This window comes from Bos grunniens, chromosome 8 (genome assembly GCF_055505025.1).
Source record: "Bos grunniens cultivar Pamir isolate PY7600 chromosome 8, Bosgru_T2T1.0, whole genome shotgun sequence".
Taxonomy (NCBI): domain Eukaryota; kingdom Metazoa; phylum Chordata; class Mammalia; order Artiodactyla; family Bovidae; genus Bos; species Bos grunniens.
Genome location: NC_141172.1, coordinates 92,421,401 through 92,565,579, shown reverse-complemented (window position 1 = coordinate 92,565,579; position 144,179 = coordinate 92,421,401).

The following is a 144,179-nucleotide window of genomic DNA, read 5'->3' as shown; positions in this document are numbered from 1 at the left end:
TCTCCTATTAGGATTACATTTCCTTTCAGTTGATACTTCAGTATTATTCCTTTTGTCTTCTTGAAATGGCAGCTTTGCATGCAAACAGAATGAGAGGAATGTCATGAGGTGAATGATTTGGATTGAAGTAAACAGATAAGGGGGCTTCCCTGGTAAGTCAACTGGTAAAGAATCCTCCTGCAATTCAGGAGACCCCAGTATGTTTCCTGTGGTGAAAAGTTCCCCAGGAGAGAAGGGATAGGTTACCCACTCCAGTATTCTTGGGCTTCCCTAGTGCCTCAGATGGTAAAGAATCTGCCTGCAATGTGGAAGACCTAGGTTCGATCCCTGAGTTGGGAAGATACCCTGGAGGAGGGCATGGCAACCCACTCCAGTATTCTTGCCTGGAGACTCCCCATGAACAGAGGAGCTTGGCAGGCTGCAGCCCATGGGGTCACAAAGAGTCAGACACAACTGAGCAACTAAGCACAGCATGTCACAGACACATAAGGAGATAGCATATTAAAAAGCAGAGACATCACTTTGCTGGCAAAGGTCCCTATAGTCAAAGCTATAGCTTTTCCAGTAGTCATATACAGATATGACAGTTGGACCGTAAAGAAGGCTGAGCACTGAAGAACTGATGATACTGGAGCAGACTCTTAAGAGTCTCTTGGACAGTAAGAAATTCAAACTAGTCAATCCTAAAGGAAATCAACCCTGAATATTCATTGGGAGGATTGTTGCTGAAACTGAAGCTCCAATAGTTTGGCCACCTGATGTGAAGAGCCAACTCATTCGAAAAGACTCTGAAGCTGGGAAAGATTGAAGGCAAAAGTAGAAGAGGACAGCAGAAGATGAGATGGCTAGATTAAATCACTGACTCAATGAATGTGAATTTGAGCAAACTCTGGGAGATGGTGAAGGAAAGGAAAGGCCGGTGTGCTGCAGTCCATGGGGTCACGAAGACTTAATGACTGAACAACAACAAGCACATAAGGAAAGAAATCCTGCTCAAATCCATGTTTGGTAGAAACCCTAGGATACGTAAATCAGGAAAAAGGCAATGGTGAAAAGAGGCCTCTGTTTATGGTCTTTCAACTGATTTATTTTTTCTCCAGTGGTTAAATATTTGCCATTACTGTTCATCAGTGCCACAGTTGGTTCCATAATTATTTGAAGAATATCCAGAATTCAGGTAAGCAATGAGCACTAGCTTTATATTTTTTAAACTAATATTGTGATTAAAGAAAACATTTCTGTTTTATTTTACTCCCAAATAATTTAAATGAGTAATTAAGAATCAGTAAATACTTAACTAACAGTAAGATATTGTCTTGAAACTGAGTTTATTTCTACATTTTGGCTAGTAAATTCTTGGGTTCATTCATCCCATATAAATTCAATTTTATCTCCATAATTTAATAAAAGTGTAGCTTTAGGATATCTACTGCTTAGGGGAAACAATTTCATTGTTAATATTATCTTAGAATAGAAATTAATTTCTAACTATGTACTGAGAAACAATTCCTTAAAAATCCTCTGAAATAAGGTCAATATTATTTCCAAAGATGAAGCTTTAATTGCTGCTTTGTCATTTAACCTATTTTATTGGTAAGACTCACTGTATATGAGTTGAATGATTATAACATTTTATCTGTACTCTATTTCATACTCATAGGCACCCTATGTTCAAGATAGGCTAGTAATATTATTTCTACTTTTAATATGAACAAATAATATCTTAGTAGCCCACTAGCATAAATCTAAAATATTCAGTTCAGTTCAGTCGCTCAGACATGTGCAACTCTTTGTGAAACCATGAATCACAGCATGCCAGCCTCCCTGTCCATCACCAACTCCCAGAGTTCACTCAAACTCATGTCCATCAAGCTGGTGATGCCATCCAGCCATCTCATCTTCTGTCATCCCCTTCTGCTCCTGCCCCCAATCCCTCCCAGCATCAGAGTCTTTTCCAATGAGTCAACTCTTCGCATGAGGTGGCCAAAGTATTGGAGTTTCAGCTTCAGCTTGGTAGGCTATACATAAAACATAGGTCTTGTAACACCAAGTAATAAGTATGTCTTTCCTAGCAAAAAATATTTTGTCTATTAGTAGGGATTTGTTTTCATTTTAGAAGATACATTTTTCAGCACTCTGTTTAAGAAATCAGTTTATGGTTGTATTTGTACACGTTCTGCAAACCAGTTGGGAATACATCAAATGATCACTTTTATAATGTGAAATTATTTTTAAAAATGTTCACCATTTTTTATTTTGCTATTTACTAGCCATGTGACCTTAAACGTTGCTTAACAGCTCAGAGTCTGTTTTCTCCTCGCCCCAAAAATGTAAATAATAATTTTACTAACCACAGATAGTTTCTTTGTAGATTATATGAGCCAATATATTTAAAGTACTTAGCATAGGGCCTGGCACACTGTAAATGCTATATAAATGTTACTTATTAATAGCATCATCTTCATTAATCCTTTTTAAAATATGGCATCAATACTTGGATGAGGAATAAAATTTGCCAGTGTGTTTACATGATCTTTTAAGACAAAGAATAAATGTCAAAGTTATGTAAGTAGTGAACAAAATTGGTTCTAGGAAAAGAATAAGAAAAGTTATAATTAAGGAGTAAATCTAGGTCCCAACTTTCTGTCAGTAAATCAAAAGTAGGAAACATAAATTGTATGTTTATTGATAACTGAATAATAGAACAAAGTCTAGATTTAAAATATAGCTATTAAAGAATCTATGTGAGGACTATTACACAGTAATTATTGGAGATTTTCCTATGTATGTTAATATTGGTTGCCTTCAAATGTCACCTGAGATGAACAGTTATTAATCAGGATATTAATAGGAAAATGGTAATTCAGTTTGGTGCTTCAAACACTGATCCTCATTCTCATGGTGATATAGTGATGTAGCTAGAGATGCAGAAAGTGGTATTGTTGATCTTAAATCTATAAAATAATTAAAAGATTAGCACAGTTCAGTTTAGTTGCTCAGTCATGTCCAACTCTTTGCGACGCTATGGACTGTAGCACACCGGGCTTCCCTGTCCATCACCAACTCCTGGAGCTCACTCAAACGCGTGTCCATTGAGTCAGTCATGCCATCCAACCATCTCATTCTCTGTTGTCTTTGAAAATGAATAAAGAGGATTATAGACTTCAGTGTTCGGTTAGAATGTAGTCATAATCAGCTGTGGCCTCTTTTTCAGCTATAGTTACAAAGTGGCCTTGAAAGTTTATCTTCTTGGGCACATGGCAATGATAACCAAAATTTCCAGTAAGTTAAGTCCTGTGGCAATAGTTGGATTAGGAATAAACCTTTGCAACTTCAGTACTTTTGTGGAAAGGAATTCAGAGATATGGTCTGCAACTGTTCAAGAAATTCCCAGCTTAAGGAGCAGTGTAGAAGATCCTAAGTGAGTGAAAAGGTACAGTAAAGAAAATAATTACAGTGAAGTTGAGCAGAATTCAGTAGGGAATCTTAAATAATACAAAAAACAAAATGTGCATGAAGAGTTCTTAACCCTGACTTTCCAGAAAAGAAAAAAAAAAATCTTAGTTCTAGCTATGGGCTATGTTAACAGTTAATTTATTTTTCAGATTATTTTCTCTAAATATTACAGATAGATCTTTAGGGAGATAGGTACAATTGATATTCTCTGAGAGTTGCACGTGTACCTTCTCTTGAGTTCAAGAAAACATCTTGTATTCCTAGCTTTTGATCTATGATCTTCCCAATTTTGAATCCTTTTCTAGTAACCAGATCAAATATTTTAGTGATATTATTCAGAATTTTGGCAAAGTTTTAACTATGACATATAGAACTCTGTGTAATTTTTATGTTCCTCTTATGAATTAAAGTGAGACCTAAGTAAGGCAGATAACAGCATTCCAGTAATCTGTGGATAAGGATAATCAGATTGTCTAAGTTTATATCTAGTTCTTAGTATTCTTTTTCCAAAGTTTAATGCTTTTAATAAAGTGAAAACTGTCTTATTGTAGTCTAATCTCTGACATTGACATTGTAGTAAGAGGTTTGCAAATCTTTAAGAAAAATTTGGTGATACTGAGATCATAATATTACTCAGAATGAACAAAAATAAAAAGTTCTGTATTTTCCCTTTAAAAAGATTTGGGTAGTTATTTCTTTAATTCATGGCCAGGTAGAATATTCCAACTGTAATAAAGGTGGCCTGAAATATGTTTTAAAAGGAGGATATTAAGATAGTATAAGAAAGTACAATTTTTATAGTCAAGAAAATATTTTTCAATAGTTTTTTTTTTTTTTTTTTTTTGCCTTTATTACACATTATTTCCCTGGATATGTACTCATAGGTAAAAAATGTTTTGGTTCTTGTTCTCTATCTGCTCAGGGCTTTGCAAACATTTTAGTGATTTATATTTTTCTTAGACATGAGTGAGATTGAAAACTTTCCTGCAGTACTTCTACTGTTTTTAGTTCCAGTTTTCCGTATATTTCCAGTTGATCAATTTATTTAAGAAGTTTGCCACCTCTCCAAATAAATGGATTTTCAAATATATCAACAAGTATTGCATCAATTTCCCAGACAGTATCAGACAGGGAGAATACACAAAGCATGTTTTAGCAATCAATGCTCACACACACACACGATCATATATTTGTCATATATATTATGCATTTATATTTTACACATAATTCAAGAGTAAATAATGTATTATTTATTATATAGGTGTTTCGTAAATCTGACTAAACAGCAGCATTCAAAACCAGTTATAACTCTTCCTTCAAATTGGTCATTGGACATGATATTGGTCTGTGAAATAGCATATATATTTCATATATGTGGCTCATATTTCTCTCCATTAGTAGCACATACAAAGATATGAACCCAATCACATTAATAGTAAAAATTCCATTAAAATAATTCTTTATTCACTGTGTGTTGTTTATGCTCATGACCATTCATTATTGGAAAGGAAGGAATTAGCACTAGGCCTACCCAACTTAATCATTCTGATTATAGAAGTTCTGATAAGTATACCATTAGGGCTTAGTAGAAGGAATGAGCTTTTCTATGAAATGCTTTTAGCAGTATGTACCTGTCTGCATGTATCTTACCTGTCAAACTTTGAAACCCTTCTGAGTTATGAAAAGGAAGAAGTATTAGCAAGTATGCTGTTATTAGTCACCCTGTGGGTGACCCATATATCTGAGCTAGAAAAACCCTACCATGGTGGGAAGTATGTGGATCCAGAGAAGGGATAAATTATGGAAAACAAAGGATGTTCATTAGTGAATCATGAACTTAAATAAGAATACAATCAAATTATTTACATAGGAGTACCTCAGAGCAAGAGAAGATTGCTAACTATCTCTGTCCAATCTGGCATTCACTAGTGGCAGATGCTGGAAGAAACCTCTGGATCCGTTTTTCCCAGAAAAGAAGAATCCGGCTCTTGATGATTTATTGACTTTGCCCCAAAACTCCACTTAGATAATTTGGTGAAAAGAAGTGACATAGTACCCTTGATAACTCAGCTTATCACTAGCCACCTACTACCATTTGATTCATGGTTTATAGTCTATATTTGCCATTCTGGTTATTTTTCTGATTACCCGGGGAAAATACTACCAATGAATCAAAGAGGGTGGAGAATACTGAACAGCAGAGCTTCTGTCATTTTGTGGGGCTGTTAATCAAAGTGATACATTGCTGAGACAGCTGCCTGGGTGTGACAGAAAGCAGATTGCTCTGCCTTCTCAACATGTCAGAAGTTTGTTTGCTATTTTGAATATATGGAATGTCAATGTCAGTGGAATGCATTTAAAGAAGGTGTAAATGAAACCTGAAGAGCCTCAAGAGAGTTTGCATGTGCTTTGGTCTCCTAATTATACCAACAATACCCTCTGGAGTTATATAAGGGATATTTACATGATACCTTATATCACAGGAGTTGGGGATACACTAGGGGGTCAATATATCTAAGAGTTTCACAGGGCACAGTGTTTTAGGGAATGTAGTTACCAAAAACAATAAACAAAATGTAGTGAACAAAAACAATAAAATATAGATAGCAGTAATATATATTTTAGATTGATAGACCTGACCATCCAGCCTAAGATAATCTGAGAAAGATTTAAGGAGTTAATCTTGTAATACTAAGTGTGGCCAAAATGAGACTACTAAGATTTGTCATTAGGTGCCAAAGACTTGCTAAAACAAATAAGAACACTAGTGAGAACTAGAGGGATCTCTATTTCGGAGAATGACCATGACTGGAAGATTTAATAAAGATATAAGCAAATGGATAAATTGAATAATAATTCTCATGGAAAATCAATAGCAATGTTGGAAGAAATCTTGTACTTTCATATAGAAAGGACACGTGGATATTCTAATATTTATTAGAATATAGCATTTTTAAAAGTCAATGGTTGAGAGTGCTAGAGGGGAACAGGAAGTTGTATTGGTGGGATATGTTGCAAGTCTAAATTAAGGCATGTTGTCAGTGGAAATTGTGGCAAATACTATTCTCTCATGCCATTGTTCACAAAATAGCACTGAACTTTTCTTCTCTATGTAAGTTGATTGGAATTAGGTAGATCAAACAATGGCACTTTTTTCCTATTACAATATTGCATAATGGCACTTGGAAGCCAGTACTTGTAAAACCTATATGATATATTAGGAATATGGTTATGACCACCAAAAAGATGAAGTCCAGAATTTACTGAAATAGGAGTGTACCAATTAATGAGGGTTTTGATACATAAGAATCTCTGTTGCAAAGAATAATTATGCTATATATTTTTTCTTTTAATGAAACCATTGGGGAAAGGGCAGTAAGCCCCGTAAAACACAATACAAAGATGAAGACAAATTGCCCCTAGAGAGAGAATTAAAAATAACCTCTATAGTCAATAGAGAGGGGAAGGAAACCAGCTGTGTTCATATCATTAGACATCTCCTACCACTGGGGAAAGGTTAGAAACTATGAAAATCTCAACTTCTTAGACCCAGGGAGATATATAGATATAGATAGATATATGGAGAAGGAAATGGCAACCCACTCCAGTATTCATGCCTGGAAAATCCCATGGACCGAGGAGTATGGTGGGCTATACAGTCCATGGGGTCACAAAGAGTTGGACACGATTGAGTGACTTCACTTCACTTCATATATATTCGTGTATATATATATATATATATATATATATATATATATTTTTTTTTTTTTTTTTTTTTTTACCTGTTTGCTATCACCATCTTAGCAAATCTGAAGCAACTGTCAAGAACTTAGCTGAGCCTGGTAGAGCTGAGCTGCCAAGAATCAGAGTGGGCAATACAGATAACAAGCTGGAATGAAAGTAACACTGAAGCCCTTAATCTCTTACTGCAATAGTGTAGAAAGAAATTAAACTGGAGAAAGCAGTTCTCTGTTCCATGTCCTCATATGGAATGGCTCAGCTGCTGAAAGTTGAGTCAGCACAGATATTTTGGCCATCTCACTGTAGGGTAGGGACCCTGAACAAATAGTGCTTGCAATCTGATGGACCTGAATGCTAGAAGAGGGATAGAGAAAAGGGCTAGAAGTGGATAAATACTGAGTCAGAGCAGTGTCTTTAACATTTCCTTTCTTTCCCTAATAAAGAGGCCTCAAAACAGGCTTTAGGAAGGTGTTTGCCAAATGGCCCAGGTAAAGAAGCTTCTTATGAAACAAAACTAGTGGAGGTAACAAAATTCCAGCTGAGCTATTTAAAAGCCTAAAAGGTGAGGCTATTAAAATGCTGTGCTCAGTATGTCAGCAAATTTGGAAAACAGCAGTAGCCACAGGACTGGAAAAGGTCAGTTTTCATTCCAGAAGAGCAATCTCAAAGAATGTTCAAACTACCATACAATTGCACTCATTTCACATGCTAGCAAGGTTAGGCTTGAAATCCTTCAAGCTAGACTTCAACAATACATGAGCCAAGAACTTCCAAATGTACAAGCTGGGTTTAGAAAAGGCAGAGGAACCACAAATCAAATTGTCAACATTTGTTGGATCATGGAGAAAGCAAAGAAATTGACTTCATTGCTTCATTGACTATGCTAAAGCCTTTGTCTGTATGGATCACACAAATTGGAAAATTCTTCAAGAGATGGGAATACTAGGCCACCTTACTTGTTTCCTGAGAAACCTGTATCAGGTCAAGAAGCAACAGTTAGAACCAGACATGACTCAATGGACTGGATCAAAACTGGGAAAGGAGTACTTCAAGGCTGTATATTGTCACTCTGCTTATTTAACTTATATGCAGAGTACATCATGCAAAATGCCAAGCTGGATGAATTATAAGCTGGAATCATGATTGCCTGGAGAAAAAGTCATTAGAGTTATTACATACCATCTTACAGAAAAATCCAAACAAATTTTTTGGCAAACCCAATGATTAAATAGCAGAGATTTCTTTTTTTGGCTTTCTCTTGAATCTGAAGTTATCAAGATTTGCCCTCTCTAAAAATAAAAAGATTCTTGAAAAAAACTAGAAATATGATACTCTTGATAAAACAAAAGGTGAAAAATGATATTACTAATATAAATCAATAAAACTACTGAGAAAATGCATTCAAAACAAAAAATTCACTTCTATGAATTTTCCAGGTTTAAAGAGTAAACTATAGTGCTGAAAGGAATGGTGCTAAAGATCTTAAAAGTATATCAGGAATCTCAGTTTTGCTATTGTAGACATTATAACCCTCAACTTGTGAAACTTTGCCAGCAAAAATACTTAATATATTTAAAATCATAGTTACAATCAGCTTTAAGAGTATGAAACACTCCTCAAAGAACATTTCTTTTATTCATGACACTTAAAAAGCAATTTATTTTCCTGTAAAGATATGAGCAGATCACTCAAGCCTTTTATATACGCAGAGTTTCAAAGTTGGTATATACATTGTCACCCTACTAATTTTAGCATGATGGTAGTGATGATTCCCAAATGGTGCCGTGGTAAATAAAGAATACGCCAGCCAATGCAGGAAACACAAGAGACACAGGTTCAACTCATAAGTTCAGAAGATCTCCTGGAATAGGAAATGGCACCCCACTCCAGTATTCTTTCCTGGTAGCTCAGTTACTGAGTTACCAGTGATTGAGCAGGTAGCTCAGCCGCCTGCAATGCAGGAGACCCTGGTTCAATTCCTGGGTCAGGAAAATCCACTGGAGAAGGGATACACTCCCCACACCAGTATTTCTTGGGCTTCCTTGGTGGCTCAGCTGGTAAAGAATCTGCCTGCAGTGCAGGAGACCTGGGTTTGATCCCTGGATTGGGAAGGTCCCCTGGAGAAGATAATGGCTTCCCATTTCAGTTTTCTGGCCTGGAAAATTCCATGGATTGTATAGTCCCCGGGGTTGCAAAGAGTCGGACATGACTGAGCCACTTTCACTTTTTCCAGTATTCTTGCCTGGGAAATTTGATAGGCAGAGAAGCCTGGTGGGCTACAGTCCATGGGGCCACAAAGAGTCAGGCATGACTATCTGAGCACAGAGCACAGAGTTGATTTACATTGATAGTATTGACCAATTTGGTCCTGAGAATTTTCTTTAATGTTACTTCATTTAGTTTTTCTTTAACAAGGAAGAATAGGAGTTAGTCACATGCCATGTGATGTTGGAGAAGACTGGAAGTTCCCTTGGACTGCAAAGAGAGTCAATCCTAAAAGAAATCAACTCTAAATATTCATTGGAAGAATTGATGCTGAAGCGCCAATACTTTAGCCACCTGATGCAAAGAGCCAACTCATTAGAAAAAACCTTGATGCTGGGAAAGATTGAAGGCAGGAGGAGAAGGGGACAACAGAGGATGAGATGGTTGGATGGCATCACCATCCAACTGATATTAATGGATATCAGTTTGAGCAAACCCCGGGAGATGGTGAAGGACGTGGAAGCCTAGCATGCTACAGTCCGTGGGGTTGCAAAGATGGAACAACTGAACAACAACAATAATAATCCTCATAAAAGTTAACTTTCTTATCAGTGTCTTCTTCCCAGGAAACTCAACCTAAGATAATTGATATCAGAAATGGATCAAAAAAACTAGGTGATAGGGTGATGTGTTATGGCTGGATTGCTTGCTTCCAGACTGGCAATAAAGACCTTTCACTGATGATTCCTATTGGTGGACACAGATCCTGGCACAAGATAAAAAGTGCAGTTGTTAAAATTTTCATTTTTGGCAAACTGCAATGGTATTCTGCTGAGAAGAAATGTGCTAGTTGTTATGAAGTATGCAGCGTTTGAAAATATAAGAAAAATAGTAACTGTAAGGTCAGTGGTATTAGGTAGTTATTACTAAGCACTGTTAATGTTGCAAGTGATCAAATGATGAGAGAAATTTTTAGGCAAATAAAATTTACATGTAAAAGTCAGAGAGTCTCTGTAGTTTAATTTTGTATGTCCATCATCCCTTTCAAGGGAGAGCAGAGAAAACTGAAGACTTGGCTCAGGGATAAACCACTAGATTAGCTGAGCTTCCAATGAGATAGGTCTGATATGCCAAGCAAGGCCAGGGTCCTGTTTGGGGTAGAGAGGGACCTCGATCCGTGAGATTGGAAATTTGAATTGGTACCCTGAAAAGTCTGAGAAGTCCATGTTCTTCAGACTCTCTGACCTTGTATAAATGGCCCAGTGTGTGCATGCTCTCAGTAAGTTGTGTCTGAGTCTGTGACCCCGGGGACTGTGGCCTGCCAGGCTCCACTGTTCATGGGATTTCCCAGGCAAGAATACTGGAGTGGGTTGCCATTCCCTTCTTCAGGGGATCTTCTCATCCCAGGGATTGAATCCACATCTCCTGTATTGGCAGGCAGATTCTTTACCACTGAGTCACAAGGGAAGCCCCAAATGTCCCAGTATTTCCTGTTAAATTCTATCACTGCGACTTGGTTGAAGAGCTCAAAGAAACTTCTCCCTAAGAAAATATGCATCTCTCAAGATATGTACTCGGTTTCCCACCTTGACTAAATACCAATAAAAAGAGTTGAATTACAACTGGTTTATTTAAGGATAAGCAGGGTGTCATTAAAAATGAAAGGAACTATAACTTCAAAAAGTTAGATTTAGCTAGTGCATACTAGCAGAAGCTGGGAGAATGTGTAGAGGATATATTTCTGAGTGTGTTTGATCAAGGGATGTTGAAACTAAAGTTGAACTAAAGCTTATTAGCCTACGGGTATCTTCTGGAATACAAGATTTAATATACTAACAGAACCCTAGGAAATGATATAAACATGCTACTAAGGTGACTTTTAAAAGAATGAGAAAAATGGCCCTGTAACATAATTCAGTTATTAGTTTTGCCAGGTTATTTTGTAGATTAACTTGGATTTTCTATCTCCACATTTTATGTAAATAATGATAATAACTGCTATTATTGTTAATTGATATCCAAATTATATTTCATGATCCATCAAATTTATGAAGAGCTTGTCAAGACTAAATTCTCTTTACTGTCACTCTAAATTATTCATCTTCTTCATGTTGTTTGAATTGGGATTCCTAATGTCCTAATTCTTCTGTCTCATCTAACTCCTATCTTATATTTCTAACTTAACTTCTCTCTGTTTCTGGTCATGTCCGATTCTTTGTGACACTCATGATCTGTAGACCACCAGGCTCTGTCTATGGGATTTTCCAAGCAAGAATACTGGAATGAGTTGCCATTTCCTTCTGCAGGGGATCATTATCTAAGGCTAATCATATCATATTAGAAAAAGCAGAAAAACCAGAGATCAAATTGCCAACATCTGCTGGATCATCGAAAAAGCAAGAGAATTACAGACAAACATCTATTTCTGCTTTATTGATTATGTCCAAGCCTTTGACTCTGTGGATCACAATAAACTGTGGAAAATTCTGAAAGAGATGGGAATACCAGACCACCTGACCTGCCTCTTGAGAAACCTATATGCAGGTCAGGAAGCAACAGTTAGAACTGGACATGGAACAACAGACTGGTTCCAAATCAGAAAAGGAATACGTCAAGGCTGTATATTGTCACCCTGCTTATTTACCTTATATGCAGAGTATATCATGAGAAACTCTGGGCTGGAGGAAGCACAAGCTGGAATCAAGATTTCTGGGGAAAATATCAGTAACCTCAGATACAGATGACACCACCCTTATGGCAGAAAGTGAAGAAGAACTAAAGAGCCTCTTGATGAGAGTGAAAGAGGAGAGTGAAAAAGTTGGCTTAAAGTTCAATGTTCATAAAACTAAAATCACGGCATCTGGTCTCATCACTTCATGGCAGATAGATGAGAAAACAGTGGAAACAGTGGCTGACTTTATTTTTTCTGGGATCCAAAATCACTGCAGGTGGTGATTGCAGCCAAGAAACTAAAAGATACTCCTTGGAATGAAAGTTATAACCAACCTAGATAGCATATTAAAAAGCAGAGACATTACTTTGTCAACAAAGGTCTGTCTATTCAAGGCTATAGTATTTCCAGTGGTCATGTATGGATGTGAGAGTTGGACTATAAAGAAAGCTGAGCACTAAAGAACTGATGCTTTTGAACTGTGGTGTTGGAGAAGACTCTGGAGAGTCCCTTGCACTGCAAGGAGATCCAACCAGTCCATCCCAAAGGAGATCAGCCCTGGGTGTTCATTGGAAGGACTGATGCTGAAGCTGAAACTCCAATATTTTGGCCACCTGATGCAAAGAGCTGACTCATTGGAAAAGACCCTGATGCTGGGAAAGATTGAAGGCCGGAGGAGAAGGGGACTACAGAGGATGAGATGGTTGATGGCATCACTGACTCAATGGACATGAGTTTGGGTAAACTCTGGCAGTTGGTGATGGACAGGGAGGCCTGGCATGCTGCAGTTCATGGGGGTGACAAAGAGTCAGCCACAACCGAGTGACTGAACTGAACTGAATCATATCATATGCTTGGAACATATTGCTTCTTGCATAGAGATTACCTCCTCAGTCTTCTGAATATTCAACTATTGTTTCTGAAATGAATATTTCCCTTTGGGTTTTCAGTACCCTTAGCACTCTGCCCTTTGAAAAGAAAATTTTACAATAATAAAATTTTATTTATTCTATTGTACTACCATCTCAAGATGATATCCTGTTTTTTTTATATCTTTTCCATTCTAGCAAAACTTAAAAAAAGTATTTGAAATATTATTTCCACTTTTTTGTTATTTAGTCAGTCTTAAAACTCCTATAATTCTAATTCAAAAAAGTATCATCTACACAAATTGTTCATCTCAAGTCAGCAATAAGCTCTTATGTAACTAAGTACAGTAGACATGCTTTATTATTTATCCTTATACAGCCTTGATACTTGAAACTTTTTCTTCCATGACTTAAATAAAAAACCAATCTGCTACTTTTCCTCTTGTCTTTCTAGAAGTGTGTAATTCTTTATTCAGATGTGAAATACTTGAGTTCCTCAATACTAGTCTTCTGTTCTATCCCTCTTTCCTTACTTGATATCCCTGGGAAACCTTATTCATATCCAAGATGAAATTGCCACTTATAAAAAGAAGCCATCATAACTTCCATGCCTGCGATCTATCACTTCTCTGATTGAGTCTTATATTTAATTGTTTACTTGAATTCTCCTTTTGGATCCTTAAAAAGTAGGTAAAATTCAACATGTCTAAAATTGAATTCTTGAGTTTTCCATCCGATTAATAGGGTTATTTGTATTGTTCTTAAAGTTCACTAATGGCACTGTCATCCAACTATAATGTATATAAGTTGTGCAAATATAGGCATTATTCTATCCACCTACCTACCTCTCCCATAACCAGTGTATTATATATAAAAGTTTGGTAGATTGGATTATAGTTCCAATTCTTCAGTCCCCTAGAATAGGGTAATTTATTCATGCTCTTTATCATTTTATTTATAACATTTGCCTCATACTTCCCCACTCTAGGGATGTGATTAATTTTTCCCTCTTGTACTTTTGTGAACACAATTAAAATAGCATGTTCCAGGTAGCTGTACGTCTTCACCCCTAGCCTCGGAGGAAAGGCACATAGAACAGACATGAACCCAGCCAGTAGACCTGCAGTCCCTTGTCTCAGACAAGTCCAGTTGAGATAAAATAAATGTTGGTTAATTTGCATGCCTGCAAATCTATAATCTATGAGCATGAAAATGTTTGTTGTAAGCCAGAAAGATTGTCAAGCTTTTTTTTAAAATAATATTCCATAGAACCTGATGATTATCAGTCTTAATTGTACCTCTTCAATATCTCTTGAACTGATTTAATTTCTGCATTTCTTTCCTCTAATCAATTACTATTATCTCTTAAATACTAAAATGATTTCCTAATGACTCTACCTGTGTTAACTGTCTCATCAAGTATTTTCATAACATTGTTCCCAGTGCTATCCTTTGGAGATATGAATTTGATCAAAATACCTTCATTTTCTTCCAACACTCCTTTATACTTACACACTTCAAATGGTGTTTTTCTTCCTTTTAATAAAAGAGACAACATTTTTGAAAGCCTTTTATAATCGGGCTTGTTGCTTACATTTTCTCCCAGGATGCCCCACCCCTTTACTTCAAACTGACTTTGTTTTGTTCCTTTATACTTGCATTTTACGGGCATTGGAATTGTACCATGTTATTTCTTCTGACTGGCATATTTATCCAGCTACTATTTTTCTAGTTAACTCTTTGCTTCTGTTCAGATTTCAAGTAAATTATCCTTTTTTCAAAAAATAATCCACGTATTTCCTGACCAGATCAAACTATATCATACCCTCTCATTACATTTTATAGTGCCTTTAACACTTGAAATGGAGAAGGCAATGGCACCCCACTCCAGTACTCTTGCCTGGAAAATCCCATGGATGGAGGAGCCTGGAAGGCTGCAGTCCATGAGGTCGCTAACACGACTGAGCGACTTCACTTTGACTTTTCACTTTCATGCATTGGAGAAGGAAATGGCAACCCACTCCAGTATTCTTGCCTGGAGTATCCCAGGGACGAGGGAGCCTGGTGGGCTGCCGTCTGTGGGGTCGCACAGAGTCGGGCACGACTGAAGCGACTTAGCAGCAGCAACACTTGAAAATGTATATTTATGTATCTTATTTTTATTTCTATTTTATCTGAAAATGTAAATTATTGAGAGCATGATTTATGGACAATGCCTGGCCAATAGGACAGTGCCTGGTGTATAAATTTCCTCATTGAATACGAATAAGATTTTGTTTCAAACATTGCCTCCAGAAGCAGTCACACCAAAACTTACTGTTAACAGCTTTTTCACTGATGTCTCACTTAGCCACATCTCACTTATTTTGAACTGAGACATCTTTGTTGAAATTGTTGCTTGGTTTGTAGGCATATATAGTTGCTACATCTGATCTTGCATATATGCAATCAAAGTTTTTTCACTTTGCAAATCAATTATATTTTATTGTTGCCATTGATTGCGTTAGATTACAGTTACTCATTTTTAAAAGAATTTTTTTTTTTTTGATCTCTTAAAATATGGCTCAGAGTGAATGCTAAAATGAAGTTAAAGCCTGGTTTATTCTATTTTATTTCTGTACTTGTCTCTAAATAAGCTTTAACTTCTAAAATGAGGACTTTTTAACTTTATTATTTCTGACATTTTTGAGCCTTATATAATTTCATTCATAAGAGAAAACAAATTAAAAGGAAATTAAGAAAATTTGTGAAGAACATGCTATTAAATGTGAATATTCACTAAGGATATATATATATATATATATATATGTATTATGAAATCTATTCAAATTTTTAAGTAGATGCCCTGTAATTTTTTTTTTTGTCTTTTCACTTGTTCAAACAATAGTTAAACCTTCTGGAGAAGGGTTACTGTAAGCCATTTAGCTTTGACTGTCATTTAAAATTATTTTTTAGTTCCCAGCAAAAATTAATGTCCATTTTTTTCAGATAAGAGGTTCAAAATTACTTTAGCTCACTTGAGCCTAACAGTCCATCTCCTCATTCTTACAAACTTGAAAAATCACTGTTGTTATAAACTATAGGATAGGGAAAATCATACATGACGTAAAATGTCCCATTAAAACCAGAAGAGGAAGGAGAAATTCCATTTTTTTCTGATCCTAAAAGAATGGGCCAGAATGAAAGGAAATAGAACAGGGGCAAAGAAATAGAGCATGGATATACCCACCTCTTTAAGCCAAAGTCCAACATGGGAAATATATTAGAAACATGAGGAGAAAACTGAAAGTAGAACAGATTTTCACCTGTTCCTGTTTGGAACCCTAAGAAGAAAATCACTGCACAAGGAAGTCTCTTGTCTACATAATACTGATGAAGAGTCATAAAAGAGCAACAGCAGAGGAGGAAAGCTGGATTATCAGTGTTGCTTTTTGGTGTTTAGGGGATCAAAACACCTCTTTGCACTCCAGTGAGAGGAAAGAGAGGTGCAAAGAAGGCTATTAGACAGTCAAAGGTGTAGTGTACATCCCAGGTTTTAGTCTTAAAATTTTTAGTCTTAAAGTCATGTTTATAATCTGAGAACACTTATTATTAGCAATAGACTGGATAAATAATTTGAGTAGTTTGCATTTAAAATGTAGCAAGACTTCCAGTTTCAGCCTGACACATAAATAACATAGACTTCATTACTCCCTTCCTCACAAGAAAAACCTGAACAAACTGAAAATCAAAAACTCTTTTTTGATCCATCACATAATTAAAGTCACAAAGAAAATCACTATCCCCTAAACTAAAAAGATAGATGAATACAGAGAATCATGTCTTAAGTTGAGCAGCTGCTGGAGCCAAAAACTTATAGGAGAACTTAAAGATAATTTCTAATTTACGGAAAGTGAGGCCTGTCAAGTTTGAGAGAGGAAACACCTGAAAGCCCAACTTTAGGAGGAATTCAATACTATTCATGACTTTTAACTCTGGAAGCCCCACCATGTTCTCAGAGTGAAGGTTGGAGAAAAACCCTCTCTACCCTCCAAGAAAAGCAGGAGAAAAGTAACTTTTTTTTAAATTAAATTTATTTATTGTAATTAGAGGCTAATTTACAATATTGTATTGGTTTTATCATACATCAACATGAATCCACCATGGGTGTACACCTGAATCCCCCTCCCACCTCCCTCCCCAGCAGGATACAGGAAGCTTGGGGCTGGTGCACTGGGAAAAGTAACTTTTTGAAATATGCTCAGATACTTCTGTCTCCTAAACACCCAAAGTCTGCCATTAGAAGAAACTGTGTTACCAGGGCCCAGCTATCTTGGGGGAAAGGAAATATCTGGCTACAGACTCCTCTCACTTTAAATATAGAGAAGGAGAAAACCCAGCTCTAATTTTACCAAGCTTTCCTATTTCAACTAAAGGGAGGGAAAAAACAAAACAAAACTGAAAAGCATTTGTGAAGGTCCATAGCCTGGTGGCACAGACTTACTAGAGATTAAGATTTAATTATAGAATTTTAGAATGCTTCACCTGTTCCATTCCATACCATCACATTAATACTGTTTCTTTATAATGGCATGGGTTAGAAAGGAAATAACTGCAAAGCTCAGACCTTATTTAACAAAGAGTCTCTTGAGAAACCAAGGACCATAGGGAAGACAAAAACTAGAGAAATTTTAGAATTTGATACTATATCTAAAACAAACACAAGCCACAGTCTAACTTCTAGGCAAACAAGCATAAAATATCACACTGAAGACTTGTTTATATGCATTGCGTCCATGCTCAGTTGTGTCTGAATTTTTATGACTCCATAAACTGTAGCCCACCAGTCTCCTCTGTTCATGGAATTTTCCAGGCAAGAATACTAGAGTGGGTTGCCATTTCCTACTCCAGGGGATCTTCCCAACCCAGGGCTCAAAGCAGCATCTCTTACTTCTCCTGCGGTGGCAGGCAGATTCCTTTCCATTGGGCCAACTGGGGAGCCCATAAAGACCTGCTTACTCCAGTTTTTTTTTTTTTTTTTTAAACCAATATATCATGTTGAACTTACAGTGGAAAATCACAAGACATAATGAAAGACAAAAACACAATCTGAAAAAACAAGATACAGCAAGATACATATAAAAACAGAGATTTTGGAATTATCACAAAAGAATTTAAAGCAACTGTGATACAGAGGATGAGGTGGTTGGATGGCATCACTGACTCAATGGACATGCTGCTGCTGCTGCTGCTGCTGCTGCTGCTAAGTCGCTTCAGTCGTGTCTAACTCTCTGCGACCCCATAGACGGCAGCCCACCAGGCTCCTCCGTCCCTGGGATTCTCCAGGCAAGAACACTGGAGTGGGTTGCCATTTTCTTCTTCAATGCATGAAAGTGAAAAGTGAAAGTGAAGTCACTCAGTCGTGTCCGAGTGTTCGAGACCCCACAGACTGCAGCCTACCAGGCTCCTCCATCTATGGGATTTGCAAGGCAAGAGTGCTGGAGTGGGTTGCCATTGCCTTCTCTGTAATGGACATGAGTTTGAGCAAACTCCAGGAGACAGTGAAGGACAGGAAAGCCTGGCATGCTGCAATCCATGGGGTCACAAAATTTGACATGACTTAGTAAGTAAGCAAATGATTAAAATGTAAAGAACTATCATGGAAAATGTAGATTTACAAGAACACATAGGCAATGTAAGCAGAGAGAAGAAAATTCTAAGGAAAGAATCAAATTATAATTCTAGAAATGAAAAAACCTGTGACATAAATGAAAAATGCCTTTGATAGTTTCATCAATAGACTGGACACAACTGAGACTCAGAGAGCTTGAAGACAGGTCAACAGAAACTTCCATACTGAAAAGAGAAGTGAAAAAGTACAAGAAAAGCAACAGAATATTCAGGAGCTGTGAGATAGTTACAAAATGTTCCATGTGCTTAGAGAAAACACAAGAAGAAAGAAACAGAAGAAATATTTGAACTTGTAATAGCTGACATAATTTTTAATTTTTTTCCAAATATATGACTGACAACAAACCCCAGATGCAAGAAGCTGACAGATCACAGACTAAGGTAAATGTAAAACAAAAACAAAAACAAAAAAAACACCTAACAGTAGGCATATCATATTCTAACTGTAGGTAATCAAAGATAGAAAAGTTGAAAAAAAAAAAAAAAAGCAGTAAAAAGAAACACCTTACCCTATAGAGAAACAGAGAAAAGAATTAGGCCAAATTTCTCATGACAAACCATACAAGCAAGAAATGAGTGGAGTGAAATAGTAAATATTGAAAGAAAAATTAACCTAGAAGTCTTGATGAAATTCTAGTTCAAAAGTAAGAAGAAATAAAGACTACATCAGAAAAATAAAAATTAAGAGAATTAGTTTTCAGTAGACTTGCCTTGCAGGAAATACTAAAAGCTTACTGAAAAAGAAAATTACATAGGTCAGAAACTCAAAGCTACATGAAGAAAAGTATTAGAAAAGGAATATATAAAGGTAAAATAAAATATTTTGTTATTCTTAATTGATATACAATTAAATTTGTTCAAGTTAATAATAGCAATGATGTATTTGGGTTTTTATAACCTATAAAAAGTGAAATGTGTGACAATACTGTTATAAAGTATTAAGAGAAACAAATAAAAACTGCTTTTCTCTAAGGTGCCTGCATTAATGTGAAGTGATATACTATTATTTGAAATAGACTCAGATTTATTTTAAGTGTATATTACAAACTCTATGGCACCACTAAGAGAAAAAGAGAAAAAATATGTGTTAACAGAGGAGAATCTGTTCATTGAAAAAGCAAGAGAGTGTCAGAAAAAACATCTACTTTTGCTTTATTGACTACACCAAAGCCTTTGACTGTGTGGATCACAACAAACTGTGCAAAATTCTTAAAGAGATGGGAATACCAGACCACCTGACTTGCCTGCTAAGAAATCTGTATGCAGGTCAAGAAGCAACAGTTAGAACTGGACATAGAACAATAGACCGGTTCCAAATCAGGAAAGGAGTCCATCAAGACTGTATATTGTCACCCTGCTTATTTAACTTATATGCAGAGTACATCATGTGAAATGCTGGGCAGAATGAAGCACAAGCTGGAATCAAGATTGCCAGGAGAAATACTAATAACTTCAGATACACAGATGACACCACCTTTATGGCAGAAAGCAAAGAATTAAAGAGCCTCTCGATGAAAGTGAAAGAAAAGAGTCAAAAAGTTGGCTTAAAACTCAACATTTAGAAAACTAAGATCATGGCATCTGGTCCCATCACTTCATGGAAAATAAATGGGGAAACAATGGAAATAATGAGAGACCTTATTTTTGGGGGCTTCAAAATCACTGTGGATGGTGACTGTAGCCATGGAAACTGCAAAGAGATCCAACCAGTCCATCCTAAAGGAAATCAGGCATGAATACTCATTGGAAGGGCTGATTCTGAAGCTGAAAGTCCATTTCTTTGTCCACCTAATACAAAGAACTGACTCCATGGAAAAGACCCTGATGCTGGAAAAGAGTGAAGGCGGGAGAAAGGGATGGCAGAGGATGAGATGGTTGGATGGCATCACTGACATGATTGACATGAGTTGGAGTAGGCTCCAGGAGTTGTTGATTGACAGGGAAGCCTGATGTGCTGCAGTCCATGGGGTCACAAAGAGTTGGACATTACTGAGTGACTGAAGTGAACTGAACAGAGGAGAAAATATGGAATTATGTAAAATGATCAGTCAAAATCAGAGAAGGCATATAAAGAGCCAAAACAAAAGGAAACAAAGAACAAGGATAGTTAATAGAAAACAGTTACAAACATAATCAGGATTAGTTCAACTAAGCACTTTAAATGTGAAAGGTCTAAATATAAAAATTTCAAGTTACTGTCTAATAGGGTGGATAAAAACAAATGCAAATATGTCTAATGAAGCTCATTTAAAATATAAAGATACAAAGGTTAACAGCAAAGGGATAGAGAAAAGGATAGAGACAGATATACCATGAAAAATAAAAGTAATTTGAACTATTAATTTCAGATAAAGCTGATTTCAGAACATGACAAATTGTCAGGGATGAAGATGGCATTAAATATTGATAAAGGATACTTTACTTGAAAACATAGCAATCCCTAATATGAATGGGTCTAACAAGGAAGTGTCAAAATACATAAGGCAAAATCTGAGAAAATAAGTAAGGAGAAACAGAAGAATTCACTATTATTGTTTGTGACTTCAACAATCAGCAATTTACAGGTCCATCAGGCAGAAATAATACAGAATATACATGAACTAAATGACACCATGAAATAATTGAATATTATTGATATCTGCAGAATATGTTATCCAAGAGAAGCAGAATACACCTTTCTTAAACTCACAGAAAAACATTTGCCAATATAAACCACAGTCTAGAACACAAAACACAAAATACCTATTTAAAGGAAAACAAAGTATTGCAAAGTACACACTCAGGCTACGGTGGGATTAAAGTAGAAATCAAGAATAGAAAGATAGAAAATATAATTTAAAAATAAGTAAAACCCTTTTAAATAATACATGGGATGAGGAAGAAGACTTAAGAGAAATTTAAACATATTTAACTAAATAAAAATGAAAAGTTAATTTATTAAGATATGTAGGAGTAAACAATCAGTGCAATAGTCAATTAATTTATTAGGAAAAAATCTAAAATAATGTGTGCTTCCACCTTATAAAAGAAGAAGAAATGGAACAAAAGTAAGCAGAAGAAAAGAAAAACCAAAAAGATGAAATCAAGAAAATTGATAACAGGAAATCACTAGAGAAAATCGATGAAACCTAACAGTGGTTCTTTGAAAAGAACAGTAAAAGTAATAAACCTCCAACAAAGCTAACCAAGGCATGGGGGGTGGGGGGCGGGGGTGGGGAGGAAAGACATAAGTTAGTAATATCAGAAATGAAAGGAGTGTCATCACTACTGATTTGATGGATATTAAAAAATAAGAAAAGAATACTATGACCGTCTCTATGCCCACAACTTGGTATCTTAGTTGAAATATACCACTTCCTTGAAAGATACAGCACTGAAACACGCACAAGCAGAAGTAAGGTACTCTCAATAGGACAGAAGGAATGAAGAGGCTGAGTCAAAGTGGAAATGACACCCAGTTGTGGATGTGTTTCGTGGTGGATGTAAAGTCCAATTCTGTAAGGAACAATATTGCATAGGAACCTGGAATGTTGGGTCCATGAATCAAGGTAAATTGGTAGTGGTCAAATAGGAGATAGCAAGAGTGAACATGGACACAACTATAATTTAGACATGAATAAAGCAATGTATATGAATTGGAAGAATAAATATTGTAAAATTAATTTTCCTCCAAGTGATGCATAATTTCATTGCAATTACATCAAACCCCAAGTAAATTCACTCTGATATTTTCTCTGGTCACTGATATATTTTGATTCATATTTTTTATCTTAATATTTTGTGCATAAGTCTGTTACAGAAATATAATTAAACCCAAAATCCTCCCAACCCATAAAGCCTCTTCAGGAAAGTAGAATACAATTTTATTGTTAAATACTGAATCAGAAAGTAGTATGCATCACAGGCAACCTACTAAAGGAGTGCAGACAGAAATGTCACCCATTTATACAGTCAAGCAGATATAACTCCTTGCACACATGTTCTCAAGATCAAGTAACTCGCTCAAGTAACTAGCTCACAAGTATGAATGGTGGTGGTGGTGAAGTCGCTAAGTTGTGTCCAACTCTTGCAACCCCATGGACTGTAGCCTTCCAGGCTCCTCTGCCTATGGGATTCTCCAGGCAAGAATACTGGAGTGGGTTGCCATTTCTTTTGAAGACTTTAATAGCACCATATGTCATATATAATTTATCCTAAATGTATTTGGTAGTTGAGGTGATCATCTGTATTAGCTAATTTTCTTTATCCAAGAAAGAAAGCTTTTCACAACTTGAACTGAGACCCACTGAAGTTAGGCTGGTACACTCCCACACAAACTGGAGATGGGACACTATCCTTGATAATTGCATTTCAACATGGTTGCTAGATGCTTAAGGAAAATAATCCTGGGTTTCATAGCTGTCAAGAGACTAATTTGGCTTCTTAAAAGATTTATAAGCTTTCAAAAATAGGAAGAATTTAACTTTTCTGAAATAAATACTCTAATACAAATGGGATAAGTAGGGATGGATAAGTAGGGATGGAGGGTGAGTCTCTTCCCTTGTTTTCAAGGGAATTGTCTTATATTTAAGTTGTATTTTCCCTTAAAATATTCTTTCTGCATTAATGTAAAATAGTAACATTACAATTTTGAAGCTACCTCCGTTGTTGTTTCTACCTTTCCCTGGGTAAATCTGAGCCATCTAAATATCCAGTAGGTCCATAGTAAAGAAAAGCAACTATCAGAATTATCAGTTCAGTTCAGTTCAGTTGCTCAGTCGTGTCCAACTCTTCATGACCCCATGGACTGCAGCAAGCCAGGCTTCCCTGTCTATCACCAACTCCCAGAGTTTACTCAAACTCATGTCCATCGAGTTGGTGATGCTATCCAACCATCTCATCCTCTGTCGTTCCCTTCTCCTCCCACCTTCAATTTTTCCCAGCATCAGGGTCTTTTCCATTGACTCAGTTCTTTGCATCAGGTGGACAAATAATTGGAGTTTCAGCTTCAGCATCAGTTGTTCCAGTGAAAATTCAGGACTGATTTCCTTTAGGATGGACTGGTTGGATCTCCTTGCTGTCCAAGGGACTCTCAGGAGTCTTGTCCAACACTGCAGTTCAAAAGCATCAGTCCTTTGGTGCTCAGCTTTCTTTATAGTCCAACACTCACATCCATACATGACTACTGGAAAAGCTATAGCTTTGACTAGACAGACCTTTGTTCGTACAATAATGTCTTTACTTTTAATATGCTGTCTAGGTTGGTCATAGCTTTTCTTTCAAGGAGCAAGCATCTTTTAACTTCATGGCTGCAGTCACCATCTGTAGTGATTTCGGAGCCCAAGAAAAGAAAGTCTGTCACTGTTTCCATTTGTTTGCCATGAAGTGATGGGACTGGTCACCCTGCTTATTTAACTTACATGCTGAGTACATCATGAGAAATTCCAGGCTGTAGGAAACACAAGCAGGAATCAACATTGCTGAGAGAAATATCAATGACCTCAGATACGCAGATGACACCACCCTTAAGGCAGAAAGTGAAGAGGAACTAAAGCGCCTCTTGATGAAAATGAAAGACTGTGAAAAAGCTGGTTTAAAACTCAACATTCAAAAAACTAAGATCATGGCATCTGGTCCCAGTCGGTCTCAGTTAGACATGACTGAGCAAATGAACTGAACTGAATGTTGGGCTTCCCTGGTGACTCAGACAGTAAAAAATCTGTCTGCAATACAGGAGATCTGGGTTCAAACCCTGGGTCAGAAAGATCCCCTGGAGAAGGGAATGGCAGTGAAATCCAGTATTCTTGCCTGGAAAAGCCCATGTCCATGAGGTCGCAAAGACTTGGACATGACTGAGCGACTCTCACTTTTTTTCTTTCACCAATATTAATTACTCTAGGAAACTTAGATTTTAAGACGTTAGTAGGAAACACAGCCCAGTTCTCCTGAGGTGCGACTTCACATGAGAAACATAAAGCCTGATGTTATTTTGTCCGCCTTTTTTTTTTTTTTTTTCCTGGTGATCGGCAGGAGTTCTCCCAGTTAGTGACAGACTTCCTTCCTGTAGAACACTTTTATATTGACGAAATATTTTAGTTAGTAGCAGTAGCAGACTTTGTTCCAGAAAGTCCTTTCAGGTTCTTACTATGTTTCATGTCTCAGAATTTCCAGGGAAGAGAGAAGCTGTTTTATGTATTGAATATAATTATGAGAAAGTGAAAGGTGAAAGTGAAAGTTGCTCAGTTGTGTCTGTCTATTTAAAACCTCATGGACTATACAGGAATTCTCCAGTATTCTGGAGTGGGTAGCCTTTCCTTTCTCCAGGGGATCTTCCCAATCCAGGGATAGAACCAGGGTCCCCACATTGCGGGTGGATGCTTTATGAGCTGAGCCACAAGGGAAGCCCATGTGAAGACTCATCATGGTCTCAGACTCAAATTCATAAGCCTGTCATGCACAAATATAAAAGGTGACATTACATGCTTGTTTCTTTAAAAAAAAATTATTGAGGTATAGTTGATGTGCAGTGTAAGTTTCAAATGAATAACATAGTGATTCAAATTTTTAGAGATTATATTGGCTATGGAGTATAATATATTTTATAACTATAAAATATTGGCAATATTCTCCTGTGTTGTATAATTTATCCTGTAGCTCATTTATTTTATGTATAGTAGCTTGTACCTTTTAACCTCCTACTCCTAACGTGCTCTTCCCTGCTTCCCTCTCCCCACTGATAGCCACTAGTTTATTTTCTTTATCTGTGAGCCTCTTTTTTCTTATATTCACTACTTTTAGTTTTTACATTCCACATGTATGCAATATCACACAGTATTTGTCCTCCTCTGTCTGAGTTGTTTCACTAAGCATAATACCCTCCAAATGCATCAGTGTTGTTGCAAATGGCAAAATTTCATTCTCTTTTTATGGCTGTGTGGCATTTCATTGAGTGTATTTATGTATCTCTTTAAGCATTCATCTCTTAATGAACACTTAGGTTGCTCCTATATATTGGCACTTGTGAATAATGCTGCTGTGAGCATCGGGGTGAATATATCTTTTCAAATTAGTGTTTTCATTTCTTCAGACATATATCCAATAGTGGAATTGCGGTTTTAATTTGCATTTCTCTGGTTATTAAAGATGTTGAGCATTTTTGTTTGTTTGTTTCACTTGCTTGTTGGCAGTCTGTATGTCCTATTTTGAAAACTGTCTGAAGGTCTTCTCATTTTTATTAGGTTGTTTGTTTTTTTGATGTTGGGTTGCATGAGATGTTTATATATGGATGTTAACACCTTATTGGTCATATCACTCCATATCATTTGCAAATATTTTCTCTTACTAAGTAGACTGTCTTTCATTTTGTTGATGATTTCCTTTACTGTGCAAAAGCTTTTAAGTTTAATTAGGACCTGTTGGTTTGTTTTTGCTTTTATTCTTTTGCTTTGGGAGACAAATCAAAGAAAATAATGCTATGGATTTTGTCAAAGAGTGTTCTGTCAGTTCTTCTAAGAGTTTTATGGTTTCCAGCCATACATTTAGGTCCTTAATCCATCTTCAGTTTATTCAGAATTGCAGAGTTGTGTTCATCTCCCTACCTTTAACATGAGGGGAGGAAGATGTATCCACCTAATGTTTTTTCTATTGCAGTGATTTTCCCATGGTTCCAGTTTTAGTTGACCTCAGAATAATTCAGTTTCCTTTGTCTGAGTCTCTTGCTTCTTCAGAAATATAAATTTAGATCCCATGACATATGAATCTCAGGTTTACATTCCACTCTGAAGACACACAGGATTTCTGAGCTATGACAGGTTTCCCAGACACTTTCTAAGCTGGTAGAGATTTTTATTTTTTGTTTATTTATTTAAAATTATTTCTTTACAAAGTCAAGTCAGCCTTTTTAAAAGGTTCCAGTTAAGGATCTTTAGTTCCATAAATATGCTTTACCTGAGTTTAATTCCATCATTTCTATGTTCTAATGGGAATTATGGTCTATCTTCTAATGTCATTGTTTGAGCTTCCTGGGACACCATAGAGTCAAATGATAAGTCAACACCGACTTTCAGCTCTCTTCACTTATGGTAACTTGAGATGTCCTTTTCTTTTTTTCTCCCCCAAATCTAATTGTGAGTTAAATGTTTTACCTTTAATTTGTGATTTAATGTGTGTGTGTGTGTTTACAGTGAGGATAGTAGGAGGAAAGGGGAAGGATGTCTATAACATCTTGATAGGTCATGGAGTTAGAAGAAACTGTAAGCCATTTTCTGTAATGTTGTTGTTATTCAGTTGCACAGTTGTGCCCCACTGTTTGTGCCATCCTGGATTGAAGCACGCCAGGCCTCCCTGTCCTTCACTATCTCCTGGAGTTTTCTCAAATTTATGTCCATTGAGTTGGTTATGCCATTCAACCATCTCATCCTCTATCACCCCCTTCTTCTCCTGCCATGAATCCTTCCCAGCTTCAGAGTCTCTTCCAATGAGTCGAATCTTCAATTCAGGTGGCAAAAGTTTTGGAGCTTCAGCTTCAGCATCAGTCCTTCCAATAAATATTCAGGGTTGACTTCCTTTAGAATTGTCTGGTTTAATCTCCTTGTTGTCCAAATGACTTTCAAGAGTCATCTCCAGCACTACAATTCCAAAGCATCGGTTCTTCAGTACTCAGCCTTTTTATGGTACAATTTTCACATCTGTACATGACTACTGGGAAAACCATAGCTTTGGTTATATGGACCTTTGTTGGCAAAGTGATATCTCTGCTTTTAATACACTGTCTAGATTTGTCAAAGCTTTTCTTTCAAAGAGTAAGCATCTTTTAACTTCATGGCTGCAATCACTGTCTGCAGTGATTTTGGAGCACAAGGAAATTAAAATCTGTAACTGTTTCTACTTTTTCACCATCTACTTGCCATGAAGTGATGGGACCAGATGTCATGATCTTAGTTTTTTGAATGTTGAATCTTAAGCCAGCTTTTTCACTCTCCTTTTTCACCTTTATCAAGAGGCTTTCTAGTTCCTCTTCAACTTCTGCCATTAGAGTGGTATCATCTGCATATCTGAGATTGTGAATATCTCTCCTTGATTCCAGCTTGTGATTCATCCAGCCCAGCATTTTTCATGATGTACTCTGCATATAAGTTAAATAAGCAGGGTGACGATATACAGATTTGATGTACTCCTTTCCCTATTTGGAACCAGTCCGTTGTTCCATGTCCAGTTCTAATTGTTGCTTCTTGACTTACATACAGGTTTCTCAGTAGGTAGATAAGGTGGTCTGTATTCCCATCTTGTGAAGTATTTTCCATAGTTTGTTGAGATTCACACAGTTAAAGGCTTTGGCATGGTCAATGAAACAGAATTAGATCGATTTCTGGAATCCCCTTGCTTTTTCTATGATCCAACAGATGTTGGCAATTTGATCTCTTATTTCTCTCCTTTTTCTAAATCCAGCTTGTGCATCTGGAAGCTCTCTGTTCATGAAGACACCTAGCTTGAAGAATTTTGATCATTACCTTTCTAGCATTTTCTGTATGACATGAGATAAAGCTTTAGAACTCCTGTGGAGGGGACTGGTTCTTGATACTTGAGGGATAAGTGAAGGTCTGTTAAGCAAATAAAACAGAAACTATTATTAAAAGGGGATGAAGGAGTATGCTTGTAAGGGTTTAAATGTTTTGTGTAATAATGAAATTGCTTGAATATGGTGTGTTGGTGTTCTTTACATATTATATACATTTCCTCAGAAGAAATACTTCTTCAATAGCATAGACTTTAGGTTGTTCTGTGCCTGTGACAATATACAGCCTTGACGTACTCCTTTTCCTATTTGGAACTAGTCTGTTGTTCCATGTCCAGTTCTAACTGTTGCTTCCTGACCTGCATACAAATTTCTCAAGAGGCAGATCAGGTGGTCTGGTATTCCCATCTCTTTCAGATCTGATCTGATGTGCCTGTGAAGTCATATTTATTTTTCTGGAGAAGTATTTGCTTTGTGTCGTTTTGTTTATGAATACTTTCAAAAGACTGCAGGATAGTGCAGCAGGTCTTATTTCTGAGAGAATCAAGTTGGAAAGATTTATTGAAGTATCTGGATGGAACTTAATAAGTTCTGTCTTGGATTTAACAGATAGTTTTCTGAATTTTATTTTACATGTGTTTTTAAAGAATGGGACATGTAACTGGGGTTTCCCAGTCAATAATTTGGAAGGAGTTTTAGATAGATACTATTATCTTGTCCTTCAAAAAAAAAAAAACCTAATTATATGTAGTTTATCTCCTTGGATCTTCTTGCTAATTTAGAAACTGGATCATTACAGAAAAAAAAATCATTCTTTCAAATACTTTTGAGATAGGATATATGATCTGGGAAGTTGGTCAGTCTTTTGAGTTGAGAAGTAAGTCTTTTCCCTTCTAATGCTTCATTCTCTGAACTGGATTCTGAGCATATTATATATGCTCAAGAGCACCTTGAGGTGAATCTGAATTTTGACACAGAAAGAGTGGCAGGAAGAGAGGAAACTTTTTGACTTGTTAGAAAGGCATCTAGGAAAGTCTTCCTGCTCAAGGCATGGTAAGGAGATCCGCAGCATCACCAGGAACATGTGGCCTACCTCAGACTGACTACACAGTCTCTATCTAGATAAGTTTCCCAGATGATTTATAATGAACATTCCAGTTTAAGAAGCCCTGTGGTTAATGAATTGAACAAGATGTGTCAGAGCTACATATTTTAATTTCTGTCATATCTGTTTGCTAATTTTAATTATTTGTATAATCTATTTAATACCATCCATTTATTATCCTCAAATCTTTAGTAAAGAGCTATTGAACTATTTCAATCTAGTCTGTTTACAGAAGCAAATTAAGTCATGCATGTGAATCTGCTTTGGGTCAGAGTGACAAAATAGAAATAAGTGCCCTGAGAGGTCACTGTGATAAGAAACATGAACTTTAACACGTTAAGTGTTAAGTACTCCAAACTGCAGAAGATACTGAGAGGCTGCACGGTTAGTAGCCTATAGATAAATTAGCTCTTGCGATTCACAGGTAGTGGCACAGACAAGATCTGATTTGACTCTACACTGTGTCAGTGGTTGGAACTGGATAAATATTTGTTGAATTAAGTTGAATATAGTGAATAAAAGCTTCTGGTCATGTGGATTATTTCATTATTTATTCATCAATGTAATTATGTTAAGCCTACCTCTCTGAATCTTCTGCAAATTAATCTTCATTCTGCCCTCTAAAACTTTATACAAGGAACTTATGTTCTTACATAAAAGCAGCCCTTCAGTATTTGAAGCTCTCTGTTATGATATTCCAAGCTCAGGTACCCAATACTTTATCTCTTCTACAGGCTAACCACACACACATTTTTCAAATATCTTCCCTTGGATTCATTTATCCAGACCCTTCATTATTGTAACCACAGTACTCTTATCAAGCATTAATGTTTTTGTGTCTCTTTTGAAAAAGAGATACAAGAATTAGATAGACAAGGGAGAGACTGTTTTCCTCTTCATATCCAAAGTATATTCTGAGGATGTCAGAGTTCTAAAGAGTTGAAAGAATTAAGCTGAAGAAAACTCATCTGAAGTGTTTGAATAGACAAAAATCAATGACTGCTGGTTAAATGAGAGGCACATAGAAAATACACTGTAAAATGAATTAAATGGTAATTGAAATACCTGCAGAAAATCTGATTAGAATCTGGGGAATCTCAAAGGTAGCTAGATAATAAGAAATGCATTTCCAAAGCCCATTTAATTCTGCCCGTGTACCTTAGTCAGTAAATTTGCAGTTAGTTTCATTAAATGAATTAATTTACATACATCAAACTTTTCATATTAAAGGTAGTGTTGCAGGAAACTTTTGCATGCACCTGGAGTTATCTCCCAAGTGGCTCTACAGGGATAGGTTGTTTTAACTAATTTTTAGAAGTTTAAAAATGTTTTATTAAACTCAGTCTTCCATACTTTGCAAAATTTATAAACTTAAAATGCCATTTATTTTACATGAATTCAAATTATAAACCTATAGATGTTTCGGGCATAGTATACTTTCTCCTATACTCTAGGAGAGTATTCCAAAATATTATCTTGAAGTTTCATGTTATTATATCATTTTCGTTTGTCAAAAGGAAGAATCAGTTTTTGTAAAATATAAATTCAAGTGTGTATATAAATCAATAGAAAGAACTTTTAAAATATTTAGGCATGAAATAAGAAAGTCAAGGATTGGAGAAGTAGCTGAGAACTTCCAATATATTGGGTTGGTCATAAAGTTCATTTGGATTTTTCTGCAGCATTTTACTTTTTGATCAATCCTGTACTTGGATATAAGCTAAAATAAACTAACCAATATATGTTAGTAAATCTATTTTTATATGCTCAGTGAGAATATTATTAGGACTCAAATGATCACAAAATAAAATAATTGTTTCCAACATAATGAAATTAAAGCTTATTTGATGTAATAATAAACCCTCAAGGACAGGGACAGAAAGAGCAGAATAAACTGAGAATCAGAGACCCAGGATAAAGAATCAAAATTACAATCTTAAGAGACAACATAAAGCAATGTAATAATAACATAGGAGGTTCAAGAAGGCAATTTTTATCAGTGGTCATTTTTAGATGGATTTGGATACCTGGAAATCTATTATTAGTAGTGAAGATTCAAAGAATGAAAAACAAAATCTTAGAGTAATATATGGATTAATATGTATAGTTGAATTGTGATCAGGTTTAGTAGCCAGCAAATCAGGGTTTACACAGCAATATATAGAGATTAACATTTAGGCTCTAAATGTGGGCACACCTGATTTAGTTGTGAGCTGTGCCTTTAGAGAATACAGGCATGTGGATTAAAGAAAATAATGATTTTGCTTAAATAGTATCACACTGTTCCTGTCCTTGTATAGAAGAGGAAGATAGGGCATACAGAACACTGAGGGTGCTACCTATGTTAAATAAATTGCTACAGATTTTAATTGTAATAAGTATAGAAAGAGACCAAGGTAAGCAATTGCTACTGGAAAAAGATAGAAGTTGACCTGGTCATTCAGGGATCTTTGAAGAATGCACTTTCAAGCTGTGTCTCTGTGTGTTTGTTCTAGATAGCGCTGGTATAAATCTTAGCTTGGCCATCTAGATACCTGTGTGGCCTAGGACATGTTACTTAATTTCTCTGTACAACTGCAGAATAAGAGTATAAGTTGTTTTGTCATTATGTTGTAGCTTTCTCATTTCTTTCACTAAAGAATTAAAATATTATATGGAAATAAACTTGAAAATGGTTTTTATTTTTTAATATGTTGATATGTTCTACTATACACCTGGTTTCAAGCCACAGTCCTTAATTAGTTCTGTAATGACATCAGAGCACTTCCTTGGTGGCTCAGTGGTAAAGAATCTGCCTGCCAACATAGGAGACACAGGTCCAGGTCCAGGGTCTGGAAGATCCCTTTGGAGAAGAAAATGACAACCCACTCCAGTATTCTTGCCTGAGAAATCCCATGGACAGAGGAGCCTGCAGGCTACAGTCTATAGGATCAGAAAAGAGTAGGACATGTCTTAGCAACTAAACAACAAATTCTATCAGAGGGGATATGATATAATGTGTACAGGGAGTTATAAAAATGAAACACTGCTGTTAATCTTCATCTTGAAACTCTCAGTCTCTTATGAATCATATTGTCATCTGTAGTGTCCTATGAAGTCAAGAACTCTATTCCACAGTAAGAGAAAATATCTTGAAGAGATTTGCTAAAGGTCACTGAAGATTAAGGCTTTTAGCATCCAAGAGGCTAGGATTAAAAAAAAAAAAAAGGATACAGAGGACTACTTTGAACTCAGATTAAGTATGGTTTATTCTTTGGGAAGAATCTTGTATAATTATGGGCCTGAGATAGAATGCAAACATACGTTTGAGCATGAAATATATTAGACTTCAGAGTAAGATGTTAGGTTACTTGGTTGAGAGAAAATGATGTGATGAATCAGGATATGGTGTGTATTTGACTGTGTGAATGAGAGTGAGGGAATAATATTTTCTATGATTGTGTCAAATTATTACATTCTATAGAAAGAATGATTCAGTGTCAACCAGAGCCAGTAAGAACAACTTAAATCCCACAAAAGTATTAGTGTAAGCAATAATTAAAGTTTTGTTTTTACTTAGGTGGGAAATTCCAAGGCTTCAAGCTTGGAAATAGCTAGCATAGAAATAATTTTTTAAAAAACGTAAAGTGTCAATAAGCCCAGGTATTATATAGTACTGGAAAGTCTAAAGGTGGCAATGTAAAGGACAGTAGCTAAAATGAGTGTGAAAACAGAAGCCAGATATGTTTAGAAGTACAAATTTGGAAAGACATATCTTCCGTGGTGGCTCAGTGGTAAAGAATTTCCTGCAATGTGGGAGACATAGGTTAGATCCTTGGGTGGGTAAGATCTCCTGGAGAAGGGAATGGCAATCCCTCCATATTCTTGCCTGGAGAATCCCATGGATAGAGGAGCCTGGTGGGATACCGTCCATAGGGTCACACAGAGCTGGATATGACTGAAGCTACCTAGCACACACACACACATGCATCACAACATAGAAATTCTTGCATGAGAAAAAGTAGATTGATGTGTCCATACTATAGTTTCCAGCATGATCGGTACTGTAGCAATCTTAGAAATAAAAATGCATTCCTGAAGTTAAAATTTTATTCCTTATATGCAACGTTCAGGGACTTACCAGGTGGCTCAGTGGTATAGAATTTGCCTGCCAACGCAGGAGAAATGGGTTCCATCCCAGGCTTGTGAAGATCCCGTGGAGAAGGAAATGGCAACCCATTCCAGTATTCTTACTGGGAAAATCCCATGGATAGAGAAGCTTGGTGGGCTACAATCCATGGGGTCACAAAAGAGTCAGGCATGATGCTGTTTAGTGACTAAACAACATGCAATCCCCAAGGGACATATATCTGATTCTTTTAACATGAAGATAGAGGCTCTTTAAGCTTGTCAATCAGCTTTTTAAAAATTCCCTCTTGATTCCTTTGAATTCATGGATTCTGCATTGACATAACTATCATTGCTTATTTTACTAAATTATATTTACATGTGGTTTTTATATTATATGTTCAAATGATGAATATTTCTAGAGTAGGAAGTGTCTTTTGGAGACAAGCCTAGCAGGGATTGTGTTTAAATTTTCTGTCATTTGTGACAAAAGTTATTCGTTAATGCTGGTCAAAATATCTGTGGTTTTTTATTGAATCGTTAGAGGTAAAACATATATAATATATGTTTCCAGCTTGTTAAGTTATAATTTTTCTTTCCACCCCTACATTTAAGGCTTTAAGTTCTGGTATTAAATTTACTTTGTTTAAGTTCCAACTCCAATACTGAGTAGTTTCATGACCTTAATTGAATTATTTCTTCTCTCTATGACTCTGTTTTCTAATCTGTAAAGTTGTGTATCTGCTTCAAATGGTTGTTATGAGGATTAAATGGAATATTACTGTAAATTGATTAGAAGAGTGCTTGGCACATAATATGCATACAACAAATGTTTGATATCATTGTCATTTTGGCAATCAAAAGGAAAAAAATACTCATGAAGTGAAACTAAATATTTTTCACAGTTATGTCAATGCCCTAAAATAAAATTTAAGTAGCCATAAAAGTGAATGCTGATTAAACTCCATGGCTTACTAAGATTTTCCTTAAATTTTATTTAAAAATTTATACCTTACAATTGCTGCTGTCATATTAATAAATATCATACAATGCTTTGAATTTTTATATCCCACCTTTACTTTTTGGGCTTCCCTGATAGTTCAGTTGGTAAAGAATCTACCTGCAACACAGGAGGCCCGGGTTTGATTCCAGGGTTGGCAAGATTTTCTGGAGAAGGGATAGGCTACCCACTCCAGTATTCTTGTGTTTCCCCTGTGGCTCAGCTGGTAAAGAATCTGCCTGAAATGTGGGAGACTCTGGTTCATTCCCTGGGTTGGGAAGATCCCCTGGGGAAGGGAAAGGTTACCCACTCCAGTATTCTGGCCTGGAGAATTCCATGGACTGTATAGTCCTTGGGATTGTAAAGAGTCAGATAGGATTGAGTGACTTTCACTTTCACTTTACCATTTATCATTTCCTGTGGAAAGCAATACAAAACAAAATTTAGATCATGTTTAATAATTTACCTTAACTAAAATCCTCTGACTATGAAGATAGAGTCTTTTAGTATTTTCAGAGCTGTAGAACTCCAGGTGGGCAATTTAAAATTAACAACACTGGCTACAGATACAGTTAAGCACAAACTATTACACTCAGTACAGTCTTGCTCTCTCTGACCATGTATATGCCAGTGCATTTGCACATGCACACATTCTCTGTATACCTTTCTCCTTTCTCACCTCTTCTAAATATTATCAAGGAAAATAAGTACTGAAATAATTAACTATTTTTTCAAGTGATTTTATAATTTACAGTTTTCTTTCCACAGCTGTAGTTCATTGGCATATATGGAACTGTTCACTAGTGAAATGTTTCCCTCAGGTTATCTTTGTATATTCAGATATAAGCAGCACTGCATATGATTTTTCTTGTTGGGTGTCAATAAATATTTTGAGAAATTTCTAGTGTGCAGTACAAAACAAAATTAATTATCATATTTAACAATATTCATTAAAGGATATATTATATTTAAACCTGGTTAAGTTCTGACATACAACAACACTAATTTACAATTGAAATTAATCTTTATGTATGTATTAAAGGAGGCATAACCAAATATATGTGGTTTTTATTGTTGTGATTCCTATTTTTAGTTTTTTTCTTAAACTAATAAACTTTATAGGACTTTTAGATTGACTGCAGAATTAAGTGAAAAGTGCAAAGAGTTGCCTTATACACTCTATGAACCGCCCTCACCCCCAACACACACACATAGGATTAGCATCCTACATAGCACTGGTACATTTGTTATAATCAATAAACCTACATTGATACATCATTATCACCCAAAGTCCATAGTGTACCTTAGGGTTCACTCTTAGTCTTGCACACCATTGTAGCATTTTAGTTTTGATGAATAAAAATAACTTTTAACATTCACACCTATATCTTTATCTATCTTCTTAAGACTTTCTATATGCCCTGAAAATTTACCCTTCTGCCACCACTTTAGCAAACAAGTATTGAAACCATATCTATAATTCTCAGGCCAAAGGAACTCCAATAGGATTACAGTTTTTATTAATTCCAGAACACAAATAAGTAAAAGTAGTAACGTCCATCTAGTCAAGGCTATGGTTTTTCCAATAGTCATGTATGGATGTGAGAGTTGGACTGTAAAGAAAGCTGAGCACCGAAGAATTGATGCTTTGAACTGTGGTGTTGGAGAAGAGTCTTGAGAGTCCCTTGGACTGCAAGGAGATCCAACCAGTCCATTCTAAGCGAGATCAGTCCTGGGTGTTCGTTGGAGGGACTGATGTTGAAGTTTAAACTCCAATATTTCGCCCACCTGATGCGAAGTGCTGACTCATTTGAAAAGACCCTGATGCTGGGAAAGATTAAGGGCAAGAGGAGAAGGGGATGACAGAGGATGGGATGGTTAGATGGCATCACGGACACAATGGATATGGGTTTGGGTAGACTCTTGGAGTTGGTGATGGGCAGGGGGTCCTGGCATGCTGCTTTTCATGGAGTTGCAAAGAGTCAGACACGACTGAGTGACTGAACTGAACTGAACTAACTGTATTCAAAGTCTTATAACTTCAGTAAAGTATATTTTAGATATTTAATGCATTACTTCACATAAAAAACTCTCAATTTTGTTATCATTCCCAAGGTGGAGCAAATATGCACATTTGGACACATCACAGAAGATGCTTTTGAAAATAAAATACTTCATGTAATATGAGATGCCATCAAAAATGGTTTAAAATATGTTACTGCTGCTGCTGTTAAGTCGCTTCAGTCGTGTCCAACTCTGTGCGACCCCACAGACGGCAGCCCACCAGGCTCCCCTGTCCCTGGGATTCTCCAGGCAAGAACACTGGAGTGGGTTGCCATTTCCTTCTCCAATGTATGAAAGTGAAAAGTGAAAGTGAAGTCGCTCAGTCATGTCCGACTCTTCGCGACCCCATGGACTACAGCCTACCAGGCTCCTCCATCCATGGGATTTTCCAGGCAAGAGTACTGGAGTGGGGTGCCATTGCCTTCTCCGAAAATATGTTACTAAGATGATCTAAAATGTTACATCTTTTTGCAAGTTACTATGTGTTCATTTTAACACTCATACACCATGCTTGATTTTGGCTTCACAGGTGACACTTTGATAAAGAACCTGCCTGCCAACGCAGGAGACACAGAAGATGTGGGTTCGATTCCTGGGTCAGAAAGATCCCCTGGAGGAGGGCATGGCAACGTACTCTAATATTCTTGCCTGGAAAATCCCATGGACAGAGGAACTTGGTAGACTGTAGTCCACGGGGTTGCAAAGAGTTAAACACAACTGAAGTGACTTAGAATATTGAACTTATTTGTTCAGTCATGTTGGACTCTTTGTGACCCCATGGACTGTAGTCTGCCAGCCTCCTTTGTCCATGGATTTCTATAGGCAAGAATACTGGAGTGGGTAGCCATTCCCTTCTCCAAGAGATCTTCCCAATGCAAGGATCGAACCCAGGTCTCGTGTACTGCAGGCAGATTCTTTACCTCTGAGCCACCAGGAAGCTCTTAACATTATATATATATATATATATATATATATATAATATTTTAAAGATTTACTTTATCTTGAATTAGTAATGAATATATTGGTAGATATGTAGATAAATAATGATATTTAAAATTTTTAACATCTTAAAGATATACAGTTATTAAGAGTGCAAGTTCTAGAGTAAGATTGTCTGGTTTGGAATCTCAGCCAAACATGTAGTATTTGTATAATTTGGGGCAAGTTGTTTTTCACCTTTAAGTTCAAATTAGTCATCTGGAAAATTAGAACAGCCATGGCAACCACAATATAGCATAATTCAAGTGGTAAATCAAAGACTTCCCTGGTGATCCAGTGGTTAAGAATTCACCTTGTGATGCAAGGGATGCTGGTTCAATCCCTGGTGGGGAACTAAGATCCCACATGCCATGGAGCAACTAAGCCAATGCACCACAACTCCTGAAGCTCATGCATTCTGGAGCCCTCACACCATAATTAGAGAGTCTGTGTGCCACAATAAAAGACGCCGTGTGCCGCAACTAAGACCCAGTGCAGCCAAATAAACAAATAAATATTTAAATAAAAGGAGTAAACCAGATAACTTCTGTCAAGATCTAATCAGAGTGACTAGAACTTAAGCTGTCAGTCATTTCTATCTGATTTTTATTGTTATATCTGCATTTATTAACTCTCAGTTTAAAGTGTGTGAATTCTGTATCTCCAAAGAGGTAAAAAGATATGTGAATCTCTAATAGTAGATGTAAAAATAACTTAAGATGTGCACATATATATATACATATATATATACTTGTATACATTTTTTCTCCCATATCATATTTGGAAAAGAGTCCAGTGATTATGTGCTAAGCTAATTATATGGATTAAGCAGTAGTACTTGACAGGCATTGAATTTTTGAATGATGACAGCATGCCTCAGGTGGCATTAAAACATACCAAGCTGAAGGCTATCAATTTTACCACCTGAGAGGTGTTCTAATTAACCAAAAATGCAGAACCTAGAGTGGCTGTTCCATTACTGTCAATAAGAGCAAACAGTTGGATCCTTAGATTTATTAGCCTGCAAATTGCTGACTGTCAGTTCCAAAATACCAACTGTGCTTTCCATTTGCAAATTTTTTTCTAGTGTTTTGCTGAAGTATACTGTTAATTGTAGAAGAACAAATATTAAGTGGTAACAGAAGGGCCTGGGAATCAGGGGCAAAGTTACCTGCTTGAAAATGTATCGTTCCCACATTTTGCTCTGTGACCTTGGAGAATTAATTAATTACAGCATATTTCCCTATATATGCATTGAAGATGGATAATTTCTTTATAAATTTTAGCAAAGTTTAGTGAAAATACACTTAATGTGTCTGCAATAGTTTTGAACTGTAATAATCACAGATGCTATTTTTTCCTACTTTTGTCTCTCATCCTTCATAATATACCCAGGAATTTAGTCAAACAAATGATTCCATTTAGACAACTGCATGTTTTAGTCTTATTTTTTTTAACTTATCAGGGGATAAAATTGCCCAGTCTGTAATAGTACAATGTTATTTATTCTGTGTAAAGCATAACTATTTCCTCAAATTCACATTTTTCCCCCTGAAAGCATTAACAGGTTAATAGCAGCAGCAGCAGCAGTGTATCTGTTCATGGCTAAGGAAATCAAAGTTTTCCAAAGAGAGAGACCATTGCTTTTATAATAAAAGTTCTAATTTACTCAGCAGACAAGAAGAATACATGTGATTTCAACCCTACTATTGCATCTAAAATGTTTACAGTGACACAGTGACATCTTTACTTCTTTGGTATTTTTAATGATCCATACTGTAGAACTGCTTTAGAGAACAGCATGGTTTAAAATGTTTCTAAATCAGTAACCAAATCCTTTCCTTTGAATGAAAAACAAAGTACATTTAATTCTATGCTGGATTATTCAGGATGATGAAGGCAGTTTTATGAAGTGTTTTAAGTTTATTTGATAATCAGGAAGCCCTTTGAAATAATAGTATAAAGTGCAATCCTCATAAAAAAGTGAGAAACAAAAATGTGAACTTATATTAGGAACATGGTTACTATAGTCTTCAGATAAAATGATCAGCAATTGATAAGGATTTTTATCAACTTTGTTGTGATGATATTGTATAGCTTTAGGTCTGCATTCATAGTTCCAGTATACAATTTTTCTCTGGCTGGAGCATGAAGTTATATGTGTGTAGCCATGTGAAAGCTACCCACTCTAACTTCTGAGGCAGAATACAGATTCTCACCATCCCCATTCTTGCCCTAGCTGAATAAGGACATTATCAAAAGGCAAAAATATAGGACACTGAAAGATGAACTCCCGAGGTCGGTAAATGCCCAATATGCTACTGGAGATCAGTGGAGAAATAACTCAAGAAAGAATGAAGAGACAGAGCCTAAGCAAAAATAACATCCAGTTGTGGATGTGACTGCTGATGGAATTAAAGTATGATGCTTTAAAGAGCAGTGTTGCATAGGAACCAATGATAGGTCCATGAATCAGGGCCAAGTTGGGAGTGGTCAAACAGGAGATGGCAAGAGTGAACATCAACATTTTAGGAATCAGCGAACTAAAATGGATTGGAATGGGTGAATTTATTTCAGATGACCACTATATCTACTCCTGTGGGCAAGAATCCCTTAGAGGAAATGAAGTAGCCATCATAGTCAACAAACGAGTCTGAAATGCAGTACTTGGTTGCAATCTCAAAACTGACAGAATGATCTCTGTTCATTTCCAGGCAAACCAATCAATATCACAGTAATCCAAGTATATGTCCCAACCAGTAATGCTGAAGAAGCTGCAGTTGAACAGTTCTATGAAGACCTACAAGACTATTGAGAACTAACACCTAAAAAAGATGTCCTTTTCATTACAGGGGACTGGAATGCAAAAATAGGAAGTCAAGAAATACCTGGAGTAACAGGCAAATTTGGCCTTGGAGTACAGAATGAAGCAGGGCAAAGGCTAATTAAGTTTTACCAAGAAAATGCACTGGTCATAGCAGTCATAGCAAAAACCCTCTTCCAACAACACAAAAAAGATTCTACACATGGACATCACCAGATGATCAATACCAAAGTGAGACTGATTATATTCTTTGCAGCCAAAAATGGGGAAGTTCTATAGAGTCAGCAAAAATAAGACCAGGAGCTGATTGTGGCACAGACCATGAACTCCTTATTGCCAAATTAGGGCTTAAATTGAAGAAAGTAGGAAAACCACTAGATCAGTTAGGTATGACCTAAATCAAATCCCTTACAATTATACAGTGGAAGTGAGAAATAGATTCAAGGGATTATATCTGATAGACAAAGGGTCTGAAGAACTATGGACAGAGGTTCCTGACATTGTACAGGAGGCAGGGATCAAGACCACCCCCAAGGAAAAGAAATGCAAAAAGGCAAAATGGTTGTCTGAGGAGGACTTACAAATAGCTCTGAATAGAAGAGAAATGAAAGGCAAGGGAAAAAGAAAAGATATACCCATTTGTACGCAGAGTTCCAAAGAATAGCAAGGAGAGATAAAAAAGCATTCCTCAGCAATCAATGAAAAGAAATAGTGGAAAACAATAGAATGGGAGAGTCTAGAGATCTCTTCAAGAAACTTGGAGCTAACAAGGGAACATTTATGGAAAGATGGGCACTATAAGGGACAGAAATGGTATGGACCTAACAGAAGCAGAAGATATTAAGAGGAAGTGGCAAGAATACACAGAAGAACTGTACAAAAAAAGATCATCACGACCCAGATAATCATGATGATGTTCACTCTAGGTGATCACTCTAGGTGATCACTCGCCTAGAGCCAGACATCCTGGAATGTGAAGTCAAGTGGGCCTTAGAAAGTATCACTACAAACAAAGCTAGTGGAGGTGATGGAATTCCAGTTGAGCTATTTCAAATCCTGAAAGATGATGCTGTGAAAGTGCTGTACTCACTATGCCAGCAAATTTGGAAAACTCAGCAGTGGCCACGGGACTGGACAAGGTCAGTTTTCATTCCAATCCCAAAGAAAGGTAGTGCCAAAGAATGTTAAAACTACTGCACAAACTGCACTCATCTCACATGCTAGTAAAGTAATGCTCAAAATTCTCCAAGCCAGGCTTCAACAGTATGTGAACTGTGAACTCCCAGATGTTCAAGCTATATTTAGAAAAGGCAGATGAACCAGAGATCAAACTGCCAACATCCTTTTGATCATTGAAAAAGCAAGAGAATTCCAGAAAAACATCTATTTCTGCTTTATTGACTATGCCAAAGCCTTTGACTGTGTGGATCACAATAAACTGTGGAAAAATCTTCAAGAGATGGGAATACCAGACCACCTGACCTCCCTCTTGAGAAAAATGTTGCAGATCAGGAAGCAACAGTTAGAACTGGACATGGAACAACAGACTGGTTCCAAATAGAGGAAGGAGTACGTTAAGGTTGCATATTGTCACTCTGCTTTTTTAACATACGCCTAGTACATCATGTGAAATGCTGGGTTGGATGAAGCACAAGCTGGGTTCAAAATTGCCAGGAGAAATATCAATAACCTCAGATATGCAGATGACACCACATTTATAGCAGAAAGTGAAGAAGAACTAAAGAGCTTCTTGAGGACAGTGAAAGAGGAGAATGAAAATGTTGACTTAAAATTCAACATTCAGAAAACTATGATCATGGCATCTGGTCCCATCACTTCATGGCAAGCAGATGGGGAAGCACTGAAGGATGGGGAAGCAGTGTCAGACTTTATATTTTGTGCTCCAAAATCACTGCAGAAGGTGAATATAGCCATGAAATTAAAAGACACTTGCTCCTTGGAAGAAAAGTTATGGCCAACCTATACAGCATATTAAAAAGCAGGGACATTACTTTGCCAACAAAAGTTCATCTAGTCAAATTATGGGTTTTCCAGAAATCATGTATGGATGTGAGAGTTGGACTATAAAGAAAGTTGAGCACCGAAGAATTGATGGTTTTGAAGTGTGGTGTTGGAGAAAACTCTTGAGAGTCACTTGAATTGCTAGGAGATCCAACCAGTCCATCCTAAAGGAAATCAGTCCTGAATATTCATTGGAAGGACTGTTGAAGCCAAAAGTTCAATATTTTGCCCACCTGATGCGAAGAACTGACTCATTGGTAAAGACCCTGATGCGGGGAAAGATTGAAGGCAGAAGGAGAAGGGGATGACAAAGAATCAGATGGTTGGATGGCATCACCGATTCAATGGATATGAATTTGAGTAAACTCCTGGAGTTGGCCTGTTGCGCTGCAGTCCATGTGGTGGCAGAGTCAGACATGACTGAGGGACTGAAGTGAACTGATCCAAATAAGGATGTATTTTTCAAAGTAGTGAAAAGTGAAAGTGTTAGTTGTTCAGTTTTGTCCAACTCTTTGTTACCCCTTGGAGTGTAGCCCCCCAGGCTTCTCTGTCCATTGAATTCTCTAGGCAAGAATATTGGATTGGGCAGCCGTTCCTTTCTCCAGGGCATCTTCCCATCCTAGGGATGTACCTTGATCTCCTGCATTGCAGGCTGATTCTTTACCATCTGAGCCACCAGAGAAGCCCAGCAGGTGAAATAAAAAGACAAATAGTTCTATGGGAAGATCAAGTGTATTTTTCCTGTATTGTTTTTGTTTTGTGTGTCTGTGTTTTCCTACATGGTATGTTTTATCAAATCTATTAAAATTCTACCCTAAAGTGGGATAGTAGCAAGGAGGGAAATTATTGCTTTATGGTAATATAAAATGCATGCTTTTTCTAAGTTTTATTGTGCTGTAGAATACACTTACCACTAGCTATATCTGACCATTGAACACTAAACATCTAGATACAAGTTGAGATGTGATATTAATTTAAAAATAGTACACTGGATTTCAAAGATCTTTATTTTTAAAAAATGGTTAAAAATAGCTCAAATGATTTTCTGTTGATTCCATAATATTTTAGTAAATAAAACATTTTATTAAAATGTTTTGCCTATTTTTATTTACTTCTTTAAGTGTGGCTTCCTGAAAAATTAAAATTATATATGTGGTACATACACATATACACATACATGTATGTATCAGATCAGATCAGTCACTCAGTTGTGTCCAACTCTTTGTGACCCCATGAATCGCAGCACGCCAGGCCTCCCTGTCCATCACAAACTTTCAGAGTTCACTGAGACTCATGTCCATCAAGTCAGTGATGCCATCCAACCATCTCATCCTCTGTCGTCCCCTTCTCCTCCTGCCCCCAATCCCTCCCAGCATCAGAGTCTTTTCCAATGAGTCAACTCTTTGCATGAGGTGGCCAAAGTACTGGAGTTTCAGCTTTAGCATCATTCCTTCCAAAGAAATCCCAGGGCTGATCTTCAGAATGGATGGGTTGGATCTCCTTGCAGTCCAAGGGACTCTCAAGAGTCTTCTCCAACACCACAGTTCAAAAGCATCAACTCTTTGGCCCTCAGCCTTCTTCACAGTCCAACTCTCACATCCATACATGACCACAGGACCCCTCGTCCAAGGTAAGGAGCAATGGCTGTGCTTTGCTGGAGCAGACGTGAAGAGATACTCCACGCCCAAGGTAAGAGAAACCTGAGTAAGACGGTAGGTGTTGCAAGAGAGCATCAGAGGGCAAACACACTGAAATATGTATGTATACATACATACATATCATTTAGGCTTCCCTGGTGTTTAAGACGATACAGAACCTGCTTTCATATAGGAGACTGAGCTCAATCCCTGGGTCAGGAAGATCCCCAGGAGAAGGAAATGGCTACTGATGCCACTGTTTTTGCCTGGAGAATTCCATGAACAGAGGAGTCTGGTGGTTCTACAGTCCATGGGGTCGCAAAAAATCGGACAAAATTGAACTACTAAGCACTATATATATATATATATATATATATACCAACTACAAAACAACTATATATTTAAAATCTGTAAGATGTATAAATAAAGTATGTTTCTAATGCATAACATTGATGCTGCAGGTCACATGCAGTTATGTGAATAGCATATTTAAATTATTATCAGAAATGGCCCACGGATGTGTTTTGTTAGCCTAAAACAACAAAACAGCCAAATATTTTTACTAGCAAAATGGATTTATTTGGGAGGATCAGAGAACTGCAGTTCATCCTCTGCTACCATTGGTGAAGCACAGCATGTCTGGTAAAGCAAAGTAGAGGAAACTCTTTCATAGAGAAGGGGAAGTTGGGAGGGACTGTTATAAACAAAATGTCCATTGGAGGAAACTGAGAATTCAAGGTATGGGGCTTTTTATTGGCTGAATTATGACAGTCTCTCATTGGCTAAGCTGTTACTAAGCAAAGAGAAAATCTATTTTTCTTCTAGATCGGCAACAATTCTAAACATATGCACAACATGAATAGCAAGCTAATTTGTTTACCTATGAAATTTTTATTTGAAGGTAAAGGAGTAAGGGTAGTCATAATATTCATAAAATTAAGTGAGATTTTTTTCCTTTAAATTGTGAAGCTTGTTATAAAGCAACAGTAAATTAAGAGAGTGTGGTATTGGGGAAAAGAGGAATTAGACTACTCAGCTGTATATTCCACATTTAGAGGGAACTTTGTAAATGGGAGAGGTGTCACTGCACAGAAGAAGGAGAAAAAGCTAATTTATGATGAAAGTGAAAGACGAGAGTGAAAAAGTTGGCTTAAAGCTCAACATTTGGAAAACTAAGATCATGGCATCTGATCCCATCACTTCATGGCAAATAGATGAGGAAACAGTGGCTGACTTTATTTTTCTGGGATCCAAAATCACTGCAGATGGTGAGTGCAGCCATGACATTAAAGGCTGTCAAGGAGTAATCCATGCTTACTCCTTGGAAGGAAAGTTATGACAAACCTAGATAGAATATTAAAAAGCAGAGATATTAATTTGCCAACAAAGGTCTGCATGGTCAAGACTATGGTTTTTCCAGTGGTCATGTATGGATGTGAGAGTCGGACTATAAAGAAAGCTGACCACCGAAGAATTGATACTTTTGAACTGTGATGTTGGAGAAGACTCTTGAGAGCCCCTTGGACTTCAAGGAGATCCAACCAGTCCATCCTAAAGGAGGTCAGTCTTGGGTGTTCATTGGAGGGACTGATGTTGAAGCTGAAACACCAATACTTTGCCCACCTGATGCGAAGAGCTGACTCATTTGAAAAGACCTTGATGCTGGGAAAGATTGAGGGCAGGAGGAGAAGGGGACAACAGAGGATGAGATGGTTGGATGGCATCACTGGCTCGATGGAAGAGGGTTTGGGTGGACTCTGGGAGTTGGTGATGGACAGGGAGGCTTGGCGTGCTACGGTTCATGGGATCACAAAGAGTTGGACACGACTGAGTGACTGAACTGAACTGAAAATGGTGTAATGGTGTAGAAAAATATTCTTTTTCCACAGGGAAAATGAAAGTCGATGTCTGTATAATAACAAGCTGGTATCAATTCCATATAAATAAGGGGCTTTAGTATAAAAGAAAAAAACTTTAAAGCAATGTTAGCTATTAGTAGTGTCTATGAAACTGAAGTAGGAAAATGTTTTCAAGCAAAGATACATATATACTTATTCCTGTAACACATATAATAGTAAACTTTAAAGTAAAATATTGATAAATTTGACTACTTTAAAATTAACTTCCATTTATTAAAAAAAGCCATAAAGTAAATTAAATGACATAAATTGAAAGTGCATATTTGCAATCCATCAAACTAACAAAAGGTTAATATAATATTGGCATGGAAATCAGCTAGAGATTGCAGGAAAGAAGAAAGAATCAACCTCAAAAGAACCAGATGGAACTTTGTATGAGGATGGAAATGTTCCATATGTTCATTTTTTGTATTGGGTATGTGAAAAATATACATTTTCTAATAGAATTGTATAAATTTAAAAAGCTGTCTATATAAATAAAACTGACATTAAAGAAAACTGAAGAGAATTCTGTGACCTTCCAGCAGTTAAGACTTAATGTTTCCACTGCAGGAAGGCACAGGTTCAATTCCTGGTCAGGGAACTAAGATTTCCCATGGGCCAGCCAAACTAAACTAAACTAACTAAATAAATTCATGTTGATAAATGGTAAAACCAATACAATATTGTAAAGTTAAAAAAAATTAAGCAATCTAAAACAAAAAAAAATAAAATGTATGAAGTAAATAAATGCATAAAACAACTAAAATACAATATTCAGGAGGTATGTGTATGTAATCAAATCATAAATACAAAAGAATTATAAGCCTATATTTATCATGATAGTAACTGATGTGAGGAATGAAAGGAAGATGGGCTCAGAGAAAATAGTGATTTTAAAGTTATGTTTGAGCTCCATTTCTTAAGGCTGTTTTTTATGAAATTGTATTATTATTACTACTACTACTACTATTAAAATATGTATGAACTACATATCACCCATAATGATATGAACTGTAATATATATATATATGCAATAATTAGGATGGAGTTAAACATAAAAATTGAGCACTTTTTAAAAACTACACAACTATTTATTTATTATCCAATTAGTGAAGAGATGAAGCAAAGTTGTTCAAAAATTTTACCTAAAATAGATATAACAGTACACATCTATGAGAATGACTTAAAGGATGAATACCAGGTATTAGCAAGGATAATAAAGGAACTCTTTTTTTTTATTCCATTATGGTATAAAACACAGAGAATGAAATCTACCCTATTCATAAATTCCAAGTGTACAGTATTGTTGCACAATGTTGTATAGCATTCTCTAGAACTTTTCCATCTTGCATGACTGAAACTCTGTGCCCATTGCAAGGCAACTCCCAGTTTCTCTTCTCCACAGGCGTTGACAACCATCATTCTACTTTCTACTTACATGAAATTTGACTACTTTTCATATCTTATATAAGTGGAATCATGTAATATTTGTACTCTGTGATCAGCTTATTTCAATTAGCATGTAGCCTCAAGATTTATGCATTTTGTTGTATGTAACAGGATCTTCCTTTTAAAGGGTGAATAATATTCTGTTGTGTGTACATGCCACATTTTCTTTATTCAGTTCAGTTGAGTCACTCAGTCATGTCTGACTCTTTGCGACCCCATGAACCGCAGCACGCCAGAACTCCTTATCCATCAGCAACTGCGGGAGTCCACCCAAACCCATGTCCATCGAGTCGGTGATGCCATCCAACCATCTCATCCTCTGTCGTCCCCTTCTCTCCTGCTCTTAACCTTTCTCAGCATCAGGGTCTTTTCAAATGAGTCAGCTCTTCGCATCAGGTGGCCAAAGTATTGGAGTTTCAGCTTCAACATCAGTCTTTCCAGTGAACACCCAGGACTGATCTCCTGTAAATGGGTGCACACAAAAGTTTTTTTCACCTCTTGGCTATTGTGAATAATGCTGAAATGAACATGGGAGTGCCAATAGCTCTGAAATTCTGTTTTCAATTCTTCTGGATAAATAGTCCAAAGTGGGATTTCTAGATCACATGGTAGTTCTATTTTTAATTTTTTTGAGTAATCCCAATACAGTTTTCCATAGCAGCTATACCATTTTACATTTCTACAAACAATACACAACAAGGGTTGTTTTCAGACACTCCTTTTAACATTATATTTTAAATAATGAACATTCTAAGAGGTATGTGATGATACATAATTTCATTTTTTTTTAAAATTGTTTTTCTTTAATGGTTAGTGATATTAAACATACTTATTGGCCATTTGTATGTCTTTTTGAATAAATGCCTATTCAGTATTTGCCCATTTAAAAAAAATTAGGTTATTTGCTTTTAAAAATTAAAAATTGAGTGGTATGAGTTCCTCGTTTATTTTGGAAAGTAATCCCTTACCAGATATATGGTTTGCAAATACCTTTTCCCATAAATAGGTTGTCTTTTTAAATGTATTTTTATTTATTTGACTGTGCTGCGTCTTCATTGTTGCACAGGCTTTTCTCTAGTGTGATGTCTTCAGCTTTGTTCTTCTCGATTATTTTGGTTATTCTGGGCCTTTGGTGGTTCCATTTGAATTTTAGGATTTTTTTTTTTTTCTATTTCTGCAAAAAAAAAAAATCCCATTGGGATTTTGATGAGGATAGCATTGAATCTATAGATGACTTTAGTAGTATGGACATTTTAACAATATTAAGTCTTCTCATCCATGAACACAAATGTCTTTCCATTTATTTTTGTCTTCTAGTTTATTTCAGCACTGTTTGGTAATTTTCATTGTATGTGTCTTGCTTTCTTGGTTAAGTTTATCCCTAAGTTTATTCCTATAAACAAGGAAGAGGGCCTTCACTAAGAAACCTACTGTGCTGGAACCCTGAATCTAGACTTTCAGTCTCCAAAACTGTAAGAAGTAAATGTTCATTTATACCACTCAGCCTGTATTTTTGTTGTTGATGTTATAGCACCTTGAACTGGCTAAACAAAGGGTACTTGTTTTATTTGTTCATGTTTTTTTTTTAAATACTATCTAAAAATATGATATAACTGAACAATTACAGAAGGTTTCACTGCTAATTTATGCAACTAAAGTAACAGGATATCAAACTGTCTAAAAATGAAAGATTGAATAAAGGAAATTAAAACAGACTATAATATCTGTAAATTCATTGTAGTCAAATTTCTTAACTTTAGAAGATCTTTTCTATTCTAATACCCCTAATTGTAATGTAACCATTTATATGAAATGGAACAAATTTCTCTATTTCAGTTAAATGTTACCTTTATCTATAAAATTAAATTATATTTAATAGCACTTCTATTCATAAAAGTCGACATGAACACTATGGCCATTATTTTTTTTTATTTTATTATTAAAAAGTCTATTTTTCTATCTGTATATGAGAATGAAGAGAATCTTAGCTTATTTATTTTTATTTACTTAACTTTTTCACATTCTTAAAAATATACATATATACACACATATGAACATACATATATATGTACATATTTATTTAAATTAGCTATGAAAATAATAATTTGTGCAAGGGCATTGGGTAGACTTATTTTAAAATAGTCTGTATCTTTAATTCTGTAGTTTTAGGTGGTTATCTGCATAACTTTGAATTGGGAGGGAAAAAAATAATTCTATAATAACATCAGATTATAAAAGAGAATACACATAATCACCAGTACTTAACACATAAATACTGTTTAGTGATGCAATATGACATTCTTTTATACAGAACATCTTTTCACCTAGGTTCTTAATACTGTTTATGAAATCAAATATATTACTTTGTAAGCTCTCACACAAGGTGTAAGAATCTTTACATATTTACTTTCTTCTTGAGTTTTCTCTATTCATTTTATTTGTGATGAATTTCAAGATTTACTTTAAGACTCTGCTCAGATAAAATCTTCTTTCAAGCTTTTCCAAACTTTGTTGTTGAATTAATCATTTCTCCTTTCTATTTCCAAAAAGCTTTATACTTAACTTCTTTGACTGTAATGAAATATGTGCGGTGTCTAGCCAATAGCAGGTCTTAATAATGACAATCATCTTTTGTGTTCTCTACTATGGTACTTTCCCAATATAAAATTGTTAGAAGATCTTCACTGCACTACTGTGACTTCTTAATGTCAGTCTTTTTATTTCCAGTGTTCAACTTAACACCTACAACATAGCTGATTATTCAATAAATGTTTGCTCAAAAAAATGTTTGCAAAAAATAATGTGTTTAGAGCGACAAAAGAAGAAATGTTCAGAAAAATGAATCATCTATGTTAAATGATTCCCCATTTGGGGAAGAAATCTGATGCAGAAAAAAATTACATTAAAGATGAGCCTTTTATAAGTATGTGAATAACAAGTATGGGGAAGAAAACTTTTACAAAAATAAAGACTATGAAATTCACAGTTTTTAACAGCATTAAGTAATATAATCTGAGTGCTGTTTTAGTCAACTCAGCTCAATTCTGTAAAACTTAATTGATCTCCATTGCTGCTGCTACTGCTAAGTCGCTTCAGTCGTGTCTGACTCTGTGCAACCCCATAGATGGCAGCCCACCAGGCTCCCGCATCCCTGGGATTCTCCAAGCAAGAACACTGGAGTGGGTTGCCATTTCCTTCTCCAATGCATGAAAGTGAAAAGTGAAAAGTGAAAGTGAAGTCGCTCAGTCGTGTCCTACTCTTAGCGACCCCATGGACTGCAGCCCACCAGGCTCCTCCTTCCATGGGATTTTTCCAGGCAAGAGTACTGGAGTGGGGTGCCATTGCCTTCTCCAATTGATCTCCATATACACACACACACACACACACACACACATCACACTGTGTTGGTGTTGTGATATTTTCAAAGTTGAACAAAATGTGTCTTAAAATTTCTACTACTACTTAGGGAAAAACGTAAATGTAGAAAACAACAAAGAAAAACAAAGTACATTATTTCTATCTGTTTTCTATTTATTGGAACACAAGTTTATCTGTGAATTCAAAGAAAATCAGGCATAGACATTTCCCTTAAGTGACATTTTGTATATCTTATGACAGTTTTTTAAGGGAAGTGGGATTAGAAAGATTACATTATTTATTCCCACTTCCCAGGTAATAAATAAATAAATAAATTGAATAGCTTCTACCTTAGATAGTTCTATCAAGAATGAGAAGGATTCTTACATGGGGATTCATCAGAATGTGCAGGCTCTACAGCCATCTGATTACAGTAGCTGAAGCAATCCCTCTAATGCTACTACTTTCAGATTCTTTTTTATGCCTAGAAGTCTGCCCAGTACATTATATGAATTAATCTGTTCAAAGGCTACTCACTTAACCCTCTCCCACTTAGATATCTTCAGTGCCTTACTATGTAGATATTTTATTTATGAACAGAAAGTAGATACATGTTTAGCTATATCTTGAATGATATATCAAAGTTATTAAAGATAAAGTAACCATATGTCTTAACTTGCCCAGAAAGATTCTGATATATGCTTGTCAAGCTGATGTAAATATTAATAGCACCACTTTTTATTTTCCAAAGTGTCTCAGTTTGAACAATAAATTATATGGTCACTATCCTTACAGACCTACTAGTATTTCAGCACTTCTGAAACACTTCTTAAGCAGTGAGAAAGGCTTCATATATCATGACTTGACTAATTCAGAGTCATTCTTTCTGGTCTAATTCCAAAGATTCCTACTCATATATTTTTGCACCTTGTTACAAAATTAGTAAATCTGAATTAAAATCTGATCATGCCACTCTTCTGCTGATAAAGTGTAAAAGACTCCACAAAATCTACAGGATGAAAGTTAAAACTCTTCTCTGCATGGAAGATATAAATAATCTGATAACATCAAAATGTTTCCTGCTCCTTTCTTAATACTTACCCGTACTTACTGAACTCTAGACCTATTAAGTTTCTTGTGATTTGTCAAGTATGCCTCTTTCTGATGCTGCTGTGATTTTGCTCTTGCTGATCCCTATATCTGAAATTGATTTCAGTTCTTACTTGTCTACATTCTTTCTCATTTTCATCTTTCTCATTCTCATCAACCTAGCTATAAGATTGTCTTTTTTGTTGAGAGTCAAGCACCCCCTCCTCCTTAGACACAGTGGCATTAGGTACATATTTCTAAGTTTAGTACTTATAATGGGCTCTTCCCTGATAGCTCAGTTGGTAAAAAATCCACCTGCAATGCAGGACACCCCGGTTTGATTCCCGAGTCAGGAAGATCTGCTGGAGAAGGGATAGGCTACCCACTCCACTATTCTTGGGCTTCCCTGTGGCTCAGCTGGTAAAGAATCTGCCTGCAATACCAGAGACCTGGGTTTGAGCCCTGGATGGGGAAGATCCGCTGGAGAAAGGAAAGCTACCCACTCCAGTATTCTGGCCTGGAGAATTCCATAAACTGTATGGTCCATGGGGTCGCAATTAGTCAGACACAAATGAGCGACTTTCACTCACTCACTCAGTACTTATAATATCCTTGAATTTAAAACTTAGCACTTCTGTTTTTCATTCACAATGGGAACATTGAAGGACTATATATTATTGTTAATGTTTTACTTTGCCAGAAATCACTGATATCTTTGACATACCAAATACTTAATAAACAGTTCCAAAGAGTGAATAATTCTCTTTTTCTATTCCACTGATGGAGTTTACCATCTGCTCTTCAGGTGGCCTGCATTTCCAAGCAGCAGGACTCCCAAGATGATGAAAGCCAGGGGTCTCTGTTGGCTTCAGACCTTCCATCAGAAGGAGTTGGGTTTCCTAGCAGCGCTAGTTCCAGGCAGTAGATGTTCCCTGTGCTATATTTCCGGACTTGCATCGCCTGGCAGGAATTTAGTTCTGACTCTTTGTTCACTCCACGTTACTGAGGGAATCATTAGTATATTTTTCCCTGCTAACTAACATGCTTAGATTCAGTGGGTTGCCTCGTCTGATTTGAGGTGGTGAGACAAATATGTCTACAATGACCAAAAGATAATTATTGAAAGTTAAGAAATAAGTGAATGATATTACACAGTTGTATTGAATTGTTTCCTTTAATATGAACTGAAATATTAATAGAAATAGTTTATATACAGAAATAACAGAAATTTTCTTGTAAAATTTCATGAAAAGATGATTTATTGATTTTGGAGTTGGAAAAACATATAAAAAAACAACTAATTGCTTAGGTTTTTGATACTTCTGGGTCTTGTTGGAGGATAAAAAAACTTTTGAAATTCTTCAGTTTTTCTCTTCTCTGTTAATGTTTCTAAGTGAACTTGCAGTACCAGCTCTAACTGTATTTTACACACTCCAATTTTAAATTAAAAAAAAATTCTTCAAAAGTCACAAAGCAGTCAGATCTCATATATTGGAAGGTATGTTTTGAGCTATGTTGGAGTATATATAGTATATATGGAATTCCTAGCTTCTTAGTCATCCAAGATAAAAACCAAAATCAAACATCCTTCTCTCTTGGTTAAAAAATATTTTTATCTGTAATAGAAAACTTACAACTAGAACGTACTTGGTAAACCTGTAAACATTCAGACAGGGAAGCTAAGTGTTATCAGAGTAAAATTGGCAGAAGGCTGCCGAGCTACGTATAGCGTTAGCGCACTGTCTCATCTCTGTAACACTGAACTACTGGCATACCCAAAGAGATAAGAAAACATTTTCACAACTGTCAGAGTCCATGGCCATATAAATAGGGAAATAATTAAAAACCACTTTGCAAACTGCCAATAAGAAGGCACTTAGGAATTTTTAGTTTCTTCCTTAATCAACCCCCTTTTCAGACAATTATTTTCTTGATGGATGTCAAAGCAAATAGTTAAGGGCTGGATAATGGTCATGTTGTAATGATTAACTTTCAGTTTATATATTTTGATACTTAAATAAACAAGTTATTAAGAAACACTAAGTATATTTAAAATTTTTGTAACCACATGATTGTAGTTTATTTCATAAGACTTATGATTTTCTTCAAGGAATTTATACCTATCCAAAAATATCATCAATCTTATTTTCTCAGTAGACAAGGAACTTGAGTAAAAATAAACCATCTGAAAAAATATGAAGTAGGGAACACAGAGGAGACAGAAAATTTATTGATATCCTCAAACTGCCTCAAGGCTGGCGTTAGCTATCACTTGTAAGTTTGAGTGCCACACTTTGCTTTTGAGAAACTAACAGCAGATTCTGAAAGTGCTAAAAATAAGAGATTACATTTAATCTACAAGAATTGGTGCTAATACTGCAGGCCCGAGTCTTCCATTGTTCTTCCAATCATAGGCTTGGTATCTACAGGAGAATCTGGGAATTATTGTTTAATTATTGATAGGGCCTACATGGGACTCATTGTTAAAATGGCTCATTATGTTAACCTCGCAAACAAAGGATAAAATTACAGTGACCCTTGAGACTTTCCAAATTGCCCAAACTTCTGTTTTCCTGCTGGTGCCTACCTTCTCAAGGCTACAAGACCAGCAGATTTCAGACCTCCTGCTACGTGACTGCAGGACTCAAGCTACAGGCTAAAAATTCACGATCCCTTCATTTAATTTTTCATTGGCAGAATATAAGAAAGACAGTCAGAAAGGGAGGTCGCCGGTCCTTTTCAAGGGCTAGTCACCCTCCCGTTTTCCCTCTAATAAATTTCCTTTTCTCACCTGACTGCCCGGCTCACTGTTTCTCCACACTTGCCTTAAAATTATATTCTCTAGCCTTGACATAACACTGACATTAGTGTAACTAACTTGTTTTTCTTCTGTTGACCAACTCCAGCAAAATGTCCTTGAGCTAATGTTAAACAGAGTGTATGATTATATGCTCACATCTATAATAATGAGTCTGGTGTTTATCAAGTTAACTTGATTTTTCTAAAACTTTATGGAAATTTCCAAACTTTCTCTTTCTTAAACTAATTAGGTAGCATGATACATTATTGCAAGTTATTATGAGTATGTGGAATTAGTATGTTCTATTCCTCTGTGATTTAAATTCCTAATATTATGGAACAGTATCTGAATTTACACTGATGTATAATAAATCCTTTGCACATGAAAATCTTTCATGTTTGACAAGTTATTCTTGTTGCCAGAATTATTATTGAAGTGGTAGGAAAAATGTGAATCAAACTTTTTGAAACCTTTTCTAGGCAGACATTTATTATATATACTTTGGAACTACATTGTATAAGTTTCATAAATGCAACTTTTATAAGTCATACAAAAGTTATAACACACTTTTTTCTATGAGAAATTTACCAGTTTCAAACAGGGATTGGATGATAAACAATTATCTTTGATTGTTGTGCATGAGTCTTCTGGACATATTTCAACTTTTAAAAGAGAAATATAGTTTTATGTATTTGCATATTGTTTCAACTTATTTTTCAAAGTAATCAGGCTATATAATATGTAAGTTAACTATAGAGAGATATGTTTGAACATCTTATTCATCTCTGGGATTGTAATATATAGCATATATTTTGCAAATGTACATGCTCAACAATAATTTTTTAAATTTGTGATGGCTTGAAGGAACATGATTTTTAATTTGTATATAGTAGAGAAGCACAACAATTAAATAGTTTGATAACATTTTTGTGAGAATTTTATAAGGGTGGAATTTTAGGGGGAAATCAGTGGGAGAAGACATCAAAGAAGCTCTTGAAATGATGTAAATGCTAGATGAAGAGAATCTAGATTAGATATGTTGTCCAGAAATATGAATATGGATATGAATTCCCAAAATATGGCAAGGGATTGTCAAGCAATTGGATAGAAAAGCCAAAAAGAAGTCTATTAAATGTAAGTTAAATATAACAAAAGATTGGCAATTAGTATTCCTTTTCTACTCTATGGTAAATCTGAAGAGTACGGAGTTTTTCTTGCCTGGAAAATTCCATGGACAGAGGAGCCTGGCTGGCTACAATCCATGGGGTTGCAAAGATTAAGACATGACTGAATGACTGAGCATGCATGAGCACATGTACAAGGAAGTTTTCTCCATCACCCAAAGCATAAACTGTTTGAGTGCAAGGACTTTGTTTTCCCATATCTATTATCATGCATGTCTTATAATAGTTTCTCACTTATTTTTCAATAAATATATGAATATATATATATAAAAAAACTATAGAATGTCTCAGGGACAAGAATAGAACTCAGAACAATTATGTTTTAATGTTTGAGAAAATCCTTGAAAAAGCAGCAAAGTACCACTTATATAGGCACAAGGCTTCTATGCCAACAGTGTTAAAAATAGCTTTGTTTATGTACTTCAAAATGTTCAGCAATCAGTATCCAGTGATGGTGGAGCCATTCTTCCTCATTCCTGCTTGGCACATGTCTTATACCTGTGGAGTTATGAAAGAAAAATCAACATTCCATTTTAATTAGCAGCTGAATGTAGTTGTTTTAAGGAAACTCAGAATGTTGCACTGTTCCTGCATTTTGAAAATTGCCCATACCTGAATGAGAACAATAAGTAGACATGAAAGGTGCTTATACAATCCTCAGCTGATTAATCGACTTAGAGTTTGAGACAGCTGTGCAGGCAAACCGTTTTGCATCTGAATATAGCATTTTATGAGACTACATATTTTTGGTAAATAAACCTGAAGAAATGATACACCTGTGCTCTGAGAATGTTGTCAAGATTCTTAGACAGCAGTTCATTTTGATTAAAATGTATCATTCCAAACTTGAGACAGATTGTTGCCTTGGCATTGTCCCACGTGTTTGGGAAGCATAAAATGCTCAAATGAAGTGTTCACCAAGTCTTGAAAATGATAATGACAGAAAAGAAGCATCACAAAATTTTGGGAGAAAGATAGGAAGATATTTTGTTGAAAAAAAAATTCAGTACACAGAGTGAAAATGCAATTTTTGTAGTATTGTGAGGTTGTTAAATTAACATTTGTTCAGTAGAGCCTCAAAGTCTCTGCAGTTCAACAAAAGACCACAAGGAATTGAAACATAAGTTTATTACAGGTTCTTGGAGGAGGTATACACAGCACAGTCTGAAGGGTCACAAGTAGAGAGAGTGCTGCAGGACCTGTGGGTTTTATTAAGGTCTGTGAGTAGAGTGCTTTGGGGTTCCTAGGCTAAGGCTGGATTGGTCAGTACAAACCAAAGAGCAGGTTTTGCTAAGCTACCAGGAGACATGCAAGAGGAAGACCCTGGGAAATGGAGGAGACTGCTTATCACAAGGACTACTGTGTGAGGCCTATTAGGGACTTACATTACTTGTGACTGTGGGCTGTTATCTGGAGAATGTGCTTGAGGTGGAGACTAGTGTCACTTCAAGGCCCCTGCAAGGCCTCTTGGCCACACTAAGTGGGTGTACTGAGGCAAGAACATTATGAAATAATTTAGGTAAACTCTCATAAGTAGGCTTAAGCAAGTAGATTGAAGGCGAGCAAAGTGATGTGGATCTAGAAAGTATGCCTGGGTTCAGGAGTTAACTAGGTTCAGACACCTCCAGTGCATTTCTTTCCCTTGTGACCTCAACCAAGTTCATTTATCTTTTCTCTAAACTTTTCCTTTTTATCACTAGTACCATAAATATACTCACTGTGAAGATTTTATATTAAATAAAACAATGTGTTAAGTCTCTGGCTTACTGTGGTCCAAGTATGTCTAACATAATCTCTTAAGCCCCTTAAAAGCATAGAGATTTTTTTAGCTAGTTATAGAACGGGAACCCAGATTCAAAATGTGAGAGGGATTTATGTGAAGGAGGCTCTCCATCGGTGGCTTTGATCAGGAGGATTCTGTAAAGTAAGGACCTAGAAGCTGAGAACAGTCCCTGATTAAGAGAAAATAGAGACTTTAATGCTAAAATACCAAATAATTGAATTCTGCCAATAATAGAAATAAGCATGGAAGTAAATTCTTGCATAGAGCATAGCCTTGTTGACACCTTGATTTCAGTTTGATAGAGGCAGAGAAACTAGTCAAGTCTGCCTGTACATCTGACCTGCCATGCTATGAGATAATAGGGCTTCCCTGGTGGCTCAGAGGTTAAAGCATCTGCCTCCAATGCGGGAGACCTGGGTTCAATCCCTGGGTCGGGAAGATCCCAGGAAGATCCCAGGAGAAGGAAATGGCAACCCACTCCAGTATTCTTGCCTGGGGAATCCCATGGATGGAGGAGCTTGGTGGGCTACATACAGTCCATGGGTCGCAAAGAGTCAGACATGACTGAGCAACTTCACTTTACTTTATGAGATAATAAATAGGTATTGTTTTAAACATCTACCTGTGGTAATTTGTCATGAATCAAGAGAAAACTAACATACCTTTTATAAGTTTCTATTACTGTTAAATTCCCATCTTGTCTGTATTTATCTTTAGATAATCATTTTCTTCTAAACTTTGAAGATGTTTCATTTTGTGTTTTGCTTTTTGGCAGAAATGGGTTTATTTGCCTTCTGTTTTAAGAGGTTGAGTTTGGAATTTTTGTGTGTGTGTGATAAGTGTATGATTTTATTGACATGATTTTTGACTGGTAGTCATATAGGCTCAAACACATCCTAGGGGCAAAAAATAAAATCTACATTTTCTTACTCTCCCCCCCAACATCTTATCATTTTGATGTCCTCTTTTACATCTTCATGTTCATCCTTTTGCTGTCCATTGTGGTTATCATCACTTACACAGAAGTTTTTTTTTTTTTTTTTTTTAATCTGTGTACAGGATTATTGAAATGATTTACTTTCCAATTGTAATTTTCTCTTTCCTGTAGATTCTTCTATTTAGAGAAGATCTTTCAATATTTCCTTTACAATAGGATAGGCTTAGTGCTGCTGCTTTGTTTTAGTTTTTGCTTGTCTGAGAAATTCTTTCCCTCTCCTTCTATTCTAAATGATAATCTTGCTGGGTAGAGTGTCCTAGGTTGCAGATATTTCAATTTTATGACTTTGAATATATCTTTATACTGCCATCTGACCTACAACATTTCTGTAAGGAAATAAGCAGATAGACTTCTGGGGATTCCTTTGTGCTTAACTCTTTGTTTTTCTTTTGCTACCTTTAGAATCTTCTGTTTGTCTTTAAGTTTGCCATTTTTATTATAACATGTCTATTTGTGTTTATCTTGTTTGGAACCCACGGTGCTTTGTTGTGAATCCATGCAGGCAATGTCCTGCCCTCTGTGAGTGTGAGCACAGGGAAAAAACGCTACAGTATGCGTCCTGTCTCTCCCCTTGTGCATCCCCATGAAAATGGCAACTAGGCTCTAAGGCTGTCCAGTCTTCCTCTGCATACATCCTCAGTTGCAGCCACACTTAAGCTTGGGAATTTCTCTGTCACAACATAATAAATAGCTGTACTGTCTCTAAATGCTGACTTTTTAAAAGAAGGGGAGTTTTCAAATTGAACTTAGTTTCATGGTCATTTCCAAGGTTTTGCTTATTGTTCATCATCCAGGCAAAATAAATGAAGGATCAGATGAGTAGCGATTGGTATGCATCTAAAAATCTATGCTATTATATTTACTTTTGGTATGTGAGGGCATCATGTGGTTTTTTGTTTTTGTTTTTTTGCATCTCTATGATAATTTTATAAAAACTATTTTCTTAAATATTGTTTCAATAATTTTTGTATTGTTTCCACATGGAGAGTTTTTTAAGATACCCAGTTTTCTGAGCAGATATATAAGTAGCAAATGTCTTGAATATGATTTAATTTGTAAGGTATGTGATGCAGGAGCAATGAAGACAGTAAACGTAATGAATAGCAATCACATTTGCATTTTTAAGTTATTCTTTCAGTAGTGTGGGGAGTAAATTGAAAGATGTAGCACACTAAGGTGAGAATGAAAGTCTCAGCTAGAAAAACAGTATTATAGACAGAAAACAAAGGAAGATACAGGAGAATCTTGAGTGCTAAACTCAACAAGAATTTGTAAATTGTTGGACTTAAAGAGAAAAGGAGGTAGTTAGATTTTAAATAATTTCTTACTTGTATTAAAAGTTTGATAGATTTTCTTCTAATCAACACAAAAAAAGATTCAGAAAGAGGTAGACTGAGGGATAGTAGTGGCACAGAAATAACCACTTTAGTAGGAATGTTTTGAGATCAGTTGCATGGAGACATAACAGTTTAACTAGACATTGGCATTGCTGATTTAAAACTCAAAAGAGATTATAGCCAGAGATATATGTATTAAAAAAAGAAAACTATTAACAAAAGAAAAACTTAGCTTTATTACTGGGTAATATTAAACAGGCAGAGTTTATAGCAAACAGAGAAGAGGAAAAGTGTGGGTCAGATCAGTTAATTGTTATATTGCAGAACAGGGATTAGACTTGGGGAAAATGACAACTTTCAATAATATGCTCATTTCATTTCTGCCTACCAGTTTCTCTTTTCTAAATGCCATTGATAATGGAGAAAAGCCAAATTCCCTACATTGTTATGTCACTTATTGTTGTTCAGTCAACTCAGTCGTGTATGACTCTTTGTGACTTAAGGGACTGCAGCATGCCAGGCTTCCCTGTTTTTCACCATCTCCCAGAGCTTGCTCAAACTCATGTTCATTGAGTCGGTGATGCCATCCAATCATCTCATCCTCTGTCATCCCCTTCTCTTCCTGCCTTCAATCTTTCCCAGGATCAGGGTCTTTTCTAATGAGTCAGCTCTTTGCATCAGGTGGCCGAAGTACTGGAGCTTCAGCTTCAGCATCAGTCCTTTCAATGAATATTCAGGGTCGATTTCCTTTAGGATTGACTGGTTGGATCTCCTTGTATTCCAAGGGACTCTCAAGAGTCTTCTCCAACACCACATATAAAAGCATCGCTTCTTAGGTGCTCAGCTTTCTTTATGATCCAAATCTCACATCCATGCATAACTACTGGAAAAAAACCATAGATTGGACTATAATGGCCTTTGTTGGCAAAGTAACATCTCTGTTTTTTAACATGCTATCTCAGTTTTTCATAGTTTTTCTTCCAAAGAGCAAGTGCATTTTAATTTCATGGTTGCAGTCACTGTCCTCAGTGATTGCAGAGCCAAGGAAAATAAAGCCTGTCACTCTTTCCATTGTTTCCTTATCTATTTGCCATGAAGTGATGGGGCTGGATGCCATGATCTGTGTTTCTGAATGTTAAGTTTTAATCCAGCTTTTTCAGTCTCCTCTTTCACCTTCATCAGAAGCTCTTTAGTTTCTCTTCCCTTTCTTCTCTAAAGCAGTGTCATCTATGTATCTGAGGTTATTGATATTTCTCCCAGAAATCTTGATTCGAACTTGTGCTTCATCCAGCCTGGCATTTTTCATGTGTACTCTGCATATAAGTTAAATAAGCAGGGTGACAATATACAGCCTTGATGTACTCCTTTCCCAGTTTAGAACCAGTCCAATGGCCCATGTCCAATATTAACTCTTCCTTCTTGACCTACACACAGGTTTCCTAGGAAGTAGGAGAGATGGTCAGATATTCCCATCTCTTTAAGAATTTTCTACAGTTTGTGGTGGTCCATACTGTCAAAGGCGTTAGCATAGTCAATGAAGCAGAAGTAGATGATTTTTCTGGAATCATCTTGCTTTTCCTATGATCCAATGGATATTGGCAATTTGATCTCTCATTCTTCTGCATTTTTTAAATCCACCTTGAACATCTGAAGTTCTTGGTTCATGTATTTTTGCAGCCTTACTTGGACAATTTTGAGCATTACTTTTCTAGCATATGAAAAGATTGCAGTTGTGTGTTAGCTTGAACATTCTTTGAAATGGCCCTTCTTTGTGATTGGAATGAAAACTGACCTTTTCCACTCCTGTGGCCACTGCTGAGTTTTCCAAATTTTCCTGTATACTGAGTGTACCACTTTAACTGTGTCATCTTTTATGATTTGAAATAGCTCAGCTGCAATTCCATCACCTCCATTAGCTTTATTTGTAGTGATGCTTCCAAAGGCCCACTTGACTTCAAACTCCAGGATGTCTGGCTCGAGGTGATGGATCACACCATTTTGGTTATCTGGGTCATTAAGATCTTTTTTTGTATAGTTCTGTGTTTTCTTGGCAGCTCATCTTAATATCTTCTGAACCTGTTAGGTCCTTACTGTTTCTGTCCTTTTTTGTACCCATCTTTCCATGAATGTTCCCTTGGTATCTCTAATTTTTTTGAAAAGATCTCTAGTCTTTCCCATTCTATTGTTTTCTTCTATTTCTTTGCATTGGTCACTTAGGAAGCCTTTCTTATCCTTCCTAGCTATTCTCTGGAACTCTTCATTCAGATAGCTATATCTCTCCTTTTCTCCTTTGCCTTTAGCTTCTCTTTTTTTCTCAGCAATTTGTAAGGCCTCCTAAGACAACCAGTTTTCCTTTTAGCATTTCTTTTTCTTGGGGTTATTCTTGATCCCTGCCTTCTGTACAAGATTCTGAACATCCATCCATAGTTGTTCAGGCACTCTGTCTATCAGATCTAATCCCTTGAATCTATTTGTCACTTCCAATATATAATCGTAAGGGGTTTGATTTAGGTTATACCAGACCACCTGACCTGCCTCTTGAGAAACCTATATGCAGGTCAGGAAGCAACAGTTAGAACTGGACGTGGAACAACAGACTGGTTCCAAATAGGAAAAGGAGTATGTCAAGGCTGTATATTGTCACCCTGCTTATTTAACTTATATGCAGAGTACATCATAAGAAATGCTGGGCTGGAGGAAGCACAAGCTGGAATCAAGATTGCCGGGAGAAATATCAATAACTTCAGATATGCAGATGACACCACGGTTAAGGCAGAAAGTGAAGAGGAACTAAAATGCCTCTTGATGAAAGTGAAAGAGGAGAGTGAAAAAGTTGGCTTAAGGCTCAACATTCAGAAAACAAAGATCATGGCATCCAGTCCCATCACTTCATGGGAAATAGATGGAGAAAAAGTGGAAACAGTAGCAGACTTTATTTTGGGGGGCTCCAAAATCACTGCAGATGGTGATTGCAGCCATGAAATTAAAAGACACTCCTTGGAAGGAAAGCTATGACCAACCTAGATGCATATTAAAAAGCAGAGACATTACTTTGCCAACAAAGGTCCGTCTAGTCAAGGCTATGATTTTTCCAGTGGTCATGTATGGATGTGAGAGTTGGACTGTGAAGAAAGCTGAGCACCAAAGAATTGATGCTTTTGAACTGTGGTGTTGGAGAAGACTCTTGAGAGTCCCTTGGACTGCAAGGAGATCCAACCAGTCCATTCTAAAGCAGATCAGTCCTGTGTGTTCTTTGGAAGGAATGATGCTAAAGCTGAAACTCCAATACTTTGGCCACCTCATGCGAAAAGTTGACTCATTGGAAAAGACTCTGATGCTGGGAGGGATTGGGGGCAGGGGGAGAAGGGGATGACAGAGGATGAGATGGCTGGATGGCATCACTGACTCTATGAACGTGAGTTTGAGTGAACTCCGGGAGTTGGTGATGGACAGGGAGGCCTGGCATGCTGCAATTCATGGGATCGCAAAGAGTTGGACATGACTGAGCAACTGAATTGAACTGAACTGATACCTGAGTGGCGTTAGTAGTTTTCCCTACTTTCTTTAAGTCTGATATTAGCAATAAGGAGTTTATGATCTGTGCCGCACTCAGCTTCCAGTCTTGTTTTTGCTGACTATATAGAGCTTCTCCATCTTTGGCTGCAAAGAATATAATCAGCTCATTTCAGTATTGACTGTCTGGTGATGTCCAAGTGTAGGGTCGTGTCTTGTATCACTCAAAGAGGGTGTTTGCTATGACCAGTGTATTCTCTTGGCAAAACTGTTAGCCTTTGCCCTTCTTCATTTTTACTCCAAGGCCAAACTTGTCTGTTTCTCCAGGTATCTCTTGACTTCCTACTTTTGCATTCCAGTCCCCTATGATGAAAAGGACATCTTTTTTTGGTGTTAGTTCTAGAAGGTCTTGTAGGTCTTTATAAAATTGTTCAACATCAGCTTCTTCAGCATTACTGTTTGGGGCATAGACTTGGATTACTGTGATGTTGAATAGTTTGCCTTCAAAATGAACAGAGATTGTTCTGTAATTTTTGAGATTGCACTCAAGTACTGTGTTTTTTTTTTTTAATTGAATAAAAACACATTCCACAATTTAATTTCAAAATATTACTGTACTTCCTGGGAAAAATATAAGGTTGTCGGTTTTAAAAGTTGCAACCTAATCCCCGTTAAGAACATTTTACACCTAAATAATCTTTGGAAATTTCTACCTGATTACTCAGATGGTCAGTTCTTTTTGTCACACTGAAATCAAATTGTACATTTCTGTGGACAGTTATATTTGATTTCAGTTATATACATGTATATATATGGGTGTGTGTGTATATATATGTGTGTGTGTGTATATATATATATATATATATATATATATATATATAAACACCAAATATAGGATGTTTTTCATAGAAACACTTTGATTCCATGCTTGTTATAAGTTCTGTGACACAGAATTGCAGGAGATTTTGCACAAGAAGCAGAATAATTCACCCAAGTGCTAAAAATACATTGAAGGCATATTCCCCATCCATAATTCATTAGAAATAGTATTCAGAAAATATTGAAGCTATGAAATGAGGTAAATATTATAACATTATGTTAAAACTGTAGGTGACCTAATTCAGATAGCAATATCAAGGATTTCTCTTATAACATATGTTTTGTTTTGTTTTATGGTACACCTTATTTGCAATATTACTTGGAGGATACTTTAGGATAAAAGTGTAAAAGCTTCCTTCTGCTGTGGTCTCCAAATCTTCTTTGTATGCACCCTTTGTGAAACCTTAACTATTCACATATTTTCACAAAATAGCTTCCTCTACTCATCATGTTCCAACTGAAGATATTTTATACTGTTGAATGAAACCTTCTTTCACGAGTAACAATGCTCAATTCACCATAAACAGTTAGGTGAAGAAATACCTGTATGTATCATTTTAAACTAAGAACAGTTAATTTACAAATGTCTTTTACAATACAAATCTTTTATCACTACATACTTTTTTGGTCTTCAATATGATTTGGTGGTATATTTGTGATTTGCTCTGAAGTTGGTTACAATTAATTTCTGTTTATTAACTACAATAAGTTTAATCAGGAAGGAGATCCTTGAAAGAAAGACGAGAGTGCAAGTTTCACATTTGATTCCAAGTACACTGTTAGAGATATGTGCAAGTAAAACAGACCAGGAAAGTAATCAATAAAGGGTGATTATCAAATCAGTTACCACTAGGGAAAAAAAACTCAATTCAGCTTTGAAATTCTGGGAAACAGCAAAGAACATGTCCTAAAGTTAGCAGAAGTAGAGAACATGTGGAGATCTGTCTATATCAGACAACTCTCCTTCTGTCATATGTTGAGACATGCTTCCAAAAGAAATTTCAAATTCCTGCACTTCCAGGTTCCCCTGCTCTGGTTTAGTGTGCTCCTTCAACACTCAGTTGGAGAGTCTCAGGTTTTCTAATAATCCCCATGATTATGTAAGGGTGAATGATGAGATGATCTGGGCAAGATACTACTCTCAGTATTTCCTGTATGTGCATGATTGCAAGTACATCTGTGCATCTTTTTTATTAAACAGTCACTCATTTTGAAATTTTATAAATCAAGAATAAAAACAATACTATCAGTAATTGCTGTAACAAGCGAAAGAATACATCAAAACTATACTTTAATAAATAGACATAAAGTTTAAGAAGAAGAGGATTACAGAGGAAAGATGGTTGGAAGACCTCATCGACTCAATGGATATGAGTTTGAACAAACTCTGGGAAATAATGAAGGACAGGGAAGCCTGGTGTGTTGCAGTCCATGGGGTTGCAAAGAGTCAGAAATAACTGAGTGACTGAACAACAATACTTCACTACTCACTACTGGAGTAGGGATAGGCTACCCACTCCAGTATTCTTGGGTTTTCCTTGTGGCTCAGCTGGCAAAGTATCTGCTTGCAATGTGGGAGACCTGGTTTCAATCCCTGGGTTGGGAAGATCCCCTGGAGAAAGGAAAGGCTACCCACTCCAGTATTCTGGCCTGGAGAATTGTATAGTCCATGGGGTCCCATAGAGTTGGACGTGACTGATTGACTTTCACTTTTTTCACATTCACCATAGCCAGTGACCAGTTTTCTTACTTCTTCCAAAGTCAGTTATTGGTCACTATATACCTAGTCAGTTCATACACAAATAGCAAATCATATAGTGATAAACCCATGTGTGATTTTTTTTTTCTTTTAATAAAAGTGGCTAGTCAAAAGAAGGATTGGCCAACAAAGATGAAAGTGCAGCAAGAAACTAAGTGTGATAAAGCTGAAATTGAAGTTGGAATTGAACATAAATGAAGTTCATCAATGAAACAGATGACCATGAGAATATTGGCCCTACCATAGTTTGAGAGGCTCTAGATACAAGGATAGAGGAACTTAGAAAAGGAAATAAATGAGAAAGTGCTTGTGTGAAAAAAGAGAAGACATCACAGAGGAAGGGATGCCAATAGAAAATTTCACAGTAAAATAATTCTTGGAGATATTTCTTGACATTTAAAGTGGAAAGAATAAAGTGTTGGAAGCTAATCAAAAGTTAGGAAGACTGTAATAATTCACTAAGACATAGAAAAGATGTTTACGTTTATCACAAGTTATACAATGAAAAGGAGGCAAGCACTCCTCAAACTATTCTTAATAAGTTTTTACAAAGAAATAGAATTTTAATTATAAATGTTTTTAATATTTGAAATTACAATGTATAAGATAAAATATTAGGGCTTTCCTGGTAAGTACTGATGCCTCAGCAGTAAAGCATCTGCCTGACAATGCCAGAGATGTGGGTTCAATCCCTGGATTGGGAGAAGGAAGTGTCAAACCACTCCAGTATTCTTGCCTGGAAAATCCCATGGACAGAGGAGCCTGGCGAGCTACAGTCCATAAGGTCATAAAATAATCAGATATGACTTAGTCACTAAACAAGATAAATAATATTTTTACTATTTTTATTTTCCTATATGTGTATAACTGACAAAATATTTTTAATGCATTGACAAACAATTTCAAAGTTCATGAAACGATTATGAAATTTTTCATTTGCTATTAAGGTTTCTTCACTTGACTTAACTTTGTACTGTTATTTTTGTGGTACTACACTCATATCCAGCAATGTGCAAGTGTCTGTGTACATGTTAAGTCACTTCAGTCATGTCTGACTCTTTGCAACCCTGTGGATTGTAGCCTACCAGGCTCTTCTGTCCATGAAATTTTCCAGGCAAGAATACTGGGGTGATTACCATTTCCTACCACAGGGGATCTTCTCGACCCAGGGATAGAAACTGTGCCTCTTAAATCTCCAGCTTGGCAGGTGGGTTCTACTACTAGTGTCACCTGGGAAGTCCTGTGCAAGTGTCTAAGTATCCATATATTGCTATGTGTTTGTGTTCTATACATATATCAATATTCATATATAAATGAATGTAAAGATAGGCCTAATTAATTTCCATCTAAATAACTTTCAAACTCAAATCTCTTTTGTGATCAGTTTTTAATGGCTTAGCATTTTGGGGGCTTCCCAAGTGGCAGTAGTAGTAAAGAACCTGCCTGCCAGTGCAGGAGACACAAGCTCAATCCATCCATTGGGAAGATCCCATGAAGGAGAGCAGAGCAGCCCACTCCAGTAGTCTTGCCTAGAGAATCCCATGGACAGAAGAGCCTAGCAGGCTATAGTCTATAGAGTTGCAAAGAGTCAGACACAACTGAAGCAACTTAGCACACATGCATACATTGTGTTGCACATATATTTTCATGTCCATATGAACATATAAGCATGTATTCAAATACATTATGGCTTATATTTTTTTACTGGTAACAATTCTACTACTCAAAATTTTTAGTAAAATCTTTGTTCTCGTTCAATTGCTAAGACATGTCAAACTTTTTGTGATCCCATGGAACTGTTGCCTGCCAGCTTCCTCTGTCCATGGGATTTTCCAGGGAAGAATATTGGAGTGAATTGCCATTTCCTTCTCCGCGGAATCTTCTCAACCCAGTGTTCAAATCCCTGTCTCAGTCATTGGCAGGCAGATTCTTTACCGCTGAGCCACCAGGGAAACCATTTTATATATAGCAGTATGTATATGTTAATTTCAAACTCCTAATTTCCACCCCTCCATTTCCCCTTTGGCAACTGTCTGTTTGTTTCTTAAGTCTATAAGCCTGTTTCTGTTTGTAAACAAGTCCATTTTTTTATCATTATTTAGATTCCACAGATAAAAGATATCATATTGTATTTGTCTTTCTCTGTCTGACTTATTTCACTTAGTATGATAATATGTAGGTCTATCAGTGTTGCTACAAATGGCACCTTTCATTATTTTTTATGGCTAAATAATATTCCATTGGATATAGGTTCCATATGTTCTTCATCCATTCCTTTGTTGATGAACATTTAGGTGGCTTCCATGTGTTGGCTATTGTATACAGTGTTACAATAAACATTGGGGTGTGTGTATCTTTTTGAATTATGACTTTCTCTGGGTATATGCTTAGGAGAGTGATTTCCATACAAATTTAAACGTTTTTTTCCTCTAGTTCTGGAAAAAAAAGCCACTGATAATTTAAGGGATTGGAGCTGTAAATTGCTTTGGGTGGTATAGTAATTTTGACAATATAGATGCTTCCAATCTAAAAATATGGTCTTTCCATCTGTTTATATCATATTCAGTTTCTTTCATCAGTGTTGTAGGGCTTTCAGAGTACAGATACATTGCCTCCTTAGATAGCTTTTATTGTTGTTGTTCAGTTCTCAGTCATGCCCGACTCTTTGTGACCTCATGGACTGCAGCACTGCAGGCTTCTTTGTCCTTCACTGTTTCTTGGAGGATGTTCAAACTTCTTTCCAGTGAGTTGGTGATGCCATCCAACTATCTCATCCTGTTGTCCCCTTCTCCTCCTGCCTTCAATCTTCCCAGCAGCAGGGTCTTTTCTAATGGGTCTGTTCTTCGCATCATTGAGTCAAAGTACTGGGGTTTCAGCTTCAGCATCAGTCCTTCCAATGAATATTCAGGAGTGATTTCCTTTAGGATTGACTGATTTGATCTCCTTGCAATCCAAGGGACTCTCAAGAGTCTTCAACACCACAGTTCAAAAGTATCAATTCTTCAGCACTTAGCCTTCTTTATAGTCCAACTCTCATATTCATATGTGACTACTGGAAAAACCATAGCTATGACTATATGGACCTTTGTTGGCAAAGTTGTGTATCTGCATTTTAATACACTGTCTAGGTTGGTCATAATTTTTCTTTCAAGGAGCAAGTGTCTTTCAATATTATGGCTGCAGTCACCATCTGCAGCGATTTTGGAGCCCCGAAAAATAAAGACTGTCACTGTTTGTATGTTTTTTTTTTCCTGTCTACTTACCATGAAGTGATACGACTGGATGCCATGATATTAGTTTTTTGAAAGTCGAGTTTTAAGCCACCTTTTCAAGGTCCTCTTTCACCTTCATCAAGAGGCTCTTTAGTTCTTCTTTGCTTTCTACCATTACAGTGGTGTTATTTGCATATCTGATATGCAGATAGGTTTATTCCTAGGAATTTTATTATTTTTTGATGAGATGATAAATGGGATGGTTTCATTAAACTCTCTTTTTGATCTTTTGTTGTATAGTGTGTAGGAATGCAAGAGGTTTTTGTTATTAATTTTGTATCCTGTGACTTTACTGAATTCATTGATGAGTTCTAATAGTTTTCTGAGAGCATCTTTAGGATTTTCTATGTATAGTATCATGTCATCTGCAAATAGTGACAGTTTTACTTTTTCTTTTTTAATTTGGCTTCCTTTTATTTCCTTTCCTTCTCTTATTGCCATGGCTAGGGATTCCCAAAATTATCTTGAATAAAAGTGGTAAAAGTGGATATGCACAGATTTTTTCTTATCTTAGAGGAAATGCTTTAAGCTTTTTACCGTTGAGTATGGCACTAGCTATGGGCTTGTCATAAATGGTCTTTATTATGTTATGTTCCCATTATTCCCAAATTCTGGAGAGTTTGTATTATAAACAGTTTGTATTTTTGTCAAAAACTTTTCTGTGTCTATCAAAATGACCATATGGTTTTTATTTTTCAATTTTTTAATGTGGTGTGTCACACTGATTGACTTATGAATATTGAAAAATCCTTGCATTACTGGGGTAAATACCACTTGTTTAGGATGTATGATCCTTTTAATGTATTGTCAGATTTGGTTTTCTTGTATTTTGTTGAAGATTCTTTGTTTATATTTATGGTGTATTTGCCTGTAATTTTCTTTTTCTGTGACACAATTGTTTTGGTATCATGGTGATGGTAGCCTCATATAATTAGTTTGGAATTGTGCCTTCCTCTGCAATTTTTTAAAACAGTTTTAGAAGGATAGGCATTACTTATTTTCTAAATGTTTAATGGAATTTTCCTGTGATGCTAACTGGTCCTGGACTTTTGGTTTATAGGAAGATTTTTACAGTTTCAATTTCAGTTTTGTGATTGGTCTGTTAATACTTTTTGTTTCTTCCTGGTTCAGTCTTGGAAGATTGTACTTATATCAATAACCTCAGATATGCAGATGACACCACCTTTATGGCAGAAAGTGAAGTGGAACTAAAAAGCCTCTTGATGAAAGTGAAAGTGGAGAGTGAAAAAGTTGGCTTAAAGCTCAACATTCAGAAAATGAAGATCACGGCATCTGGTCCCATCACTTCATGGGAAATAGATAGGGAACCGGTGGAAACAGTGTCAGACTTTATTTTTGGGGGCTCCAAAATCACTGCAGATGGTGATTGCAGCCACGAAATTAAAAGACGAAAGTTATGACCAACCTAGATAGCATATTCAAAAGCAGAGACATTACTTTGCCAACAAAGGTCCATCTAGTCAAGGCTATGGTTTTTCCAGTGGTCATGTATGGATGTGAGAGTTGGACTGTGAAGAAGGCTGAGTGCCGAAGAATTGATGCTTTTGAACTGTGGTCTTGGAGAATACTCTTGAGAGTCCCTTGGGCTGCAAGGAGATCCAACCAGTCCATTCTGAAGGAGATCAGCCCTGGGATTTCTTTGGAAGGAATGATGCTAAAGCTGAAGTACTCCAGTATTTTGGCCACCTCATGTGAAGAGTTGACTCATTGGAAAAGACTCTGATGCTGGGAGGGATTGCGGGCAGGAGAAGGGGATGACAGAGGATGAGACGGCTGGATGGCATCACTGACTTGATGGACATGAGTCTGAGTGAACTCCTGGAGTTGGTGATGGACAGGGAGGCCTGGTGTGCTGCGATTCATGGGATCGCAAAGAGTCGGACATGACTGAGCGACTGAACTGAACTGAACTGATGAATTATTCTATTTCTTCTTCTTCTGCTGCTGCTGCTAAGTTGTTTCAGTCGTGTCCGGCTCTGTGAGACCCCATAGACGGCAGCCCACCAGACTCCCCAGTCCCTGGAATTCTCTAGGCAAGAACACTGGAGTGGGTTGTCATTTCCTTCTCCAGTGCATGAAAGTGAAAAGTGAAAATGAAGTCGCTCAGTCATGTCCAACTCTTAGCAACCCCATGGACTGCAGCCTACCAGGCTTCTCTGTCCATGTGATTTTCCAGGCAAGAGTACTGTAGTGGGGTGCCATTGCCTTCTCTGCTATTTCTTCTAGATTGTCTATATCATTGGTATATAGTTGCCAGTACTAGTTTCATATGATCCTTTGTATTTCTGTGTTGTTTGTTGTAACTTCTCCATTTTCATTTTTATTTCTATTGATTTGAGCTCTCCCCTTTTCAGTCTTACCAGAGATTGTTGTATTTTATAACAATTTTCAAAGAATCACCTTTTTATCACCTTGAACTTTTTTTTTCTCTTCTATGAGTTTCTCCTCTTATGCTTTTATTTCATACTTTCTAATATATTTGACTGTTTTTATTCTTTAAAAAGTTTTTTAAAATTCCCTAAGGTGAATATGTTCGAAGTACTGCACAGTTGCACTTATTTCACACACTGGCAAAGTGATGCTCAAAATTCTTCAGGCTAGGCCTCACCAGTACATAACTTGAGAACTTGCAGGTGTTTTCAAGTAGTCATGTATGGATTTGAGAATTGAACCATGATGAGGGCTGAGCATGGAAGAATTTAAGCTTTTGTACTGTGGTGTTGAAGACTCTTGAGACTCCCTTGGAATACAAGGAGATCCAACCAGTAAATCCTAAAGGAAATCAGTCCTGAATATTCATTGGAAGAACTGAAACTAAAGCTGAAGTTCCAATTCTTTGGTTACCAGATGTGAGGAACCAATTCATTGGAAAAGACCCTGATGCTGGGAAAGATGGAAAGCAGAAGAAGGGGACGACAAAGAATGAGATGGTTGGATGGTATCACTGACCCAATGGATATAAGTTTGAGCAAGGTCTGGGAGATTGTGAAGGACAGGGAAGCCTGGTGTGCTGCAGTCCATGGGGTCACAAAGAGTCAGACATGACTGAGCAATGGCAACAGTGGTGGATACTCACCCTGAAAATTTTCAGTATTTTTTTTGTAATTTATTCATGTTAAGATATACAGTTTGCTTTCTTTAGCTGTGTTATTTTTTTTTAAACTTTACAATATTGTATTAGTTTTGCCAAATATTGAAATGAATCTGCCACAGGTATACCTGTGTTCCCCATCCTGAACCCTCCTCCCTCCTCCCTCCCCATACCCTCCCTCTGGATCATCCCAGTGCACCAGCCCCAAGCATCCAGTATCATGCATCGAACCTGGACTGGTGACTCGTTTCATACATGATATTTTACATGTTTCAATGCCATTCTCCCAAATCTCCCCTCCCTCTCCCTCTCCCACAGAGTCCATAAGACTGATCTATACATCAGTGTCTCTTTTGCTGTCTCGTACACAGGGTTATTGTTACCATCTTTCTAAATTCCATATATATGCATTAGTATACTGTATTGGTGTTTTTCTTTCTGGCTTACTTCACTCTGTATAATAGGTTCCAGTTTCATCCACCTCATTAGAACTGATTCAAATGTATTCTTTTGAATAGCTGAGTAATACTCCATTAATTTGTAATATTTTTATTTAAAATATTTTTTAAAATCCAGTGTGTTTTGTCACTCTATAGGTTACTTATGATTATAATTTTAATTTTCAAACATATCATGAACTTCTAGGTATCTTTTGGATATGATTCCCAGTATATTTGCATTGAAGATAGAATATACACCAACGTGTAAACCATTTATTTTAGCATGCTTATCTTCCCATTTGTGTGATCTCCTTTCAAGAAAGTTTCTTCACCAACACATCTGATCTTGAGCAACTAGTAACCAGTCTCTGTAGATTTGTCCTTTTCCAAAGTTTCACAAGAATGAATTACAAAATACATATGCTTTGTGTCTGACTTTTCTAGGTATTAAGTAGTTTATCTGCCACAGGTTACTTAAATTCAGAAAAAGTTGTTCTCCTTAATAATTTTGAATGTCCCCTTGATGGCTTTAAAGTTTAAATTACATACACTATAAAATTCTTTCATTTTAAGAGTACAGACTGGTGTGTATTAACAATACTAACACTTATGTAACCAATTCACAATTTAAGTAATAAAAATTTTTCATCACTTACAATGCTCCTTTAAAGTAAATCTTCCCATCCCTAGACACAAACATTGTGGGTCTGCTTTATGTCACTTTGAAGCAGTATTTATTGTTTTTAATTTCATTTACATTTCATTTCAAGTTAATTTGTGGGAATGCTTTTTTAATATTTAAAAATATTTAAATTTTATTAATACTAAATTGTATTGACTTAAAATATTATTTTATTAATATTTTTTATTAATTAAAATATTTTTAATGCTTAAAATATTTTTTTAATTCATTTGTTTAAATACCATTGTCCAGAGACTATTTGGTCTTTGTTGAAGTAACTTGATATTTTGTCAAAAATCTATTCTGAAGTAAATATTCTATTCCATGTGATCTACAAACCTATATTTACATTATATGAAACTCTTGAATGTTTCTTTCTCCCCAGTCTTGAAACAAAGACCATTTAAAAAATAATTTATTGTTTTTACAATTGTAGATATTTTGCAAATGCCTTTTACCAGGTTGAGTGAGTTTCCTTTTTTGAGGTGATGGGATGGAAAATATTTAGCATTCAATTTTCTGGATGTAGAGTGAAGGCCATGATATGTAGCATTTGCCAGTTTCCATGTTACCAATATGACATTAATTGAAATGCAGAATTGCTGAAAGTTTAAGAGTTAGCTCTTGGGCTAGCTCCTTCATAGCACTGATTCCTAGGTTACTGGAAACTTTTATTACTTACTCTCACTGAATGCATCTATATTTAAAATGGTACATCTTTTTAAAATAAGTTGACCTCTTCTTACTATGCAATATCACTCTTTATCTTTTCAGATAATCACTTGCTTTTATGAATCATTATCTCAGCCAATTTTCTACAGTTCAATTTTATTTCTACTTGGGTCTTGATTTCTTATATGCTAAACATTTGTAAAGCTTAAAGATATTGGGAGTATTTATCAGATCACCAAAAATACACAGAAGAAGAAAGGTGACCATTTATTCATTAATTTTCAGTATATGCCTTTTAATAACTAAAGTATTATGACTATACATTTTCCTCTGACTATAGCTTTTACTGTTACACATTTCTCATCATAAACCCATTAGTTTGTAAAGTTTAGTTTTTATTTCCTCTTTGGGAGAAAGTCCACATAGCAGCAAGATTAAAACCTGGGAATGTTGCCTGAATATATTTATCCTTATTAAATTTGCTTTATGTTTTCCTTATGTCTACATTGAACATTTTTCTACATTTTCTGTAGTAAAGATCATTAGTTTACTCTGTAGTACAGGAAAAAGTGAGTGGTTTATACAGAGCTAGATGTATGATTGGCTCATTGAATACATTGTTTCCTTTATCCAAACATATTTATTTACTAGATTTGATTGATTCTGATTAAGGGAAATTAACATATTTCACCCTGATTATTTTTAAATCAAGACTAATGTATATTTTTGACATATTTTGCTTAATATTTCCCTAGTATATTGTTTGATTTATTCAATTTTAAGATTTTTAGAGTGGCTTCATGTCCATCTGAATTTCAAAAGAGCCTCTTATACATTCAGCATGTATATAATTTCCAAAGAAGTATGATTTACTTTGCCTATGTTTGTCAGACTACAGCCATGTTCTAATCTTAACTACATCCTAGAGTGTCTCTTCCCTTGATAGTGTATTTTAATCCTTTGCAGGTGGTGAGGATTGCCAGCCAAGTTGTGGACTTGTCATGTAGTTGATGCTCTAAAATATAATTGTGTTAAGGAGGAAGAAAGTATGTAATACATTATTATAATCTTTTTGTAAAAATACTATCAGGCACTTCTGGATACAAAATGTGCCTAATTCACAATTTTATTTTCCTCTTCTCAATATTTCCTAATGTTTTGCTTTTCTCTAACTTTTCCTTCTTAATAATTTTGTTAATATTTTTCTTGATTTTTTATAGTTAGATCATCCTACATCAAGTTCTAGAAAATATTTTGAGTACAAGGATCTGTAAGCAAAATATTAAATTAAGGATCATTCTTTAAAGAGTAAAATTTTGTGGAAATCTCAATTTATTACTTATTACACAATGGATCTCCTTCTCAAGAACATAACTCCCCTATTTGCCAGGAATTTTAGAATAAAACAAGATTTAATTTGACTATATACACCTATCTAACATATTTTTAGATGAGAAATATTTAATGATCTTTTATTGGTAAAGTATTAATTTTCTCAGATGTCAGGATAATTTTGAATCAAAGATGGGGAGGAACTACTTGTCTTACCATACCTGATTCCCTACAGGGTCAGCAACACAACTAAAGTTGCCATTGCAGAAAATATTTTTTAAATGACCTTCTAAATTTTCTTGGTAATTGTTTGATTAAGCAAGTACAGTGATTATACTTTTCTCTGTTGATCAGGGAAAAGGCTGTTTTTGATGGGGAGAAGAGGTATAAAATATCCAATCTGCCACATTTATACTTTTATTCACTATGTTTTTTTTAAGTTTACTTTTTTACAACTTTCACTCAGAGGATTTTGCACTGTGTTTGGTATTGGCAAAAGCTTGATAATTCCCCAGCAGTTTTGGAAGTACAAAATAATGCTTCCAACCTTTAAAACCAAACACTTTGGTAAATACCGCAGATGCCAAATTACTCTAGCAGGTGCTAAATTGCTACTAGTGTATCACCTTGGGATATGATGAAGATAAATGGAGACTATGCATTTCCCCAGTATTCCACAATTACTGGAACACCTGTGCTAAATGATGTGGTGCTAATACACCATAAACATCCTCACAAGGCACAGAGGACCTTCTAGTTTCACATTTCAACTTGCTAAACAGGCCTCAACTTAATGTGGGTGTTTAAAATGTATCACCTATACTTGACATTGCAACTGTATAGTGAGTATCAGTATCATGTCACTGACAGCTGACTTGCTTCTCTCTCTCTCTTTTAATACCCTTACCTTATTAACCTTAATATCTTATTCTGTACATTCTTATCTCATTTTTGCTGTAAGAATATGTATGTTTTTCTTTGCTTCAAGTGAATCATCTTCACACCTTTGCTTAAATATCAGAGATCAATACCATTGTCAGCAATACTGGATGTCATTAGCACTAAAGTCCTAGGACCTCTGCTTTTTTAACAAATCATCTTTCACACATATAAACCCTCATATGCAATATAAAGGTTTTAAAGATGATATGCTAAATGGAGATGTCTACAAATATATAGCATCAGATATGGACCTAAGTCTATTTTTACCAAATTAAACATTAAAAATCAAACAGCTATGTGTGTATGTATCAATGAGTTTATGATAGCATCCATAGTTATTGTGACTTAAGATTCTCCTAGTCCTGAGGGCAAGAGGAGAAGGAGGCGACAAGGGATGAGATGGTTGGATGGCATCACTGACTCAATGGACATGAGTTTGAGCAAACTCCAGGAGATAGTGAAGGACAGGGAAGCCTGGTGTACTACAGTTCATGGGATTGCAAAGAGTTGGACATGACTTTGCGACTGAACAACAGTTCCTGTTATAGACTATGTTTAACAGCTTTATTGACATGCAGTTCACATAACATATAATTCAACATTTGAATGTATATTATACAGTGTTCATAATATATTTGCAGGGTTGTATGGCTATTACCACAATCTAACTTTAGAGTAGTTTTGTCCCCTGAAAATGGAAATCCTCTGCCTCCTTGCAGTTGTTTCCCATTCCCCCCACACGCTGACACCTCCTGTCTAGGCAGTCACTTATCTATTATATGTGTCTATAAATCTGCCTTTCCTTTCATTGTTTTAAAGAGTTTATCTTTTACTCTTCAGCGGTTTTAACTTTATGCGATGAAATGTGGATTTCCTTGTTTTGACACCCTTCCAAACTTGGATTCATAACATTTTATAATTTATAGCCGTATATTTTGTCATGTTACAAAAGTGAAAGTGAAAGTCGCTCAGTCCTGTCTGACTTTTTGTAACCCCTTGGACTATACACTTCATGAAATTCTCCAGGCCAGAATACTGGAGTGGGTAGCCTTTCCCTTCTCCAGGGGATCTTCCCAACCCAGGGATCAAGCCCAGATCTCCCACATTGCAGGCGGATTCTTTACCGGCTGAGCTACAAAGGAAGCCAAAGAATATTGAGGTGGGTAGCCTATCCCTTCTCATGTTACAAAAACTATCTTCAATTATTACATCTGCCCCACTTGCTCACTCTCTCTTTTAAACTACATCTGCTTTGCTACTATGTGTGTATACCTTCATAGAGCTCATTAAAAAAAAAAATATATATATATATATTTATATATTTATTTACTTGGCAGCACAAGGTTTTAATTGTGGCATGTGGAATCTTTTAGGTGGGGGCATGCGGAATCTTTATTTGTGCCATGTAGGATATAGCTTCCCAACCAGGGATGGAACCTAGGCCCCTTGCATTGGAAGCCCAGAGTGTTAGCCCCTGGACAACAAGGGAAGTCCCACTCATCTTATACATTGAGTTCCCATAGTACATTTTGTATAGATCCTATAACTATATTTACATTTTAAGTTTCAGTCTTGAGATGTGTCCTATATTTAATATTCTGTCTGGATTAGCAGTAGTTGGAAAAGCAAGGGGAAATTCTGTGAAACTGTACGTTTTGTGTAGCTCACAGTCCAAACCATTTTTTATGGATTTATTTGAATAACTTTCACAGTTTTCAACCTACTCTGAAATGACCACAAAGGGATCACTAATGAATCTGGAGCATATTAAGCTCTTATCTCCAAAAGTATATATTTTGATCATTTATTTACTTATTTTTGAATCTTGATTAGAAAATAAGAAGTTCTTGTGACTTTCCATAAAAAAAATAAACATGTAGAAAGGCATGAATAATGACTTCCATTGCCTTTGAAATCTGAATTAATTCTTGTAATGGATTCAGAAGTCATTTAAGCTTATCCAGGAAGTGATGATTTTTGAAAAATGATACAGATTAGTGGCAAGGTTAAAAAAAATCTTTTTTTTAAAACTTAAAAAGTATCATTCTGAATCCATAGATATGGACCCAACAGACCCTAATATGGGCCACAATTAAAAAGTAACTTTTTCAATATTATTTTGAAAAATTTGCTAGTGAACTATAGTACCTGAAACTTTAACTGTAAATTTGCCATTTAAAATGAAGAATGCTGAGATGGAAAGTTTATTATAATTAGGTTTTTTTTTCTTTATATACCTATAAGGACATAGAATAGTATGAAATATTCATAAAAAAAAAGTTTAATAGAATTTTGTTTGAATAAGGTATTTACTTGTATTTGCTTGAAGGCGAACACTCTTCTCTCTATAAAATGAGTAATAAGGTCAGTGTCATAATCTCAAGTTTAAAACAGTAGATAAAGAGGAAAGCTTACCCATCCACTTTTCCTCACCCATCCATTCACTCAACAGATGTTTACAGCAAGACCTAATGACTAACATTTTAACATCCAATCTATTATATGAAATTATTGGTTTGGGGGTCATATAAAGGTCTATAAACAAACAAGTAAGAGACTATGAGCTGAGCTGTCAGAACAAAACCAACAAAACTGTCTTGCATTTTATCATCATAGTGCTGCTTTTTTATCTGAAAAAAAGTCCCATTAAAATTCTGAATGAATTTCAATGGTGCAATCATGCTAAAAAAAGACATAACTCAAAATAACCACCTCAGAATGTTAAACATCTTCGACTAAAACAGTAATGAAGTGAAAATAAGTGGAGGATTCAATTCTAGCCTGGGATGTAAGCCCAAGATTTTAATAAATGAATAATGAAAGTGTTTGCCTAATAATAATCAATTCTTCCAATAACAGGTTTGCTGTCAGTATATAATCATTTTGAGTAATTAAATTTCAATGAATTCAGTTGTTAACTCAGGCATATGCTTTGCGTTATCAATATGGCCAGGAATCTCTCCTAGGTACCTTCCTTGAGCCATTTTTTCTGGGTTAGATTAAAGGAGTTTCTACACTGATTGCTACAGTTTCCTTCTGTAGAGGCTTGGCTCATTAGGTCAGTTATTAACCAGTGCCTGCTATGAGAAGAGAAGGAGGTAGGAGCCAGGGCCATGTGTGCCACATTGCCAAATCACAGATCCCTGTCCAAATACGGATACCTAGTTCTGTATTATGGTTCTGGATAAAGTAAATAATGTCCTCTTATAATCTTCCTCTTTTCTCTACCAGGGTCTCCTCAAGCTTTCACTTTCAGAGTAATTTAGTATTCTGTCTCTCCATCCATCCCGTCTCTTTCCCTCTCCTTGTCTCTGTCTCTCTCTCATACACATATTACTTTTTGTCTCTTGTTACCATTATAATTTAGAATAACTCTCACATTATGATAAACCTAGACAACATATTAAAAAGCAGATAAATCACTTTACCAACAAAAGTCTGTATAGTCAAAACTGTGATTTTACCAAAATTCAGGTACAGATGAGAGGATTGGAGCATACAAAATGCTGAGTGCCAAAGAATTGTTGCTTTTGAATTGTGGTGCTGGAGAAGACTCTTGAGACCCTTGGACAGCTAGGAAATCAAACCAGTCAATCATAAAGGAAATAAACCCTGAACATTCATTCACTGGAATGAATGAATGATGCTGAAGCTGAAGTTCCAATACTTCGGTGACTTGATGTGAAGACTGACTCATTGAAAAAGACCTTGATAGTAGGGAAGTTTGAAGGCAGGAAGATGAGGGGGCAACAGAGGATGAGACAGTTGGATGACATCACTGACTCAATGGACATGAGTTTGAGCAAACTCCAGGAGATAGTGAAGGACAGGGAAGCCTGGTGTGCAGCAGTCCATGGGGTTGCAAAGAGTTGCAAAGGTTGTTTTAGCAGAAACTGACTTCAGTTCAGTTCAGTTCAGCCACTCAGTTGTGTTTGACTCTTTGCAACCCAATGGACTGTAACAGGCCAGGCATACTAAATAAAGCAGAAGTAATAAAGATGGGATAGATCCAATAAAGCAATAAAGATGCTTTTCTGGACCTCTCTGGCTTTTTTGATGATCCAATGAATGTTGGCAATTTGATCTCTGGTTTCTCTGCCTTTTCTAAATCCAGCTTGAACATCTGGAAGTTCATGATTCATGTACTGTAGAAGACTGGCTTGGAGAATTGTGAGCATTACTTTGCTAGTGTGTGAGATGAGTGCAATTGTGCGGTAGATTGAGCATTCTTGGTCATTGCCTTTCTTTGCGATTGGAATGAAAACTGACCTTTTCCAGTCCTGTGGCCCCAGCTGAATTTTCCAAATTTCTGGCATATTGACTGCAGCACTTTCACAGCATCATCTTTTAGGATTTGAAATAGCTCAATTGGAATTCCATCACCTTGACTAGCTTTGTTCATAGTGATATTTCCTAAGGCCCACTTGGTTTCACATTCCAGGATGTCTGGCTTCAGGTGAATGATCACACCATCATGGTTATCTGGGTCATGAAGATCTTTTTTGTACAGTTATTCTGTGTATTCTTGCCACCTCTTCTTAATATCTTCTGCTTCTGTTAGGTCCATACCATTTCTGTCCTTTATCAAGACGATCTTTGTATGAAATGTTCCCTTGATATCTCTAATTTTCCTGAAGAGATCTCTATTCTTTCCCATTCTATTGTTTTCCTCTATTATTTTGTGCTGATCATTGAGGAAGGCTTTCTTATCTTACCTTGCTATCTGGTGAAACTCTGTATTCAAATAGGTATATCTTTCCTTTTCTCCTTTGCCTTTCCCTTCTCTTCTTTTCACAGCTATTTGTAAGGCCTCCTCAGACAACCATTTTGCCTTTTTGCATTTCTTTTGAGGGACGGTCTTGATCCCTGCCTCCTGTACAATGTTGCAAACCTCTGTCCATAGTTCTTCAGGCACTCGTGTCTATCAGATCTAATCCCTTGAATCTATTTCTCACTTTCACTGCATAATTGTAAGGGATTTGATTGAGGTTGTATCTGAATGATCTAGTGGGTTTTCCAACTTTCTTCAGCTTAAGTCTGAATTTGGCAATAAGGAGTTCATGGTCTGAGCCACAGTCAGCTCCTGGTCTTGATCTTGCTGACTGTATAGAGCTTCATCATCTTTGGCTGCAAAGAATATAATCAGTCTGATTTTGGTATTGACCATCTGGTGATGTCCATGTGTAGAGTCTTCTTGTGTTGTTGGAAGAGGGTGTCTGCTATGACCAGTGTGTTCTCTTGGCAAAACTCTTATTAGCCTTTGCCCTGCTTGATTCTGTGCTCCAAAGCCAAATTTGCCCATTACTTCAGGTAATTCTTGATTTCCTATTTTTGGATTCTAGTCCCCTATAATACAATGGAAATCTTTTTTAGCTGGTTAGTTCTAAGTGGTCTTGTAGGTCTTCATAGACAGTTCAACTTGAGCTTCTTCAGCATTACTGGTTGGGGCATAGATTTGGATTACTGTGATATTGAATGGTTTTCTTGGAAATGAACAGAGATCATTATGTCATTTTTGAGACTGCTTCCATGTACGGCATTTCGGTACTCTTGTTAACTGTGATGGCTACTCCATTTCTTCTAAGGGATTCTTGCCCACAGTAATAAATATAATGGTCATCTGAATTAAACTCACCCATTTCAGTCCATTTTATCTCACTGATTCCTAAAATGTCAGTGTTCACTCTTGCCATTTTATTAGTTTCAGGTGAACAGCACTATATATATATATATATATATATATATATATATATATATGTATATATATATATACACACACACACACATATACATATATATGTATACATACGTATATTCAAATATATATACATGGAACAACAGACTGGTTCCAAATTGGGAAAGACTGTGTCAAGGCTGTTTATTGTCACCCTGTTTATTTAACTTATATGAAAAGTACATAATGCAAAATGTCAGGCTGGATGAAACACAAACTGGAATCAAGATTTCCGGAAGAAATATACTCAGATGATACCATCTCTATGGCAGAAAGTAAAGAGGTGCTAAAGTGCCTCTTGAGGAAAGTGAAAGAGGAGAGTGAAAAATCTGGTTTAAAACTCAACATTCAAAAAACTCAGACCATGACATCTGGTCTCATCACTTCATGGCAGACAGATGGGGAAACAATGGAAACAGTGACAGACTTTAATTTCTTGGGCTCCAAAATCACTATAGATGGTTACAGAAGCCATGAAATTAAAAGACATTTGCTCCTTGGAAGAAAAGCTATGACCAACCTAGGTAGCATATTCAAAAGCAGAGACATTACTTTCCTGACAAAGTTCCATCTAGTCAAAGCTATGGTTTTTCCAGTAGTCATGTATGGATGTGAGAGTTAGACTATAAATAAAGCTGAGCACTGAAAAATTGATGTTTCTGAACTGTGGTGTTGGAGAAGACTCTTGAGAGTCCCTTGGACTGCAAGGAGATACAACCAGTCCATCCAAAGGAGATCAGTCCCGAGTGTTCATTGGAAGGACTGATGCTGAAGTTGAAACTCCAAGACTTTGGTCACCTGATGGAAAGAACTGGCTCATTTGAAAAGACCCTGATGCTGGGAAAGGTTGAAGGCAGGAGGGGAAGGGGACTACAGAGGATGAGATGATTGGATGGCATCACCAGCTCGATGGACATGAGTTTGAGCAAGCTCCAGCAATTGATGATGGACAGAGAATCCTATTGTGCCACAGACCATGGAGTTGCAAAGCGGTGGACACAACTAAGCAACTGAACTGAACCAATACGCACCCACCCACACACACAACCACCCATATATATAAAGTGAAGTGATCGCCCCACCAAGTCTAGCTAATGGGCTTCCCTTGTAGCTCCGTTGGTAAAGAATCTGCCTGTAGTGCAGGAGACACGAGTTCAGTCCCTGGGTTGGGAAGATCCCCTAGAGAAGGAAATGGCAACCCACTCCAGTATCCTGCCTGGAAAATCTCAAGGTCACAGGACCCTGGTGGGCTGCAGTCCATGAGGTTGCAAGAGTCAGGCATGGCTAAGCGACTATCACTTTCTTACTACATATGGTTACATTTTCTTTACTTGGGATGAGAACTTTCAATATCTACTTCTTTAGCATCTTACAAATACACAGTATAGTATTATTAAATATAGCCACTGGATTTTACATCCAGGATTTTTGATGCTCACTCTTTCTAGATTTTTTTCTCTTTACTCTCTAATTGTGGGCCTGCCTTAATCTGTGTTCTCTAGTAACTCAATCCAACATACTTCAGTGTAATTGTTGAGGGTTATGTGTGGTGCTGACTGAAGTCAGCCCTCATTTTATAATCCATAAAAACATGAAACACATTTTAGAGTGTATTTCTTCTTTCAAGCGAACATTTCTATTACTGTCAACTGGTTTTGGTCACTATATATTTCACAGCTGTGTATTACATCCCAAGTCTTACTTATTTTGTAACTGGAAATCTGTACCTTTTGATCACTTTCAATCATTTTTTTCCTATTTCCTACCCACTAGCTCTGGCACCGATCAATCTGTTCTCTGTATCTGTAAGTCCACTCTTTTTTTTTCTTTATTGATTCTATATATATAACGAGATTTTACAGTATTTGCATTTCTCTATGTGACTTATTTCACTTAGAATGATGCACTCAAGGTCAGTTTGTGTTGCCACAAATGGTAGAATTTCCTGCTTTTTATGGTTAAATAATATTCTGCTGTGTGTGTGTGTGTGCACACATGCACACACAAATTTTCTTTATCCATTCATCTATCAGTGAACACTTAGGTTGTTTCTATGTCTTGGATATTGTAACTATTGCTGCAATGAACATGGTGTACAGAATTTTTTAAGGTAGTATTTGTGTTTCTTTTGGATAAATGCCCAGATTGGGCATTTATTGGTAGCATTGTTGGTTCATATGGTAGTTCTATTGTTGATTTCTTTGAGGACACTCTATAGTGGTTTCCAACAATTTAATTTTCCATATATACAAGATTTTTGACACTCACTCTTTCTGACTTTTTACTTTCTAGTATTTTTCTCCTTACTTTCTAATTGTGTCCTCTAGTAACTCAGTCCAATATCCCGTTCCAGTTCCAGTTCAGTCATTCAGTCCTGTCTGACTCTTTGTGACCCCATGAATCGCAGCACTCCAGACCTCCCTGCCCATCACCAACTCCTGGAGTCTACCCAAACTCATGTCCATTGAGTCAGTGATGTCATCCAGCCATCTCGTCCTCTGTGGTCCCCTTCTCCTCCTGCCTCCAATTCCTCCCAGCATCAGAGTCTTTTCCAATGAGTCAACTCTTCACATGAGGTGGCCAAAGTATTGGAGTTTCAGCTTTAGCATCAGTCCTTCCAATGAACACCCAGGACTGATCTCCTTCAGAATGGACTGGTTGGATATCCTTGCAGTCCAAGGGACTCTCAAGAGTCTTCTCCAACACCACAGTTCAAAAGCATCAACTCTTTGGCACTCAGCTTTCTTCACAGTCCAACTCTCACATCCATACATGACCACTGGAAAAAAGACAGCCTTGACTAGATGGACCTTTGTTGGCAAAGTAATGTCTCTGATTTTGAATATGCTATCTATTTGTTCATAACTTTCCTTCCAAGGAGAGAGCGTCTTTTAAATTCATGGCTGCAATCACCATCTGCAGTGATTTTGGAGCCAAGAAAAATAAAGTCTGACACTGTTTCCCCATCTATTTCCCATGAGGTGTTGGGACAGGATGCCATGATCTTAGTTTTCTGAATGTTGAGCTTTAAGCCAACTTTTTCATTCTCCTCTTTCACTTTCATCAAGAGGCTCTTTAGTTCCTCTTCACTTTCTGCCATAAGGGTGGTGTCATCTGCATATCTGAGGTTATTGACATTTCTCCTGGCAATCTTCTATGTAATTGTTGAGAGCCATGTGTGATGCTGACTGAAGTCAGCTCTCATATTATAAGCCATACAAACATGAAGCACATTTTAGTGTGTACTTCTTCTTTCAAGAGAACGTTTCTATTAATATTTTCTTAGTTTTGGCCAGTATATGTTTCACAGGTGTGTTGTTGTTTGTTTGTTTTTGTTATTGTTTTCCAAAAAGCTAACTAGTTATTATCTGTGATAGGTTTGGTCTAATTTGGTTTGTCTACCATCAGAAGAAGTAGAAGCATTTTCTGTTAAAATTAAACTTGTCTATAATTGAAAACTGAATAATCTTATCCTGAAAGTTATATGAGAGGAACAGAAATACTCATAGGAGATTCATCTTAATAGTTAAAATTGTAAGCCATTCAAATTAAATCAACAACAGGGTGAATGAACACATTTTGACATATGAAAGATAAGAACAAAGAAATTATTACAGATGCACTTAACAACATAGAGAACTTTAAAAAGATACTTTAATGAAAGAAAATGATTCAAGAAAGTATACTGCTTGATTCCACACATAAAAATCCAAAAAAAAAATTAGGAAAAAAAGAAAATATGAGCTGTAGCCAGGGTTTTTGTAACTTTAGAGAAACATGAAGGCCACTGTAATTCTGAGTGCCATAAGAGGTGCTTCATCTCTATACATTTTGTGATGACAAGCTGAACTCACGATGACTTATTTTTGAATTTTATATTTGCCTATTTCTTATATATGCAATGTAGAAATTAAAAATAAGTGAAAACTTAGAAACACAAAGAAGCCATAATACTATATAGAAAATGGAAATTAAATAATTTGATAGAATTAGAGAAATCTCCCAAACACATTGTTGATTTAAAAAAAATCCAAATACAGAACAATGAGTATGCATTAGTTCAGTTCTGTTCAGTCACTCAGTCTTGTCTGACTCTTTGCAACCCCATGGACTGCAGCACACCAGGCTTTCCTGACCATCACCAACTACCAGAGTTCACTCAAACTTATGTCCATCTAGTTGCTGATACCATCCAACCATCTCATCCTTTGTCATCCGCTTCTCCTCTTGCCCTCAATCTTTCCCAGCATCAGGGTCTTTTCAAATTAGACAGTTCTTCACATCAGGTGGCCAAAGTATTGGAGTTCAGTCCTTCCAAAGAATATGCAGGACTGATTTCCTTTAAAATGGACTGGTTGGATCTCCTTGGAGTCCAAGGGACTCTCAAGAGTCTTCTCCAACACCACGGTTCAAAAGCATCAATTCTTCAGCACTCAGCTTTCTTTATAGTCCAACTCTCATATCCATACATGACTACTGGAAAAATCATAACCTTGACTAGATGGACCTTTTTTGGCAAAGTAATGTCTCTGCTTTTTAATATGCTGTCTAGGTTGGTCATAGCTTTTCTTCCAAGGAGCAAGTGTCTTTTAATTTAATGGCTAAAGTTACCATCTGCAGTGATTTTGGAGCCTGAGAAAATAAAGTCTCACACTGTTTCCATTATTTCCACTTTTATTATCCATGAAGAGATGGGACCAGATGCCATGATCTTAGCCTTCTGAATGTTGAGTTTAGTTCTTCTTCACTTTTTGCCATAAGATTAGTGTCATCTTCATATATGAGGTTATTGATATTTCTTCTGGCAATCTTGAGTCTAGCTTGTGGTTCATCCATCCCCGCATTTCACATGGTGTACTTTGCATAAAAGTTAAATAGGAGTGACCGGTTGGATCTCCTTGGAGTCCAAGGGACTCTCAAGTGTCTTTTCTAATACCACAGTTCAAAAGTATCAATTCTTCGACACTCAGCTTTCTTTATCCTCCAACTCTCACAGCCATACATGACTACTGGAAAAAACATAGCTTTGACTAGACGGACCTTTGTTGGCAAAGTAATGTCTCTGCTTTCTAATATGCTGTCTAGCTTGGTCATAACTTTCCTTCCAAGGAGTAAGTGTCTTTTAATTTAATGGCTGCAGTCACCATCTGCAGTGATGTAGTATCTGCAGGGATGTAGTATAATTAGCAGTATTGTACCAATGTCAGCTTTATGTTTCTGATATTGTCTTACAGTTATATATAGCATGTAACTGTTGTGAAGAAACTTAGTGAAGGGGTCATAAGAAGTACATAAGAACCCTTATGTACTATTTGTGCAACTTCCTTTAGTCTATAATTATTTCAAAATAAAACATTAAAAGTAAAGACTTGATACTTATACTTTAAGTTGTTTATTTTCTACACATAGTATTAGAGAATATATGATTTATACACTTTGGCATAAGTAAATGACAATATTGACTAGATAAAGTAAGAAATAAGTGATGTGGAAAATTAAAGTCTATTGACAAATAATCATGGGTCATTTTTCTAAAGGAAAAAAATATATTGGATTAGGAACCAAGAAAGGTATTTTCTTTAATCTCTATTAACTGAAATTCTCCCTTCTACTCCACCATCTGCACATAGAAAAGCATTTTATTTCTATGATTTCAAATTATTTTCATACTGCACAATTAATAGGACTTCTCCACATATTTTTTTTCCTGTTTTATGATCTAGTATGTCTACTTTATGAGTATCATCCCTGCCTTTATATTTGATCATTTTGAACATAATTATTCAAACCTTGAATATATAGGCTTCTCCATATTCTGTAGGGGAATATCTTCCTAGTCTCAAGGCCCTAAGATTTCTATTGTATTTAGGTGAGGAGAAATAAATACGAATTTCTCCCCTAAAATATACACGATATTTTATTGTAATATTTGCAAACATGTTTAAAATAATAATGTTGAGGGTCAAAAATGAAAGAGAAAACCAGAGCAAAACCTATCAGAAAACTTTAGGTCTTTCAGGTGTCAGATGTATATTTTATACTATACAGATTTGCCGGAGGATACATTATATTGAGATTTACTAGAGAGATATTGTGATACTTAATAAATAAACTGAAAGAAGGTAAAAATATTTAAATACATATTACAAATCTTTATTATTTCATGTTAAATTAAGTCCCTATCATGTAGATCATTTAAATTATTATATTGAATAGAAGCAGTACTATTGGCTGCAATTGTCTGGATCCTCTTAGGAAAACAAAACGAACTAATGCTGTGTGTCTTATGCTTATACATCTGTAAAATGTAATTATCATTTACTGTATCTTTTTTTCAGGAGTGATACTCTTATCCATAGGGCTCATGAAATTGTTTTTACAATCATATGCATGGAAAATGAATACAGTATTTATCAATATTTAAATAATTTTAAAAGGTATACAATTTAAGAATGGAGAAACCTATATATTCCATTTCTCTACTGAAATGCTAACCTAGATAAGCAGCTTTTTTTCACCATTTTCCTAAATTATACATTTTCCAATATCTGTGACATTAATATATTTACTGATTTAAAAAACATTCATTTGTACTCTTAGAATATTTAAAACAATATATTTTCATTTTACATCAGTGTATCAAGTTACGTATTAAGCCAAATGTAACATTCCTGGACTAGGTTAATATGCAATTTAATTTTAATGCATAGGAGGAAATTTGATATGCTTATTACAGTTTTTTTTTAAGAAATGTGTTAATATATTTTTATTCAGTCACTCCAAATCATTCTGATTACTACACAAAAACAAACAGAATTAAATTATGTACAAAGTTTTTGTAATTAATATTCTAATTGTACTTAAAACATAAATCTAGCTTTTTTCCCTAACATTTTTTTTTTTTTTTTTAAGAAAGCCATTGACTAAATCTGATGTTGTCGTCGTTGTTCAGTCTCTAAGTCATGTCCAACTCTTTGCATTCCGAGGCTCTACAGCATGCCAGACTCTCCTGCCCTTCACTGTCTCCTGGAGTTTCCTCAAAGGTGTGTCCTTTGAGTCAGTGATGCCATCTCATCCTCTGCTGCACCATTCTATATTTGCCTTCAATCTTTCTCAGCATCAGGGTCTTTTCCAGTAAGCCGGCTGTTCACATCAAGTCACCAAAGTATTGGAGCTTCAGTTTCAGCATCAGTCCTTCTGCTGCTGAATATTCAGGATGAATGAATGTTCAGGGTTGATGTTCTGTAGCTTTGACCTATTTGATCTCCTTGCAGTCTAAGGGACTCTTATGAGTCTTCCCTGCCACCACAGTTTGAAAACATCAATTCTTTGGCAGTCAGCCTTCTTTATGGTCCAACTCTCACATCTGTATATTACTACTGGAAAAACCATAGATTTGACTATCTTGACCTTTGACAGCAAAGTGATGTCTCTGCTTTTTAGTATTATTTCAAATCTGATGAGATAACCATATTGTTTGCTTTAAACACTGTTTAAAGCAGTTCAAAAGTCTAAAACTGTTTAAAAGTCTGTTTAAAAGTCAGTTCATATCTGACGTTTTCCTTATATTGTACACACTGTTTAAAAGTCAGTTCATATCTGACTTTTTCCTTACATTGTACACACCTACACACAAGCTTAAGCTGTATTATAATACCTTAATCTTTCAGGGTTTAATTGTATTATCTTCTGATATTTCTTGGTAGCAGCATTATTTTTCATTTAGGACTAAAAGTTGATTTCAATTCTTCAATTTGCATAGAAAAATGTATTAGATATACTTTTTTCTCTTTCTCCTAAGTATATCTGGAAATGCCCTGGACATTATATGCAAAGCAAACGTAAGTAGACCCTGAAAGGTAGAGAGAAGACAGACTGGCTAAGGACTTGAGGACATGAGGAATAGCATGATGATAAGTTCTTTGAGCTTCATTTTGGTCTGTTGTACTGCAGTGTATGCTAAGTCACTTCAGTCATGTCCGACTGTTTGTGCCCCTGTTGACTAGAGCCCACCTTGAAGCTTAAGAAGCTGGAAACTGGAAATGTCATTGAGTGACAGTATCCCTCTTTCCAAAAAAAAAAAAAAAAAAAGCCCCAGCAGAAACCTACAGTTATCTCAAAAATTCTATAAAAAGTTTAAGGTAAAAAAATTAATTAGGCTCATTTAAATATTTGACTGAAAAAAAGTTAATGTCTCATTTTACTTGTTTGTTTCCATAGGTCTTATTAAATAAAGTATTTGGTGTCAACAAAACAATGAATTTGTTCAATTAACATTTTATTGAAAATTATATTGAGATAATTTTAGATTTACATGATAATAATACATAGAGATGCCATGTACTCTTTAGCAGTTTTCCTCAATGGTAACATTTTATAAAACTATAATGTAACAAAGATGCTAACATTGATAACATCCACTGATCTTTTTCAGATTTTCTCAGTTTTATTTGTACTCATGTGGGTATGTATTGTTTAGTTTTATATAATTATATAATGTTAATCACATGTCTGCATCAAAATAAAGATATTGAGCAGTTCAGTTGTCACAAGGGTCCCTCATGTTACCCTTTTATAATTGCAATCATCTTTCTTCCCCTACCCAGATTCTAACACATGGCAATCACTAATCTCTTATCTATTTCTAAAATGTTATCATTTTTTAATATCATATAAATGGAATACTACAGTAGTAATCTTTCATATTGGCATTTTCCCCCTCAACATAATTCCCTGAAGATTTATTAAAGTAGTTATATGTGCAATAGTACATTCCTTTTTACTCCTCTGTAATATTCTATGTTATGTATATATGTATTGAAGGTCATCTGGTTCTTTCCAGTGCTGAGTTATTAAAGCTAAAATTTCTATGAACATTTGCGTACCTAAGTTTTACTTCCTTGTGGAAAATGCCCAAGAGTATGACTGCTGAGTCATCGGATGGGTTCGTATTTATTTTTATGAAAAACTGCCCAATTATCTTCCTGAGTGGCTATACAATATTACATCTCCATCAGCAACGTATGAGTGATTCAGTTTATCTGCATTCCTGCAAGTATGTGATGTTCTCACCTTAAAAAAAAAATATATATATATATATATATATATATATATAGACATTCTGAAAAGTATGTTGTAATAATCTTATAGTTTTAATTTGTATTTCCTTAATGGTATTTATTTTTCACTTAAGTCTATAATCCATTTTGAGTTAAATTTTATGTAAATTTATGAGAGTTAGGTCAAGGTTCTTTTTTTCTCTAATATATATCCAATTGCCCCAATATCAGTTGTGCCAACTATACTCCCTTCATTAAATTGCTTTTGTATATTTGTCAAAGCTCACTTGAGCATATTGGTAGATAGTATAAGCCTTCCCTGGTGGCTCAGATGGTAAAACATCTGCCCACAATGCAGGAGACCCAGGTTCAATCCCTGGTTGGGAAGATCCTCTGGAGAAGGAAATGGCAACCCACTCCAGTATTCTTGCCTGGAACATCCCATGGATGGAGGAGATTGGTTGACTACTGTCCATGGGGTCGCAAAGAGTCGGACATGACTGAGCGACTTCACTATTCACTAATTTCATAAATACTTTTAATGGTGTCAGAATTATATAAGATGCACAGGATATTGAGGTGAGCCAGTCATAATTTTTTTTCTTCAAAATACTCAAAGTGTTATAGGGGCAAGGAACTTAAGAAGACATGACAGAATATAAAAGATTCTGCATTTGAAATTTGTATCATTATATTTTGGGGCTAAATGGAGGAAGGAGACAGTTCTGTGTAAAGAGGGAACTTTCAGGAAGGGCACTGATGAACCTGCTAAAAAAATAACCAGTAAGTGGATAGAGAAAGCACTTCAGGTATAAGAAGAAAACAATATTTATAAAGGGTTTAAATATGAGAACTTAGAACTTTAACATTATCTGGGGCATTAGGAGAACTGCATAAAGTTTGGAATGGCCTAAGCATAGAGTGCAAGAAGACCGGATGAGATGTGAGACTGGAAACTTAAGAAGACAGACTATGGAAGACCTGCTTAACATTCTAACAAGTGTGGCAAAAGGGAAATATTAAACAATTTTAAGCTAGTGAGTGACATAATCAGTATAAAGAAAAGTATTATATAGACCGTATTCTTTTCTTAAAAATCAATTATGCTTATATTTGTATTAGTCTCTCTGCACCTTCTCTTTCAATTTTTACAAATAGATTTATTAGCTGCTACACTTTCTGATTCAGTTCATACAAATAATATTCTACACATAGCCATGATAATGAAGGCCTTACAAATTATAGATAAGAGAAGAAATGGCTGTTGGTTCAGGTGCAAAAGAACAAAGGATTCAAAAAATTACAACCATTTAAAGAATGTTTTAGGTAAAAATAGAATGTGAAAGTGTTTACAAAAAAAAAAAAAAGTGTTTACAAAAAAGGAAATCCTGTTCTGTAACTAGCAAGAAGGACTGATGCTTAAGCTGAAGTCCAGTATTTTTGTCATCTGATGTGAACAGCTGACTCATTGGAAAAGTCCCTGATGCTGGGAAAGATTGAGGGCAGAAGGAGAAGAGGGTGTCAGAGGATGAGATGGCTGGATGGCATCACTGATGCGATGGACATGAACTTAAACTTACAGCAATGATGAGGGACAGGGAGGCCTGGTGTGCTGCAGTCCATGGGGTTGCAAAGACTGGGACATAACTAAACAACAACAATTAGCAACCATGAAACAGTCTATGTAAAGTTATTGTATGGTTCCATTTTATGGTATCAGTTTAGTCAGTTCAATTCAGTTGCTCAGTCGTGTCCGACTCTTTGTGACACCATGAACTGCAGCAGGCCAGGCCTCCCTGTCCATCACCAACTCCTGGAGTTTACTCAAACTCATGTCCATCGAGTCAGTGATGCCATCCAGCCATCTCATCTTCTGTGGTCCCCTTATCCTCCTGCCCCCAATCCTTCCCAGCATCAGGGTCTTTTCCAATGAGTCAACTCTTTGCATGAGGTGGCCAAAGTACTGGAGTTTCAGCTTTAGCATCAGTCCTTACAGTGAACATCCAGGACTGATCGCCTTTAGAATGGACTGGTTGGATCTCCTTGCAGCCCAAGGGACTCTCAAGAGTCTTCTCCAACACCACAGTTCAAAAGCATCAGTTCTTCGGCGCTCAGCTTTCTTCACAGTCCAACTCTCACATCCATTCATGACCACTGGAAAAACCATAGCCTTGACTAGATGGATCTTTGTTGGCAAAGTAATGTCTCTGCTTTTCATATGCTATCTAAGTTGGTCATAAATTTCCCTCCAAGGAGTAAATGTCTTTTAATTTCGTGGCTACAATCACCATCTGCAGTGACTTTGGAGCCCCCAAAAATAAAGTCTGACACTGTTTCCACTGTTTCCCCATCTATTTCCTGTGAAGTGATGGGACCAGATACCATGATCTTCGTTTTCTGAATGTTGAGCTTTAAGCCAACTTTTTCACTCTCCTCTTTCACTTTCATCAAGAGGCTTTTTAGTTCCTCTTCACTTTCTTCCATAAAGGTGGTGTCATCTGCATATCTGAGGTTATTGATATTTCTCCCAGGAATCTTGATTCCAGCTTGTGCTTCTTCCAGCCCAGTGTATCTCATGATGTACTCTCCATAGAAGTTAAAAAAGCAGGGTGAAAATATACAGCCTTGATGTACTCCTTTTCCTATTTGGAACTAGTTGTTGTTCCATGTCCAGTTCTAACTGTTGCTTCCTCACCTGCATACCGGTTTCTCAAGAGGTAGGTCAGGTGGTCTGGTATTCCCATCTCTTTCAGAATTTTCCACAATTTTTTGTGATCCACACAAAGGCTTTGGCATATATATTGTATATAAAGTACCTCATTTATAATTTTGTCTTCCTTTCTTGTCTATTAATTAATGTTTTTGAATATAACTAATCAAATGGATGCACATAAATTCAGAAAAGTTATTTTGATGACTTTTAGTACTCTACTTGTATTTTTATTGTGTGTGAAGTTTCATTCATTTGTTTGCCTTTGATCTCTTAATACAAAATACTAACAAAGGTGCTTATTCTGAAAGAAATTTGAAAAATAAAAGCCATATGATTATTTCAATAGATGCAGAGAAAGCCTTTGACAAAATTCAACATCCATTTATGATAAAAACTCTCCAGAAAGAAGGAATAGAAGGAACATACCTCAACATAATAAAAGCTATATATGACAAAACCACAGCAAACATTATCCTCAATGGTGAAAAATTGAAAGCATTTCCCCTAAAGTCAGGAACAAGACAAGGGTGCCCACTCTCACCACTACTATTGAACATAGTTTTGGAAGTTTTGGCCACAGCAATCAGAGCAGAAAAAGAAATAATAGGAATCCAAATTGGAAAAAAAGAAGTAAAACTCTCACTGTTTGCAGACGACATGATCCTCTACATAGAAAATCCTAAAGACTCCACCAGAAAATTACTAGAGCTAATCAATGAATATAGTAAAGTTCAGTTCAGTTCAGTTGCTCAGTCATGTCCGACTCTTCACGACCCCATGAATCACAGCATGCCAGCCCTCCCTGTCCATCATCAACTTCTGGAGTTCACACAGACTCACGTCCATTGAGTCAGTGATGCCATCCAGCCATCTCATCCTCTGTCGTCCCCTTCTCCTCCTGCCCCCAATCCCTCCCACCATCAGAGTCTTTTCCAGTGAGTCAACTCTTCACATGAGGAGGCCAAAGTACTGAAGTTTCAGCTTCAGCATCATTCCCTCCAAAGAAATCCCAGGGCTGATCTCCTTCAGAATGGACTGGTTGGATCTCCTTGAAGTCCAAGGGACTCTCAAAAGTCTTCTCCAACACCACAGTTCAAAAACATCAATTCTTTGGTGCTCAGCCTTCTTCACAGTCCAACTCTCACATCCATACATGACCACAGGAAAAACCACAGCCTTGACTAGATGGACCTTTGTTGGCAAAGTAATGTCTCTGCTTTTGAATATGCTACCTAGGTTGGTCATAACTTTCCTTCTAAGGAGTAAGTGTCTTTTAATTTCATGGCTGCAGTCACCATCTGCAGTGATTTTGGAGCCCCAGAAAATAAAGTCTGACACTGTTTCCACTGTTTCCCCAGCTATTTCCCATGATTGATGGGACCGGATGCCATGATCTTCGTTTTCTGAATGTTGAACTTTAAGCCAACTTTTTCACTCTCCACTTTCACTTTCATCAAGAGGCTTTTTAGTTCCTCTTCACTTTCTGCCCTAAGGGTGGTGTCATCTGCCTATATGAGGTTATTGATATTTCTCCCGGCAATCTTGATTCCAGCTTGTGTTTCTTCCAGTCCAGCATTTCTCATGATGTACTCTGCATATAAGTTAAATAAGCAGGGTAATAATATACAGCCTTGATGTACTCCTTTTCCTATTTGGAACCAGTCTGTTGTTCCATGTCAGGTTCTAACTGTTGCAGATATATAATCAACACACAGAAATCCTTTGCATTCCTATACACTAATAATGAGAAAATAGAGAAATTAAGGAAACAATTCCATTCACCGTTGAAACGAAAAGAATAAAATACTTAGGAGTATATCTACCTAAAGAAACTAAAGACATATATATATAGAAAACTGTTAAACGCTATAGAAAGAAATCAAAGAGGAAACTAATAGATAGAGAAATATACCATATTCATAGATTGGAAGAATCAATATAGTGGAAATGAGTATACTACCCAAAGCAATCTATAGATTCAATGCAATCCCTATCAAGCTACCAACAGTAATTTTCACAGAGCTAGAACAAATAATTTCACAATTTGTATGGAAATACAAAAAACCTCGAATAGCCAAAGCAATCTTGAGAAAGAAGAATGAAACCGGAGGAATCAACCTGCCTGATTTCAGGCTCTACTCAAGGCCACAGTCATCAAGACAGTATGGTACTGGCACAAAGACAAAAACATAGATCAATGGAACAAAATAGAAAGCCCAGAGATAAACCCACACACCTATGGACAGCTTATCTTTGACATAGGAAGCAAGAATATACAGTGGCGAAAAGACAATCTCTTTAACAAGTGGTGCTAGGAAAGCTGGTCAACCACTTGTAAAAGAATGAAACTAGAACACTTTCTAACACCATACACAAAAATAAACTCAAAATGGATTACAGATCTAAACATAAGACAAGAAAATACAAAACTCTTAGAGGAGAACATAGGCAAAACACCTTCCAACATACATCACAGCAGGATCCTCTATGACTCACTTCCCAGAATATTGAAAATAAAAGCAAAAATAAACAAATGGGACCTAATTAAAATTAAAAGCTTCTGCACAACAAAAGAAACTATAAGCAAGGTGAAAAGTCAGACTTCAGAATGGGAGAAAATAATAGCAAATGAAGAAACTGACAAACAACTAATCTCAAAAATATACAAGCAACTCCTGCAGCTCAATTCCAGAAAAATAAATGACCCAATCAAAAAATGGGCCAAAGAACTAAATAGACATTTCCCCAAAGAAGACATACAGATGGCTAACAAACACATGAAAAGATGCTCAACATCACTCATTATCAGAGAAATGCAAATCAAAACCACAATGAGGTACCATTTCACGCCAGTCAGAATGGCTGTGATCCAAAAGTCTACAAGCAATAAATGCTGGAGAGGATGTGGAGAAAAGGGAACCCTCTTACACTGTTGGTGGGAATGCAAACTAGTACAGCCACTATGGACAACAGAGTGGAGATTCCTTAAAAAACTGGAAATAGAACTGCCATACGACCCAGCAATCCCACTGCTGGGCATAAACACCAAGGAAACCAGAATTGAAAGAGACACGTGTACCCCAATGTTCATCTCAGCACTGTTTATAATAGCCAGGACATGGAAGCAACCTAGATGTCCATCAGCAGATGAATGGATAAGCAAGCTGTGGTACATATACACAATGGAGTAATACTCAGCCATTAAAAACTGATACATTTGAATCAGTTTTAATGAGATGGATGAAACTGGAGCATATTATACAGAGTGAATTAAGCCAGAAAGAAAAATACCAATACAGTATACTAATGCATGTATATGGAATTTAGAAAGATGGTAACTATAATCCTGTATGCAAGACAGCAAAAGAGACACAGATGTATAGAACAGTCTTTTGGAGTCTGTGGGTGGGGGGGAGATGATTTGGAGAATGGCATTGAAACATGTATAATATCATATAAGAAACGAATTGCCAGTCCAGGTTCGATGCAGGATACAGGATGCTTCGGGCTGGTGCACTGGGATGACCCAGAGGGATGGTATGGGGAGGGAGGTGGGAGGGGGGTTCAGGTTTGGGAACACATGTACACCCGTGGTGGTTTCATGTTGATGTATGGCTAAACCAATACAATATTGTAAAGTAAAAAAAAAAAAAAAGAACAACAAAAAAAGGAAAATTAAAAAAAAAAAAGCTTAATTGATGTTCGATGTTGGCACAGGTTCAAATATACTGGAGAATGTTTTTCCCTTGACTCACAGCTGTGTTAGCTGCAGGTAATACTTCTCAGGAAAAAAATGTAATCTTTCCATGAAAATAAGTACTATTTAGTAATTCAAACTTTCATTAAATGTACATCTATTGTGAAAAAAAATTTTGCATTAAATATATAATTGGCATAATTTTATGTATATATCTGGGTTTGTGTGGCATAAAAACAGGTAAATATAATGAGGGTACTGACCGTTTAACAACATCTCTTCCAACATATGCAAATAGGTACAGATATTATAAGGATGCTTTTGAACTGTGGTGTTGGAGAAGACTCTTGAGAGTCCCTTGGACTGCAAAGAGAGTCAACCAGTTCATCCTAAAGGAAATAGGTCCTGAATATTCATTGGAAGGACTGATGCTGAAACTCTAATACTTTGGCCACCTGATGCAAAGAATCAAGTCATTGGAAAAGACCCTGATGCTGGGAAAGATTGCAGGTGGGAGAAGAAGGGGACAACAGAGGATGAGATGGTTGAATGCCAGCACCAACGTGATGGATATGAGTTTGAGCAGGTTCTGGGAGTTGGTGACTGACAGGGAAGCCTGGAGTGCTGCAGTCCATGAGGTCACAAAGAGTCAGACACGACTGAGTGACTGAACTGAAACTTTAGACCAGAATGAAATTAAAAGATTCCTGGAAAATTTTTGTGATTAACAGGAGATAAATTAATATGGAGTGATAGTATACTAGATGTGTGAGTAGATGCACAATGTATTCTAGTTACTCCCAGGGTGATGTTTTGGAGTAGTTTTTGACAGTGATTAACTCCTTTCTTGTAGTATTGTGGTAAAAATCATACTAGACAACATGACTAAAATATATGCCATTTAATAGCTACTAAATAATTCATAATTTTGATTAAAGTGAATTTCATATACCTGGATTCTGGACTGCCAGCCTCACATGTATTTTTAACACTGCCATTACTGCCTCCTTTTTAGCTTTAGACATGCTCAAAGCCAGCAACTTTAACTGTTGCCTCTACATTTGCCTCATTTCCTATTTGTACTCTGGTGAAACACTCCTAGAGCTTACCTACTTAAGTAGCTTTTATTTCTCACTGTTTTCTACTGGATCATCTTCCCCTATCTGCCCTTTAAATCTTGGCTCTTCTCCCAGTTGTATCTCTGGACAAAATTTCTTCTACCTTTATGCACACTCTCTCTCTCTCGGCAATTTCATCCATTCTCATTGTCTTAACTATCATAAACTTTCTGATAGTTATATTCTTGTCCCTGAGCTCTGAAGCCATATATCCAACTGTTAATAAACATTTAAGAGATGATGGTTTAAAGCAGTTTCATTGACAGCTTGAATTTTCCATTTGCTAGCTGCTGCACTATCATATGAATAAAATGAATAACAACAGTTTTGCAAAAATCAGCTTCTTGGAACAAAGGCATAGCTATTAGTACTCTCATGAGCTTATTCTATGCCTACAGACAAGCTTGACTGTGTTTGTTGTTGTTTTTGCTGTGCTTAATCAAGAGAAGATTGAATAGGCATGATGGCAGCAGATAAGAAATATTTAGGCAATCAGTTTCAATTTCCTGAAACTATCATTCAGTTCAGTTCAGTCGTTCAGTCGTGTCCGACTCTTTGCAACCCCATGAACCACAACACCCCAGGCCTCCCAGTCTATCACCAACTTCCAGAGTCCACCCAAACCCATGTCCATTGAGTTGGTGATGCCATCCAGCCATCTCACCCTCTGTCATCCCCTTCTCCTCCTGCCCTCAATCTTTCCCAGCATCAGGGTCTTTTCCAATGACTCAGCTCTTCACATCAGGTGGCCAAAACATTGGAGTTTAACTATCATACAGGTGGCTATTAAAAAAATATCACTGATAGAATATGTACAAAAATGTGCACAAATTCTAAACTGCAGCATAGTTATCTATGTGTAACTTTTTCTCAGATTAAGAAATTTAATATTATTGGAATCCCATAACCTCCATTATTGCCCCCTTACAATTATTACCTGTTTCTTCCTGTTACTGTTTCAAAAAGAACATGTAGACTTATGACAGCAGTTGGAAAACCCTCAGGCAATTGGTTTCAAACTTTTGAGCGTTACACATAGGCCATCATCAGTTCAGATGTGCTGAATGTACAACACCATTGTAGGTTCAAGTTCAGTGGAGAAAAAAGTAACTTGGGAAACAGGGTTATAATTTTTCCCCATCAAAATATATGGACCTTCCTCTTGAGGAAGTATATGTAGCAGCAAGGACAACTAAAATATTACAAGGTCTCCATTAGATTTCTGTGTCTACCGGCTAAGGAGCCTACAGGCAGAGTAATGATATTGGACTTGCTCTCTAATGAGAATGCTAAGGTTGTCTCATGAATTCCTAAGCATTAACTATACAGTGCAGCCTGTGAAGCCCTCAAGTATGTAACTTATGAGAAAAACTAAAATTAAAATTTGGCTCTGGAGACTGATGCATATTAAAACCAAATTTTCTAAGTTGAAATTGATTTTGAAATGGTTCTTTTGCTGAAACCATGCAGACAAAAGAAAAGTTCAATTAATGTGGTCCAATTACCTGATTGTCCCATGTGATATATATTTAATCAAGATAATAAAATATATCTTTATATTTTCTACTGGGGAAAAATAATAAGTTATACTAAGCCCTGTAAGCCATTCCTTTCTATTGAATGCTTGGTAAAGCATCATGCTTTACAATCAAGTGCAAGAAAAAAATCTGATCATGAACATCTCAATGTATTAATAGCAAGTCTCATATTGTATCTTAGGCAGTGCTCAGAGATATGAAAGGTTGTTCACATGTCCAAATGTAGTCAGAAAAATCTAGCCTGAAAATGTCTACATGGAGGCTTACAGATATCAATATCCTGTGTAAGAAAAATGTATATCCTGCATAGGAGAAAGGTATACAAACACAGGAAAATTTTTAGTTGCATAGCAGTCTGGAAGTTTCTCTTCAGTGTCCAGATAATAAAAACCTTCATATGGTGACCAAAGCCTTTTCAAAGTTTGAAGTAAAACTTTCTTATCTTAAGCACCATTGCACATTCATGCCTAAAGAGCACACTAACTGTAAAAAACTGTACTTCCATAATCACTTCTTTATGAAGTACTCTGGAGTAGATCCTGGGTGATTTTGAATATATACCAGTGTTGATTATATTTATTTACTAGGCATTAGAGAGTACTGAAAAACTCAGATTTATGAAAGTGTAGAATCATTTGTGTGTTTAAGGAAATAGCATTATGCAATCAGTTCAGTTCAGCTGCTCAGTCATGTCTGACTTTTTGTGACCTCATGGACTGCAGCACCCCAGGCCTCTCTGTCCATCACTGACTCCCAGAGCTCATGCAAACTCATGTCCATTTTGTCGGTGATGCCATCCAACCATCTCATCCTCTGTCATCCCCTTCTCCTCCCCACTTCAATCGTTCCCAGCATCAGGGTCTTTTTCAGTGAGTCAGTTCTTTGCATCACTTGGCCAAAGTATTGTAGCTTCAGCTTTAGCCTCAGGCACGCCAGTGAATATTCAGGACTGATTTCCTTTAGAATGGACTGATTGGGTCTCCTTGCAGTCCAAAGAACTCTCAAGAGTCTTCTCCAACACCACAGTTCGAAAGCATCTATTCTTCTGCATTCAGCTTCCTTTATGGTCCAAGTCTCCCATCCATACACAACTACTGGAAAAACCATAGCTTTAATTAGAAGGAACTTTGTTGCGAAGTAATATCTCTGCTTTTTAATATGCTGTCTAGGTTGGTCTAGGTTTCTTCCAAGGATCAACTGTCTTTTAATTTCCTGGCTGCAGTCACCATCTGCAGTGATTTTGGAGACCTCAAAAATAAAATCTGTCACGGATTCCACTGTTTCCCTATCTATTTGCATATAGTGATGGGACCAGGTGCCATGATCTTAGTTTTCTGAATGCTGAGTTTTAAGCCAACTTTTTCACCCTCCTCTTTTACTTTCATTAAGAGGCTCTTTCATTCTTCTTCATTTTCTGCCATAAGGGTGGTGTCATCTATATATCTAAGGGTATTGATATTTCTCCCTACAGTCTTGATTCCAGCTTGTGCTTCATCCAGCCCAGCATTCTGCATGATGTACTTTGCATATAAGTTAAATAGCAAGGTGACAATATACAGCCTTGATGTACTCCTTTCCCAATTTTGAACCAGTCTGCTGTTCCATGTCCTGTTCTAATTGTTGCTTCTTGAACTGCAAACAGATTTCTCAAGAGGCAGGTAAGGTGGGTTGGTATTCCCATCTCTAAGAATTTTCCACAGTTTGTTGTGATCCACACAGTTAAAGGTTTTTGCAAAGTCAATAAAGCAGAAGTGGATGTTTTTCTGGAACTCACTTGCTTTTTCTATGATCCACTGGATGTTTGCAATTTGATCTCTGGTTCCTCTGCCTTTTCTAAAACCAGCTTGAACATCTGGAAGGTCACAGTTCATGTATGTTGAAGCCTAACTTAGAGAATTTTGAGCATTACTTTACTAGTGTGTGAGATGAGTGCAATTGTGCACTATTTTGTGGGCAAGAATCCCTTAGAAGATATGGAGTAGCCCTCATAGTCAACAAAAGAGTCTAAAATGCAAAACTTGGATGCAATCTCAAAAATGACAGAATGATTTCTGTTCATTTCCAAGGCAACCAATCAATATCACAGTAATCCAAGTCTATGTCCTGACCAGTTATGCTAAAGAAGCTGAAGTTGAATGGTTCTATGAAAACCTACAGGGCCTTCTAGAACTAATACACCAAAAAGATGTCCTTTTCATTACAGGGGACTGGAATGCAAAATTAGAAAGTTAAGAAATACCTGAAGTAAGAGATAAATTTGGCCTTGGAATACAGAATGAAACAGGACAAAGGCTAGTAGAGTTTTGCCAAGAGAACGCACTGGTCATAGCAAACACCCTCTTCCAACAACACAAGAGAAGACTATGCACATGGACATCACCAGATGGTCAATATCAAAATCAGATTGATTATATTCTTTGCTGCCAAACATGGAGAAGCTCTATACAGTCAGCAAAACAAGACTGGGAGCTGACTGTGGCTCAGATCATGAACTCCTTATTGCCAAATTCAGACTTAAATTGAAGAAAGTATGGAAAACCACTAGTCCATTCAGATATGACCTAAATAAAATCCCTTACAATTATACAGTAGAAGTGGCAAATAGATTCAAGGGATTAGATCTGATAGACAGAGTGGGTGAAGAACTATGGACTGAAGTTCGTGACATTCTACAGGAGGCAGGGATCAAGACCATCCCCAAGAAAAAGAAATGCAGAAAAAGGTAAACTGGTTGTCTGAGGAGGCCTTACAAATAGCTGAGAAAAGAAGAGAAGGGAAAGGCAAAGGAGAAAAGGAAAGATATACCCATTTGAATGCAGAGTTGCAAAGAAGAGCAAGGAGAGATAAGAACACCTTCCTCAGTGATCAGTGCAAAGAAATAGGGGGAAAAATAGAATGGGAAAGAATAAAGATCTCTTCAAGAAAATTATACATACCAAGGAAACATTTATGCAAAGATGAGCACAATAAAGGACAGAAATGGTACAGACCTAACAGAAGTAGAAGATATTAAGAGGTGGCAAGAATAAACAGAAGAACTTGCAAGTTAACCATATATTATTATCTATATGATTCTAATTATGAGAAAATTGCAGTATAATATAAGCTTTGGTTATACCTACATAATTTCTATAAGAGAAACACAATTGGTAGATCTGATGAAAGAAAATTCCTGGTCCTGATAGTAATAATACAGTACTATGTTTCTGGGGAATATAATTCTGGTTTAGAGGGAGCCATAATAAAGTTTTAGTCAGATGTCATAATAAAATCATGTCACAAATTTGCAGTTGTCTGTATTCCTGAGAGACTTCCTGAGTTAAGATCCGTATACTCAGAAGTAAAGATTCATAGGATACAACAAGGGATGAAACCTAAAACATGCTTTTGAAAAACTTTTTTGGAAAGAGTTGTACACATTTACAAAATCATTTTGTTGATTCACTAAAATTCCAATAGAACAGTAGAAGTTTAGCATCATGAATTTTATTTACAGATGGTGATTGCAGCCATGAAATTAAAAGACAGTTACTCCTTGGAAGGAAAGTTATGACCAACCTAGATAGCATATTGAAAAGCAGAGACATTACTTTGTCAACAAAGGTCTGTCTAGTCAAGGCTATGGTTTTACCAATGGTCATGTATGGATGTGAGAGTTGCACTATAAAGAAAGCTGAACACTGAAGAATTGATACTTTTGAACTGTGGTGTTGGAGAAGACTCTTGAGAGTCCCTTGGACTTCCAGGACATCCAACCAGTCCATCCTAAAGGAGATCATCCTGGGTGTTCATTGGAGGGACTGATGCTGAAGCTGAAACTCCAATACTTTGGCCACCTGATGCAAAGAGCTGACTCATTTGAAAAGACCCTGGTGCTAGGAAAGATTGAGGGCAGGAGGAGAAGGGGACAACAGAGGATGAGATGGTGGGATGGCATCACCGGCTCAATGGACATGCTGCTACTGCTACTGCTAAGTCACTTTAGTCGTGTCTGACTCTGTGCGACCCCATAGATGGCAGCCCACCAGGCTTCCCCATCCCTGGGATTCTCCAGGCAAGAACACTGGAGTGGGTTGCCATTTCCTTCTCCAATGCATGAAAGTGAAAAGTGAAAGTGAAGTTGTTCAGTCATGTCCGACTCTTAGCGACCCCATGGACTGCAGCCTACCAGGCTTCTCCGCCTATGGGATTTTCCAGGCAAGAGTACTAGAGTGGGGTGCCATTGCCTTCTCCACAATGGACATGGGTTTGGGTGAATTCTGGGAGTTGGTGATGGACAGGGAGGCCTGATGTGCTGTGGTTCATGGGGTCACAAAGAGTCGGACATGACTGAGTGACTGAACTGAACTGATTTCCTACATGTTTATCTGAGAGAAGAGGTTAGGTTGATGGTGACTTGAACTTCAAAAATGTGCAGTTGGCCTTTTATCTGATATAAATTATTTGGAAAAGACCAACTTGATCACCAAGAATAAGAAAGATTAAGTGAGGCATATTTTGTAAGCTTTCTTTATTAAAATGAAGACTATGCAAACATTCTATCTGTCTTTCATATTAGCTAAGTTAACTGGATGATTGATTGCTTTCTTTTCTAGGATATTAATGCACAATATGTTTTTCTTTATAATCCCCCATAGTTCTCAATATTTAAGTAGGAATTATTCTCTTTCAAATTCAGTCGCAGTGACAAAAATTTCAGCTCTACAACACACTGAAAATAGAATATCATTTATGGAAAAATAATGTAAATATTTAATCTTTATTTTTCTTTTCATCACCACTTTCCCATCTTTTGTATTTTACAAAACAGTTGTCTAGTATATGACTCAGTCTTTCTTTCCTTCAATTATTCATTCATTAACAATCAAACATTGACTGATCAGTTACTCTTTGGCAGATTTTGCTCTCCTATCTACACAAAGGCTTTGACATTCTGTTGGAAATAATACTTAGGAACTACTTCATTTTCCCTTGATTGGCACCTTCGTTATTATACTTCTGCTCTTTTCTCATACTATATCTAAAAGCTACAAGTGACATGTCCTAAAGATGCCAGTCCTTCCCACCTTGCTATATGGCCAAAAGTGGCATTATCAGAAGTTTAACATTTTCCGGATTTAGATGAAAAAGTACACCACAAAATATGGAACCTGACATTCTTCTTCTGCTGCTGCTGCTGCTAAGTCGCTTCAGTCATGTCTGACTCTGTGCGACCCCATAGATGGCAGCCCACCAGGTTCCACAGTCCCTGGAATTCTTCAGGCAAGAACACGAGTGGGTTGCCATTTCCTTCTCCAATGCATGAAAGTGAAAAGTGAAAGTGAAGTTGTTCAGTCTTGTCCAACTCTTAGCGACCCCACGGACTGCAGCCTACCAGGCTCCTCCATCCATGGGATTCTCCAGGCAAGAGTACTGGAGTGGGGTGCCATTCCCTTCTCCTGACATTCTGAGGATCTTCAAATGGGTCAACTGATGGAATTCTGAATAGAAAAGGAATCATTCCCCTATAGGTTGAACTTTCAACAGGTGGAACGAGGAGATAGATTTCCCTCTTTTCTCTCTTCAAATACCAAAGTGTATAACAAAGAATAGTTCACCCTCCTAGTCCAATCAGAAAAATCCTGCATGTATGATGTGCAAGACTGCTGACAACAATATCTCCAAATCCTCCTAGGGGTTAAATGATCAGTTCAGCTCGGTCGCTCAGTCGTGTCCAACTCTTTGCGACGCCATGGACTGTAGCACGCCAGGCTTCCTTGTCCATCACCAACTCCCAGAGTTTATTCAAACTCATGTTATTGAGTCGATGATGCCATTCAACAATTTCATGCTCTGTTGTTCCCTTCTCCTCCAGCTTCAATCTTTCCCAGCATCAGAATCTTTTACAATGAGTCAGTTCTTCACATCAGGGTGAGAAAATATTGCAGTTTCAGCTTCAAATCAGTCCTTCCAGTGAATATTCAGGAATGATTTCCTTTGGGATGAACTGGTTGGATCTCCTTACAGCCCAAGTGACTCTCAAGAGTCTTCTCCAACACCACAGTTCAAAAGCATCAGTTCTTCAGTGCACAGCTTTCTTTATAGTCCAACTCTCATATCCATACATGACTATTGGAAAAATGATAACTTTGACTAGATGGACCTTTGTTGGCAAAGTAATGTCTCTGCTTTTTAATATGCTGTCTGGGTTGGTCATAAGTTTCCTTCCAAGCAGTAAGCATCTTTCAATTTCATGGCTGCAGTCACCAACTGCAGTGATTTTGAAGGCCCCCAAAATAAAGTCTGTCACTGTTTCTGCTGTTGCCCCATCTATTTGCCATGAAGTCATGGGACCAGTAGCCATGATCTTCATTTTCTGAATGTTGAGTTTTAAGCCAAATTTTTCACTCTCCTCTTTCACTTTCATCAAGAGGCTCTTTAGTTCTTCTTTGCTTTCTGCATATCTGTGGTTATTGATATTTCTCCCAGCAATATTGATACCAGCTTGTGCTTCATCCAGTCCAGCATTTCTCATGATGTACTCTGCATATAATTTAAATAAGCAGGGTAACAATATACAACCTTGATGTACTCCTTTCCTCATTTGGAACCACTCTGCTGTTCCATGTCCAGTTTTAACTATTGCTTCTTGACCTGCATACAGATTTCTCAGAAGGCAGGTGGTCTGCTATTCCTATCTCTTTAAGAATTTTCCACAGTTTGTTTTGATCCACACAGTCAAAGGCTTTGGCACAGTCAATAAAGCAGAAGTAGATGTTTTTCTGGAACTCTCTTGCTTTTTTGATGATCCAAAGATGTTGGCAATTTGATCTCTGGTTCCTCTGCCTCTTCTAAATTCAGCTTGAACATCTGGAATTTCACAGTTCACATACTGTTGAAGCCTGGCTTGAAGAATTTTGAGCATTAGTTTACTAGTGTGTGAGATGAGTGCAATTGTGTGGTAGTTTGAGTATTCTTTGGCATTGCCTTTCTTTGGGATTGGGATGAAAACTGACCATTTCGAGTCCTGTGCCCCTGCTGAGCTTTCCAAATTTGCTGGCATATTGAGTGCAGCACTTTCACAGCATCATCTTTAGGATTTGAAATAGGTCAACTGGAATTCCATCACCTCCACTAGCTTTGTTTGTAGTGATGCTTCCTAAATGATAGCAAGACTAGTAATGTTGCATCAATTTGTAATGCTTCCTGTCTTTCTTCACATCCTATGCCTGTCTTGTTCACTACTAATCTTTGAATACCTAAGACTCTGTCAGGCATACACTAAATAAATACCTGTCACTCACAGTTTTCTCTTTACCTTACTGCTGTACTGTATTAATTATTTTGTATTTGTATAACACCTTTCTTGGTATTAAAATTTCATTTTTGCTACATCTATGGAGATCAGTGTTGCCTGCAAAAATAAAAACTCATATTGGGCCATAATGAAAATCACTTGCTAAAATAGTGATGGTCAAAATTATTTTGAAAGAAAACCCCAAAATTTAAACAATTTACAAATACTCATTGATTTGATTCACAAAGGATATACCCATTCAATCTAAGGACTGAAAGCAAGCACCATTTTTTATTTATTCTCCCACATAATGCTTCCCTGGTCCACAGGGCAAATCTCACAGTGGTAGCTGACCCACAGAGAGACCAACAAATTTCATCTGCTGAATTATCAGCATGCCTCATTCTTTTAATGAACTGTAACAACTGCAGTAAATCAATTGGTTATGAGGAGAGAATGCCCTGTGGGTGAGCAACAGAGCTCATGAGAGTGAAATCTTTAAATGAAGTGAAATCTGCCTTTAAAGTTTATTAACAATTTGAAGAAATAGCAGTTCAAAAAAAATCAGAGAATATTTCATGACTCAAGTAAGTTTTTCATAAGTTTATATCTGAGATTTAAGTAAAAATGTAGGTTTCTTTCTTTCTTTTTTTGTAAAATAGCTTTCAGTTCAGTTTTTATCCTCTGGCAAAATACAAACCAACACTTTGTGGGGAGAGGAGAAGAGGAAGGCAACACAGTCTAGCTCTATGGCACATTTAGAAGAGGAAATGAGATTTAAAAGCCTCACTCCACTGCTTGCCCAGTTGAGAAAAAGTCACGACCCTAACACCCACTTATAAGTATCTTATTATATTAAAAAAATAATACATTTCCAAGGCCCACCTGACTGCCCCTGCACAGAAACGGTTAACCTTCAATATTTGATATCAGGGTGCCTGGGATGGAGGTGGTAAGAAGAGGCAGATTGAGAAGAAGGAGATGCAGAAAGAGAAGGACAAACCCATGTGTCACTGGGGCCCTCTGAAATATCTTTTCTTTGGAGGGCACCTGTCAGAGACCGAAACCAGTGTTATTCCGGTGGTTGTCTCACTCCTGTCCTCAGGGCTTAATGCTCTGGGGTGATCTGTCCTTTCAGACACTCCTGTGAGGTTTCAAGATCAGGATTCATCTTCCCTTCTCAGTCCCAGCCCATTCTGCTCACCACCCAGCTTTTAAGGTCTTAACACGGAGCAGTTCCCTCCCCAAGTAAGAAGCATGGGGAAAGCTGGAGGTCCTGCATTTGAGGAGATAATATTCTGGGGGGTGAGCCACTTTTGGGGTCCCCCTTCAGTCCCTTGTCAGGTAGTAAATGTGTGCTGCCCCCTCTGCCCCCCCACGCCCCTGGCCCCCCCTCACTGGTGGAGGTCTCAAAAACGTAGATGGTGCAGAGCAACAGTTTCTTGGTGTCTCTGTTTGTCACCACCTGGAGGATGGTGAAGTTCTCCAGGATGCTGTTCATCATATAACACTCTGGAAGCTTCCTCAATTTGTGCAGAAAATTCACCAGGTACTTCTTGGAAAGAAAGTTATGACCAACCTAGACAGCATATTAAAAAGCAGATACTTAACTTTGCCGACAAAGGTCCATATAATGAAAGCTATTGTTTTTTCAGTAGTCATGTATGGATGTGAGAGTTAGACTATAAAGAAAGCTGAGCACCCAAGAACTGATGTTTTTGAACTGTGGTGTTGGAGAAGACTCTTGAGAGTCCCTTGGACTGCAAGGAAGTCCAACTAGTAGATCCTAAAGGAGATCAGTCCTGAGTTTTCATTAGAAGGACTGATGTCAAAACTGAAATTTCAATACTTTGGCCACCTGATGTGAAATACTGACTCATTGGAAAAGACCCTGATGCTGGGACAGATTGAAGATGGGAAGAGAAGGGGAGGACAGAAGATGAGATGGTTGGATGCCACCACCGACTCAATTGACTTGAGTTTGTGTAAACTCTGGGAGTTAGTGATGCATAGGGAGCCCTGTTGTGCTGCAGTCCCTGGGGTTGCAAAATGTCGGACATGACTGAGGGACTGAACTGAACTAAATTGAACTAATGTGTGATGTTCTGTGGAATGAAGAATGCTAATATCTTCCATTTTGGGGGGAGAGTGTGGGGGTGGGTTACAGTTCTGTAAAGTTCTCAAAGATATTATTACATGTATCCCTTCGGGTGGAACCAGAACACTGCCCTAAGGCCACACTGTTGTTTCTTGGCTACTCCTCCCTTGTCTCTGCATCCCCTGCCTTCCCTGATTAGCAACTGTTTCAAAGGCTTGCATGCCCAGGACCCCCACAGCATCCTGGTCAGGTTTCAACATCATGAGCCTAATTGATAGATTTAAGAAGTTTTAGAAACCCTAGTCCATAGATTTAGTCTGGGCTTTTGTACGTGTGTGCACAGAGATAAATTTAATTGAATAAGGTATAAAAAGAAGTATATACTAATAAGATTGATAGTCTTAGTTATAATGCCAATAAAAATTATCAGCAATATAATATTTCCATTGTAATGAAAGAGGGTTAATAATTTTCTCATAATTTCATCTCTCAATGATTAATGTCCCAAATAAAAAATTGATTGTAAAAGATTTGTCATGTGGTTACACATTTGGGCAAAGAAGAAGAGGACTTAGCTTCTTGTTTTTGTAATTTTTTTCTTTTAAAGTTGGGCTAAAATTCACATAGCATAACCTTAACCAAAGAATTCAATGACATTTATTATATTCATGATGTTGTTCAACCACCATTTCTATCTGATTCTAAAATATTTTCATTGCCTCAAAATAAAACCACATACATATTAAGCTATTAATTGACTTTCTTCCCTTACCAGAGCCCCTAACAACTGACAACTCACTTTTTGTCTCTAAATCCATACAGATCCCTTGTTAAAATATGTATCAGTGTTTCTTTTTTTCATAGAATAATATTACAATATGGAATAATATTCCACTTACCTATATATATATATTGTAGTTTGTTTATTCATTCATCTATTGGACATTTGAGTAGTTTCCATCTTTTACTATTGTGAATAGCACTGCTATGAATTCCAATGTATAAGTATTTAGTTTGTATTTTAAGATCATAGGGCTGTATATTTAGGATGAGATTGCTGTGTCATGTGGTAATTCTGTGTTTGAATTTTTGAATAATTACCAAACTTGTTTCTACAGTGACTGTAATCATTTTATATTTGCATCAGCAATACACTTTGAATCATATATATATATATATCTATATATATATATATATTCACATGCACATACTGCATCTTGGACAAGACGTGTTTTTCAAAGTGTGAAATAGTATCTAACAACTTTGATTTACCTGTCCCTAATGACTAATGCAATCTCAAAAATGACAGAATGATCTCTGTTCGTTTCCAAGGCGAACCATTCAATATCACAGTAATCCAAGCCCTTGCCCCAACCAGTAATGCTGAAGAAGCTGAAATTGAATGGTTCTATGAAGACCTACAAGACCTTTTAGAACTAACACCCAAAAAAGATGTCCTTTTCATTATAGGGTACTGGAATGCAAAAGTAGGAAGTGAAGAAACACCTGGAGTAACCAGCAAATTTGACCTTGGAATACGGACTGAAGCAGGGCAAAGGCTAATAGAGTTTTGACAAGATAATGTACTGGTCATAGTAAACACCCTCTTCCAACAACACAAGAGAAGACTCTACACATGGACATCATCAGATCGTCAATACCAAAATCAGACTGATTATATTCTTTGCAGCCAAATATGGAGAAGCTCTATACAGTCAGCAAAAACAAGACCAGGAGCTGACTGTGGCTCAGATCATAAACTCCTTATTGCCAAATTCAGACTTAAATTGAAGAAAGTAGGGAAAATCACTAGACCATTCAGGTATGACCTAAATCAAATCCCTTATGATTATCCAGGGGAAGTAAGAAATAGATTTAAGGGACTAGATCTGATAGATAGAGTGCCTGATGAACTATGGATGGAGGTTTGTGACTTTGTACAGGAGACAGGGATCAAGACAATCCCCATGGAAAAGAAATCCAAAAAAGCAAAATGGCTCTTTGAGGAGGCTTTTACAAATAGCTGTGAAAAGAAGAGAAGCAAAAAACAAAGGACAAAAGGAAAGATATAAGCATCTGAATGCAGAGTTCCAAAGACTAGCAAGGAGAGATAAGAAAGCCTTCCTCAGTGATCAATGCAGAGAAATAGAGGAAAACACCAGAATGGGAAAGAGTAGAGATCTCTTCAAGAAAATTAGAGAGACCAAGGGAACATTTCATGCAAAGATGGTCTCGATAAAGGACAGAAATGGTATGGACTTAACAGAAGCAGAAGATATCAAGAAGAGGTGGCAAGAATACACAGAAACTATACAAAAAAATCTTCACGACCTAGATAATCATGATGCTGTGATCACTGACCTAGAGCCAGACATCCTGGAATGTGAAGTCAAGTGGGCCTTAGAAAGCATCACTACAAACAAAGCTAGTGGAGGTGATGGAATTCCAGTTGAGCTGTTTAAAATCCTGAAAAATGATGCTGTGAAAGCGCTTCACTCAACATGCCAGCAAATTTGGAAAACTCAGCAGTGGCTACAGGACTGGAAAAGGTCAGTTTTTATTCCAATCCCAAAGAAAGGCAGTGCCAAAGAATACTCAAACTACCACACAATTGCACTCATCTCACACACTAGTAAACTAATGCTCAAAATTCTCCAAGCCAGGCTTCAGCAATATGTGAACCATGAACTTCCAGATATTTAAGCTAGATTTAGAAAAGGCAGAGGAATGAGAGATCAAATTGCCAACATCTCCTGGATCATCAAAAAAGCAAGAGAGTTCCAGAAAAACATCTATTTCTGCTTTATTGACTATGCCAAAGTATTTGACTCTGTGGATCACAATGTCTGAAAGAGATGGGAATAGCAGACCACCGACCTACCTCTTGAGAAACCTATATGCAGGTCAGAAAGCAACAGTTAGAACTGGACATGGAACAACAGACTGGTTCCAAATAGGAAAAGGGGTACTTCAAAGCTGTATATTGTCACCCTGCTTATTTAACTTCTATGCAGGGTACATCATGAGAAATGCTGGGCTGGAAGAAGCACAAGCTGGAATCAAGATTGCTGGGAGAAATATCAATAACCTCAGATATGCAGATGACACCACCCTTATGACAGAAAGTGAAGAGGAACTAAAAAGCCTCTTGAGGAAAGTGAAAGTGGAGAGTGAAAAAGTTGGCTTAAAGCTCAACATTCAGAAAACAAAGATCATGGCATCTGGTCCCATCACTTCATGGGAAATAGATGGGGAAAAAGTGGAAACAGTGTCAGACTTTATTTTTGGGGGCTCCAAAATCACTGCAGATGGTGATTGCAGCCATGAAATTAAAACTCCTTGGAAGGAACGTTATGAACAAATTGATAGCATATTGAAAAGCAGAGACATTACTTTGCCAACAAAGGTCCATCGAGTCAAGGCTGTGGTTTTTCCAGTGGTCATGTATGGATGTGAGAATTGGACTATGAAGAAAGCTGAGTGCCGAAGAATTGATGCTTTTGAACTATGTTGTTGGAGAAGACTCTTGAGAGTCCCTTGGACTACAAGGAGATCCAATCAGTCCATCCTAAAGGAGATCAGTCCTGGGTGTTCATTGGAAGGACTGATGCTGAAGCTGAAACTCCAGTACTTTGGCCACCTGATGCGAAGAGTTGACTCATTGGAATAGACCCTGATGCTGGGAGGGATTGGAGGCAGGAGGAGAAGGGGATGACAGAGGATGAGATGGCTGGATGGCATCACCGATTTGATGCACATGAGTTTGGGTAAACTCCGGGAGTTGGTGATGGACAGGGAGGCCTGGTATTATGGGATTCATGGTTTCACAAAGAATCGGACATGACTGAGCAACTGAACTGAACTGAACTGAATGACTACTGTTGTTAAGTATCTAATCCCATGCCTATGTGCCTTACTATATCTTCCTTAGAAAAATGTCTATTCAAGTTCTCTGCCCATATTTTATTTGGATTGTTTATATTTTTTTGTTAAGAATAGGGCATCTTCTGTGTAGCCAACAAAGGAAGACATACGAAGGAAAGTGAAATATTATTAGCTAAGTAAAGGCAAATGGATTTTAACAACCAAAATATGTGTGTCATAATACAATGGAGCAAGACTCTATGGTCTTTGTCCACATGTCCTCTGCCTGTATTTTGTTTGTGGAAAAACTTTCACTAAGGAATAAGTTTAATTAGAGAAGTGAGAACATGCAGAAAGAAAAGAAAGCAGTCAAAGGAAGCCAATAAATAATAGTTTAATCATTAAGCATAGGTAAGGACCTTTAACTCCTTCTCAAAGGCTATAGATAATATTCTGAACCATATCCTGTGAGCTATCTTATAGATACCGAAAGCCCAAGCATGTGGAAGAAGTTGACTACATAGTGACAAGACTGTAGCCATGCTATGTGAAGTGAAGTGAAGTGAAGTCACTCAGTCATGTCCAACTCTTTGCGACCCCATGGACTGTAGCCTACAAGGCTCCTTTGTCCATGGAATTTTCCAGGCAAGAGTACTGGAGTGGGTTGCCATTTCCTTCTCCAGGGTTTTATCACAGCCGTGACATAAGCTGCCACAATTCCAAGAACAGGGCTCAGGGGAATGGGAAAAAGCAAAAGTTAACTGTACTTAAAACAATCAAGATGCCACTGATCAGACTTGTTGTTTAGTCACTAAACTGTGTCTGACTCTGCAACTCCATGAATTGCAGCACACCAGGCTTCCCTGGACTTCATTATCTCCCGGATTTGCTCAAACTGATGTCCATTGAGTCAGTGATGCCATCAACCATCTCATCGTCTGTCGTCCCCTTCTCTTGCACTCAGTCTTTCCCAGCATCAGGGTCTTTTCCAAGGATTTAGCTCTTCACACTAGGTGGCCAAAGTATCAGAGCTTCAGCTTCAGCATCCATCCTTCTAATAAATATTCAGGGTTGATTTCCTTTAATATTGACTGGTTTTATCTCCTTGCTGTCCAAGGGACTTTCAAGAAGCTTCTCCAACACCACAGTCCAAAAGCATCAATTCTTCAGTCTTCTTTATAGTCCAACTCTCACATCCATATGTGACTAGTGGCCAAACCATAGCTTTGACTATATGGACCTTTGATGGCAAAGTGATGTCTCTGATTTTTAACACCCTGTCTAGGTTTTTCATAGCTATTCTTCCAAGGAACAAGTGTCTTTTAATTTTTGGCTGCAGTCACCATCTGTGTTGATTTTAGAGACCAAGAAAATGAAATCTGACACTGTTTCCACATTTTCCCCATTTTTGCCATGAAGGGAAAGGACTGGATGCCACGATCTTAGATTTTGAATATTGAGTTTTAAGTCAGGTTTTTCACCTTCATCTAAGAGACTCTTTCACCTTCATCAACAGGCTCTTTAGTTACTCTTCAATTTCTTCCATTAAAGTGGTATTATCTGCATATCTGAGGCTGTTGATATTTTTCTCTGCAATCTTGATTCCAGCCTGTGATTCATCCAGCCTGGCATTTCACATGATATATTCTGCATGTAAATTAAATAAATAGGGTGACAATATACAGCCTTGACATACTCCTTTCCAATTTTGAACCAATCCATTGTTCCATGTCCAGTTACAAATGTTGTTTCTTATCCTGCATACAGGTTTCTCAGGATGCAGATAAGGTGATCTGATATTCCCGTTTTATTAAGAATATTTCACAGTTTGTTGTGATCCACACAGTAAAAGGCTTTAGCATAGTCAATGAAGCAGAAGTAGATTTATTTGGTGAATTTCCTTGCTTTTTCTCTGATCCAACATATGTTGACAATTTGATCACTGGTTAGCAAAAAGGCAAAGGAGAAAAGAAAACATATAACCATCTGAACTTAGATTTCCAAAGAATATCAAGAAGAGATAAGAAAGCCATCCTAAGTGATCAATTCAAAGAAATAGAGTAAAGCAATAGAAAGGGAAAGCCTAGAGAGCTTTTCAAGACTATTAGAGATACCAAGGGAACATTTCATGGAAAGAGGGTCACAATAAAGGACAGAAAGAGTATGGGCCTAACAGAAACAGAAGCTATTAAGAAGAGGTAGCAAGAATACACAGAACTATACAAAAAAGATCTTCAGGATAATCATGATAGTATGATCACTCACCTAGAGCCAGACATCATGGAGTATGAAGTCATGTGGGTCTTAGGAAGCATGACTACGAATAGAGCTAGTGGAGGTGATGGAATTCCACCTGAGGTATTTCAAATCATTAAAGATGATGCTCTGAAAGTGATGCATGCAATATGCCAGCAAATCTGGAAAACTCAGCAGTGGCCACAGGACTGGAAAAGGTCAGTTTTCACTCCAGTCCCAAAGAAAGGCAATAACAAAACATGTTCAAACTAACACACAATTGTGTTCATTTCAGATGTTGGCAAAGTAATGCTCAAAATTCTCCAAGCTAATCTTCAGCAGTATGTGATTTGAGCACTTTGAGATGTTCAAGCTGGATCTAGAAAAGGCAGAGGAACAAGAGATCAAATTGCCAAAATCCACTGGATCATAGAAAAAGCAAGAGAATTCCATAAAAAACATCTACTTCTGAGTTTGACTGTGTGGATCACAACTTTATAAAATTCTTAAAGAGATGTAAATACCAAACCACCTTACCTGCCTTCTGAGAAATCTGCATACAAGTCAAGAAGCAACAGCTAGAACCAGACATGGAAAAATGAACCGGTTCCAAGTTGGGAAAGGAGTATGTCAAGGCTGTATATTGTCACCCTGCTTATTCAATTTATATGCAGAGTACATCATGCAAAATGCCAGGCTGAATGAAGCACAAGCTGGAATCAAGATTTCTGGGAGAAATATCAATAACCTCAGATATGCAAATGACACCACCCATATGGCAGAAAGTGAAGAGGAACTATAGAGCCTCTTGATAAAGTTGAAATAGGAGTGAAAAAGCTAGCTTAAAACTCAACATTCAAAAAACTAAGATCACGGCACCCAGTCCCATCATTTCAGGGCAAATAGATGAGGAAACAATGAAACAATGATAGACTTTCTTTTCTTGGGATCCAAAATCACTGAAGATGGTGACTGAAGCCATGAAATTACAATACTTGTCCTTGGAAGAAAATCTTTGACAAACCTAGACAACATATTTAAAAAAGCAGAGTCATTACTTGCCAACAAAGGTCTGTATAGTCAAAGTTGCAGTTTTCCTAGTAGTCATGTATGGATGTGATAATTGGACCATAAAGAAGGCTGAGTACTGAAGAATTGATGCTTTTGAACTGTGGTATTGAAGAAGACTCTTGAAAGTCCCTCGGATTGCAAGGAGATCAAACCAGTCAATTCTAAAGGCAATTGATCCTGCTGGAGGGGCTGATGTTGATGAAACTCTAATACTTTGACCACCTAATCAGAAGAGCAGACTCCCTGGAAAAGATCCTGAGGCTGGGAAAGATTAAAGGCTAGAGGAGAACAGGATGACAGAGGACAGGATCATTGGATGACATCACTGACTCAATAGACATGAGATTGAGCAAGCTCCAAGAGATGTTGAAGGACAGGGAAGCATGGTGTGCTACACTCTATGGGGTCACAAAGAGTTGGACACAACTGAGCAGCTAAACAACAACAACAGACTACTGATTAACAATTTCAAGATGACTGTCAGAGCTTACTCACTGCTCCTACATGTAATTCCCTCCCTCAGCCTATAAAAGCTCTTGCCCAGTGATTGTCAGTTGGGAGGGAATTGGCTTTTAGATAGGCATCACCCTTCTACTCCCAATTGCTGGTATACAAAATCAGGCAAACTTTTCTTTCCACCAATCTGGCCTCTTTATTGACTTTTGAGCTCTGAGCCATTGGATCCCACTTTCGGTTACAATGATATCTTTAAGTTTTTCTGCCTCACACAAGAGGGGACATAGTTTGGCATTTATTGCATTTAATTTATTTATTTTTTCTTGAAATTTGAAGCATGTTATAGGTAAGGACCACATATCTTTCATAGTTATATTGATTATTACACAATATTTGTTGAGTTATTTTTTAATTTATCATGACTTATTTACTCAATTTGGTGATTATCAAGAATATTTTTCATAAAGATATTTTGTCACGTAGCTGAAAATATGAATGCACATATCCTTTCTACAATGTCTACTTCTAGATTGAAATACTAGTTACATAGTAGGTCTGATGTGAACACTTTCAGCAAATAAGTGATTATACTTAAAAATTATTTTTTGGTAATTAGTAGGATGCACTTTTAACTCAATGAAACTAAGCCATGCCCTGTGGGGCCACCCAAGACCGGTGGGTCATGGTAGGGAGGTCTGACAGAATGTGGTCCACTGGAGAAGGGAATGGCAAACCACTTCAGTATTCTTGCCTTGAGAACCCCATGAACGGTATGAAAAGGCAAAATGACAGGATACTGACAGAGGAACTCCCCAGGTCAGTAGGTGCCCAATATGCTATTGGAGATCAGTGGAGAAATAACTCCAGAAAGAATGAAGGGATGAAGCCAAAGCTAAAACAATTCCAGTTGTGGATGTGACTGGTGATAGAAGCAAGGTCCAATGCTGTAAAGAGCAATATTGCATAGGAACCTGGAATGTTAGGTCCATGAATCAAGGCAACGTGGAAGTGGTCAAACAGGAGATGACAAGAGTGAACGTCGACATTCTAGGAATCAGCAAACTAAAATGGACTGGAATGGGTGAATTTAATTCAGATGACCATTATACCTACTACTGTGGGCAGGAATCCCTTAGAAGAAATGGAATAGCCATCATGGTCAACAAAAGAGTCCAAAATGCACTACCTGGATGCAATCTCAAAAACGACAGAATGATCTCTGTTCATTTCCAACGCAAACATTTCAATATCACAGTAATCCAAGTCTATGCCCCAACCAGTAACACTGAAGAAGCTGAAGTTTAACGATTCTATGAAGACCTACAAGACCTTTTAGAACTACCACTCAAAAAAGATGTCCTTTTCATTATAGGGGACTGGAAAGCAAAAGTAGGAAGTCAAGAAACACCTGGAGTAACAGGCAAATTTGGCCTTGGAATACAGAATGAAGCAGGGCAAAGGTTAATAGAATTTTGCAAAGAGAAAGCACTGGTCATAGTAAACACCCTCTTCCAACAACACAAGAGAAGACTCTATACATGGACATCACCAGGTGGTCAACACTGAAATCAGATTGATTATATTCTTTGCAGCCAAAGATGGAGAAGCTCGATACAGTCAGCAAAAACAAGACTGGGAGCTGACTGTGGCTCAGATCATGAACTCCTTATTGCCAAATTCAGACTTAAATTGAAGAAAGTATGGATAATCACTACACCATTCAGGTATGACCTAAAAGAAATCCCTTATGATAATACAGTAGAAATGAGAAATAGATTTAAGGGACTAGATCTGATAGAGTACCTGATGAACTATGGATGGAGGTTTGTGATTTTGTACAGGAGAAAGGGATCAAGACAATCCCCATGGAAACGAAATCCAAAAAACCAAAATGGCTGTCTGAGGAGGCCTTACAAATACCTGTGAAAAGAAGAGAAGCGAAAGCAAAGGAGAAAAGGAAAAATATAAGCATCTGAATGCAGAGTTCCAAAGAATAGCAAGAAGAGATAAGAAAGCCTTCTTCAGCGATCAATGGAAATATATAGAGGCAAACAACAGAATGGGGAAGACTAGAGATCTCTTCAAGAAAATTAGAGATACCAAGGGAACATTTCATGCAAAGATGGGCTTGATAAAGGACAGAAATGGTATAGACCTAACAGAAGCAGAAAATATTAAGAAGAGGTGGCAAGAATACACAGAAGAACTGTACAAAAAAGATCTTCATGACCAAGATAATCATCATGGTATGATCACTCACCTAGAGCCAGACATCCTGGAATGTGAAGTCAAGTGGGCCTTAGAAAGCATCACTACAAACAAAGCTAGTGGAGGTGATGGAATTCCAGTTGAGCTATTTCAAATCCTGAAAGATGATGCTTTGAAAGTGCTGCACTCAGCATGCCAGCAAATTTGGAAAACTCAGCAGTGGCCACAGGACTGGAAAAGGCCAGTTTTCATTCCAATCCCAAAGAAAGGCAATGTCAAAGAATGCTCAAACTACTGCACAATTGCACTCATCTCACACACTAGTAAAGTAATGCTCAAAATTCTCCAAGCCAGGCTTCAGCAGTACGTGAACTGTGAACTTCCTGATGTTCAAGTTGGTTTTAGAAAAGGCAGAGGAATGAGAGATCAAATTGCCAACATCCACTGGATCATGGAAAAAGCAAGAGAGTTCCAGAGAAGCATCTATTTCTGCTTTATTGATTATGCCAAAGCCTTTGACTGGATGGATTCCAATAAACTGTGAAAAATTCTGAAAGAGATGGGAATACCAGACCACCTGATCTGCCTCATGAGAAACCTACATGCAGGTCAGGAAGCAACAGTTGGAACTGGATATGGAACAACAGACTGGTTCCAAATAGGAAAAGGAGTACTTCAAGGCTGTATATTGTCACCCTGCTTATTTAACTTATATGCAGAGTACATCATGAGAAACGATGGGCTTGAAGAAGCACAAGCTGGAATCAAGTTTGCCAGGAGAAATATCAATAACCTCAGCTATGCAGATGACACCACCCTTAAGGTAGAAAGTGAAGAGGAACTAAAAAGCCTCTTGATGAAAGTGAAAGAGGAGAGTGAAAAAGTTGGCTTAAAGCTCAACATTCAGAAAACAAAGATCATAGCATCTGGTTTCATCACTTCATGGGAAATAGATGGGGAAACAGTGGAAACAGTGTCAGACTTTACTTTTTTGGGCTCCAAAATCACTGCAGATGGTGACTGCAGCCATGAAACTAAAAGACACTTACTCCTTGGAAGAAAAGTTATGACCAATCTAGATAGCATATTGAAAAGCAGAGACATTACTTTGCCAACAAAGGTCTGCCTAGTCAAGGCTAGGGTTTTTCCTGTAGTCATGTATGGATGTGAGAGTTGGACTGTGAAAAAGCTGAGCGCAGAAGTATTGATGCTTTTGAACTGTGGTTTTGAAGACTCCTGAGAGTCCCTTGGACTGCAAGGAGATCCAACCAGTCCATTCTGAAGGAGATCAGCCCTGGGATTTCTTTGGAAGGAATGATGCTAAAGCTGAAACTCCAGTACTTTGGCCACCTCATGCGAAGAGTTGACTCATTGGAAAAGACTCTGATGCTGGGAGGGATTGGGGGCAGGAGAAAAAGGGGATGACAGAGGATGAGATGGACGAATGGCATCACCTACTCGATGGACGTGAGTTTGAGTGAACTCTGGGAGGTGGTGATGGACAGGGAGGCCTGGCATGCTGTGATTCATGAGGTCGTGAAGAGTCAGACACGACTGAGCAACTGAACTCTACTGAACTGAACTGAGGATGCACTTATTTGAAAAAGTATTGTGTGGAAAAAATATTGAGGTTTTAGGTTATTGTTTTTGTACAATCAACATAATAGGATTCATTGGACAGAGGACTGAGTTAGAAGGACTCTTCTGTGCTTAGTCAGTTGTGTCCAACTCTTTGCAACCCCATGGACTGTAGCCCACAGTTTCTTCTGTCTAGGGGGATTCTTCAGGCAAGAATACTAGACTCAGTGGACATATCCTCCTCCAGGGGATCTTCCCAACCCAGGGATTGAACCCAGGTCTCCTGTATTGCAGGTGGATTCTTTATCAGCTGAGCTACTAAGGACGACCCAGAAAGACTCTAGTCACATAGTGTAATGAGTTATTCAAGTAGTTTGAAAATTAATTACCAGGGCCATTTTGAAGAATAAAATACTTTAAAATGAATTTATATTGAATAAAAAAGGTTTTGAAATGCCCATCTGTGACAAGTACAGAAAATATAACATTGAGCTTAACCCAAATAATTCTCATGATGTAATTTGCAGAATTCGCAAAACTCCTGTGTCAGTCACCCAAAGAAAATCCTTAGTCCATTTAATAGGCCTGTATTTTTATTTGCATATATCTTTATTCTCTCAGTGTTGATAAGTGAATGAAATAGACTGGTACATTTTTTTTGTGGCTGTCATTATTAGCCTGAATATAATTAGGCTAGTGAAAGCAGAGACACTACTTTGCCAACAAAGGTCCGTCTAGTCAAGGCTATGGTTTTTCCAGTGGTGATGTATGGATGTGAGAGTTGGACTGTGAAGAAGACTGAGCACCGAAGAATTGATGCTTTTGAACTGTGGTGTTGGAGAAGACTCTTAAGAGTCTAACCAGTCCATTCTGAAGGAGATCAGCCCTAATATTTCTTTGAAAGGAATGATGCTAAAGCTGAAACTCCAGTACTTTGGCCACCTCATGTGAAGAGTTGACTCACTGGAAAAAGACTCTGATGCTGGGAGGGATTGGGGGCAAGAGGAGAAGGGGACGACAGAGGATGAGATGGATGGATGGCATCACTGTCTCGATGGACGTTGAGTCTGAGTGAACTCCGGGCGGCGGTGATGGACAGGGAGGCCTGGCGTGCTGCGATTCACGGGGTGGCAAAGTCGGACATGACTCAGTGACTGAACTGACTGACTGACTGAGTGAAAGCAGTTTCATTTTTTATTGTTAAAATGTAACTAGTGATGCAGTTATGATATGTATGTGGCTACTTAAAACTGAAATATCTCCCAATGAATCCTAAGATTCTAGCATGCTTGAGAATTGAGATAGAAAACCATTTGTTTTATTCCCAATTCTATATATGACTTTGTAAATGTTACAAATAAGCCCAGCAACTGGATAATATCCTATGAACAAGTGGCTAATATCCCTTACCAGGTGGTAAATTAGTATAGTGTGCTTGTGTGAAAATTCTTATTTTCTACCTACACATTTATCTGTTCAAAGAATTGCTTCTTACTGATTAATAAGTGAAAAATCTCGTACTTCTTAAATAGAAAGACAGCAATAAAAGAACATGGTATCTTGAATGTGAGAGTTTTACATTTAAATTCCTAATCTTACATTTTTGTAGCTTTGTGACTTTGACAAATTATATAATTTCCTCAATTCTCTATCTTTGTTTGATTAGTAACTTTAACTTCCATATTATTAATTATTTTTTCATTGTCTACTACATTGACCACACAGGCAACTCTTTTTAGAAGTAATTCATGCCATTATGATGCTAGCAATTTAGATTATTTAGTCAGGTAGAATTTTATCTTCTGTCTCAGATTCAAGGGACGATTCATGACCCTTTGGTTTACGTTTATGACTTGGATATTTACATGACTTTGTAGTTTCTTGTTCTAATGATGAGTATTTAATTGCCTTTGCTTTTATTTTTACACCTATAAGATTGATTTTGATATTAGAACATCAGATCAGATCAGATCAGTTGCTCAGTCATGTCCGACTCTTTGCGACCCCATGAATCACAGCATGCCAGGCCTCCCTGTCCATTACCAACTCCCGGGGTTCACTGAGACTCGCGCCCATAGAATAAGTGATGCCATCCAGCCAACTCATCCTCTGTCATCCCCTTCTCCTCTTGCCCCCAATCCCTCCCAGCATCAGAATCTTTTCCAATGAGTCAACTCTTTGCATGAGGTGGCCAAAGTACTGGAGTTTCAGCTTTAGCATCATTCCTTCCAAAGAAATCCCAGGGCTGATCTCCTTCAGAATGGACTGGTTGGATCTCCTTGCAGTCCGAGGGACTCTCAAGAGTCTTCTCCAACACCACAGTTCAAAAGCATCGATTCTTCAGCACTCAGCCTTCTTCACAGTCCAACTCTCACATCCATACATGACCACAGGAAAAACCATAGCCTTGACTAGACGAACCTTTGTTGGCAAAGTAATGTCTCTGCTTTTCAATATGCTATCTAGGTTGGTCATAACTTTCCTCCCAAGGAGTAAGCATCTTTTAATTTAATGGCTGCACTCACCATCTGCAGTGATTTTGGAGCCCAGAAAAATAAAGTCTGACACTGTTTCCACTGTTTCCCCATCTATTTCCCATGAAGTGATGGGACAGGATGCCATGACCTTCGTTTTCTGAATGTTGAGCTTTAAGCCAACTTTTTCACTCTCTACTTTCACTTTCATCAAGAGGCTTTTGAGTTCCTCTTCACTTTCTGCCATAAGGGTGGTGTGATCTCCGTATCTGAGGTTATTGATATTTCTCCCGGCAATCCTGATTCCAGCTTGTGTTTCGTCCAGCCCAGCGTTTCTCATGATATACTCTGCATGTAAGTTAAATAAGCAGGGTGACAATATACAGCCTTGAAGTACTCCTTTTCCTATTTGGAACCAATCTGTTGTTAAATGTCCAGTTCCAACTGTTGCTTCCTGACCTGCATACAGATTTCTCAAGAGGCAGATCAGGTGATCTGGTATTCCCATCTTTTTCAGAATTTTCCACAGATGATTGTGATCCACACAGTCAAAGGCTTTGGCATAGTCAATAAAGCAGGAATAGATGTTTTTCTGGAACTCTTTTGCTTTTTCCATGATCCAGCAGATGTTGGCAATTTGATCTCTGGTTCCTCTGCCTTTTCTGAAACCAGCTTGAACATCAGGAAGTTCACGGTTCACATATTGCAGAAGCCTGGCTTGGAGAATTTTGAGCATTACTTTACTAGTGTGTGAGATGAGTGCAATTGTGCAGTAGTTTGAGCATTCTTTGACATTGCCTTTCTTTGGGATTGGAATGAAAACTGACCTTTTCCAGTCCTGTGGCCACTGCTGAGTTTTCCAAATTTTCTGGCATGTTGAGTGAAGCACTTTCACAGCATCATCTTTCAGGATTTGAAATAGCTCAACTGGAATTCCATCACTCCCACTAGCTTTGTTTGTAGTGATGCTTTCTAAGGCCCACTTGACTTCACATTCCAGGATGTCTGGCTCTAGGTCAGTGATCACACCATCATGATTATTTGGGTCATGAAGATCTTTTTTGTACAGTTCTTCTGTGTATTCCTGCCATTTCTTCTTAATATCTTCTGCTTCTGTAAGGTCCATACCATTTCTGTCCTTTATCGAGCCCATCTTTGCATGAAATGTTCCTGAGGTATCTATGATTTTTTCGAAGAGATCTCTAGTCTTTACAGTTCTGTTGTTTTCCTCTATTTCTTTGCATTGATCACTGAAGAAGGCTTTCTTATCTCTTCTTGCTATTGTTTGGAACTCTGCATTCAGATGTTTATATCTTTCCTTTTCTCCTTTGCTTTTCGCTTCTCTTCTTTTCACAGTACTCAAATATAATTCATTCATTTCTCTTTGAAAATTTATCATTTTAGTTGCTGAGTATGGGATATTATAGAGTCAATGCATTTTTTTGTTTTTTAATGGGAGATTGAGGAAACAATTGTGTCCTGCGAACTGGAAACTCTATCTCATTTATATCCTAGCATCCAGAACAGACTTATTAATAACATTTTAAATTTATTTTGATAATTGACATTTATTGAATATTTTCTATGTCACATAGTGATTTAAGGGGTTTACCTATATGTCACTTAATCCTTAAAACCCTGTAAGCTTTATACTAATAGTATCTTCATTTTTCATATAGTACAGAGACTTAATACATCCAAGTCACCATATTAGTGAAATGTTTTACCTTTCTGACTAATTATTACTCAGTAGTGAGTAAACTTCTATTTCTTTAATACCTGAAAACATATATAATAAAAACTCTCAAAACCTAAGTAAAAAATACCTAGAATAATTTCAATTTCATGCAAATGGTCTACAGGGAATATTTTGATGTAACACTCTTCCCAGTCATATCACACTGCACTAGAAAAACTCTAAAGACAGACAAGTTGATCAAGAGCATATACAAAAATAAGAAAGACTTGGCATACTAATTATTTATATTTGGTTTATCCATTGCAGGTATAGAGAATGTAGGTAACATCTAGAGTTGTGTAAAACAACATATGTTCATAGTTTGGATGTGTATAGTCTTACCAAACTATAGCCAGTTTTACATTTTCTGGTTTTTTGCTACCATGGAATCAAACTCTTGCTTACATTTTTACATGATATGATTTCATCAGTATACTTAAATGCATATCATAATTCTGGGAACACTTTCCCTAATGCCCACTCTAGTTTAGTCTAAAATGTTTTATTATATATATATATGTGTGTGTGTGTGTGTGTGTGTGTGTGTATTAATATCAAATCAGGCCAACATTTAAAAAATCAAGACCTTCCCAATAAAGATCTGTCCTCCTTTGTTTCTTAGGAAAGTGACCAGAAGATTTGGAAGCATTGGACCAGAATTTAGCAGGAGTTGATCTGCAGTTGCATAATTCAGACAGGATGCATACTTTCCAGTTCAGCAGAATACCCATTAATTTATTATCTCCTTGACAGAAAATCTGAAAGTCATCTATAGATCATCATCATTTGCTGTTGCTTTTTTTTTAAAGAGTAAATAAATATTTCCTTGCTTTTGTATCTCTAAAAACGATGTGCAAATGAAAAAAAATAAATCTAGGAGAGCTTGTATTTCAAAATAACAAGAAATAATTGGTATTTCTTTGTGGAAATAAACATTATTCTTATAATTTACTGTAAAAACAAAGTATTTATTTAATATGTAATATGTATCTTTGGTCTTATACCCATGTTTACTCCTATAGATATTTGAGTTTGTGATCCCTGGTCTAGAGATATGCAACAGTAGAAACACTTTTGAATTTTGGTTTCTATATTTCTATCAGTTGTAGTGGTTTTTAATAGCACATGCGTGGTTCATCAGTTTAACCGTTTTCAGGATAGGAATGTCAGAGGAATGCATCTGTCACCGAAAATTAAGAAACAGCCATACCGTACCTAATGGCCTAAGAAGCTTAATCTGTTACCCAAATCACTTGACTTATTGTCTAAGTTTTTTTTTTTTCCCTCCTACTGAAAATATCAAGATCAATATCATTCCTCAGACTTCAAATGAAATCAAATTGTCTGTTCTTTCAAACATAAATCCAATAATTAATATTTGGTTGTCATGCTCTTATGGATTGTTTCTTAAAAACCAAAGATGATAATTGAGTTTAAAATGCTGTGCTTAACATTTTAGGGTGCTACGTAGTGAATGCAGTGGAGAGTTTCTTCCTGTCAATGTGGATATCTCAATGGAAATTCACTTAAATGAGGGCTTATCAATTTGTAGTATATTGTCTCACCCTGGTTCAGACCAAACTTCATTGAACACATGCCCACACCCTACACATAATAAATTGCATGTTGGTAATGCAATTCTTTTAAATAAATATTTTCTCTTTTTAATTTTAAATAAGCCTTTAGCATCTGTTATGTCCTTTAGTTGCAAATGCCAAAGAACATAACTTACTATTGTGGCCCTTACAAACTTCAGACAGAGAAGTGACTTAGTGTTTGACATATCCTTGTTCTTAATTCTACAGTCAGTATTTGTTTTCCTTTTCTTATGCTTCAGATATAATGAGGAATATTACTCTGTTCTGACATGTTCAAATCTTTTCTAGCAAACAGGGAACACAGAGAAGGAAAATGATTAATTGAAAGACTTAACCAAGGTCATATCTATAGAAACGTGATGTACCTGAGGATTATAATCACATAAGGAGGACGTTAACCCTAATTATATCAGGCAGATACAATACAGACTGCATTGTAGCCAATACCCTGTTATACTTGACAGGGATCTTTCCAAAGAAACAAAGAATTAAAGCTTGCATTCATCCAGTCTACATCTTTTGAAAAGCTACACAGTCTGAGAACATAGAAAAAATTACCTGGACATTAGAAAGGCAAACACTAAAGAGGAAAGTCATGTATTAATTCTGGTTAATGTGTAAAAGTTATATTCAATTTATTGTTAATCAAGCCCTTTCCTTGAACAAATAACATAGAGGCACCTAGCTGAATATGTTCATAATGAAAGTCAGAGCTGCTGTTTAAAAACAAAAACAGGGAAACCTTGTATGATGTTTATATTAATAATTCATAAGGAACTAATGTCGTTAATAGGAAAATGTTGATATTCTTCAAAATCAGAACACTTGAGCTTTCATTCTTGGCTACTTTGATTAAAAAAAAGGCTTCTTAGGCTGTGACTAGGCACACCTTTAAGAAGTTTTTTCCCTGTATTGCTTTCCCAACTCTACATTTTAGAGCTGTCAGACAGTGGACTCAGCTGTCTAGAATACTGGACCTTGGCCAAGACCAGACTTAACTGAGTTCCCTGGTATATGATTCAGACCAAATATTATGAGTCAGTAAAATTAAAACCATAGACATGCCAAAGACCTCTCAAGCATTGTTGCCCAGAAATATGTCTAGTTTGTTGTAATCCTTCTTAGAGCTAAAGTCAGTTCTCACTTTAAGCTCTTTAAAGGTAATCATCACAGGTCATGCCATCCATTCTGCCTTTTCCCTCTGCCAAAACTGTATCTCCCTTTCTCCTACTGTATTAACTGATATTGTAGAAAGATAAAAATTGCTCATTAAACCTAAATGAAATTAGAAACCTACAGATACCTCAGCTGTTTAAAAGAAATAAAATAAATTATACATTTTTTTCTGTTTGATATCAATATAGTAGATCTATCAGTAACTTTCCTTATCTTGTAAAATTACCCAAAGAAACAATGAATTAGAAATAGAATTCAGATAGTAGAAATATTGTATCACCTATCTACACAATGAAGTAAAAAGCTAGAAGTTGAAACTGAAATCAGAAAAAAGAAGTTCTATCATCTGGATATGCTGACAGACCAAAAAAAAAAAAAAAAGAAAAGCCCACTTTCTTTCTAATTATTGAATCAAAGATAAAACCTAAAATGAAACTTTAACCTAAAATATAACAATAATAAAATATTATTATATATAAGAAAGCATAAGGTATAGAGCTAAAACAACTCTCAAAGGGAAATTAATAATATACATGCATACATGAGAAAAATGAAATTTAATTAAACGTGGTTCAGAAATGAACAATAACATAAAATAGAAGCATAGGAAAGAAATAACAATAGTTAAGCAGGCAACAATGTATTAGAACAAAAGAGTAGAGCTCACAAATATAAAAAGCATCAGTTTCTTTGGGAAAAATAATATAATAGCTAATCACTAGCTAATCTGGAGAAAATGAGAAAAGACCCAATGTGCAAAATAAATAACTACAAAAACAAACAAAGTGAAAAGACTGATAAGAAGCTGCCTTGCACAGTTCTATGCAAATATACATGGAAACTTGGATAAAATTTATTTTTAGATATTTTAATTTATGAAAACTAATTTTAGAAGAGGAAGGTAGTCTAAATAGAAGGATTCTTATGGAATAAAGAGTTAATAATTCTCTCCCAAGTATATGTGGTTCATATGATTTAGAGAAGAATTTCAATGCAAAATTCTGTAAAAAAAATTCCAGTGATACTTAAATAGTTTCAGAATATTGGAGGGTAAATGAAAACTTGTTAATTTTTATTTTAAGAAAATATAGTAAGACACTGATATAAATGACAAAGAAAATTAAGACCAGTCTACTTTATGAATATTAAGGCCAGAATGTTAATTTTAGTAAATAAAACAGCATAATAGTAAAACAATACAAGATAATAAATAATATAATTTATCATATTAATGCATCTACCAAAAGTTCATATGATTTTTTTCTATAAGAAGTAAGCAATTGATAAAATATTTCTGTTCATTTTTTTAAATTAATTTATTTTTTATTGAAGGATATTTGCTTTACAGATTGCTGTTTTCTGTCAAACCTCAACATGAATCAGCATAGATATAATGGGATTAATGTTTAATGATAAATAAAATGAAAATAAAATAGAGATTAGTCCTGTTTAGTTTATAAAATATGTTCATTAACTCTATAGCATTTTAAGGAAGTTAAGAAACATTCACTAATGTGGTTATTACTTAACATTGTACTGATAGTTGTAGTCAGTGCAATTAGAGTAGATAAAGGAATTGGAAACATATAAACTGTAAAATGTGAATAAAATATTAGTATTCTCCTCACTCTGCTTTATATACTCAAAAAAATTAAACAAAATGAACTAGAAATTTTCTAAGTATATGCTAACTTGTAGAAATAACATAGTACATAATTAATATGTAGAAACACTAGGTCCCATGTATTTCAGTAACAGTTGTTTAGAAGATATCATACAGGATACTACTCCTTTTAGATTAGCCAGAAAAGATAGAATTTTTGTTGTTCAGTCACTCCGTCATGTCTGACTCTTTGAGACCCCATGAACTGCAGCACGCCAGGGTTCCTTGTCCTTCACTATTTGTTGGAGGTTGCTCAAACTCATGTCAATTGAATCAGTGATGCCATCCAACCATCTTCATCCTCTGTCATTCCCTTCTCCTGCCTTTAGTCTTTCCCAGCATCAGGGTCTATTCCAATAAGTCAGCTCTTCATATCAGGTGGCCAAAGTATTGGAGCTTCAGCTTCAGCATCAGTCCTTCAAATGAATATGATGGGATTTCTTTTAGGATTGACTGGTTTGATCTCTTAGGGCTTTCATGGTAGCTCAGCTGGTAAAGAATCTGCCTGCAATGAGGGAGACATGGGTTTGATCCCTGGGTTGGGAAGATCCACTGGAGAAGAGAGATGCTTCCCACTCCAGTATTCTGGTCTAGAGAATTCCATGGACTGTAAAAGGTTTGATCTTTTAGGAGTCTCCTCCAACACCATGGATCAAAAGCATCAGTTCTTCAGTGCTCAGCCTTCTTTATGGTCCAGCTCTCACATCCATACGTAACTACTGGAAAAACCATAGCTTTGACTATACAAACAAAGTTCAGCAAAGTAATGTCTCTGCTTTTTAATATGCTGCCTAGGTTTGTCACAGCTTTTCTTCAAAGGAGAAAGCATCTTTTAATTTCACGGCTGGAGGCACTGTCCTCAGCAATTTTGGAGCCCAAGGAAATAAAGTCTGTCACTGTTTCCATTGTTTCCTCATCTATGTTCCATGAAGTGATGGGACCAGATGCCATGGTCTTAGTTTTTTGGATGTTGAGCTTTAATCTGGCTTTTTCACTCTTCTCTTTCACCTTCATCAACAGGTTCATCAAAGATAGAGTACTAGGGATAAATATCTGTGGAAAGAACTATATTTGAAAAGTACTGTGTAAAATTTGTTTTATTATTATTTTTTAAAATTTTTTAAATTAAATTTATTTATTTTAATTAGAGGCTAATTACAATATTGTATTGGTTTTGCCATACATCAACATAAATCTGCCACGGGTGTACAAGTGCTCCCCATCCTGAACCCCCCTCCCACCTCCCTCCCTGTACCATCCCTCTGGGTCATCCCAGTGCACCAGCCCCAAGCATCCTGTATCCTGCATCAAACCTGGACTGGCGATTTGTTTCTTATATGATATTATACATGTTTCAATGCCATTCTCCCAAATCATCCCACCCTCTCCCTCTCCCACAGAGTCCAAAAGACTGTTCTATACATCTGTGTCTCTTTTGCTGTCTCGCATACAGGGTTATCATTACCATCTTTCTAAATTCCATATATATGTGTTAGTATACTATATTGGTGTTTTTCTTTCTGGCTTACTTCACTCTGTATAATACGCTCCAGTTTCATCCACCTCATTAGAACTGATTCAAATGTATTCTTTTTAATGGCTGAGTAATACTCCATTGTGTATATGTACCACAGCTTGCTTATCCATTCATCTGCTGATGGACGTCTAGGTTGCTTCCATGTTCTGGCTATTATAAACAGCGCTGCAATGAACACTGGGGTACATGTGTCTCTTTCAATTCTGGTTTCCTTGGTGTGTATGCCCAGCAGTGGGATTGCTGGGTCATAAGGCAGTTCTATTTCCAGTGTTTTAAGGAATCTCCACACTGTTCTCCATAGTGGCTGTACTAGTTTGCATTCCCACCAACAGTGTAAGAGGGTTCCCTTTTCTCCACACCCTGTCTAGCATTTATTGCTTGTAGACTTTTGGGTTGCAGCCATTCTTACTGACGTGAAATGATACCTCATTGTGGTTTTGATTTGCATTTCTCTGATAATGAGTGATGTTGAGCAGCTTTTCATGTGCTTGTTAGCCATCTGTATGTCTTCTTTGGAGAAATGTCTATTTAGTTTTTTGGCCCATTTTTTGATTGGGTCGTTTATTTTTCTGGAATGGAGATGCAGGAGTTGCTTGTATATTTTTGAGATTAGTTGTTTGTCAGTTGCTTCATTTGCTATATTTTCTTACATTCTGAAGGCTGTCTTTTTACCTTGCTTATAGTTTCCTTTGTTGTGCAGAAGCTTTTAATTTTAATTAGGTCCCATTTGTTTATTTTTGATTTTATTTCCAATATTCTGGGAGGTGGGTCATAGAGGATCCTGCTGTGATTTATGTCGGAGAGTGTTTTAAATAAAAACTTTTGAATTCTGCAGAGCAACTAGAAAAAAATAATAAATATAAATGCATTCAGTGTTGCTGCTTAAAAAATCAGAAGAATGCCAGTATTAAAAGTCTTATATGGCTCTTTTATATGCCTTAGGTATAGTATCTCAAATTATTGAGAAAAAGGATGTTCATTTAATAAATGAATTTTGAACAAGTGAAGAACAAGTTAGAAAAATCATTTGACATTCATACTTCAGGCCAAGTAAGAGAATATGTTTCAATGAATGAAAGATTTAAATATAAGAAAGCTATAGAACTACTGGAGAAGGCAATGGCATCTCACTCCAGTACTCTTGCATCGAAAATTCCATGGGCAGAGGAGTCTGGTGTGCTGCAGTCCATGGGGTCGCGAAGAGTCGGACATGACTGAGCGACTTCACTTTCACTTTTCACTTTCATGCATTGGAGAAGCAAATGGCAACCCACTCCAGTGTTCTTGCCTGGAGAATCCCAGGGACGGGGGAGCCTGGTGGGCTGCCATCTATGGGGTCACACAGAGTCGGACACGACTGAAGTGACTTAGCAGCAGCATAGAGCTACTAGAAAAAATGTAGCATAACTTTTTACTAACTTTGTGATGCAAAGATTTAACTGTGAAAGAGGAAAGATTCAGAGACTTGACAACATAAAACATTTTCATTTAAAAATAATGAGTCAAAAATAATTGAAAAAAATGGAAAATATATATGAATTTTAATGTAGAAAATCTACATATAGAACTTTTCTTCATATAGATTTATAAAGAACAAAAGACTATAAAACTGGCAAAGACTGAACACAAAATTTCTAGAAAACTGTTTTAAAAAGCTTCTAAAACATTGGAACTGCTAAAAAGTTGATTACAACAGGAAGTTCAATTAAAACTTGACTGAGATGTTAAATTTCATTTACTGTATTGTAAAATATGTCTAAATTTTGATACTAGAACCCAGTATATATTCCTTGGGCAGTATAATTTGATACAGTTTCTATGGAGGTCAGATTGCCATCATTTAGCACTTTATCAATTCATCTATCCTTTGATGCAGCAATACCAGTCTGAGAATCTGGAAATTTTTCCTGGAGATAAACAAATACAATGCATTGAAAATGACAAATGTTATTTGCAGTCATTTTAGAAAACAGAAAATAAACACCACCACCCCCCCCCCCCAGCAAAAAAAAAAAAAAAAGAAGTAGGGAAATTTACATTCATAGCCTACAAGTCCGTCATCAGTAAACCATTTAAATAAGTGATATTTTAGTCTATAAACTGGAATATGATGAAACTGATGGTGGGACGGGGAGAGAGAGAGTGAGAGAAGTCTATTTGCCTTGATATGAAGCATTCCAAAATATGCTTCCTTGATGGTTCAGTGTGAAAAGTTTCCCTGCAATACAGGAGACCTGGGAGATGTCTGGGTCAGGAAGATCCCCTGCATGTGAAAGTGAAAATGTTAGTTACTCAGTCATGTCCGACTCTTTGTGACCTCCATGGGCTGCAGCCCCCCAGGCTCTTCTGTCCATGAACTTCTCCAGGCAAAAATACTGAAGGCGGTTGCCATTTCCTTCTCCAGGGGATCTTCCTGAACCAGGGACCAAACCCAAGTCTCCTGCACTGCAGACAGATTCTTTACCATCTCAACCACCAGAGAGCCCAAATCTCTGAGTTTCATGTAGAATAGTAAAGTGGAAACAATAATATCTGCTGTACCAACAATATGAAATTGTTATAAAACATAATGAGAACAGATTTTGTGAAAGAACTTGGTAAGCTGTAAAGGATTTAGTGGATCTAATTTTGCATGTTTTACTACAATATTAATTGGAATATATTACAAAATGAAACCATATCTCCCTCCATATATATAATTCATACTATGTTATACAACCATGCCCTAAAATTGTGATTATAAACAGTTGACTAATACAGTTGCTGTTATTATAGACTTTAATAGGAAGATTATGCATATGCAGAAATTATTTTTCTTGCTAATTAAAAAATGATTTATAAGGCCTATGTTCTTTTATCTACTTTGCTATAAAATTTTCAAACCCACCTGTTTAGTTTATTAAAGGAATTAATTGCTTTTTCCATCTTCCATTTCTCATTTCTGCTACCAAGTAACAATTTTTTGGTTTTTGTTACTATATTTATGGTTTCTCCTTAGCAATTGGGAAGATTCCCAAAGAATATCTGAACCATGGCATGTAAGAGTATTTTAAGTTTCCACATTTATTAGGATAAATCTTTTGAGATTTTGCAAATATTATAGGTATTGTGAAAGCTAATTAAAAATTATATGAATCCACTTAATGTAAAATTTCTCAGAAATTTTTTAGACTTTGAAACATGCAGGAAATCAAAATAACTCAAAATCTTGCCTTAAATGCTAACTATTTCTCACATTATCTTTTGAATGTTCAAAGCACTGTAGAACATCTGAAGCAGACCAGGGAATAAAGACCTTGGTCCAAAGCTTCCTAGATCTTATATTGTTTTATGTTTTGTTTTCTGAAGTTCAGTTCCTCTGATTTACTATGCTGTCTTTTGAAGGTTCTGTTAAGAAACTCTCAGTCCTACCACTATCTCTCAGTGTCCCTTGGATTTATTCATCTTCATTTCACAGCTAGATGACTTGTACAACGTCAGCTGAGGACTCTATTACTTCTATATTTCTGACCAATGGGATCCCCAGCACTTTTCAAAATCCATTGCTCAAAGAAGTCCCTCAAATAATAGTTTTCAGAAAAATCAAGTTGAATACAATTCTAATTAAGTAGAAAAGAAAAAGAAATGAAGTCAAAATCTTAGGAGAAAATTGTCAAAAGTGACTAGGGTAAAAACAGTGTCCGGAAAACTGTAAACATTAATTTAAAACCTGTTGAAAGAACACAAGAATAAGTGAATAAATATTAGGCTTATTTTTGAGCACCCACTTTAAATTTTAAAGAGGAAACCTACAAATCAGATTATTAGTGAATTTGGCAACATGGATATCTGGAATATTAGAAGTTATTTCACATTTGTTTTGTTGCTACAAAAGAAGCAAATACTTAGTGTAAAGCTGACCAAAACTCAGACAAATAAATATCTTGACATATCAATGTGCTGGTGATCAGAGGAAGAGAAAGTGATGGAGAAATAGTACTTCTCTAGAAATATCACTGAAGCTGAAACCTGACTGATTTGTACAGCAGTATGTGAGGAGCACTTGTTACAGATTGGAGTATATTATACTTATATGATCCAGGTATTGCAAAGTGGTATGAAGAATTTTTTTTAAAAGAAGACTGAAAATCTTACCCCAAAACTCTATGAAATATTTACTTAAGTAATATAGCCTTTGTATCAGAATTTAGAATGTTATTTTTATTTTATAGTAAACTGAGAGTTTCATGCAAATGTAAGGAACATGGTTTCAGAGAAATCTCCCTAGAGACTCACTGAGAATGATTAAAAGGTTATACATAAAAAGTGCTCTTTACAGTGTTCTTTACAAACAAGCAAGAAAATAAACATTTGAGAAAGACAGCCTAATTGATCATATTTCTTTCAAAAATATTGAGCAAAAGCTAATTACAGTAGATCCAAGTGTCTTTTAATTTGTATTTCTAGATAAACAAAAGCTATTGTGCATTAATCAGTGTGGGAAGTTATAATAAAGAACTCACAGGTTTTTGGAGAGGTGAGGTGAGGAACATAAGCTATTACATGCAAAGCCTTTAGAACTGGGTCTGGAATATAATAAACCTCTGTACACAATAGCTAGTAGTAGATGTGGTAATCGTGGTGGCGGTAGTAAAGCTACTATCCCTATTTTAGCTATGCCTAGCATAACAAAAAGTTCATTCAATTTATATCATAAAGCTAAGACTTTCTCATGAAAAAAAGCAAGAAGAAATTAAAATATACAGTTCAGTTCAGTTCAGTCGCTCAGTCATCTCCGACTCTTTGCGACCCCATGAGTTGCAGCACGCCAGGCCTCCCTATCCATCACCAACTCCTGGAGTTCACTCAAACTCATGTCCTCCAAGTCGGTGATGTTCTTTACTAGAGAATAAAGAAACCCTAATTAATAAAAATAATTTTCAAAGACAGGAAGTGTTGTCAAGGATACTATCACTATATGTATGCCTTATGTACTATTTTTAATAATGTACTTTGTATCCGATTCTACAGCATACTGCAGTTCTCTATATTTGTGTCAGTTTCCATTTGTATTCAAAGTAGTACGCTGATATAATCTATGTACTATGGAAAACATTTGTCATTAATAAAAAAAATAATGCAAACTTGATTCAGTTTTACAGTATATTAAAGGTAGATATCTATCACAATCTTTAATAATCTGTTTCTAAAGTGTAATAAGGTCTTCCCTGGTAGCTTAGCTGGTAAAGAATCCGCCTGCAATGCAGGAGACTGCAGTTTGATTCCTGAGTCTGGACATTCCCCTGGAGAAGGGATAGGTTTACCCACCCCAGCATTCTTGGGCTTTCTTGGTGGCTCTTATGGTGAAGAATCCACCTACAATGTGGGAGACCTGGGTTCGATCCCTGGGTTGGGCAGATCCCCTGGAGGAGGGCATGTAAGCCCATTCCAATATTTTTTCCTGGAGAATCCCCATGGACAGAGGAGCCTGGCAGTCTATAGTCCATGAGATTGCAAAGAGTCTGACACAACCAAATGACTAAGCATAGCACAAAGTGTGAAAAAACCTGTAACTATATGAAGTAAGCTTTTCATTTGAGTTTTTGGGGTTGGAGAGAGCACAGCTTATAAACTCTGCAAGTGAGAATGGAATTCAGATAATGATCAATGTATTTTGGAAATCTATTACAATATGAGTCTTTCTGTGATGCTGGGTCCATCACATCCTAGAACACTCTACCATCAAAGCTAAAAGGCCAGATACATTATATATGTGGGCAGGAATCTAAGCTTGGCCAATCTGAACGCCCCCTCCCCCCACAAGACTGTAATGAATCAGTGTAAAAAGTAGACAGAGACAGTTTAAAATTCATTCTTCTGATGATACTGATGATAACAGTAACATCTCAGTGCTGTCCAGTGGTGAGGCCACCGAACCAACTCATTTTTGAGTTCTTTCTCATGAATTCATATTTGAGTTCTTTTTCTTTCTCATGCCTAGAAACTCTTGACTCTTGATAGTATTCTGAGATGAATTTTCTAGCGCTTGTTTCTGTGAGCAATCACAGAGCTTTTCTAATAAATTTGATTTCCATATAATTAGCCAGAGTCATTTGAGAGCATTTGCACCTAAAAGTTTGTTTGTTACAGGTAATAACATCTACATGTAGGGAATTTAAGTGAGTTGGTTATCTTGAATATTTGAGGCTAGAGGAAGCACATATTTAATAATCAGAGTTTGGATAAATGACACATAAGAATAACCAAATAATCATACATATTTATCTGGAAATAATTACCCAATAAAAATAAATGGTTGAGGATAGAATCACCAATATCATAGAAGAGTATGACAGGCAGAAGGAATGTCAGGGTGAGATAGCTGCTAATATTGAACTTGGATAGCTCTAAAAAGGAAATGACCAGTTCAGGTAACTAACATCCTGAGGCACCAAAAGGATCTTCAGGATTTTTATTTCTTTCCAAAATTGATCTCTTATACTCTGATGCTGCAAGGTGAAGTAACTGAAAATATAATGTGAAGTTTTATCGTTTAGGTTACTGAATTTTAATATTACTTATTTTGCAATCTTTTTCTGGTTCTGTTCTAAAATTTAAGGCATTTATTATTTGTGTGGCATATACAAATAATTGGACATAAAATAGAGTTTAGAAATATTTAAATCTCTCCAAATCTCCAAAATGTTACTTAAAACCCTTTGTAACCAAAGTACTGTTTTCCCCTTGCTGATGAGACAGATTTTTTTCTTAATTAAATAAATTGCAATGTCCTAAATGAAGGGAATTACAAGGGAGATAAGACATATTCCTCTTATTTTGGCCTCACATTTGTTCCTCTTTATCTCTGCAATTATATCTAGAATCAATTTCAAACATGCTGTTGGGAGTGGAGGAACAATTGCAAAATACAGAATAAGTAAAATAATTATATTTTATATTTTATAAATATTTTTATATTTATATTTTGTTAGGAAGATTTGTCTAATATATGTATGTGAACTATTTTGAAAATATTTGTGGGGATAAAGTCTGATAGTGCTTGACTAATAAGACAGTAATTATATTTTGAATAAAGCTAAACTGAAGAAAATCTGGATTAGTTTTGTTAACCCTAGCAATAGGGCATTGTTCATATTTTCACACACTTCTTGTTTGAAAATTGGATTCAGCAGTAAAGAAAGGTGAGGTACCAAAATTTGCTTGGTTTTGTACTGGGAAATGAATCCAATAATTTAGGGAGATAGAAGTGATGCAGTGAACTTTAAATATTTAACTCACCCACTACACCTCTTATCCTAGGGAACCCCATAAACCATTCTGTACTAAAGCCTGCGAATATATATTTGTGTTTAGGAAGGTCCTGAGACCATTCGCAGATTCATTGATTCACTAGGAGGAGTCATAGGATGCAGCATTTAGTTGCACTCAGGGCTGTGACTTATCATAACAAAAGGGTACAAAGCAGAGTCAGCAAAGGGAAAATGTGGATTGCAGGGATGTCCAGAGGAATCCAAGCTCAAGTTTCCAGGAGTCCTATCCCGGTGGAGTCACACAGGACCTGTTTAATTCCTCTAGCAAGGAGTTGTGACAATATTGTGAAATGTTGTCTACCAGGTATGCTCATTAGAGATTCCATGCTCCGTGTTTTCAGTGGGATCTGGTCACATAGGTCCTTCATAGAAGGTCCACATAGAAGTGGGTCCTTCTTCTTAGAAAGTACCAACTTCACTATTTCAGACTTCCAAACATAAATCAGGTATTCAACATAAACCATATTGCTTATACAAACTGTCTAGGCATAGTGAGTCTGACTTGTGAGAAAAGTGAAAGTCCCAGGGCTATACAATCCATGGAATTCTCCAGGCCAGAATACTGGAATGAGTAGCCTTTTCTTTCTCCAGGGGATCTTCCCAACCTAGGGATCAAATTCCAGTCTCCCGTATTGCAGGTGGATTCTTTACCAGTTTGAGCCATAAGGGAAAGCCAAGCATACTGGGGAGGGTGGCCTATCCCTTCTCCAGAGGATCTTTCTGACTCAAGACAAACCAAGGTCTCCTGCATTGCAGGTGGATTCTTTACCAACTGAGCTATCAAGAAAGGACTTGTGAGAACTCTTCTAAAGTTTAGTCCCTAGAAACCAGCCAGGTTCCAATCCCACAAGTAGGCCTTTCTAAGGAAAACAGTTTCAAGCCTACTAAATTCATTCTTTTCTGTCCAGTTTGTGAGAGGAGTACAGTATCTTTGAAAAGTGCTCAGTGTCTCTGAAATGAAGCTCTGCCTTCTGATGTGAAATTTTATAGTTGAAAAAGGACCTTTATTTTAAGTGGGGATGAAAGGTAGCAGGGTGACAGCTGAGAAGCCTCAGCACTTAGCTTCCGCTTGTTCAGAGTCCAAATGAACATGGTTTATCTCAAGAAGCAAAAGAATAAACATGGTAAATAAAATAGTCTGAGCCTAAAGGATCTTTCTTCATGGCTGCTGTTCATGGTGTCCTTATGAATAGCAGATGAACAGATAAGGTGATACTTGGGCTTCATAATCAAAAGAAATGCAAAATTTTCAGTTCTAGTGAATTTAGTGAATTCATATAACCATTAAAAGAGTGAGTTACAAACCCTCACCCAGTTATCAGTTTAAGAAACTGAGTATTTTTGCATGAAGGGAGACTGGACTCACTTAAGGAAGGATAATCTAATCAAATAATAGATAATTACTATGATTATCCCTCTAACCCTGCCCTAAATTGATCTGCCTCTGTTGTTCCAAGTAACAGTGTGAATCATAAAGGAAGGTATGGAGATCATGGACTTATTAGACACTTCTATGGCAGGTTTGAAAACCTAACATTGCCTGTTACTTACTTGGTTTAGTCACTAAGTCGTGTCCGACTCTTGTGATACCATGGACTGTAGCCCACCAGACTCCTCTGTCCATGGGATTTTCCAGGCAAGAATACTGGAGTGGGTTGCCATTTCCTTCTCCAGAGTTACTAGCTTATTTATGTTAATTTTAAATTCCATATTAAAACCCTAACTTCTTTAAGCCTGTAGTGCTTTTGTGTGGTATTTAATTGACTCCTGACTGATGAACTTCTTCTGAGAATTTCATGGTTCCTTTGGTATAAATTTGTCACTGAAGCCCATTGGGAAATGTGTCAGCGGCTTGTAATGGTAAAGTAATACCACTGTTAGGCTAATCAGTCTTATGTTGGCCCAGTGGAGCCCATCCATTGTAATGTTTCCCATTTATGAGTGAAGAGTAGGAATGCATCTTCTCAATGAACAGATATTCTAATACTTGCTTTCTTATCTGAGGGAACTCATGATTTAAAAAAAGACCAACTGAAAGTTCCTAGAATACTTCTCTATGCCAACACTGAATCAAAAGCAACACTATATCCCTATGGGAATCACATATCATAAAACTAGAAAGTTTCAGAAGTGGTCACCCCAGTACATTCCCATGTATCTCTTCAGTCTGGCTGAGACAACAAAGAGATTTTTTTTTTTTTTTTCCTGAAGAATTATAGAGCTTTATCATGAACTTAATTAGATGATTTTTTTCCCATTGCAACTATTGTTCCAAATATGCTTTGCTTACTAAAGCAAATCAATACAGCCCCTGGCATCTGGTATGCTCTTATTGATCCAGAGATAGCTTTTTTTCCTCTAAACCAGTAAACAGCAAACATAAAAAGCATTCTGCTTTCACCTGGCAGGGACAGCAGCTCAGCAGGGTACTCCTAATTTAAGTCACCATCTACTTTTGAAATATCTTGGAAAATAGGAAGTAGAAGTTATCTCTGTAAAAGGTATTGGTAAGAAAAATTATTTTCTAAGAACATATGATAAAGTCCATGAAAATACAGAGATTTTTTTTTCCTCTTGCTAACTGTTCTACAAATATAGTGATTTGCAGCATATTGGGATATCCCCTTCAAAGGGACAAATAAATGCATGCATAGTAGAACCAATTTTACTAAGAATAAGCTAAAACACCTAGTGAGTTTTAGTAAGAATCTATATCCAATTCAAATTATATTTGAGTGTGCTACTCCAATTCATTTAAGTGTTATTGAATAGCTTTTACCTTTACATTCTTTACCTAACCTTTAGATTTTATTTTATTTTTTATTTATTTTATTTATTTATTTTTTTTGAAGGAGCAAAACTGGGGAATTAGTGATAAAGATGCCTCATGAATAAGTAGATGACACGACCTCACAATATTTGTAAAATATCAGTTTCATATATATATTCACTATATGTCCTACACTGGAGGAAGTTTTTAATGTCAGATGAAAAAGCACATTTAATTGTATGAATCAGTAACCTGTAGGTGAGTTAAAATAAGGCATTGTTGAATATGACATAGAACAGATAAAAGAGTCACAACTTTAAAAACTTAGGTATTTTTTACTCATAGGAAACACTTTGGACTATATAATCCATGACTGTTATGGTGGCTTCATATTTTTAAGTGAACTAGTTTCCTTCTAATTACTGTCTGATTATTTTATTACCATGTCTTTTGAGTTCAGCTCATGGTACACAATTGTTGCTGGAGTTCAACCCATCCTTTTTGTGTGCCGAGAAACAAGAATGAGGAAAGGCTGGAATACAAAAAGATCCATATATCAGCTAACTGGATCACTTTACACAAAATGTTTTGGAACTATTACACAATATTTTTTATTTTTGTGTCATTGACCAGAACTTAGCCATGTGATCTCACATAAATGAGAGACAAAGAAATGTAGGCTTTTACCTAGACACATTGCTGTGCTAGATAAAACTCTGGATTCTGTTACTAATAATGAAATAGCAAAGGTATATTCAGTGGCAACTAGTCCTGCTTCAACCTGTTTTACTTGCCATTGACACTTGATTAATATCTTTATTGGAAAAAAAAAAAAGCTATTTTGGCAGAGATAAACACTACATGTAGAAGCAACAACATGGATATCTATATTGCAAAGGCTTGCCTGACCTCCACCACAGCTGAATGTCTTACTGAAGTTTCCAAGAACAGGAAAACTAGGGTGAAATCAGTAATAAATATGTACTCTTATTTAGGTATTAATATATGGTTTATTTCTTCCTTAGTGAAAGTTACAGATCTGGGAACTGTGAGGTTGGGATGATATCTGTGACCATCACACTCAATTACTTATACATAGGAAGTTCCCAGGTCACTGTATCTTCCCTTTTTTATTGAATTATAGTTAATTTGCAATGTTGTATTAGTTTCAACTGTAAAACTGATTCATATACATGTGTATATATATATATATATATATGAATGTTATTTTTCAAATTGTTTTTCACTATGGGTTATTACAAGAATAATGAATATAATTCCTTGTGCTATACAGTAGGTCATTGTTGTTGATCTATTTTATTTATAGTAATATTCATATGCTAATCCCCAAACTGCTAATTTACTCCACCACCCACCCTCTGCTCTCCCATTTAGTAACAAGGTTTGTTTTCTGTATATGTGTGAGTCTATTTCTATTTTGTAAATTAGTAAATATATATTGTCACTCTGCTTATTTAACTTATATGCAGAGTACATCATGAGAAATGCCAGGCTGGATGAAGCACAAGCTGGGATCAAGATGGCCGGAAAAATATCAATAACCTCAGATATACAGATGACACCATCCTTATGCCAGAAAGCAAAGAACTAAAGAGCCTCTTAATGAAAGTGAAAGAAGGGAGTGAAAAAGTTGGCTTAAAATGCAACATTTGGAAAACTAAGATCATGGCATCTGGTCCCATCACTTCACAGCAAATAGATGGGGAGACAATGGAAACAGTGTGTGACTTTATTTTTTGGACTCCAAAATGACTGCAGATGGTGACTGAAACCATGAAATTAAAAGATACTTACTCATTGGAAGAAAAGCTATGACCAACCTAGACAGCATATTAAAAAGCAGAGACATTACTTTGTCAAAAATGTTCCGTCTAGTCAAAATTATGATTTTTCCTGTAGTCATATATGGACGTGAGAGTTGGACTATAAAGAAAGCTGAGCACTGAAGAATAAATGTTTTTGAACTGTGATGTTGAAGAAGACTCTTGAGAGTCCCTTGGACTGCAAGGAGATCCAACCAGTCCATCCTAATGGAAATCAGTCCTGAATATTCATTGGAAGGACTGATCCTGAAGCTGAAACTCCAATACTTTGGCCACCTGGTGTGGAGAGCTGAAAAGACCCTGAAAAGAACTCATTTGAAAAGACCCGGATGCTGGGAAAGATTGAATGCTGGAGGAGAATGGGAGGACAGAGGATGAGATGGTTGGATGGCATCACCGACTTAATGGACATGAATTTGAGTAAGCTCCAGAAGTTGGTGATGGACAGGGAGGCCTGGTATGCTGCAGTCCGTGTCCAAAGAGTTAGACACAACTGAGCAACTGAACTGAACTGAACTTAATGAGAGAAGAAAAAGAAATAAAAATAATCCAAATTGCAAAAGAAGTAAAACTGTCACTATTTGCATATAACATGATACTATACATAAAACATCCTAAAGATGCTACCAGAAAACTATTAAAACTCATCAATAAATTTGGTAAAATTGCAGGACACAAGATTAATACACAAAAATCTCTTGCATTCCTATACACTAACGATATAAGATAAGAAACAGAGATTACTACCACATTAAAAAAAAAAAAAAAAAAAAAACTAGGATTGAAGCTACCCAAGGAACCAAAAGATCTATACTCAGATAACTATAAGATACTGATTAAAGGAAAGATAACACAAACAAATGGAGATATAGATATACCATATTCAAGGATTGGAAGAATCAGTATTGTGAAAATGACTATATTACTTAAAACAATCTACAGAGTCACTGTAATCCCTATTAAATTACCTGACTTTGTTCACAGAATTTGAATAAAAAATTTTATAATTTGTATGGAAACACAAAATACTTCAAAAAGCCAAACAAGCTTGAGAAAGAAACATGGAGCCAGAAGAATTGTTC